The sequence below is a fragment of the Gracilinanus agilis genome, chromosome 2 (assembly GCF_016433145.1).
Source record: "Gracilinanus agilis isolate LMUSP501 chromosome 2, AgileGrace, whole genome shotgun sequence".
Lineage (NCBI taxonomy): Eukaryota > Metazoa > Chordata > Mammalia > Didelphimorphia > Didelphidae > Gracilinanus > Gracilinanus agilis.
Window position 1 is genome coordinate 641948519 of NC_058131.1, and position 143352 is coordinate 642091870.

At 36.6% G+C, this 143352-nt stretch overlaps 1 protein-coding gene across 2 annotated transcripts; it reads left to right on the forward strand.

Annotated features, from left to right (window-relative positions):
• The first annotated feature begins 57318 nt into the window (after positions 1 to 57318).
• On the forward strand, positions 57319 to 121096 carry TNKS2 (tankyrase 2). 2 transcript variants are annotated; one of them, XM_044665672.1, is made up of 27 exons: positions 57319 to 57563; positions 79407 to 79631; positions 80792 to 80887; positions 82175 to 82211; positions 82361 to 82436; positions 82943 to 83037; positions 85565 to 85631; positions 87315 to 87501; positions 88894 to 89015; positions 90797 to 90888; positions 90965 to 91043; positions 92739 to 92910; positions 95033 to 95112; positions 97741 to 97886; positions 98300 to 98465; positions 100227 to 100446; positions 102768 to 102877; positions 103377 to 103565; positions 105269 to 105545; positions 106811 to 106893; positions 109178 to 109298; positions 112896 to 112993; positions 113934 to 114008; positions 117599 to 117704; positions 118962 to 119148; positions 120541 to 120697; positions 121021 to 121096. In XM_044665672.1, exons 1-27 carry the CDS (start codon positions 57359 to 57361, stop codon positions 121081 to 121083), a joined length of 3531 nt encoding a protein of 1176 aa, XP_044521607.1. In that variant the 5' UTR covers positions 57319 to 57358; the 3' UTR covers positions 121084 to 121096. The 2 variants fall into 2 exon arrangements, with proteins under 2 accessions (XP_044521607.1, XP_044521608.1); XM_044665673.1 differs by having other exon boundaries at positions 105269 to 105524.
• The last annotated feature ends 22256 nt before the right edge of the window (positions 121097 to 143352 follow it).

The following is a 143352-nucleotide window of genomic DNA, read 5'->3' on the forward strand; positions in this document are numbered from 1 at the left end:
TCAAACAGTTTTGCTTTACTCTTTGGTAACACAGTGGAAGAATCAGGGTAAGGTATTATGTCAGGAAATACTTTGTGTTAAAAATAAAAGCCATCCATAAGTAATGTTTAATTCTAGACAGTCAGAAGATCTAGGTTTAAATGCCATTTTCATTAATGGCAAAGCACAATCCCAGCTTTAGTTTCTTTATCTATAAAACGAGGATAATGATACTTATAGTAGCTACCTCCCAGAGTTGTTGAGAGGAAACCACTTACACTGTAAAAAACTAAATAAATGTGAATCATTTTATTTCACCAAAAGTAATTATTACATCTACTAAGCATGAACAAAGCTATGAAATGAAGTTTTAAAAATACAGGCTGAATACTTTCATGCTTTACTTCAACCTATTTAGTGAAATTTTAAATTTATACTTCTATTTAGTTTTTAGTGTTAGTTTTTTTTAATGGCCTATATGAACACTAGTTGACTACTTCTGGCCATAGTACTAAATTAATTGAGTCTTAGGGATAAGGAAAAAAAAATTTTAATACCAGGTACCACAGCTCTTGTAACATGGGTATGGCTTTCAGGATAAGTGGCTAATGCTGAGGTATTTTGTTTTGTTTTTTCCAAAATGGTTGTTTTAAGAAGCTTGAGTCTTGAGAATATGTTTATAGGACCTAGATTGCAGATGTGTGCTTCCTCCAGAGTTTCTACTGGCCACTTCATGTATTCCTGGTGTTGTGAACTCTGCATCTCCCATTCCTGAACCAGGACTAGGTATTCCTAGGTATGTCCTATTATTTGTATACTTTGAAAGTTGGTTTCCCTTAGGGGCAGTTAGGTGGTTCAATGGACTGAGAACCAGTCCTAGCAAAAGAGGTCCTGGTTTCAAATGTGACTTAGACACTTCCTACCTATGTGTCCCTAGGCAAGTCACTTAACCCTCACTGCTTAGCCCTTACCACAATTCTGCCTTGGAACCAATACACAGTATAGAATCTAAGACAGAAGGTAAGAGGGGTTTTTGTGGTTTGTTTTTTTAAGAAAAAGAAAAGAAAAACAGAGTTCTCTCTCAGAGTCCTGCTGGTCTACACATAAAGGACTAGAAGGAATTGGAATCTAGAGTTGCAAGTGTCCAATGACCTATGATAAGAATACCCATCAATATGTGGAGTAAACAGAGGGAGCAGATTAACTGTCACAGCCTTATTTATCAGATTCTTGATGGCTCCTTAGAGGACTTTGCCACCATGTGAGAAAAGAGTGCTGAAAGGGAGACAGGGAAGAGAAGGGAAGACAGCAGGGAAAGAAAGAAAAAGGAAATTAAAGGAGAGGGGAGGGGGGAGAAGGGAGGAGAGGAAATATAAATTTCGATAAGTAGAAGGATAATGTCAAGAACAGTGATAGTTCCCTGCACTGATCAGAACATATTTAAAGAGTTGTTTTTTTTAATTAGTCTAGGTTACATATTTTAAGGGGAATATTGATAATCTTTAATTAACCAGAAATCTAAGCTGGTAAAAGGTCTGAGATGATATCATGTTATAGTAGGAAAAGTTGAAAAATTTAAGGATTTCTAGCCTAAAGAAAAGATATTGTTGGGGATGTGATATACAATTTTAAATTTTTAAAGGGCTATTACTATGGAAAGGTGATTTGATTTATCCTATAAAATAAGGGGAAAGAATTGGGAACAAAAAGTAGAAGCTAATGGGAAGCAGATTTTAGTTCATACTAAAGATTTCTAATGTATATAGTTGTTCAACAATGAAATGTACAAATTAGCGAGCTCTTCATTAATTATTCAAGAAGAGATTGGACAAATGATTATCTCTCAGAGATGCTATAGTTCAGTGGTTCCCAAACTTTTTTGGCCTCCTGCCCCCTTTCCAGAAAAAATATTACTTAGCCCCCTGGAAATTAATTTTTTTATTTTAATAGCAATTAATAGGAAAGATAAATGCACCTGTGGCCATCACTGCTCCCCTGGATCACTGCAGCACCCACCACAGGGCAGTAGCACCCACTTTGGGAATCACTGCTATAGATGGAAGGCTGGTCTAAATGGTCCCTAAGATTCTACTCACTTCAAAGAGATCATGTCTTAAAGAGTTTTCCTAATTCTAAACCAGGACTAAAGAAATAAGTCTAATGTTTCCCTAATTATAGCCTTCATAACTTTTGAGAATTCAGTTTTATTTAAAAAAAAAAAAAAGATTTCTTTGGGGACAGCTAGGTAGTAGAGAGAGCACTCAGCCAGGAGTCAGGAAGACCTCGATTTGAATCTGAATTCAGACACTTCCTATCTGTGTGACTTAGCCAAGTCATTTAACCTTGATTACCTAACCCTTATCAATTCTTCTGTCTTAAAGACAGAAGGCAAGGGTTTTTAAAAATTGTTTAATTCAAGAAGCATTCATTAGCACCTTCCATCACTTCTCAACCTATATCTTTTTTTTTTAAACCCTTACCTTCCGTCTTGGAGTCAATACTGTGTATTGGTTCCAAGGCAGAAGAGTGGTAAGGGTAGGCAATGGGGGTCAAGTGACTTGCCCAGGGTCACACAGCTAGGAAGTGTCTGAGGCCAGATTTGAACCTAGGACCTCCCGTCTCTAAGCTTGGCTCTCAATCCACTGAGCTACCCAGCTGCCCCCTCAACCTATATCTTTTTATAATGAAGGGTCTGACTTCTTTTAGGCTGTCCTTATGTGGAAATCTCCCCTACCCATTCCATCATTAATAAACTCTTCTTCAATTCAACAACTAAAGTGGCACACGGTTTTTCCAGTGCTTCCAGGGCATGAGAGGCTCAAAGGTATAGTGCTTAGATTCTAGTCCTACCTCTGATAAATATTTTCTTCTACCCTGAGCAATTCATATAGTCTCTCAGTAACCTAAGCAACTCCCTAAGACATCCCTAAGAGATGGCAATATGTATTAGTAAAAGGAGTTTCCTTACCTGGAGGGTAGGGAATATAATTGTAATACCCTGTATCAGAGTATAGTCCATTCCCTGTTGCTGTTTCCTAGGAAGAAGCAAGGCAGAGGGAGTAGATAGCTGGCTTCAGAGCCAGAAGGACTTTTGTTCCAGACTTACCTGTAAAAACATAATGACTTTGGGACCTTGGGCAAATTCTAGGCAATTTTCTAAATCTGTGGCAGAGAAGGTGGCAGCTGCATAATGTCAGTGATATCACAGTCTACTCCCAACCCTTGTTTCTAGTGTAGATGCGTCATAATTTGTGTTTGGAGAAGGAATGCCAATAGTCAGTTGTGGACTAAAATTGATATGGAGGCATCATAATCACTTGCTCTGCGCTGTCTGCACTGTGCGTGTGTGTGTGCACGTGTGTGTGTGCAAGTGTGTGTGTGCAAGCTCCTGCACTGTGTAGAAAAGAAACAGGGAAGTTGGAAGCTACATAAGACAATGAAAATCAGCTCCAATACCATAAATGTCCCTACAGACTGCAGTCATGATCTGCAGAAACCCTCACAAATTCCTAAAGTTAGATATTTTATGTATGTTCTAATGTCTATTGAAGGAAAGGCAAAGGAATGGGGCGTTATTAGGAAAGAGGTGAGTTGAAACTTGGCCCTGGAGGAAAGATAAACAAATGCATATCCCTCTTTTCGTTAGAGAAGTAGAGGTTTATGGGTGTGGAATGCTGTATATGATATCAGATAGTGTCAGATGTGTAGGACGGTTTTGCTAAACTTTTAAGGTTAGTAATCATTTAAAAAAAAAAAAAAAAGATTTTGGCTTCTGGGTTAAGATGGTGGCAGAGTAAAAAGCAGCTGCTTAATCTCTCTCCTAACCCACATGTATAGGACTCCTCAAGAGGAATAAAAACAAATCCAGACGAACGAAGAGACCCCACAACAGGGCGCAGCATTGAAGGTATGTGGAATCGGGGCATTTCCATGCTATAAAGGGGTGAAATAGCTCTCACTAAAACACGAGCTGAGCAACCTCCTCCCCCCACACCACCTACAGGGTCAAAGCCAGCGCACAAGAGCTAGAGCAAGTCTGGGGAATCCATTAAGTTCTTGGCAGCTACCTGGGACCACCAGGACCTGCTCCTGAGAGCAGCAAAATTTAAGACCCCAAGAGGCTAAAGAACTGGCGGACTTTGAACACAGACCCTGAGCACAGACTCAGGCACAGATGCGGTCCCTGAGTGCAGGCATGGACCTTGGGTGGGGACCCAGTGAGGAGGGGTGCATGACTGTGGAAGCAGTTCCCTGAGGCTGTTAAAGGAGTTTCAGGCAGACACATGTTAAAACCAGTGGAAATGCGCATCGGCTTTGGAGGGGGGGAGAGGTCTGGGGCTGAAGGAGAAAGTAAGAGCATGAATCATGTAGCCATGTTAACTTTTCTAAAACATAAATATTATTAAATGTTAAAACTAAATAAACAGATAAATAAATGAATAAATGAATAAACAAATAAATAAATAAATGTAAATGATTAGTCATTTTGCAGGAAAAAAAAAAGGTTCTTGGGGCAATTAGGTAGCACAGTGGATAGAGGGCCAGACCTGGGTTCAAATATGGCGGTAAGCACTTCCCTGTTGCTTAGCTTTTAGCACTCTTGTATTTTAAAACTGATTTAGTACCAGTTCTAAGACAAAGGGATAGGACTTTTTTTTAAAAGATTTACAGGGGAACAGAATAGGGAACTTTTAAAAATAAATGTGAAGTAAAAAACAAGAGGCATCAATAAAACTTTTTTTTAAAGGAGGTTGAAGAAAAAATTGTAAGATGTACAGAGGTAGTAAAGGAAATAGAAAGTAGGGAGGGAGGGAGGGAAAAGAAAATAAACGGTGGAAGAAAGAAAGGAGGAAGTGGTTCACCATGCAGCTAGATCCAGGTATCTGATGCTCCCTGCCCTTAACCATCAGTCTGCAACCCTGGTGGTATTTGTGCTGAGAAGTTGAAGAAAAGGTTTATAACTCATCTCTAACCACCCACCCAAGACACTTAATTCAGGATCCAAGGAGTTTCTATGATTCTCACCTTTCCTGTTATGCAACTAGGGCAACTCTTGTTTATCATTTGATATCTGTATAAATGTTGTTTCAAATGTATAAAAATCTTCTAGGATTTTTGAGCTTTTATAGAATAAGCTCTGAGGCTCACTCTTCTTTTTAAAAACAAAAAACAAAATGTGTATTGGTTCTAAGGCAGAAGAGCAGTAAGGGGCGGGCAATGGTGGTTAAGTGACTTTTGCCCCAGGTCTCACAGCTAGGAAATGTCTGAGGACAGATTTAAACCTAGGACCTCCTATCTCTAGGGCTGCTCTCAATCCACTGAGACACCCAGCTGACCCCTGAGGCTCACTCTTCTAAAGGCAGAAAACACTGTAAAACTTTAGCCAAAGAAGACAATCACTGCATGTAGATAAAAAATTAATAAACAGAGAAAAAGGAACAGAAGGGATGTCTTTTTTTTTTAAAGAAAAGATGTTTTTCTAATTAGAAAACAATTAGTCTCAGGGGTTAATAAAGAATCACATTTAATCTTGTTTGTTCACTTTTGCCATAGAAAGAAAAGCTAGGATCAACTCAAGCCAGAAAGGAGACACCACCTCCACCAATCACTACAAATCTGAGTAAAGATGTTGAGATAGAAGATATTGCTACAGGCTGTCATAGAAGGTACAAAAGTACACTGTAATTCTTTATTCATAAGGGAGGATTTGATGGAAAGTGCCAATGGAGATTATTGAAAAGTGATTTGGTATAAAAAAAGAAACTACAAGAATGGAGACTTATAGCACTAAAAGCAACTATTGAACTAAGCCATAAAAAATGCCTAAAGAGAGAAGAGAATGACAATAAGTCAAAGGGGTCAGAGAAAGGTGCTAATGTTTTGGGTTTTTTTTCCTTTGAAGCCATAAAAAGGAAAGGAAGTATTAAGAATCATAAATGTTAAGGATCAGTAAAACAAAACAAAACAAAACAAAACAAAAAAACACCAAATTATTCCTAAATATTTATGTCATAGGATGATGAACTTAGAGCTGGAAATGATGTTACAGTCCATCTAATCCAACCCTCTCATTTTACAACTGATGCCCAGATAACTTAAGTGACTTATGTATAGTCACATAGATAAGCAAGGATTTAAACCTACATCCATTGACTCTAAACCTAATATATGTTCCACTGGCTCATGGTGCCTCTCCAAGTCTTATTCTAGGTTCTTGAGGTCATCTAAATAAATATATACATGTGCAAGTATATATGTATTGTTTTGAAATATTATTAGATCTGTTTTAACTTTTAAAAACAAATATCAAGTATAAGAACACACTAAGCATCCTCTTTCTTAATCATATTTGCAATTGATCCTTAGTATTCTTACCATGAGGTCAGAACAAAGACCATACTACCACTCTTTTTATAGTAGAGTACTTTGATTTCAGAGAAATGTATTCAAGAATAAATGAACAACCTATTGAATACTAACACTGAAAACTTAAACTGTAAAATAACAAAAGTAACATAAAAATCCCAATAGCAGGATAGCGGAAGCTGCCAGGACAGTAATCGTAGACAACAGATGAAGCATTTACAGAGTGATGCCAGAAAACAATCATCTCAGGATAGCAACATCTTCAAGCAGTGAGCTACTACACATAGAGAGAAGTGCTAGCTATGGACTCAAAAGAACCATTAATTCTCAGAGCCTAGGACAGAGATATACCTAAGGCAAACTCATGAGGGCTCTACAAAGGAGATAAAAAAAGACTTCAAGGGGGCAACTGGGTGGCTCAGTGGATTGAGAGCCAGGCATAGAGATGGAATGTCCTAGGTTCCAATCTGGCCTCAGCCACTTCCCAGCTGTGTGACCCTGGGCAAGTCACTTAACCCCTATTGCCTAGCCCTTACTGGTCTTCTGCCTTGGAGCCAAAACACAGTATTGACTTCAAGAAGGAAGGTAAGGGTTTATTAAAAAAAAAAAAGACTTCAAGTAAACAGGATCTTTGTGATATCTCTTTGACACATATGTTCTTTACATGTGCCTTACTACCTTTATACTTTATATTTCTTCACTCTTTCCTATTATCCTTTGATAAAAACTAATTGAGAGTACTTGCTGATAATCAGTGGGAAACACACCAACAGGGGCCCATGAATGACAATACTAGAAATCCAGCCCCTCAGTGATACTCCTAAAATTTTAATGTTTGCCTTCCAGGGATTCAATCCATAAATGTGGTGTAGAAGTTACTACAATACTATTCAATCAATAAGCATTTTATGAACATGTGTGGTATGCTTAGCAAAATGCCAGGTTTTAGCTAGCAGGAAAAAAAAAGCTTAATGAATAATCCTTGCATATGAGTTTTTAAATCTAGCAGAGAATATAAAACATAAATACATGCAATAATTTATGACCAAGGCAATGAAAAAGGAATACACACAAAGGAAAGGACTGCCTTTCCTAGGAAGTTCCAGACCTCAAGGACAGACTCATTAAAGTTTCTCATGACTTCAGCTCCTTTGATAACAAACACGTAGGACAGGATAATTGAATCAAGAAAGCAATAGACGGGGGCAGCTGGGTAGCTCAGTGGAGTGAGAGTCAGGCCTAGAGACAGGAGGTCCTAGGTTTAAATCCAGCCTCAGACACTTCCCAGCTGTGTGACCCTGGGCAAGTCACTTGACCCCCATTGCCCACCCTTACCAATCTTCCACCTATGAGACAATACACCAAAGTACAAGGGTTTAAAAAAAAAGAAAGAAAGAAATAGAGGCCTAGAAAGGAGAAGGAAGAGCCTCTTGGAAAAAAATAGTTTCAGACCTGCTTAGGGCAGAAAGAAGAACAACAGTAGCTCAATCTGCTTTTCAGTTGACAAGAGCAAGGTGAGAAGAACCAAAAGGTGGGGAGGGACTCTTGAAGCTAATGAGAGAGTGGAGAGCATTAAACCATCTGAGCAGAGATTTGATTGCCACGGGAGTACAATCTTCACAATTTTTACTTCAGCCATGCAAGAGCCATTGGGCATTCCCTCTCAGTGCTAGAATATAAGTCTTAGAAGATCTTCTTAAGGAAGATCTTCTCAAAGAAGAGGACTCTAATTCTCAAGGAAAGGACTCTAATTCCTGGTTCTTTGTGTTTTCTGAGAATGAAGCAGTTAGATAATGTAGGAGAAAGAAGATTGGGCTTGGAATCAGGGAGAAAGACCAGAATTATAATCCTGCCTCCAGCGCTTATTATCTATGTAACTTTTGGCAAGTTACTTTATCTCTTTCAGCCTCATTTTCCTTATCTATAAAATGGAGATGATAATAGCATCTAACTTACTGGACTGTTTTGAGGATCAAATAAATAACACATGCAAAGCACTTTGCTGACCTTACTAAAATGCAATATAAATGCTACCTATCATTGCTGTTACCTTATTTCTTTATTGTTTTAGTTCCATTTAAAAGTTTTGACATTATAATGTGGGCTTCTTGCCTAGTGTGCAAGCCTTGTACAACCCAAATTTAGATGTCCACAAATAGATATTCCATCTAAGTTAACCTAAGATGGGGTTTCATACCAAATAGATTACACTTATTATCCAGTGTTCACCATATCAAACCCAATAATACAAGTAAATCTAGAGCTAAGTACCACTTATATAATAAGGTATTATTATACTCTATATTCCACATATAGAATATAATACATATTATATTCTATATTGCATATATGTTGGAGAATGGCAATATAAAAAAGTTTATTTATACAAAATACAAACAATCTAAAAATGGAAGAGATCATCTTAGGCTAGAGTTACTAGAAGATTTTATAGAGGAGGTGGGCTTGAAGACTCAAAATGATAAGAATATTTTAAAAGAAAAGAGAGGAACAGCCTAGATGGAAGACCAGCCTGAGTAAAGAAATGTGTTTTAACTTTGGGGAAAGAGGATGGAAGCTAAAAAGAAATTGGTCTGACTGGTGTAAAAGGTTTTACATTAGAGAATAGTAGGATATGAGGGTGAAACTCCTCAGAATTCCAGGTGAACATAAATTATTTCAAAATCATTTAAAGGTTAAAAAAAAAAAGCAAGCAGCTAGGTAGCACAATGAATAGAGTGCCAGACCTGGAGATGGGAGGACCTGGGTTTGAATTTGGTCCCAGACACTTCTTAGCTATGTGACCTTGAGCAAGTCACTTAAATCCAATCGCCTAGCCCTTACCTTTCTTCTGTCTTAGAATTGATACTAAGATGAAAGGTAAAGGCTTAAAAACAAAAAATGAAGGTAAAAGGAGCTATGAGTCAAAGCTGAACAGTTTCAAAGTACTGAAGTTATTTTAAATAACTTATAGAAAGTCTTATAAGAATTTTAAAGTACACAGAAAGCCTGAAGTATCTTAATTGAAATATACTTACTTTAATTTCTAGAGAAAAGGAAAAACAAAATTGTCTTCAGAAAGTCACCTGGGTACCCATTAATGCTACCTACGCTATTGCTCTCTTCTATCTCAGAAGATGATTAATTCATTATTATACTATTCCATATATCCTTTCTATAATGCTTCAATTAATCAGCGCTATATTCAGTCTTCACTTCTCCCAATATGTAAGCATTGCTAGACTATTATACATCACTATGAAGAGAAATTATGGTAAATTAGAAGAAGAGAAGGAAATAAGAAACAGGAGAAAGCATAGAGAAAATATATTATGCCTATGAAAAGTTACTTTTCATACTGGTAACCAGAGAATTCGATCTATGTGGAAGAGGCACATGACAACTCCATTTTTTTTAAATCAACCATATAATATCACTTTGTATGCATTGATACATAATAAATACCTGCCAGATAATTTTAATAGCTCATCCTGTCTCCAAATTATAGAATCATAAAATGTTAAAACTGAAAGAAACTTTCCAGACAAGCTAGTTCAACATCTTTATTTGACAGATATGGGAATTAAGACAGACAAGTGAAAAGATTTGGCCATAGTCACAATGTTAGCTATATCAATCAACAGGTATTTATTAAACATCTGCTGTGTACCTAGAAACACACTGGGGTGGTGGGAGTTGCATAAGATTTCTTATATAAGAAATCTCAAATGCTTTCTAGCGTTCATTGAACCAGAACAAGGAAAAGGCAGAACCATCTCCAGGACCCTGACAAGATTCTGGGATAAATATGGTTCTCTCCATACAGAGAGTAGAGGTCATGGAAAGAAAGAATCCTAGAATCTTAGAGTTATCAGAGACCTCAGAGACCATCCAGGTCAAAGCATGTTGGAATAAGAACCACTCATGAGGTATCATATATTTTATATGCTATAAGAAATAATAAGCAAGATGATTTCAGAAAAAGGTGGAAAGATCTGCAGAAACTGATGCAGAGTGAAATAAACAGAACTTGGAGAACATTGTATACAATTACAGAAATATTGGACAATGATTATCTATGAAAACTTGGCTACTCTCAGCAATGCACTGAACTGGGACAATCCTGAAGGATTTATGATGGGGAATGCTATCCACCTCCAGAGAAAGAACTGTTGGAGTCATCTTTCACATCAGTGTATTTATGGTTTTGGTTTGGGATTTTTGTTATGTATGAGTTTGCTCTTCTAAAAATGATCAATATGGAAGTGTGTTTTATATGATAATAAAAACAAAATTAAAAACAGATATTATTTTATAATAACTCTAACTTCACTGATTCAGTGAATAATGTATTTTATTTCCTACAATGTGAAAATTACTTAAACAAGATAATGGCCTATTCTTGCACAGAGCCATAGTTTCATTGGCATGTGTACTGCTTCCAGAAGGGCAGATCAAAGTCCATCCCTTACTTCCTTTGTTATGTGACTTTCATCCATATTCATCCACAAACCCTCCACAGGAGAGCTACCCAGTTTACTGGGGATCTTCCTCTACATCTCATGATAGTACATAGATTCCAGTAGAGAATGCAGACTCTTCTAACTGGATTTATATTCCAAGATCCTATCTATGTCCCTCATCTTTTCTCTGTTCTCCCTCATTTTATAAACCAGCTCCCAAAGGTTCAATTGAGAGAGAGGAGAAGAAGAAGAAGAAGAAGAAGAAGAAGAANTGAATTCAAGTAGTGACTCTTCAAATTACTCTGTGGTCTTTGGAAAGCCTTTTCTCTACTCTAGGCTTGAGGTCTGCCATTTGTAAAATGAAGAGATTGGATTTGATCTCTAAGGCACTGCCAGCTCTGTCACTATGAGATTCCTTGGTGCTCTTGGGAAGAAGCTAAACTTTGAGATTAACAAGTTCTTATGCAAGCCACCCCAAAGTTTAAACCAGTTTCTAGCTACTCTTATTAGTGACTCCTGTGCTTAACTTTATATTGGAGTGGGCCTCACACATACACACAATTTATATATGCTTCTCTAGAAGCTGGGGCTCTGACCCAGCAGGAGCTGGGCCTGCCTGAAGAGGTCACCAGCCCATAGCACTAGGGAAAGAGAGGGAGAGGTACCACCTTCCTTCAAAGAATAGGCAGGAGACATGGACTGGAAAGGGAGGAAAACTTTGGGACTGATCTTTTTCTCTTGCTTGAAAAGTGGCACCATTGCTGGGATCTCAGTGTTTGAAAAAATGAGATATTTGTGCAGGACCTCTAACTTCCTTGACCTGTGAATAACTATCCTTGGGGACAAGACTGCCCAAACTCAGCCAGGAAAGCAACAGAAAGCAGGGTAAAAGGCAGACAGTTTTAATCTCAAGTTTGATCTATAATAAAAAAGGGGGAAAAAGTAGAGATATGTTGTATCATAGGTATGGAATGAAGCACCCCTTTTCAAACATGGTCAATGTTTGGGTTTGTTTTGCTTCAGTCCTTTCCTGTTATGGGGAGGATTCTTTTAGGAGATGAAGGAGAGAGAGGAAGGAAGGAAGGAAGGAAGGAAGGAAGGAAGGAAGGAAGGAAGGAAGGAAGGAAGGAGTTTAATCTCTATTCCATCTGACAGCCTCTCAAATACTTAAAAATATTTCATGCTTTCATTCCTCTCTGTGGGCCTTCTCCTGAATCTTCAGACTTTTCTCCAATATAGCCTAGCAGCCTTCTCACTCTGGAAGATCACATCACTCCACTGCCCCTGCTTCTGATTGGATAGTTCTTCACAGAACCTCCATTTTAAGGGAAATGTACAGGCTAGTCATATGAAGTTACTCCTTCATTTCTCTCTATGCTCAGATCTCAATTCTCCAGACTTCCTTCTCCTCCATGAAGGAGCTTTCTCCTTATCTGCTCCCTACTTTTCTGGTTCAATTTAGGTGTTGTCTCCCCATTTGCATGCAAGCTTCTTTAGGGCAAGAACTGTCTTTTTGTTAATATTTGTATTCTTAGCTCTTAGCACAGTGTCTGGCACATAGTGCTTCATAAATGCTTCTCGACTTAATTTGGCTTACCTTGATTTAGAAATAGCTTTCACATTCCTCTAGTCTTCTCTTCTCCAGGCTAAACATCTCTACTTCTATCAACCAGTCTTCATATGACATGGATTCAGTATCCTTCTATCACCTTCCTCTACACTCTAGTCCAGTGATTCCCAAAGTGGGCACTACCACCCCTTGTTGGTTGCTGCAGCAATCCAGGGAGGCAGTGATGGCCACAGGCGCATTTATCTTTCCTGTTAATTGCTATTAAAATTTTTTTTAATTAATTTCCAGGGGACTAAGTAATATTTTTTCTTAAAAGGGGGCGGTAGGCCAAAAAAGTTTGGAAACCACTGCTCTAGTCTATCAATTTCCTTAAACCAGGGCAACCAGAACTGAACATAATACTTCAGATGAGCTCTGATGAGCAAAGTATAGTGGGAATTTGATTCCCCCATTCTTGGAAGCTGTCCTTTCTTAACATAACCCAAAATTTAACAAATTAACTTTTTTTGGTTGTTTTATCACATCAGTGCATCTTTAAAGTCTACCAACACCCCAAGAGCTTTTTTAGAACAAATTCTAGCCATACTTCCCTCATCTTGTAAAACTAATTTCTTTGAGCATGCGTGTAAGATTTTATATGTCTCACTATTAAATTCTATCTCATTATATCTAACTCAATACTGTAACCTGTGAAGATCCTCAAAACCCACACTGACTACATTCCTTAGAACAACATAAACTCTGCTATGCCTAAAGAACTGGGGAGAGGAGAAAATCATTGGGAAATCATAGAGATTAACACTTTCCTTAAAACAACTGAACAACAACAAGAAGCTCCTATAAGTGTTGAGTGAAACGTATAACCACCAGCATGGATATGGTCAATAGTATGTTAGTAAATGTTTAAAAACCAGTTCTAGGTTGGGGCGGGGTGGGGGACGGATGGAAATATATGCACAATATACACTTAAGTTTCAGCTATATTATTAACATTTTCTCTCCACTTTCTTAAGTCTAGACAATAAAATAATAAATTAAAGCCTGATTTGTAACATGTGCCAATTTGTGAAGCACAAATGTTCACAAAGAAAATTTGACAATCAGTTCTCTCATGTCTGTTTTTCCTGTTCAAGCTAGCTCCACACTTCTAAATATATGCCTCTTCAGTTCCTGGTTATAACTGTGAATAGAAATAGGCTAGTGACATTAGCACCACCAGCTGGTTAAATTTAACTTAAATCATTTCTAAAGAAATTGCCAAGTACTCACAGGCAATTTTTATAAGAAATCTTATTTGTTTGTAAATACAATGAACACAGGAAGTAATTATTTAAAAATTTTTGAACTACAATTATTTTCAACAGTTCACTTGACATTTTATTCCACATTAGGGAAAAATCTGCCATAGGAAAGCAGAAAGAATTTGTTGGCACAGGTGCTCAGCACCTATTCCCTTTGACCATTTCAGAAGCCTTTTATTTCATTGAGATCCCTGATATCCTGTGTCACTGTCTATCTTTCCCTCCCCTAAAATGACTTACTCTGTTTCTCTAACATTTTGCTAGTATGACACAACCAAGTATATCTAGGCAGTGGTGGGGAGGGGAGCATGAAGAATAAGTTGTGCAAGGATGACCTTGGCAGAGAAAAGAAACAGCTTGATGGTAGCTACACTTGATCTTTGCTCAAAAAAAAGGAATAATGAATGATATTTTTATAGTTCTCAAAGAAGACATGTTCTTATTTATTTCAACTTATCTTTTATGAAAAATGTTTGCTCGTGTTAATGAGAAATGAATATAGTTATGTCACAGATTAATATGTTTTATTGTGTATACAAATGTTTTTAAAGATTGTCATAACTAAACATTTAGAATATATTAAGTATGCTTATGTAAAAAATATACTTATAGGTTTAAGTCCCAATCTTTGAGTTACTTAATAATCATAATAATATTTATTTTCTAGAATCTTCACTGGAGCAATCCAAGAAGACTAAGAGACTTGGAATTGACCAACCAACTTCTTTTGAGATAGTTCAATATCCTTTCAACGTCTAATCTTATCCATAATGAGGAATGGTTAGGTATAGAAAATAAAATTAATTCTTGAAAAATCCCCAAATAATTTCTGATTCTCATTTGAGCCGCATTCATTTCCCATTCTAAACTTCAGTAAATCTGTTTCCATTAGAAAGCTGTCTTTATGTGAAACTATGAAAGAGCTATGTCACCTAGTGTCAGATTGCTAGTGAAAAAGGCATGTAGAAGTATAGAGATTATGCAGACATAAGGTAGGAATTCCACTCCCACTCTAGTTAATCAGTCAGCAAAATAAAATAGGCATTAAGGAGTTTTTATATAACCTCAGTACAATGTGTAGAAAAGTCATTAAACAATTTGAACAAATCTTAAGATTTTTGGTAATTATTAGGCAAAAGATATCTATGATACCATAGAAGAAACATCTTGGGATTGGTTGGAAAAGATCAAGTCATGCCCCTTGGACGATATATAAAAAGAATAATTAGTCCTGTGATGATCTCAGTTCATCAGTGGGTCAGTCAAGAAGTGGAAGACTGAATGTTCCAAAGTGCAGATCCTTACCTGTAGCAAAAAAGGAAAGAGTCCAGAGGGAGTGTTATACTTTCCCCATTCTCATCCTCACTGACCATTTTATTACAGAAACTCGACCAAGTAGAGGCAGCACATCCATCTGAGAACAGAAAGAGTTCAGAAGGACAAAAAGAGAAAAAACAAAAACAGAAACAGAAAGATAGACACCTGAGGGAGGAAGTTACTTCAAGTAGTGGTAACCCTCCAGGAACTACCAGTTGTTGGTACATGGGGAAGCGTATCACCTGAGGAGATCCCCACAAAAATAGAAAAGGATTCTTCATGTCAGAACTTATAGGTACCACTTTGTTAAGTACCATGTTTTTCCTACACAAGGGCCTCACTACTTTTGTATGTCAAGTTTAAGCCCACTCTCTTAATGGACCTTATGTGTTTAGGAGGGAGTATGCACCCCCTAATTCAAGGGAAAGTTTTATACCAACAATTATTACTATGCTACCTTAATAAATGCCCTTTGTTTTAAAAAAATGTAATTGTCTAGTTGGTTATCAATGGAAAGATGGAAAGCACACCAAAGGAGATCTTCAATGACAGTACTAAAAATCTCAGCCTCTCAGTTACCCCAATAGAATTCTGAACAAGTGGTGATAGTCACCCTCTGGGAACCCAACCTATAACTGTTGTTTAGTTGAGGAGTGGCCCAAAAAGGGGTGCTACAATTTTAGTCTTTGTGTCTTTTTTGTTCCCATGCTGAAAATAATGAGAAGAAAAAAGATGTTTTCTTTTTCAATTTGAACATTTCTTCAGGAAACTCCAAGTTTTACATGGAAGGAAAAAAGAGAAAAACTTTCTTTCACAGGGATCTGAAAAACATATTGTAACCCTTATGTCAGATTGAGAAAAGTGTCTTACTATTTTTTGCCTAGTCATCTGTCTGTATGTGTATGTTTGCAAGTAATGTGCCAAAAGGAAAAGAGATATTGATATTCAAAATAAAGTATCTCTCAACATTTAAGGATGATAATGACAAACCACTGTTATGCATTTATTCTGCATCTTCCACTCAAAGGAGAAAACTATAACTAGCTTATTAATATCCTTCTTAAAACATGGAGACCAGAATTGGACACAATATTTCAGATGAGCTCTGATAAGAGCAGAATATAATACATCTCTCAACACCCTCTTCTTAGAAGCCAGACTTCTCTTAAAGTAGCCAAAGAGCACATGCAACCTCTTCAGCTATAAGGAGTTATAAATTCAGGTCTCATTCCGAGTATATCAACTTTGGTGATACAAATAGTGGCATAATCCTTTGGAGTTCATTCATCTGTAACCACTGTTGATAATAGTTCAGAAAAGTGGTTCCTATACAGAAAACTCTCATACCTTTCTATCGGATATGACAAACTCCCTTGACAGATTTTCTTCCCTCTTCCCCCCACCAAAACTTGAAACCCAGGGGGAGCTGGGTAGCTCAGTGGATTGAGAGCCAGGCCTAGAGACAGGAGGTCCTAGGTTCAAATCTGACCTCAGACACTTCCCAGCTGTGTGACCCTGGGCAAGTCACTTGACCCCCATTGCATACCCTTACCACTCTTCCACCTATAAGTCAATACACGGAAGTTAAGGGTTTAAAATAAAAAAAATAAAAAAAAAACTGTGCATCCTTCAAATATTCCTCTTGATCCCTCTTGCATCCTCAGTTTCTCCTTCTTCACCGACTCCTTCTATTTAGCTTATGAACATTTAGAATAAAGGAGATTGAACTCTTCTGTTCTTAAATTTTTCTTTAATCCTGCTACCCCACACAACTCTTCTTTTTCCTTCACTGTCAAGCTTATTGAAAAAATTAGTCTGTACTTGGTTTTTCTACTTCCTCACCATTCACTGTCTCCTCAACCATTTTCATTCTGTATTCTACTCCATCTTCTAAAACTCCCCTCTTAAAGATTGCCAGTAGCCTCAGATTACTAAATCTATTGCCTTTTCCCTCTGTCTTCATTTTCCTTGCCCTTTCTATACTGTTTTATATGACTGACAACCCTATCCTTCCTCATATTCTCTGGTCCTTTAGTTTCTCTACTGCTGTACTTTTGCAGTCCTACCTTTCTGAATCTTCCTTTTCTTTGTCCTCCACTAGTTCTTCTTCCTTCCATTCCCTAAATATAATCATCCCACAAGGCTTTGTGTTTGTTTTACCCCTTCTCTCTCTCTCTCTCTCTCTCTCTCTCTCTCACACACACACACACACACACACACACACACACACACACACATCCACATGTATATTTATAAACACTTGCTAAATCTCTAATTGTATGTTCTGCCATCAGCTCAAAATCAAAATGTCCAAAATAAACTCATCTACTTCCCAAAAAAGTGTTCCTCATCATTAAACTTTCCTGTTTCTATTAATCATATTATCATTCTCCTACTCAGTCAGGCTTGAAACAGACACTTGGACTCTCCTTCCTTTCCCTCACATCTTTCAACTACTAACTCCTGGCAGTTCTGTCTCCATACTATTTCTCAAACATCCCCTGTCCATTCTCACTTCCATCATGCTAATTCAGATTTTCATCTGTTGTTGTTCAATCATTTTCTGTCCTATCAAATTCTTCATAACCACATTTGAGGTTTTCTTGACAAAGATAGGGGAATGGCTTGGCATTTCCTTCTCTAGCTCATTTTACAGATGAGGAAACTGAGGCAACAGGATTAAGTAACTTGCCCAGAATCAAATAGCTAGCAAGTATTTGAGGCCAGATTTGAAATCAGGAAGATACATTTTGCTGATTCCAGGCCTGGCACTCTATCCATTGTACCACCTACCTACCCAATTTGCTCATTAATTTTTATCTAAATTTATAATAGTCTCCTAACAGTTCTCCCTATATCCACTTTCTTCCCTTTTTAGTCTGTTCTACAAAGAGACCAAGAGTCATTCTCAAATAAGGTCACTGACTTAGAGCTGGAAGAGACCTTAGAGGTGATCTAATCCAACCATCTAATTTTATAGATAAGGAAACAAGTACAGTATAGTGAAATGAAATGAGTTTTCTGAGGTTGCACAGGTATTAACTGACAGTGTCAGAATTCAAACCCAGGTCTTTTGACTACCAATCTGACACTCTTCCTGCTTAATTCCAGATTAATCTTTCTCATGCACAGCATTTTTTCATGTCATTCTCCTACTCAGAACCATCAATGGCTCCCTTCTGCTTTCAATAGAAAGTACAAACTTCCTCATCTGGTATTAAATGTCCTCCATAATCTGATTTCATCATGCATTTTTTGCCTTATTTCTGTTTCCCTTCCTGTAGCTTAAATTCCTTCCAACCTAGGCTGCTCATTATTTACTTAACAAAGTCCATGTTTTCCTTACTCCAAACCTTTGTCCACTCTATTCTTTATGTTCAAAAAGCTATCTCTCCAGTTTTGAAATCCAATCCACCCTCCAACGCCCAGCTCTTAGCACAGTGCCTGGCACATAGTAACACTTAATAAATGCAAGTTGATTTGTTGACTAATTAAAATGCTACCTTTTCCATGAAACCTTCACAATTAAAAGTAATCACGCCCTCTAAACCCTCTTAAGAGTTAGTTTATCACAGTAACAGCAATATAGTGGAATAATCAATTGTGATAGACTTAGCTATGATTGGCAATACAATGATCCAGGACAATTCTGAGGGACTTGTGACAAAGAATGCTCTCCCCTTCCAGAGAAAGAACTGTTAGAATCAGAATAAAGATGGAAGTATATGATTTTTCAATTGTTTGTTTGGATTTATGTTTTGGGGTTTTGGTTTTTATAAGTTCACTCGCTTTTAAAAATGAACACATGGAAATATGCTTTAGAAAAGAGTTTGTTTATATCATTCTTATAAAATTTAGAAAAATAATTTATATTATAATTATTTGTATATACTCATTCCTCTGGTGACCCCCTTTAAAGCTACCTAAGGGCAAGGGACCATATTTTACTTATCTTATATTGATGCGTTCAATACTTTTCAATTCAACAAGCATTTATTGAATGTATGCTCTCTTCCAGGAACCACACTAGGTGACAGGGACTAAAAAAAAAAAAAAAAAAAAAAAAGTCCCTGCCTTCAAGGATGTTCTACAGGAAGGAAACAACAATATATTATGCATACAAAATGTATACAGAAGCCTGATGTGCTAACTTAACTTGAACTTAATAAATATTAGTTTAACTTATTATAAGTCAGAAGAGTTAGACCCTTACAACAGAACTATTTCCTTTGGGACTAGCATCTGTAGAGCAGTAGACCAATAGCTCCTGCAGTAATGATAGGTATGATTTCCTCATTTTCCTCAAGAGGGAGCCCTTCAATCACATTTGGAAGAGTTACATTAGGTTCAAAGCTGTGTTCATTTCTTCATCTATTTGACTCATCATTACTTTAAAAATTTTGTTTTTGTTATCATTATTACAATGACAGGGACAAACAGAGAGAATGAGAGTATCGATCCCAAAGAATTGAGAAAATTGTTTTTCCCGTTGTTCTGTTTGCCAGAGTAGATATACCCACCCACTTGACTTGGAATAGAAGGAAATAGAAAGCATTTATGAAGTACTCCTTTGTGCCAAGCACTATACTAACCATTGGGAACACAGATTTGAAAAAGTGATGGTCCCTGACCTCGAAGAATTCAAATTCTAATTGAGTGAGAACATATCCATAGGAAAGTTCAGCTGTGAGGAATACAAAGGCCAGTGGTCCTTAGGGTGCAACATCAGGCTTATGGTAATAATTGAGAGTATGGAGGCCAATTCAGAGAAGACTGTAGGTCCTAATAGTCTTCCATTTTACCAGAAAGGAGAATGCATTTAGTCACTCCCTGCAAACTGAGAGAGTTTTCATCAAAAGCTTTACAATTCTGTAACTGTAATATTCAGAAATGGGTAGTCATTTTCTCTCTGGGTGCAAGTCAGCAGTTGCCACTTTGGAACACAGAACCTAGAAGAGCACCCAGGGCGTGTGCCAGGGTGACAGTTAAGGACAGGGTATAAAAGGGGGTCCACAAACCCCTGGGGACTTCACTTCTCTCTCTCATCTCGAGGGTTAGGGAAGAGGTAGTTTGGGCCCAGGGTGGTTTGGGAGTTTGGTTAGGCAGGCAGGGACAATCTCCATTGCTAGCCAAATTTAATACTTCATTGGCATAATCAACAACCTTGCATTATAAGCTAGAGTCAACAGCTACAATCAAGAACTGCAGCATCTGACCCAGGGGCCTGAAAGCCATATTTGAACTCAGGAAGATGAGCCTTCTTGACTCTAGGCCTGGTGCTCTATCCACTATGATACCTAGTTGTCCTCAATCCAATGGACCTCTATCATTTCTCATGTTCAGGGAGTTTCTCCATATAGATCAGAGTGATTGGTCCTACTCTTTTCACCATGTCTCAGAAGTTCTGGTAATCAGCCTTCTATTAATCTAGAAGACTTGGTCTGTTTGGTTTTCCCACTGCTACTTTGCTATCTGACCTAGAGGAACTATTCCCTCATAAATACGCCTAGGTAGACCTTTTTTAAATGAATTTTGTTTTTTATCAATTATATGTAGCAACAAATTACCAATTATATGTAACAACAAATTTCCACTTTTCTAAAGTTATTTGATCAAAACTGTCTCCCTCCCTTCTTCTCTTTCCCGTCCCAGAATTGGCAAGCAATTCAATTTGAGTTATACATGTGTTATCATGCATAAATTAATTCCATATTGTTCATTTGTAAGTGAATAATCTTATAAAACTAAAGCCCCCAAATATATACCCAAATAAACAAGTGAAAAATCATATGCTTTGAGCTGCATTCCAATTCCCAACAGTTCTTTCTCTGGAGGTGGATAGCGTTCTTTGTCATAAGTCCCTTAGAATTGTCCTGAATCATTGTATTGCTAAGAATAGCTAAATCTATCACATTTGATCATTCCACAGTATTGCTGTAACTGTATAAAATGTTTTCTGCTTATTTCACTCTGTATCTGTTCATGTAGGTCTTTCCAGCTCTTTCTGAAACCATCCTACTCATCATTCCTTACAGCACAATAATATTACAACACCCTCCTATACCACAATTTGTTCGGCCAGTTGATGGATATCCCTTTAGTTTTCAATTTTTTGCCACCACAAAAAGAGCAGCTATAAATATTTTGTATAACTAGGTCCTTTCTGCTGGGTTTTTTAAAAACCTCTCTGTGATACAGACCTAACAGTGGTATTATTGGATCATTGTCTTATAGCTCTTTGGTCATAATTCCAAATTGCCCTCTAGAATGGTTAGATCAGTTCACAATTCCACCAGTGATGTATTAGTGTCCCAATTTTGACACATCTCCTCCAACATTTATCATTTTTCTTTACTGTCATATTGGACAATCTGATAGGTGTGAAGTGGTACCTCAGAGTTGTTTTAATCTGCATTTCTCTAATCAAGAGTGATTTCAAACATTTTTTCATATGATTATTGATAGCTTTGATTTCTTCATCTGAAAACTGCTTATTCATATCCTTTGACCATTTGTCAACTGGGAAACTAGATAGGACTTTCACATAAAACACCAAATATAAAAATAACATATCATTTGCATAGAAATAGGTTCTGCTGATAAGACTCTTGGCTGAATTTTCTGCATAGGTAATAATCCAGAAATAGTTCCAAATTTGGACTTCACATTTTGTGTTCTGTCGTCATATTTATTCAATAATGTCACAAGTATTAACATAATTCCTCCACTTCTGATGGATTATCATAAAGCAATATCTGCATACTGTCCCTAATCTACACCTTGGTTGGAATATTATATTAATTATAATATTTACTTAAATCTGATAGTATAACCAGCATATCCTTAGTATGTAGTACTGCTAATATCCCTACACTGACTGTCTTGATATCTCTAAATACTTTAATGTTTTATAACATCTTTATTCTCACATTCAAGGTCTACTCTTAAAACAGCAATCCCTTATGTGGAAGGAGATAGAAAAATCTAAACATAACTTTTAAGGATTCATAATGTTGATTCATAATGCCAATATGTAACAAATAAACAAAAATCAATTCAAAACAAGTAGGCCAGCTTCAGCAACAATTTATAAGCAGCAATGAACCCGCCCCCCCCCCCCAGTACAGTGGGCCAACATAGTGGAAATTATCACAGTGACAGAATTCTAAAAACCAAATGTCAAGGTTAACAACAACAAAAATCACAGAAAATGTCTATACCCCCAGGTAGATAAATACCAAAAGTTTCTTTTTTCCCAAGATGTTTCTCGCTAATGTCTGCAGAAAAAAAAGATTTTCAATATAGGTTCATGGTTAAATCTAGGATTATTTTTATAGAAATTCTCTTGGCTCTTTTTTAGCATCTAGTCCACTCATTTATAGAAACACTAACTCAAAATAAAATCATCTTATCTTTTTTTTCAGGAGACAAAATCCATCATAAAAGTAAAGGCAGCCAAAAAAAATTAAGGGTAAGCAATGCCAATCCAAAGGGCAGTGAAAAGTACAAGAGAGAAATAAGTGGAAAATGGATTAATTTAGATATCCTAGAATAGCAGCAAATCCTATCCAGGCAAGTCGTTCTATAAGCTTATAATATCAGCAACCCCAATGACTCTCCAGTAACTGAATGATATTCAATTCAGGATCAGTTCTCTTCCCTTTCAATCATCTGGTTGCTGCCATGAGCTCAAGTTCATGTAACCAGAGCTCCTCTTGGTTCTCCATGGGTTCAAAAGTTCTAGGGCTTCCCCAGTTTCACTCTCCTATGGTCCTTTAGTCATACTTTCCAGCTTAGAAAAACTACCCTTAGCATCAACTCCCTTGCAGACTAAACAACATATATGAAGAGCCCAGATACTAAGTGATGGGGACAGCCAGAAGCCTGGAACAGAATGACAGAATTTGTAAGGACTAAGACTAAGGTAAAAGTACGTGGGCAGTAAATAGCAGAATATCTGGCTTGATAACTACTCTAAGTTTCTTTGAGATAAGAACTCACATTATGCTGCCTGACTAGGCTAGAACTGGGGTCAGGGATTGGGGCTGAGCCAAGAAAATATAGTAAACCAGAACAGATAATTTGAATAGTAGGAGGGTGGAAGCCCATGCTCAATATCTACTGCCTTTTTTCTTTTTCTTTCCAAAGGTTCTTGCCCTTCTATACAATATCCCTATATCTAAAAAAAATAATAATCTTCTATCCTTTCCAACTACAATTCCTCTGAACTATTATCCTTTTCTTATTCCTCTGTAGACAAACTGTCAGAATGAATGGTCCATTCCATACCCATTGCTTTAATTTCTTTGCCACCCACTTTCTCCTAAATCAGTCTTATTTCTACTCCCCATGACTCCACTGAAAAAGCTTTTTCTAAGGTTACCAATTATATCTTTTTAGTCAAATTCAATGGTATTTTTCCAGTATTTATTCTCCTCAAGCTGTTTCATTTGATGCTGTTGCTCTGCTCCCTCCCTTCTCTTGTTCCTTTGGCTTCTGTGACACTGTACTATTACTTCTCCTCCTACCTCTCTAGTTGCTCTCTTTCTGGCTCTACTTCCTTCTTCTATATGCTAACTATAAGTATTTGTTCTGCCTCCTCCAAATCCTAGAGTCAGTGCTCATTCTAACTAAGGCAATCCAAGTTCTTTTCTGCTGCATAGAACTTCGATTCCATCATGCATTTCTCTTTATCTCAGAGACACTAGAGTTATGTTCATATTCCCTGCCTAGATTCTGACCTCTTATTACTCAAATCATTTGCCAGAACCTCTAACATTTTGCCTGAGTTCCTGACCTCTTAGACTCTTAATCTTTACCTTCCTAGATCCAAAGAAGATGTCTATTCTGGTATCTTTGCTGACTCTTCTGAATATAAACTCTGTCCTGTCACACTTATGGTAGTTGAAGACCCTCTCCTGTCTTGACATACTCCTCAGATCAATCCAACCCTGACCTATTGCTACTCATCTCTTAGAGTTATATCTCCTTAACTTTATCTTCTATTTCTAAGTGAGAATTCTTTACAATTCAGTCCTAACTATCCCTGTTTGCATTCCATCAAAACAATATTCATTCCTTTTATCTTTGCTCCTGCCTTTAATACTTCTCCTTTCTTCTTCATCAATTCAAAATCTACACTTCCCTAAAAACTTGGTTTAATTTATACCCATCTTTCATGAAACCCACCCAAATCACTTTCTCTTTTTCCTGAACTACTAGAGCATTTATAACTTGCTCTGAATCTGTAGTATTAGCAAATATTTGTTTATAAATACTCTCTTTGAGTTATAGGCTTCTCAAAGGCAAAAATGTGTTTTTTTTCTTACCATAATGTCTTCTGGTAGAATTCAGAGCATTTAAGAAATACTGATTTGCCTTTATTTTTTTAATTTTAATATTCTTCCAAATCACTTAGCCTGCCATCAAAAGCAAAACTTAAAAAACTGAATCATAGTAAGATTAAATGAAAACCTATTTCCGCATCAGATTCCACAGGAATAGTTTTGTAAGAGTAGCCAGTGCTTTTACATTGCTTTCCCTACACACACATCCATAGGAACTCAAAAGTTCAGGAAGTTTTCACACAGAGAGACAGACAAAAGAATTTATGAAATACTTCACGGAAAATGAGAATCCTCAAGTCCTTTCTAGGACAGAGAAAAGACAACAGAAACTTTGTTGGTGTGGTGGAAACAATCTCTATTACTATCTGGTCAGAAGACATGTCTGTAGGTCACATTGTGCAACTGGAAAGTCACCAGGCATCCCCCAAACTTCCATAAAAGGTAACAAAATTGTCCTCAAGTCCAGAGTACTAGGGCTTGAACCATTAGCATAATTCCCTAGTCACCTGAGGCATAAAACCCTATTGAATGTGATATGGAATCCTGAATGTTGGTGAACTTTCTTTGCAAGTTGACAGACCCTGATCAGACATGCTCTGTAAGGATTAAAAATGATAAAGGCTGATATTATGAGGAAAAATAATATTTTAATTTCCATGGCCATGTTGGTAAAAATATATACCACCATGCCTGACTATTTTTAAAAATGCTGCCTGTCCGCATCTCCTCCCATCTTCCTTAATAGCCAAAGAGGAGCATCTCAAGGCCAACCTCTGAATTTAAGCTGCGCTATACGCTGAATGTCACCACGCCCAAAACCAGAAACCCATTGGATCACGGAAAATGTAGTTTCAAAGTCCCCCACATGTCCACAGGAAGGATAGCACTCTGGGACAGGATAGAAAAGGACACAGCTTCATCATCCAGGATTAACTTCCTCTCTTCCACTGATCTTGGATTCACATCCTCTGAGATGGTTAGTTGCTGCTACTGGTGCTGTAGCCAAAGACACAGGTATCTAGAAGAGACATTCCACACACTGGAACAGATGAAAGGGAAAACAAAGAAAATCTAGAATTCTATGACAATAATATGATCCCCCCTGAGAAGCATGTTGACCAACACCTGATCACCCCAGGATACATGGCAAAGTTATGAGGTGTATGAATCAACTGTCAAAAGAAAATCAAAAACATCAAAAAAAAACAAAGAAAAAAGAAAAAAGTAATTTCTGGATGAAACACAAAATATCAAAGTCTCATGTGTAAAAATTCTAAGAAAGGAAGAATAAGCCCATAATAGGTCTTTGAATCAGGGCCTGATTAAAGTGATTTATGTTCTATAAACCTGTAGTAGCAATTATGCACTTACCCAATCAGTAGCTAGGACTACAGATAATTTGCTAAACCATAAAAGAAAGAAAAGAGACTAGATTTTGAAGCAGAAGGAAAATATGATTCCCTGGTCTGATTTTACCTTTGCTCTCAGGGATAGGGGAGCCAAAATGGCAGCCAAACTGAGGTACTTGGTAGAAGTCTAGATCTGGCACAAGGGAATCCTGCATGTGAGGGTGTCAATCAGCTGCTTCCTTGAACCCCAATTTTACTAAAAAGATATAATTGGTAACCTTAGAAAAAGCTTTTTCAGTGAAGTCAATGGGGAGTAGAAATAAGACTGATTTAGGAGAAAGTGGGTGGCAAAGAAATTAAAGCAATGGGTATGGTAGGGTCATTGTATAGAAGGGCAAGAACCTTTGGAAAGAAAAAGAAAAAAAGGCAATAGATATTGAGCACGGGCTATTTGGAGGGGAACAAACTGAAACTGTTAACATCAATAAGACAATGGAGTCTCAAAAGGCTTAAAATTCACCTTTAGAATCTTTGAGGTTCCTTCTCCTCCCCAGTATCATCATCCATCTAGATTCCTTTGGTCATACTTCTGGAGTTCCCCATACCAAGGGGAATTTCCACACTGAGTATAGTATAGATGAACCCCATATTGGATGTGTTGCAGAGACTGGGCATGCTTAGACAGTAAAGGGGATGAATTTCCCTTCTGAATCTTGAGATTATTCAAGCTAACAGCAAGATATCCTATGGATACAGGTACTCCCAGCAATGGTAGTAAGATAAGACATCCTAAAACTGTAATGCATTGCTCTTTATAGAGTGGGCCATGCTTTTAAATCTAATTATTAAATTGGTTGCAAATCTACTTCCTGTCCATAGGTCACACTACCCTCGTATGTACTGGCTAGGAGTAAGAGCCTCACACGGTTAGTAGATGGAGACACACCTAACTCAGCCTTTGAATGGAGGGCATGCTTGAAACACAGGTGGAGAGTTGGGGAGGATAGCCACACCAGGAGGCAGGGGGGCAGCTATTCAGCTATACACAGTCATTCCAAGGGGATTAGTTTCTCATCTTCCTCACAGGGAACTCAGAGAATTAGCAGTGGGAGGCAGCAGTGAGGGAACAGTGAGGGTGCTAGTAGAAGCTGCTGGAGGGATGGGCTTGGACTGCAGCGAGAAGTAGCTTATCCATTTTGGCCTGGAGCCCCGCAAACAAAGGCGAATGGGTAGAGATGCCACTACCCTGCTCCTATCATGGGCCGGTCCCCACCACTGGGAGAACTCCAAAGAGAGTTCCCCTGAGGAGAGGGCAAAAAGGGCCCTGAGAGGTGAGAAACACAGTTTCCTCAAAATAATCTACTTCCCATCTTTACTCAAAGGTTATCTTAAAAGAAGATCAAGGATTCTAATCCCTTCATGGCTCACTAACAATGTAAAATTTAAATTAATGTCCAATAACTCCAAGTATTTTATTTTATAAGATTTATTAATAATCACTTGAAGTAGAAGAAATAATAGAACAAAAGTATAAAACCTAAGCAAAACCACGTGAGTAAATTTTCCTGCCAAGCTCTCCCCCCAGCCTCCACAGCTCCATTCTGAGAAGAGAGCAAGAGGCAGGGCCACACAAAACTTATATCTTCCCTATATAAGGATGTAACTAAACACTTAAATGGGATGCTGGGAAAGAGAGTCATGAGGAGCAAATTCTAATAACACAGCCCTTACTGTTCCTCTTCCTTGGAACCAATTTGATTCTTAAAAGGAAGGTAAGAGTTTAAAATAAAATAAATAAACTGCTTAGATGATAAGAGCAAGAAATAGAATATCTAAATAAACCTATTTTAGAAAATGAAACTGAACAAACCTTGAATCAACTTCCTAAGGAAAAAAGTGTGTGTTTGCTTTGGCAGCACATATACCTAGGAAAAAAAGCATCAGGACCAGATGGATTTACAAGTGAATTCTACCAAACATGTAAGGATCAACTAATTCCAATGTTAAACAAATTATTGGAAATAATGGATAAAGGGAGAGTTTTACCAAATTTATTTTATGAAACAAATATGGTGCCAATACCTATACCAGGAAGAGGAAAAGCAGAGAAAGAAATTATAGATTAATCTCACTAATGAATATGGATGCAAAAATCCTAAACAAAACAAAATAACAACTAGAATACATCATGTCACAAAGATACTACATTGACCAACAGGATTTATAACAAGAATGGCTTAAAATAAGGAAAATTATTGGCATAATTGATAATATCAATAACAAAAGTAATTTTAAAAGCCATACAATTATACTCATAGATACAGAAAAGGCCTTTGTCAAAATATGTTCATGACTATTTAAATCACTGGAGCCAGCAGCTCAGAGGATTGAGAGCCAGGATGGGAGGTCCTATGTTCAAATCTGGCCTCAGACACTTCTAGGTGTGTGATCCTGGGAACACTTAACCCCCATTGCCTAGCCCTTACCACTCTTCTGACTTAGAACCAATACAAAATCTGAAGGTAAGGATTTAAAAATAAATAAATAAAACATAATGACTGAAAAGCATAAGTAAAAATGGATTTTTTTTCTTAAAATGATATGAAGTATCTACCTAAACCCATCAGCAAGCATTCCCTGAAATGGGAGAAGCTAGAAGCCTTCCCAGTAAAATCAGGAGTGAAACAAGGATTCCCATTATCATCAATATTATTTAAAATAGTATTAGAAATGCTAGCAATAGCAACAAGAAAAGAAAAAGAAAGTGAAGGAATTGGAATGGGCAAAGAGGTAATAAAACTATCTCTGTTTGCTGATGATGTGATGGTATATGTGGAAAATCTCAGAAATTTAATTAAAAATTTAGTTGAAATGATCAATAATTTTAGCCAAGTAGTGGGATATTTTTTAAAATCCACATAAATTATCAGCATTTTTCCATTTACTACTTACAAAGCCCTGCAAGAAGAGACAGGAAGAGATATACCATTTAAAATAACCATAGATAGAATAAAATACCTGGGAAATATCTACCAAAACAAACCCAGGAACTACATGAACACAATTATGAAACACTTTTTATACAAGTCAGCTCTAAATAATTGGAGAAATATACATTGTTCATGGATTAGCAGAGCTAATATAATAAAAATTGCAATCCTACCTAAGCTAATCTGCCTATTCAATGCCATCCCAATTAAATTGCCAAAAAATTATTTTATCAAGTTAGAACAAATAATGATAAAATTCATTTGGAAGAAAAAAGATCAAGAATATCAAAGGAATTAATGAAAAAAGGTAAAGAAAAGAAGTCTAGCAGTACCAGATTTTTAAATTATTTTATAAAGTGGTAATTATTAAAACTATCTGGGATTGGAAAAGAAAAGGAAAGGTAGATTGATAAAATAGAAAAAAATATACAACAAATAGCAGCAGAAGATTATAATAATATTGTATTTGACAAAATCATACATCCAGGTTTTAGAGATAATTAGTTTGGTAAAAATTGCCGGGGTAACTGGAAACTAGTTTGGCAAAAACTAGGTATAGACCAATATCTTACACCATTCACTAAGATAAGATCAAAATGGATACATGATCTAGACATAAAAGGAGATACCATAAGTAAATTAGAAGTAAAGGGAAAATGCTACCTATCAGATTTATGAATAGAAGAAGAATTTATGAGTCAACAAGAGAAGGAATGCATCATGTTGTGTTGAAAAAGCAAGGAAGGAACGGAGAAGGAAAGGAAAAGGAAGGGAGAGAAGGAAGCCAGGGTAGCCCCCAGCCCTAGTGGGGAAATTAACTCGAGTCCTTCAGATCAGAGCAAAATCAGGCTACACTATAGGGATATTAAAGTGAGTTTATTTTAGGTTAGGGAAAGTAAGTCTTGGGAAAGCTAGGATTTAGATATCCAGGGCAAAAGGCTCTCTACAGGGGAAAAAGGAGCTCTCCTCCCTTCTCCAAAAAAGGTGCCTAAGCCTGTGTTCTCTCTTCTTTATATACTTTCTCAGACACCTCCCACAAAGGAAGTGGGAGAAGTCTGAGAAGTTAAGGTAGCAAGTCTTGGGAAATGTAGTCTCCCCAGGTTTAAAGCATTTCAAAACGCACATTCATGAAATGTAAAATGGATAATTTTGAATAAATTACATTAAAATGTTTTGTTACAAATAAAATAAATGTTGCCAAGATTAGAAGAAAAGAAGAAAATTTGGGGGGGTGGAATTTTATAGGCAGCCTCTCAGAGAGAAACATCATATCTGAAATATATAGAGAACTTTATCAAATTTATGAGAATAGGAGCCATTCTCCAGTTGATAAATGAGCAAAAGATACAAACAAACAATTTTCAGATAAAGAAACCAAAGCCACAGATAGATACATTAAAAAATGTTCTAAATCACTACTGATCAGAAAAATGCAAACCAAAACGGTTCTGATAATATTACCTCACATTCATCAGACTGGTTAAAATGGCAAAAAGGCAAAGTGACTAATGTTGGAGGGGATGTGGAATAACAGGGGCACTGTGCTGTGAACTGATCCAATCATTTTAGAGAGCAATTTGAAGTTATACCCAGAGAGTTATAAAACTGTGTATAATCAAACTCTGCAATACTATTGCTGGGTGTGTTTCCCAAGGAGATCAGAAAAAGAGGAAAAGAATCCATATGTTCCAAAATATTTTGTTTGAGTAAATTTCAGAGCTGGAAAGAACTTCAGAGATTATCTGAAATACTAGGAGTTCCCCATGTAATATTCCTGAACAGTCATTATCCAGAATGTCCTCAAAGACTTCTAGATCTGGAGAACTCACTCTTCCAGAGGCAGGTAAAAACCTTGTTGTTATCTTCATTACATCTCTCATTTCCTCTTCACCAATCATATAATCGCCTCATTAGTTCAGGTCCTTGTCTCTTCACTCCTAGACTATTGTAATAGCTTCTAATTAGTCCAACTGTAACTCAAATTTCTCCTCATTCTAATCAATCATCTATACAGCTACCAAAATCATTTTTCTAAATCACCTTCCTACACACAGGTCACCTTCCTACTCAATAAACTTCAATCGCTTATTACTTCCAGGATCAAATGTAAAGACTTCTTGGAGTTTGACATTTAAGTCCTTCACAATCTGGCCCCTTCCTAGAAAACAGAAAGGCCCCTACCTTTCTACTCTTCTTATACTTTATTCCCCATTGTTCACTCTATGATCCAAAGACATTGGCCTACTTTTCCTCTCACAGTACACTGTATCTTTTCTTCAACTATCTCCTATGCCTGGAATGGTATCCCTCCTTATTTCTACCTCTTAATTTATCTAGGTTGCTTCAAGATTCAATTCAAATCCCACCTTCTGTAGGAGACATTTCTTGAACCCTTGAATTTCTTGTCCTATACTTTCCCCTCTTGAGATTATCTTCCATCTAATAGATATATAAATAAGGCAGCTATATGGTACTATAAATTGCTAGGCCTGAAGTCAGGGAGACTCATCTTTCCAAGGTCAAATCAGGCCTCAGACACTTATTAGCTGTGTGACACTGGGCAAGTCATTTATTCCTGTTTGCTTCAATTTCTTCATCTATAATGTAAGCTAGAGAAGGAAATAGCAAACCATCCCAAAGTCTTTGCCAGGAAAATCCCAAATGGGGTCACAAAGAGTCAAACACAACTGAAAAAAGTGACTGAATAAGAAACAATAAGAGATAGATAGATAGATAGATAGATAGATAGATAGATAGATAGATAGAATGTACCTAGTTAGACGTTGTCTCCCCATTAGAATGTGAACTCCTTCATAATATGGTCTTTTTTTGTTGTTTTTCTTTATATCTCTAGTATTTGTACATAGTAAATGCTTAAAAAATGCTTGTTGACTTACAACTCAAATAATTACGAATTTTTTCCATATATGAAGAAAAATGTCAACCCACTGGTCCTGGGTCTGCCACGTGGGATCTAAGTAATCTAACTCACTAACAATGTGGAAGTCTCTGACCTTCATTTTCTCAGTAACATGATCTGTAATGTGATGTTAATAATATTTGATTTTCCCACAACACAGGATTGTTGTGAAGACCAGATGATACATATTTATATATGTTAAACACTTTGTAAACAAAAAAAATGTTGTACTGGAGCCAGTTGGAGAAACAGAAACTGGAACTTGATTTATTGCTTTCTTAACTCTTAGACTTAAAGTGATAGAGAAAATATAGATTAAACGTAAAAGTGTGTGTCATGGAGACATTTTTTGGAAAGATTGTTGTTAAACATCTACCAAAATGCACCTGAAAAAGGTACTGTATGCAAGCTGTATGATATTTCTAATAAACAATTATATGTCTAACACAATTAGATATCATCCTCAAACTTGATCATCCTACATTTATCAAGCCACTGAAAAATATTTAACATAACCAGGCCAAGGACAGAAACCTGTGGCCAGCAACAATTCTTTCAGCAATATCCACCAGCAATATCCTTCCAGGTTAACATCACCCATTAATCACCACCCTCTGGATCTCTCTGGGTCATTCATTCAGTTCTAAATCCATCTAACTATATTATCCTGACTCATTGCAGCACCTAATACTGAAAGACAGAATGAAAATTTTGTTGAATACCTTATTCAAATTTACTACTTCTACTGCATTTATCAATCAATTGGTCCTGTCCCAAAAAAAATAAGACTAGTCAGATATATCTTTGAAATCATGTAAAACTAAAATTGTATATATAGAAAATAATCTTGTGCAGGTTCCATATTATTTGGGGACTTACAGTTCTGAAGAGAGAAAGAAAAAGAACTAAAAAACAAATTTCTCCTTGACCCCTTAGAGAAAAGTGTACCTCCCAGAATTTTCCATATCATATGTCGGATTAGTTAAAATGTTACATAAACAAGGGCTTACCTAAATACTTTATTTGGTCCACATGGCTCCAGTTATCAGCTATTTTAGAAGGGAAGCAAATGGAAATAACAAGCTTATTGTGCCTACCCTAGCTAAAATTTACCTGAAATGCAGGAATTTATATTCATTGAAGTACATGTGTGCCTCATTCTTCCCATTCTTGTAAAATTAGTAACACTCTCCTTCCTTATCCATTCTCCTAAGGTTATCACAGTAACTTCTTCATTTTCATCAGAGGGCCTGGAGATGCAATGTCCTTCTTTTCTTTGGCAAGAAAGTCTGCCAGTTTTGAATCTTTGCCTTTTCACCCCCATGGTATGGTACTCTTTTGCCCATATCATCTTACTCTCAGAGAGGGCTAGTAGCCATTTCTCAGTAACTACCCAGGCAAGGATGTTCCACCAGCCTAACTAATGTGTGGTTCCTTGAAATACAGATTCATAGCCTGTGACAACTGTTACAAGTTGGTTATTTGAAGGATTGGAATGGTCTAAAATAAGGCAACTATGTTAGTCTCTGGTGTAAATTTTTAGGGACCACAGTAATTTTCTATATCCTGGGGCCCACAATCCTAACCCCTGCCCTGTGTTGGTGGGTAATTTTTGGTTTAGTTTGGATTGGTTATGCTAAATCATCACAGAAATATAAGGGGGTGGTCTGGGTTAAGGCCCCTCAAAATGTAGCTTCAGTGAGTTTGGGCCAATGCCATTGTTCACTGGTCTGAGTGAATAAGCTTCTCCTATTATTAGTAGTCCTATCATTTGTCATTCAGCTATCTAAAATAACTCATAATATTTTTTGCAGTATGTAACTTACTGACCATTGACTGTGAAGCAAAGTGGTGATTTCTAATGCCAATAAGGCTCTACTCCAGATCATGAACAGTGGGTTGTGGTAAATATGCATAATGATAAATCATTTGGCAAAAAAGAAATTTACATTTTTCTAAGTCTTAGTATCTAGCCAAAAGCCTTAATTACCAAGTCTTATTTCCAGAGTTGTTAGGACTTATGAAGCATAAATGAAAGGCATGAGTTGGGCCTTTGATTTCTTGGATGCTACTATAGATAGTATGCCTCTGACAGATTATAGAAATGATGATCACATCTCTCCTTATCAAAATCCAGTATCAGTTTCTTAGCAAGATTAATTCCTTATTGCCTTCCAAAAACCCTGAGGCTCCTCGTGATTGGCTTTCTTTTAGGCATGCCTGGACAATGAGTTGTTCAAGTCTACTGGCAGAAGCAAATAAAGCCAAGAAACCCTTGTAGTCACAACAGTTCTTTAATAAACATAGATGAAGGTAATGGATTCGAGTGTGTAAGGATAGAATTTGTGCAAGGGGGATGGGACACATTAGAACTAGTGCAAAAGACTAGGGAGGATTTGACAGACACTCCCCTAGAAAACGCAGACCTAAACATATACACCGATGGTTCTTCATACATGTTTAGAGGGGAACAATACATGGGAGCAGCTGTTGTTACTCAAACAGATACACTATGGTATACATCCTTGTCAAAAACTATGAATGCATAGGGGCAGAAATCTTAAGTCTAACAAGAGCTCTTCAAATTGGGAAAGGCAAATGAATAAGCATTTTCACGGATTCCAGATATGCTTTTACAGTCCTACATGACACCAGACAAATCTGGAAACATAGGGGATTCATAACATCAGGAGGAAAATAAATTGCATATGGGGACATCATTCTGCAATTTCTAGAAGCAGTACAACTACCTAAAGAAGTAGCAGTCATGCAGTGCCAGGGCCACACTCTTGGGGAAGATAGCACATTATTAGGGAACCATAGAATGGACATAACAGCAAAGTATGGAGCTAGATTTGGCCCTATCCATGTTCTGAATTTCACCCTTGTGGAAGAAGCCTATAGCCCAAGGGAAGTTCAGGACTGGAAGAAAAATTTAGGGGTCAAACTAGTGAACAGCATATGGTTCTCTGAGCTAGGCAAACCCATCTTGCCAAAAGCTCTATACCACCCAGTGTGCAATGCCATTCATGAAAAAGGGCATTATGGCACCCAGGCATTAATCAATTCCATACAACGTTTCTGGTTAGCACCTGGAATCTCCCCATATGCCATACAAGTTTGCCAAAAATACAAGATCTGTTTGCAGTTCAGTCAGGGAGTTTGTAGAAAAAAAGGTCTCAGAAGCCAGCCTCTGGTGTACACTCCATTTGAATGCTTGCAAATAGAATGTCCAAAGATAGAGGATTCAAATTTGCACTTGTCATAATTGACTGGTTGACAAGATAGACAGAGGTTTTCCCTGCTAAAAAGAACAACGCAGCATTCATGATAAAATCCCTACTGAAAGAAATCATTCCTAGACAATAGCATTGGCTCAGATAGAGGGAGTCATTTTACTCATGCAATACTCCAAGGAGTCTACAAGAATTTAGGAATAAAAGGGAATTATCATGCCATTTATCAACCAGAAAGTGCTAGGCAGGAGGAAAAATTCAACAGAGAAATAAAAACACTTATTGGCAAAGTCTGTACTGAAACTCATCTAAAATGGACAGATGCTTTGCCAATAGTATTATGGTATCTGAGAAGCAAACCTAGTGAATACTTATATCTTTCCCCATTTGAAATGCTATATGGCCAACCTATTTGACAATACTCCATATGTCTCAATGCTGGGCTCAGATTGTGAACTGCATAAATATATCCATACCCTGCAACAAAGACTCACAGAACTCCATGAACTCAGTTTGATTCAACAGAGAGTTCCCCTTGATTATGACTTGCATAATTTAAAACCAGGAGACATAGTATACGTAAGAAACTTCACAAGAAAATCAGTAACAGACCCCAAATGGTTAGGACTCAATCAAATTATGCTCACTACTCCTACAAGTGTAAAAGTAAGAGGAAAAAAATTGTGGTTCCACGTGACCCATGTGAAACCTGAAAAGAAACATACAAATGCAGAACACCCCAAAACAGTTCAAGATAGACAAATTACAGAAAGTGCTGAGGACTGAGAATTGAAATTCAAAATCATTGCAAAGCATCTGACAGTGCATATAACGTACACACACAAACAAATGATTAACATCACTGACAAAGCATCACAATCCACACTGTTCCTGCATCCGAACCAGAGAGCCCATCCAACAACATGAACAACAACAGACAACATGTGACAGAGAAACAGAGAAGGGGAAAAGAATCAAGAGAAAAAAAAAAGAAATCGAGAAAATCACCAAGAAGAAAGATGCAAGAAAAGAGTATGCAAAAAGACATTGTGAAAAAACTTTTGAACTTTGAACTTTGCAAAAATGGACAATTGCACAAAGAAGAGGACAGAAGGAAATGGTTTACATAAGACTATGGTGCAGTGATAGCACAAAAACACAAATTAACCTCACACTTTAGGGAAAATGCAACCACAGTACATAGCATCAAGATACAAGAGAAATCTACAACTTGAAGAAAATTGACAACTTTGAAAACAAGGGTGAGTAGTTTGCATGCATAGTACATAAAGAGAACACAAAACACAACACAAAACTACAAAACTGATATCTAGTCTAGACCTTGTGTAAATAAGTGAGTGTCTGAGATTATGTAAATACAAAATGAATATATGTCTATAATGTTGCAAGTTCCATAATGTTTTAACCACATAAGAAGATCAAGTGATTTTCTTGTCTGGTTAACATTGATATGCAGAACTAATGTTTGCACAAATGTATAATAGTGTAACTAATGTAAATTTTATATATACCTGTAACATAGGTTGGAAAAGTAGAGTAGAATTGTAAATAATAGTCCCTAACCATGTAGATACTGTGTCATTTGAAATTGTTATAAACCCTGGAAGACTACAACTCCAAGGACTTTCTCTGCTACAACTACCCCTGACTACTCCCAACTTCCTTTGTGGGAGGTGTCAGGGAAAGTATAAAAGAAAAAGTTTGGCGCCTTCTCTCTCTCTCTCTCTCTCTCTCTCTCTCTCTCTCTCTCTCTCTCTCTCTCTCTCTCTCTCTCTCTCCCCCTACCTCCCTCCCTCCCTCTCGCCGCCCCCTGGAAGCTTAGCTCTCTCTACCCTGGAGCACTCTCTACCCTAAGACCCTGATCTCTCTCTTGGCACCTTTTTCTCTCTTGGCACCTTTTTCCCTTTCTTCCTACCTCCTAGTTTTCCCTAGACCTTCCCTTTCCTAATCTAAATAAAATCTAGCTATTCTAAACCCTAAAGTTGCTCTCTAATCATTTATTTGAGCCCCTGAGGGGCTCTGGTCAATTTCCCCCTGCTGGGGCTGGGGACCTCTACCTTCCTTTCCCTTTCTCTACCTTCCTCTCTCCTTTCTCCCATTCCATCCTACCTTCCTACCTTCCATCCTTCAACCCCCTCACAATACTGTAGCATACTAACAATTTGGCAAATAATTTGGACATTAAACATAGGGAAAGTGCAAAAAGGACTCGGGAAGTTCAAAAATTTTTAGCAAGCTAGTGCAAGGAAAGCATAAGAATAAAATATATAAGTATTGTTGGATGGATAACTAAGAAGACTAACATACAAAAATAGATTTTCAATATAAAAATTAACATTGCATTTATTAATTTTTTTTTTATCCTGGGACTCCATTCTAGGAGCATAGGGCCAGAACCAGTAGGTAATGGGTCACACAGTCGCTCAGGGTCACCCAGCTGGGAAGTGTCTGAGCCCGGATTTGAACCTAGGACCTTTAGTCTCTAGGCCTGGCTCTCAATCCACTGAGCTAGCCCAGCTGCCCCTTAACATTGCATTTAAAGCATAGGTAGTTTAAACATAATTTGATAACAGCTAGGAATAATAAGATAGTTGTATTGCATTACTTGATAAACTTATATATTAAAAGTAGAAACAAGTTAAAATTCTGTTTTTTTCATCATAGATGGGTTAAATAATAACTTAGAAGAGTTTAAGGATAATAAAATTGTTATATTATAAACTTAGACATTGTGTTCAATGGAAAACTTTTCTTGTTACAAAATTGTTTTACACCCTGTAAATATTGTTATATAAATTACACCCTCATCCCCCTACCAACCTCTTCAAAACTTCTCTTAGAATAGAAAAAGATAGATAATTAGTATAGTGATAAAACAAGATAAGGATTTATTATTTTGGATGGAGGGGGAACATAAGATAGGAATAGGAAATAGTGATGCATGAATTAAGTGGGACTTTTGGAAAAAGTCCCACCACACAAAACCAGGATACTGTAAGGATGGGATTTATGCAAGGGGGATGGGACAAAAGGAGCCAGAGACAGTTGCTGACAGTTGAAACCAGAGAATATTCTGGGATTTTCTCCAAGGAAGGAGGAGAGGAAAGGTCTTAGGGCGGAGGACTGGGAGGAGAGAGGAGGAGGACATACCAGCTCAGATCCAGTCCTGAGGGCTTCCTGAGGATCTTTCTTTTGGAAATTGAAACCCTGATTGCCTGATCAAAGCCATTCCATCTCACCTCACCCATCAAGACTTCAACCATAGAGTTAGATAAGTTTTTGGACTACACTTTGGGAGCGATCTCTTAGTCTCCTTCTCCCATTACCCAACCTTGCTGAGAGACCCTTTTTCAGTCAAACATTACAATTATAGAAAAGGATAGAAATAGAAAAACAGAAGGAGAAGGAGCGAGGGGAGAAGCTTGGGTGAGGGAATCACTAAGGATCCCACCCAAGTGACGGACCCCATAGAAATAGAGAAGAGGGCACCCCAAAATCCCTCTGCCCTTCACCCCTTTCCCCAATTCCTGAATTGCAAATAATAAAAGCCACTCATCAGCCAGATAGCTTTCCAGAGTGATTGAGAGAAAACGAGGGAGAGGGGAACCACAGCTTGGTCTGGCTGCCTCCATCTTGAAGCCAGACACCCTGCTGTGAAATTAACTGATTGGGGGGAGGTTTGTATGAACCCCATCCATATTCAGAATTGGATTGGGGTACCACATACCTCATCTTATAGGGGAGCCTCATCCCCAACTCCTGTGGGGTGGCACAACCATCCAGGTCATCCAGTTTCAGGGTGACACCCCCTTAAAGTCTCCCAGTGTATATTCAGCCACAGGAAAGAGCTGGAAGAGAGATTCAATATAGACTTTCTCTCTCTTCTAACAAACATTGGTTACAGGCTCTTTTTATTATCACAAGTGTCATTCAGGAGGAATTTCTTCTCCATTTGCCTGTCAAATAAAAGAGTCCAGACATTCAGTGGTACTTTTTCATATCTCTCATCTATAGCTTCCTAGGTAAAAATGCCATCAATATATTGCATACAAGGAATTCCACAAGACTTAAATGTCTTTTTGAGACTGAATTTTCTCAAAATAAATTTTAGTGTATGAGTACTACTAACCATTGGACTATGATTATAACTAGGATACAGATTTTCTATTCCCAATGGAGGAAGCTCTTTGGATCTCCTCTGAAGGATGTAAAACACTTTAAAACCTGACTTATGTGGCAGAGCAAAACTTTTTGGACAATCTTCCCTTAAGTCACTGGGTAGCTTCTTTAGCTTACAAGGAGGGAGTATTTGAATGATAAGTTCCTCCTGGAAGCAAACTAGAGGCCTCTGGCACCATCTAGAGGTTATAGATAAGGATACGAGGGAGACAATTTTGGCTCCATCTAAGAGCATGATTGAGTTGAGCCTGGATACTGGAGTATCATCCCACTACAGATTGATATTTCATTAATGTGTGGCTCTGAGGGCTTTTCTAAGGAATGGACTTGATTATAGTTTTGTTGATCTTATAGATTATATAGGATGGCCAACAATAACCATCACCATGAGAACAGATAACAGATGAGATATCACAGATGGAGATAATGTCATAAGCATAATAGTCAAAAACCACTTGAGAGCTCCTGGGCCCCATAATATCTTCCTCATTTATTTGCATGTTTACTTTCTTACTGTATTTAATAAAAAGTGAGAGAATATTATAAACCAAGGGATTAGCTTGAAGAAATAGTGAAATACAGGAATAGGAGAAAAAGAAGAGAGGAAAGAACTTTAGCAATAATTTGTTCAGTTACAAAGATGAGTCTCTATGGTTTTAAAATAATTGTGGTAGCTATGGATTATCTTTTGACAAGTTAGCCTTATTGTTCAAGCAATTATCTCAAGAAATGGAGGTGCTGGTAAAACGTAATTCTTAGTGCTAAGACACAAACCAGATTCACTAGCAGGAAGTAGACAGCCCCCCAAGAGACCAAAGGAATTTGAAACCAAAGGAAGTTTGGCCAGTATAATCCTAAACTGAACTGAAAGCACTTGATCCACAAGTATAGTAAGGAAATTATCAAGATGACAAATGGGTCTGCTCCCAAAAGCTTAAACTAGACCTGTGCAGGACTGTGCTAATGATATTATGACAAAGATAAACAACAGAGTTGGGATATTTTGGAACATTGGGTGATATTTGGAGAAGGGTGAGAGAAGAGTAACACTTATGTGATGAGGGTAGGAAGAGGGAAGAATATGACTTAGTAACTATGAAATCCTGCATTTGGAGTTAAAAGTTGGAATTCTAATTATATTTTTTTAAAAATAGCTACTCTGTTTCTCATAGCTTCTATTGGAACTGGTTGGACCAAAAAAGTATTTAAATAAATTCAAGTTTTTTCTGCATTATTCCCAACCCAGACCATGACAGAAGGCCAGGAACAACAAAAAGAAATAAAATACTAAAACAAAGACTGAACAAAAGATTCCATATTATATATGGATGAATCTAATTTATGTAATCATTGTTTTTTACATTTCTTTATTCATTTTTATAATACATAGTTGACAAATGAGGAACCTCAAGCTTTTTACAAATCACTAAAGAACTGGCCTTGTTGACTTTAGATAAGGAGTGGTCAAAGTTAACCAATACATATTATTTTAATAGAGTTATATTTCTGTAGGAGAGAAAAACCCTATTTAACTGTGGAAATATATGCTAAATACCTTGCATCACAATTGACAGTATTTGAGAAAAGAACATGAGGAAATATTCCAAATGGCTATATATATATATATATATATCCTGTTCACAGTAGCTACTGAAATTGACTATCTGGAATCTTTAGAGAAAATAATCATGGAGCATGTCTTGAAATGGTAAACCTTCACTGAAATAAATATAAGTCCCTCTGACCTCTAAAGGAGCAAGGCTCTTTCCAGACTGAGCCCTCGAGCCAGACTCAGCCTTCTAGTGACAACTGTTAAACTGTTATTCAGATTTACCTACCTCAGCAAGTAAGCAATTTTCCTCCTAGGCCTTGATGAGATGGGGGGGTGGGGAATAAAGGGGAGAGTGAAAGGGGGGGGAAAGAGGGTGGAGAGGGAGAGAGAGAGGTTGATTAATAGATGGATTGACAGGTTGATAGGTTGATGGGGGCGCATAGCTATATCTATCTATCACAAATGTACATTCACCCTTTTATTATAAAATTATCAGGGATAATTTTTTTTTCTTTCCAATGCCCCTTGAAACATGACTCATAACATTCCATTTCCTATCCCTTCTTCACAAAGTCAGGGTATTCTACTAGCAAATAAAAGATAATCATTATCAGGTGGTAGAAAGTACTGCTGACCTTTTCTAAAAATTGCAAATACATTCCATAAAGGGTCTTGGAAGCATATTAAAGTTAACTAGAAAATAAATAATCTAATCCATTGGAAATTTTTATATCTCTAAATGCATATATTAAAAAGAGAGAGCAGATCAATGAATTGGACATGTAACTAAAGAATTAGAAAAAGGACAAATTTTAAATTTCTAATTAAATAGCAAAATAGAAATCCTGAAAATCAAAAGAGATAAATAAAACTGAGGGCAAAAATAAAATAAGACAGATAAATGATTGGTTAATTTGATTTTTTTTAAAAAAGGATAAAACCAAATTACTAGTATCATTAATGAAAAGAGTGAATATACCACTAATGAAAGATGAAACTAAAGAAATTATGAGGACTAGCTGCTTCTCTTTTTCTGCCTTAAAAAAAAGGTCTTGAGATCCTGGGACTTAGAGCTAGAAGAAACCTTGGTAATCATCTGCATCAATAACTTTATTTTACAGAGAAGCAAACTGAGACTCAGAGAGGGACCAAGTGCTCACAGGATTGGAGCTGGAAGGGCCCTCAGAACCTACTTAGTCCAATCTCCTCATTTTACAGATCAGAAAACTGAGATCCATGGAGGCTAAGTTCATAGTAGCAGGAAGTTAGACCTGGAAGAACCCTCAGAGGCCATCTAATCCAACTCCATCATTTTACAAATGAAGAAACTGAGGCCCAGAGAAATTAAGTGGCTCACCCAGAGTCACAGAGGTGACCAAAATGGCATTTGAAGGCAGGTCTTTAGACTCCAAATCTAAGGCCTTTTCAACTGTACCAGAAAACACCCCAAAGAGTAGACAATATAACTTTGCTCTTAACAAAAAAAAAAAAAAGAAATTATGAGGAATGATTTTGTCCAACTAAATGCCAACAAAACTTGCCAACAAAACTTACAATTTAAATGAAGTAGTTACAAAAATATGAATTGACCAAATAAATAGAACAGGAAATAGAGTACTTAAATATCTTAGAAAAATGAATTGAATCAGCTTTTTATGCATCTATTGATATAATCAATGTATTTTTTTTAGCAACAAATGCTTGGTATAGATAACTTTAGGGTACTTTACCTTTAAATCTTCAAAGAGGCTTTGAGACTTAAATTGTCATCAAATTTAAGTGTTGGATGGGGATATGGAAAAATTGAGATATTAATGCCCTGTTACCAAACACAACCAGTCTAGAAAGCAAAAACTGTGCATACACTTTGACCCAGCAATACCATTACTAGGTCTGTATCCCAAAGAGATCAAAGAAAAAGGAAACTGATCTATATGTAAAAATATTTATAGCAGCTCTTTTTATGATGTCAATGAAATGGACATTGAAGAGATGACCATCAGGTGGGGAATAGTTAAACAAGTTGTGGTTATCGACCACCCACTCAAATGGAACATGAGAATAACCCAAAGTATCAATCAGGTGTTTTAAAGTGAGCAAAGTTTTATTCTGTTGAAAGCTAAATCTGTACCTTAGAATTTTGGGTTAGATTTGGGTAAAAGTCTTTCCCTTTCATAGCATGGATCTTCCTTACCCTTCAACAAAATTAAACTTTGCTCACTTTAAAACACCTAATTGGTACTTTGAGTTATTCTCATGTTCCATTTGAGTGGGTGGTCTATAGTAAATGGTTTCAGAAGTGGAATTGAAAGAAAAAGGAAGCCCACCACCCAGGTTTCAACTTGAGCTATAAGTACCTATAGAGATCCATTGTGTCTCATTTGACTCATCCCACCCTCCCACACTGCCAACCCATGACCTGGTGAGTATCTTTTCCTCTCTCCAATTCTTGAGCTCCTGTCTCTTTCAGTTGAGTTCTCTCATTCTCTTTCTGGTTTTTGTCTTCAGGATGAAATCTTTTGAATTCAGGAAATAGGTACCTCTAATAATTTCCTTTTGTTTACAGCATGGGAAATTTGGAAACTAAGAGCAAACTACCTGGTAATATAGTCACAGGATTTATGTACTTAGTCCATGAATCAGATATTTGCAAATTTTTTGGCACTTGGCATAATGTAACTAAAGAAAATCCCTGACATCACTGGCAAATATGGGATACATTTGACCATGACAAAATTAACTTCTTAAGAAAAAATTAGATTAATTAGGAAAGGAAAATCAAACTACCCAAAAGAGATGCAACAAATGGCCATTAGAAACAGCTAAAAGAGAAGCCAAAAGCAATCTGGCTTCAGTTAAAAGAATAAGTTAAATGAAAGCAGAAAGCCACAAGGCAGAAGACCAGCTCTGCTCCTTGCAGTCAGATTCTGGTGCTAGTTTAGTTCCCTTTATAGCTTTGGCAGAGCCAGACAGGTAAAGTCAGGACTCTGGCCCCCACTGACAGCCTCCCAGAAAAACTCCCTATAGCTCTCTGGTTAATCTTTCACCAGGTGATTTTTCTGTGGAGGACTACCTCTGGAGGTCTGACTCCTGCTCTTGATCCCTAGTTCCTCTGAGCTGAAGTAGGTTTAGCTTTTTCTTTTTTTCTTTCCATTAAGGCTTAGCAAGTGTATTTGAAGAAGAGACCCCTGATGTGTTTTAGTTTGAGGGTCTGCCTGAAGATGCAGTCCCTCCTGAATGTGTTTTAGGCTAAGTTTAAGTTTTACTTGTTTGTTTTTTGAAGTTGTAACAAAAAAAAAATGGGTTGTAGCAATAAGATACTTTCAAGTTCCCCCTTGGATGGATCTTTGATAACAAGAAACCAGGAGCTTAGCTATAGAAACAGCTAAATATAATGCTATTGAATTATGTGACATCTGACAAATCTGTAATAAATTCAGGTGACGATTTGTTTTTGCTAACTTTGACTCTTTTCATTATTGTACACTGAAATCATTAAGACTAGAAAGTATGTGATAATTTGTTTTGGTTAATTTGGCTATTACCATTATTGCAAATTAAAGAAAAAAGGAATTAAGACTAATCCCTGAAAAATCTTATGGTGACCACATGAACTTTTGCTGTCTGTGTGTCTGGTTTATCATTTTGTCTGTGTTTTTGTATCTTTATAAATTATAGAAAAAGCTTTGTCTTGTGTCCTATTTAGTGTTTATAGACTTTGTAACCTTGAAAAATTTATAAAAGGGAAAATGTAACCAGAGTTAGTATGCTAGGAAAGATTAATGAAGTTTCATACTTGAGAAGTAATTGTCCCAGTGAGCAGAACTCCCACATTAGGGAGATTAGGTTATAAGAAAAGAGGTGGAGGGGAGGGGGAGAAGATCCTGTAAGCTTCTCTCTGATACTGCATGCCAGGAAAATCACAGAGATAAATTCATAATGAAATTTTGGGATACCACTCTATATAATCTGTATTAATAATAAGAATTCAATTCTGTGTAAATGTTAGTTAAATAGCATTTAGTTATTTTTTTCCTGGAAATTTATTGCCCCATTGTTTTGTTTTAAACCCTTACCTTCGGTCTTAGAATCAGTACTGTATATTTGTTCTAAGGCAGAAGAGCACTAAGGAGTAGGCAATGGGGGTTAAGTGACTTGCCCAAGGTCACATAACTAGGCGGTGTCTGAAGTCAGATTTAAACCTAGGACCTCTAATCTCTAGGCCTGGCTCTCAATCCACTGAGCCACCTAGCTGCCCCCAACCCCATTATTTTAATGCGATTAAGGAAAGTTAGTTTGGAAGTAATTTCAGAATGATAAAAAAATAGCCAGAATGAAGAAAAAATACAAGCAATTTGCAGTTTAAATATTCCTCCTACTTCATTCTTCCTTGACCAAGAAGAGAAAGTGTTCCTTCCCTCTACAGCTCCCCCAGTTTAGAAACTCTTTCCCTCTGATCCGGTTAACTCTTCCTCTCAGATAAGGTTCCCAAATAAAGGTGTTGGAAAAAAATACTGGAAGAATGTAAGGAAACTTGAGTTACATCCTACTTTCAGAAATTTTAGTTGTGTGATATTAGGCAAGTTATCTTATCTCTTAAGTTTTCTTAGTTTTCTGATTTGTAAAAAGGAAAATAATAGTGGTACCCACCTCCTACAATTATTTTAAAAATCAAATGATATAATGATTATAAAGTGCTTAACAAAATGACTGACAAATGGTAAATACTATACAAATTTTGATTATTGTTATTATTTCTTTAATTAGATGTTATTATTGTCTTTCTAACTTCATTTACATTATACTATTTGGAAAAAACCACTGTATCAGAAATGCTACTTTAAAAATAATAATAATAACTTTTAAAATCTGAATAGATTATGAATTGAGTTTTTAAAAGAACAGATAAAATAAAATACTTGAAAACTTAAATATTTAATGGAGCATGTTTTATGTTAAAACATAATAATAAATTTACTATAATAAAGAAAGAGTTTTCATTGGAAAATTTTGGGCTATCACTTATAAAAATTATAAAAAATGTAAGATGGTTTAAAGATTTAACCAATATATTAATATGAGTCATCTATTGCTATATTTGCTGAAATACCAAAATGTGATTAGTTTTCATTTATAAGCATGGAACTAAAGTCTGCCTTGCTCTACTCCTTCCATAGGCCACTACAACCATGCACTCCCATTCCACTTATTTCTGTTACAAAAGGCAGGGGAATGAATTGGGAGCCTTGGTATTAGGAGTTTTGACACAAATTCATGGAAACAATTTCTGCTCTTTGGAATCCCTATTCACTGATGGGTGAATAATAAGTGTCAGGTTATGCTGTCACCACTACCTCTGACCTTGTAGACAAATGAAATTTAACTGTTAGGGAAATATGAAGAAGTTAATAATATTCAAGCCCTATGTTATGATTAGTGAAATTTTGCTATGAGTTAAAAATTCTTGGGATTATGATTTATTATAGTCTTGAATTTTAATTACAGGAATAATAGTATGAATTGTCATGAATCCAATTGTAGAAAATGGCTTGTGCTATAGTCTGAGAAATGTTACAGGTGGATATCTGGATATCTATTCCTGAGAAAAGTTTTGGGGATGATCTTACCATGGCTTAAGGTAGGATCCTCCTGATTCAATTTCCCTATTTTTAATTTTAATTACTTTCTGAACAGGATATTTCCTCACCTAGCTAATCCTAAGCCTTGCTTTTGAAAAACCTGTAACTACAAGATTGGCTATCAGATATGACTCATGTCTGGAATAAAACAGGACAAAGGGAGTTTTTCCATTTTTATGATATATAACATTGTTATAACTATGTCCCTCCTTTTCCTTTATAACAAATTTCTATAATCAAGGTAAGTGAGCAGTATAAGTTTTATAAGTACAATATTAAACCTGTTCATTAATAAGTTGATACCAGAATATCTCTGGGTTACTGTAATATGATGCAAGTATAAAAAAAACCTTATAATTTCAATTTACAGTCAAACTATATAGGGATGATATTCTCCTAAAAGGAAATTAGATAAAGTAATAAAATAAAAATGTAATGTAAAAGTTTTTTAACTAAATGGAATAGTAAACTTTCAGAAAGCAACATGATTGGATTTTTTCTTAAAGAACTATATACATATGCTAAATGTATGGCTATCAAAGCTATGGAAATTCATGTTGTGAGTATATTTTAGTAATAAGTTCTCAAAATTGGAACAAAGATTTACAGTTAAAATTGTATTGGCAATTCTAAAGAAAGTGAAATTATTTCCCATTTTTTCATTTTACATGTTAGACCCTAATAAAAGTTTTTAAGATTCTTATATCAAGTATGAGGTCTAGGTAAAAACAGAAATAGGAAGTAGTGTATAAAAACTGAAATTCTCTGAAGTTTCAGGGTGAAAGGACCACATTTAAGAGATTGTACTAAATTGTATTGTCTTGTTACTGACTAATTTTATCACATGTAATCTGGGAACCTCTAGTTCCACCTCTAGTTTCACCTCAAATGATTTGAAACCAGAAAAAGCAAAGCCCCCTTCAAAGCTGTCCTAAGAATAAAGCCAGTTCCTGAATGCCCAAGAGAAGATATCCAGGAATCAGACATAGGACATCTGCGACTCAAAATGTGCTGATTAAATGTTGGGAATGGATGAATAGGATACAAAGAGACTTGAAGCTAGTTGGTATTGATTATAATCTTTACATTGCTTTGGTCTTTTCTTTCAAGATATTTATATTTATGTTTATAATTTTTCTAGGTTGTCTTTGTGACATGTAAATCTCCCTTCTTAAAATTAGTTGATTGTGAGCCCCTAAGTAGTTTGATATAAAACCTGATTTTCTAAGAAGTAAAGTCCCCACACTGAGTGCCTTTTCCTTTCCCTCATTGGAAGGAGTATCTCTCATGACCCCAAAATTAATCCCTTGCTAATATCTCTAATTTTCTTGAGTTGTCTTGTTCCCAAGCCCAAACCTAACTGCTAAGCATATCTCACCCAATCAAAATGTGTTGTGAATTGGCATAACAACAGTCCTTTGCATGCATACACTCAAGGAAAACTCTGCTACTGCTAATCTTTTACTGTCAAAAACACAAACCAAGACCACAGGTCAACTCAGACCAACTGTGTCAGCTCTGAGTAATGGAAAACACCTGCAGGAACCACATCCCCGCCAACATGACTATGTTCAGTCACCAAACAAAACTGACTGTCCCCCTCTTTGATACTGGACAAACTCTGTCTTGTCACTAAGCAAATTTTATCATTGTTACAGCTATACTTTCTTTGTCTTGTCACACAAGACTGTATGTTGGCACTTTGGGTTAGACTTGGGCAAGAGTCTTTTCCCATCATGCCATGACTCATCCTTACCCTTTAACAGAATAAAACTTTGCCCACTTTAAAGCACCTAATAGGTGCTCATGTATCATTTGAGTGGATGATCTACATAGTATATGATTGTAATGGAATACTGTTGCACTATAAGAAATGATAAGCAGGATAATTTCAGGAAAACCTGAGAAGAATTATATGTATTGATGCAAAATAAAGTGAGCAGAACCAAGAGAACAATTCACATAGTAATAGCAATATTGTAATAATGATCAACTATGAAGGACTTAGCTACTCGGATCAATACAATGATCCATGATAATTCCGAAGTATTCATGATGAAAAATGCTATACACCTCTGAAGAGAGAATTGATGAACTCTGAGTACAGTTTGAAACATATTTTTAACTTTCTCTTTCTTGCTATTTTTTGTAAGGTGGTTAATATGGAAATATATTTTAAGTAACTTCACAAGTTTGCCTTCTCAGTGAGTTCAGGAGGGGCTGAGAGAAGAGAATTTGAGATTCAAAATTTAAGGATAAATATTAATTTTTCACTTTAAAAGTAAAAGATAAAACATTGTAAAACATTTAAGATTCCATAATATTATATTCATGCAAAATGTCCTAGATTTTAGAGTCAGGAAACTTAGTTTGGGGTCCTGGCTGATACTTAAGTGACTTATGATCATAATTATCACATAATTTTTATGAGCCTCAGTCTCCTTTTCTATATAATGGATATAATAGTACTTGTATTATCTACCACATAGCTTATTGGGGAGAAAGTACTTTGAAAATCTTTACATGCTATAGATATGTGAACTATTTTAACATACAAACTTCTTAGCCCTTGGATTAATTCAATATACAATCACACAACGCAAATTATGTGCCTGCAGGTGTGTGGTCCTTAAGTTGTAAAGGTAATGTGAGGCATAGAGACTATAGAATCAGAGGTATAACTCCTATGCCAAAGTCCATTATAGGATTCTCTCCTTATTGGTAGAGATGAATGCCCTGCCCTGCATGAGAGGCAAAGTAGAATTGGCAAGAATCAAGAGCTTCAGTTCTCAGCTAGTAGCCCTTTTGGAACTCTTCATGGCTAGTTCCTTTTGAGATTCTAGGAAGATCTGTGTTCTTTAGGACTTTAGGACTTCAATCTGAGTACTTCTGGCTTCCAGCTTGGAGAAGGAAAATAGAAAAGGCCATCCTCACTTCAATCTGCTGAAGGAAAAGACTGGGAAGACATGGGAGGACCTGGCAGACTCCTTCGTATGCCTATTCCCAACTTATTATTTGAAAGACTTCAAGTAGTTTCCCCCTGAGTATGACCTAGGACACTCTTTCGATTGATTTGAATTATCTCATTCTCATTGGGAGAACTCCTTCACTTCCATATTGTGTGACATATGCTTTCCTTTTTATGCTTTCCCTTATTTCTGTTTCATTACTGATTTGTATAAATGAGTTTCTTTGCTCTTCTCTATGTGTGTTCATTGTGGAATTGGTATTAGGTAAGAAATGGATCAAGCCTTAGATATAGAAATTAGGGTCCTTATTCCCCCAAAAGACAAACCAATCAAAACTTGGATGAAATCCAATCATATCTCCTAAATTAACAATATTTAAGAGAGCAGATATACTTCTAGTCTAGTTCTCTCTCTCTATCCCTCTGTCCCCCTCTCTGTTTCTCCCTCCCCCCTTCTCTCCCCCCATTCCAATGCATTAAATCATATTAAATGTGAACACTAGAGAGCAAGAATGTTTGAAAATCCCATGTTTTGAAGGAGAAAGGCCCCAGTAGAGCTATCACTATAAAAGGAACCATCACAACTTGCCTTTTTTTAAAACCCTTACCTTCCATCTTAGAATCAATAATGTATATTGGTTCTAAGGCAGAAGAGTGGTAAGGGCGAGGCAATGGGGGTCAAGTGACTTCCCAAGGATCACACAGCTAGAAGTGTCAGAGGCCAGATTTGAACCCAGGACCTCCTGCCTCTAGGCCTGGCACACCTTCAAAGTTCAGATTGTATGACTGGATTTGTCAGTTGATTAGGACATGATGTTAATCATGTGACTGGGTAAAATCTACTGCCTTAACCTTGGTCATCCGACCTACAAACATGTCACTGGCCATCAAAAGTCTTGGGAGTAACAATCCCCAAACCCAAGTCAGGAGTAGCTCTAAGGCATACATAATGGGGAACAAATCTTGCAAAGACCAATAAATATCTGAACAAAGGGAAAAAAAAGTCTTGGGAGTCTAGGAACATATAGTGGGCAAATTTGTCTCATTTATCTTGGCCTCAGTTTCATGTATAAAATGAATGGTTAGGACTAGATGATCTCTGAGGTATTTTCCAGCTCTAAATCTATGTAAGGAAGGAATGGTAAGCTTCAGGTGTAAAGAGGGGCTCATATATGTGAGGTCTTGTCCTTGTGTGTCCTTAAGAGAGGCAGAAAAGATATCTCTAACCTCTTCTTCCCCCGACCCTTCTCCAAAGGAGGCTTTCATTCCTGCCAGGAGGAGAAGCAATAAATTGGGACCCAGTTCCCTCATTCCCAGGGATGTAGGGATAGAGAGAGGGAGGGAGAAAGAAAAAGAGAGACAGAGAGAGAAAGGGACAGAGACAGAGACAGAGACACAGAGACACAGATACAGACAGACAGAAAGACAGAGAGAGAAAGAGACAGACAGACCAACAGACCTTGGCCTCAAAGAGCTTGCATTCAAGGGAAGACAATACATAAAGGAGATCTAGAAGGTGGGGGGCAGGGAAGGGCACACACTTGGTGTCTTGTCACTCATCACACTGACATTGTCATCAAACAAGCCAATAAGTGGTTTGGAGGTTTGGACCCTGCAAAAATAATGCAAAAGTGAGAGACTCAGGGATGGAGTTTCAAGTACATAGAATGAAAGCACCTAGAATGAAAGAAAACAGAGCTTTGCAAAATTGCAAAAAGTAGCCAAAGACAAGGGTTTGCAAAGGAGGGTCTGGTCACATGTACAGAACTTTATGGGCCCTATTCTGGAATGGGAGAACTGCGTAAAAGGAGACACACAGAGATTGTTGGGGTCTGTTGTTCCTGTTTTCCAGCAGGAGCAGAGAAAAAACTTCCTGTGGGCTGTATGGTTTTGGCCTAAGGGAAGTTTACTTACCTGTCCCTGAGAGCTGGTGTTCCTGTGTTTGAGAGATCCGAAGATCCAGAAAATCCTGTCCATCCCTGTCTCCAATTTCCCATCTCCCTGTGATCCTATAAGCTCCTGGTTCCTGAGAGAATACTGACTGCATATGTGAGAGAGAGCCAGTACTCAGAGAAACCTGTCTGTGAAGAAGAGGCTTACAGCCATCTTGAGCCTCTGCCTAATAGGCTGAGCTCATCAAGATTTCAAACCCTTTCTACTCTGATGAACTTTTAACTTGGCATTCATTAATTTGAGGACTGTTAGCACAGATTAGTTAGTTAGTCTGGGTTTATAAAGAGAGAGACAGAGTAGTGAAAGTGTAGCTGGAACCCATAGGAGTTGGGTGGAGAATCTAGATTTTAAGATTAGGGACTCCTTTTCCCTGGTCTTCCTTCTTCCTCTTTTACTTGGATATAAAATAAACCTCAGTTACTGTTTTTACCAAAGTTTTAAAGAGTCAGATAGCGTTTTGGCCTACAAGCTGGCACTCAGGCCTCCACAAGCCTGTAAAGCGTAGTCACCCAGTGAAATACCAACAAGTCTACAAACCTTTCCATCTATATTATTAACATATTTCACCTGTGAGAAGGTAGTAGATTTGAAGGTCCAAATAGAAAAGGCATGGCCATGAAACAGGCCACTACTTTCAATAATCTTTTTTTAAATTAATAGATAAAATCTAAATTATGGATAATTGCAAATGATCTTTCATATTCTTTTCTACTCTCCTACTAATATGCAAAAGTCTTCATATTTTTTAAACCGTATGTAGGGGGCAATTTCTTATTCACTATTTAGTGTTTCAGAACACAAAAGTCTAAGAAAAGAAATTGAGGAGTATATAAAAGTTTTTGCTCAATATCTAGCATTATACCAAGAGGTTCTTTCTCCTCTTCAATAAAGATATAAACATATGCATATTTAAATAAACATATGCACTTTATATGAACAAGTTTATATATTTGCTATTATATGTATATGTATATATGTACATATACACATATTTTTGAGAAACCTCATTATTGCTGTTGAAGAAAATGACCAGTTAATGAGTACAAGAGTATGACTGAATTACAGTAATGAGAAAGGTGACATGATAGCTATCATCAAGTATTTTTAGAAGTTGTCTCATGGAAGAGGGATTAGATATGTTTTGTTTGGCCCCAGTGGGAAGAATTAGGAGCAACAGGTGGAAGTTGCAAAGGGGTATATTTAGACTTCATATAAGGAAAATCTTACAATTAGAGTTACCCAAGAGTCAAATGGACTGCCACAAGAGGTAATGGGTTCCCTATTGCTGGAGGTGAGGCTACTTGCCAGTTATATTGTAGCAGGGTTTCTTGGGTGGGTTCATGTTCGACTAGATGGACTTTGAGGTATCTCCTAAAGCTTACATTCTATGAAATAATTCACAAAATTATTTAAAATTCATTAAATAAAAAGAGTGAAAATTTACACAAGATAGTACAATACTAGAAAAGTGGTGATACTGCCCTTATAAATTTTCTTTTTAAAAAGTGTTTTTATATTACAAATATTTAAAGATTAATCCCACCTCATGAGCACTCTCTTGAAACAAACAGAACATTTAAATAAAATTAATAATATTGTAACTTTGTCTCCTATTCCCACTTAATTTTAAAATATGCATAATTAAACAAAACAAATTCCCCAAATGGCTATATGTAAAATGTCTTATTCTGTACCATAAATCCATCACTTTTCTGTAATACCCTGCTAGTGAGTCGACCTGTCTCAAGTCTCTCCTCACACTAATCCTTCCTCCATTCAGCCACCAAAGTGATTTTCCAAAGGTACAGGTAGAATCATATTAACCCCCATATAATAAACTTCAGTGGCTCCTTTTACCTCTAGGATCAAATGCAAAATCCTTTTGGCATTAAAAGCCCTTCAGACCTAGTTCCCTCTCACTTTTTTGGTCTTCTTACAACTACTCACCAATACATACTTTTTAGATCCAGTAACACTGGCCTCCTGGCTATTCCTCAAGCAAGACATTTCATATTTCTCAGATCCAGGAATTTTCTCCAGCTGTCTCCCATACCTGAACTACTTACTTTTATCTCTGACTTCCCTAGCTTTCAAGTCCCAACTAACATTCTATCTTCTATAGGAAGACTTCCTTAACCTCTCTTAATTCTAGTGCCTTCTCTCTTATTTCCTATTTATCCTATATACAGTATTTTTAAATTTTTGCTTGTCTCCCCCATTAGAGAATTAGATCCTTAAAGGCAGAAACTGTCTTTTGCCTCTTTTTGTATCCCCAAAACTTAGCCTAGCACCTGGCATATATTAAGTGCTTAATAAATATTTACTGACTATAAGGGATAACATGTTTCATCATCAATACTCTGGAATTATAAATGGCCAAAATGTTGATAATAGGTTTTACAGCTTTCAATGTATTTTGTTTTTATAGTATTGTTATATAAATTATTCTGATTCTATTCATTTCATTCTTCATTAGTTTATAAAAGTTCTCAAGATTCTTTATTTTTATAATATTTATATTATAATTATCTTTGTGTTGTTTACTTCACCTTTTATCGGTTGATATAAATTGTAGAGGCAATAATCTCTAAAGTTTTAGCAAGCTATGTTTTTCACCTACCTCAAACTGCCTTAACACCTGATGTTTGAAGGAAGTCAATTTTTCCCACTCTCATACTCTTCTTGTCACTCCACACAGATTCATATACTATGAAAAATGGAAGGGAACTTACAAGGCATCTAGTCCAAATTGAATCTGAACAAAAAAACTCTACAACATATTTTGACAATATCCAGCTTGTCCAGCCTTGTCTTTCAGATCTCCACTTGAACTTTCTAAACTTCTGAACTTTCTTGGGACAGGTGGACAGCTCAGGGGGCAGCTAGGTGCACGGTAGTACTTGTAGAGCACTAGAGTCAGGAAGAACTGAGTTTAAATCTGGCATCATACATTTACTAGCTATTTGACTTTGGGCAAATAATTTAACCCTGTTTGCTTCAGTTTTCTCATCTGTAAATGAGCTGGAGAAAATTAAATGGCAAACTACTCCAGTATCTTTACCAATAAACCCCCAGATGGGGCCAGGAAGAGTCAGATATGATGAAACAATCAAACAACAAGAATTTTCTAGACAATCATTTTTTAAAAGAATTAATCTAGTATAATACTCTTAACTTTATCAATTAACAATCAAAACATATTTATTAAGTGCCTGCTATGGTCCAAGCTCTAGAAATACAAAAATAAAAATTAAGCAGCCTCAGTATGAATCTGATAGCTGTCATTTTCTTGTAAACTCCTTGAGGACAGAATAGGATTCCTATAATCTGTGAGTGGCTTAAGAGTACTGAACACTTAATTTACCTAGGATCCCACTGCCAGTATATGTCAGAGGCTTTAGGCCAGTTCTCTCTATTCACTGTCAAAATGAATCCATAAAAATAAAAAGTTAGTAGTTGGCATAAACTTTACAAAAAACAAAATTGTTCTAGATACTAATATAATCTTCTAGAAGCTGGAGTTCAGAGTTTATATTGTTTCCTCTTCAAGAACATGGAGGGTGGTGGAGGAGGCAGTTCCTGGGATAAATTACATTGTGTCCCTCCCCACCTACACAACTTTTTTTAGAATTGAAATCTGCTAACAATGAGCCTTGGAGAAAAGAGAAGAAAGTCACAAAAAGGCAACATGTAGTTAGAGTGGCTTAGGAAAGAGAAATTATCTACAAGCAATTGGTCTTAGTATTGGGCATGTATTATATACATATGCATATTAAACCCCAATCAGCCTTACCACCATTGCTTGCTTTCTTCCTCCTCCCTGAAACCATTCAATATTTGTGGATTTCCTCCAGAACATATGTTGACAGGTAAATTTTGCATCCCTGGTAAACAATATATTTGTACATGTGAAGAGAAATCAAGTTGAAATGCCAAACATCACAATATTGAACTGGGTAGGATATATATTCTTTCACAATCAAAATTTCCCAGAAGCAGGCAGCCCATGGCTCAGTGGATAGAGAGGCAGGCCCAGAGAGGGGAGGTCCTAGGTTCAAATATGGCCTCAGACATTTCTGAGCTGTGTAACCCTGTGACACTTAACTCTGATTGCCTAGCCCTCAACATTCTTCTGCCTTGGAACCAATACATAGTATTGATTCTAAGACAGAAGGTAAAGGCTTAAAAATTAGAATCCTAAATCTTGTGATTATGAGCCTTAATCCTCAGTCCTTCATCATTATGTTATTGTTATCATCATCATCATCATTATATCACATTTATACGGGACTTAAAAGTGCAAAACACTTTCCTGATTAGTAATTTACCTCCTATCACTCAAAAATTTCACAACCCCAGTGAGTGGGGTGCTATTGTTCCCATTTTAGAGAAGAGGACTAAGATACTTGAGGGCAAGGATTGTCCAAGATGAGATTTGAAATACATAATCCTCACTGTACTCTCAAAATTTCTGCTATAGACTACAGAAAGAATTTAGAATTAACATTAATCAACCAACATTTGTTAAGTGTTTACTTCAGGTAGGCCACTATTCTAAGAGCTGGGGATACATAGACCTCGCCTTTGCCCTCGAGGGTGCTCCCATGTAAATAATAAGCAAACACTAGTATTAAGAAGGAAAGGCTCCCAGTAGAATGTTCGAAGCTGAAAGAAACCTGGGAAGGCAGGAGACAGAGATGAGGAAGGAGAGAATTCCAGGCACGGGGGACAACGGATCTGGAGATAGAATGTCTTAAAAGGAAGACAGGATCTTAGAATACGTGGGAATTAGTATGTTGTAAGAGACTGGAAAGGTAGGAGGATGCCAGGTTATGAAGCTTTATGAACAATTAAATTTGATACTGGAGGTAACTGATTAGGGGTTGAGGGGCTTGACCTGTGTTTTTGGGAAGATCATGTTGGCAGAGTAAAGGTTGAATTGGCGTAGGGAGAGACTTAAGGTAGGCAGCCCTACCTGCTGGCTAGTAAAATAAGTTCAGGTTCGAAATGATGACAACCAAAGGAGGCGCAGTGTCGGAGGAAAGAAGGGAGCCTATAGGAGAAAAGTTAAAAATCCAGTGTGGGTTGTAAATTGGATAAAGTGAGCGGGAGCGCCCAGAAGAACACTCGGCTGGTGGATTCTATCTTCACCCAGAGAAGATCCATGAATTCACATTCATCGACCATTTTGTTATGTGCATATTCATCTAAAACGTTTAAGTGTTTATTCCTTTAAAAAGCAACAAGCACTATTTAGTGTTGGTTCAAGCGGAACAGGAACTTTTACTAGGCACTTTATTTGGAAGTATAAACAAAACAATCCCTGCCCTCGAGGTGTTTACATCGTAGGAGAGGAAGGAGCACTAAGCTCAGATATAATCACATCCGATATGGGGCCTGCGCAGCACGCTCGCGGCTTAGGTGACCTCATTCCAAAATATATGGAAAGCAAACACAAAGTAATAAGGGGGAGGGCCCTCACGACCGCGGGAATCAGGCTGGGCCTCCCTTTTAGAGAAATCGCCTATTAGAAAAAGAAAATGGGGAGGTTTCAAGGCCGGAGGTAGGGAAGCAGACAAATGGAACTTTCCCTCCTGGGGTCCCGAAGGTTCTAGGGGGCTTAGTTGCCGAGCCGAGGTCTCAAAGCGCTCCGGGCAAGTCAAAACGCCCATCAATTAATCTCGGTTCAGAGTACATGCGCAGAAGACGTTAAACGAGCACTGTGAGCGGAAGCGGGCTCCAGCAGCCAACATGGCAGCCAGGCTCTGGACTTTCCCCGCCTGCGCCCCAACAGCCTCTTTCCTCTGGTCTCGATCCCGGTAGGCCCCTCCCCCCTCGGAGCTCAACCTGCCCAACGCGTCGGCCCCTTCTGCGCACGCGCACCTCAGGCAGTCCCGTGAGCCTCCCGGACTCCCCAGAGCCAGCCGCGGAGTGGCCTTTGCAGCCACCGTCGCAGCAGCCCTTAAGAGAGTGGGGGACGGCGGGCTCTGCTGCCTGCGCGGCAGGGCAGCCAAGGGAGCTCGAGGCGTCCGGGGCCTGAGCGCGAGGCCTGGCGGGGGAAATCGCTGTGGGGGAGGGGGACCATGGTACTGTGCCAGGGCCGGTGACGGCGGGGCGGAGCGGAGCAGAGCAGCCCGGGACTGTAAGCACGTCTCTTACTGGGGGCCTCTCCCTCCTCCTCCTGCCATCGCCGCCGCCGCTGGCCACGATCATGTCCGGCCGTCGTTGCGCTGGCGGGGGAGGACCGGGCGCGGGCGCGGCCTCAGCTGGGGAGGCCGTGGAGCCCGCGGCCCGGGAGTTGTTCGAGGCTTGTCGGAACGGGGACGTGGAGCGCGTCAAAAAGTTGGTGACCCCGGAGAAGGTGAACAGCCGAGACACGGCGGGCAGGAAGTCCACCCCCCTCCATTTCGCCGCAGGTAACTAACTTAGGGGACAGCGGCCGGCCGGAAATGGAGCGCACGCACCCCGGGCCGAGGGTCGTCTGGGAGGATGCAGCCCCTCTCCCCTAAGCGTCCGTGCCTCTGTCGGAATCCCGGGGTCGAACTCTAGGTCCCCTGTTACCAGAGAAGGGGGAGTGGGGAGTTGCTAGCCCTTTGACCCCACCCACCGTTTAGGTGGCGTTTTGTTTGTTTGTTTTTAACCTCCCAAATTCATCACCTTGATTTCCAGTCCTGATTTAAAAAAAAAAAAAAAAAAGCCGACTTTGATGCAGACTGCTGACCACCTTATTCACAGTTGTTTTGATTTGAAGTCAGAGAGGTTCCTGATGTCCCCCCCAACCCCTAGCACCATCCCCAAATATGTTCCCTCACGTCCTACCCGAAATTTCTACCATTAACTCTTTGGGTTAAAGCACCAAAGGCCTCAGTTCTAACTCTACTGCTAATGAAAAGGGGAGGAAGGAGGTAACAGCCATCTGCATTTATAGGGAAGATAAAACAACTCAATTCACCAAGCATTTATTACACAAATAAGTATAAAATAAATTAGGTAAACTTAAAGGAGAAGATCCATCAGAGCTATTAGAAAATTGAGGGCCAAGTTACTTAAGGGGGGAAGGGAAAGAAGAGAGTACACAATTAGTTTAGCAGATTTGCTGACATACTTTTGTTCTTGTCTCATTAGACACTAGACTTCTACGTTTTAATAGAGAGAAGAGAGAGACAGAAAAGGGCCTGGCTTGATTAGTGATGAGACAGAGATTTTGCACAAATTGCGGGCCATAATACATCTGCTTGAGAATTTTCTTTTGGAATGGCCCTAACTAAACTTCATTAGGATGGGGATCCCATCTTTGCTAAGAAGTTGTAAAGCCTTACATTTGTGTATCACTTTACGATTTGCAAAGTTCACATTATTTCATTTAAAGCTTACAATAATTTTTTCATTTTTTTTACTTAATTTTTTTCAATGAACAAAAATCAGGCTTCACTCACCGCCACCCTTTTAAAAAATCCTCTTCCTAAAACCTAGGGGAAAAAGGGTAGTTTGGGAATGATAGGTAGAGGCAGAAAGGGAAGGAGTAGAAAAATCATGGTGGGAGAGCAAGCACTAAGACTTACTGTCCTTCATTTATACAATTTTGTCCAGGGCTTTTTTTCATGGATGTGCTGCCTTTGGCATACACAGCATGCAAACTCCTGTTAGGCAGTGAGAGTTACAGCAAAACTAACTGCCTCCTGACATGGGGAAATGTAACAAATTGGATAATAATGTAAAAATAAGATTATTTAGATTCCACTCAATCTGTGAGAAAGGAGTTTAGTGAAAGCCTTTGAAGATGAGTAAAAATTAATCTAGATGTCTGGGGTTAGGTTCAACCTCCCACCTTTTCCAGAGATCTTCTGTTCCCTCATCTATTTCCCTATCCTTAGCCTCCAATTAATCTAAATAGTAGGATTAGAACTATCCTTAGTTTTTAAATAATGAATACAATTTGTACATTTTTTTCTCCTCTCCACTGGGGAGAGTAATTCTGTAACCTCCATTTTATAAACTATGTAATGTCAAAACTGATATTTTGCAAATAACTGTTGGAATCTTAACCTGGATGGTTTTCTGTAATAATATACATACACATATAATGTTTTTGCTTATATTTTGTAAGAAGATAGGAGGATTTTGTGTAAGTTGCTTACCTATAAGTGAGATTGACTTTATAGGGGAAAAGTGTCTTTAAATTTTTCTGTGTCCACCAACAAGTATTTATGAAGTACCTACCATGTGCCTGGCACTATACTTTGCACTGGGGATAGTAAGGAAAACAAAGCAGTTCTCTGCCCTCAAGTAGCTTGCATTTGGTAGGAAATAACATAAGTAGCTACAGGGTAATTTGGGGCTTTGGAAAAACACTAATAACTGAGGGGATTAGGAAATAACTCTTTTAGAAGATGGAACTTAAACTGATCTTTGAAATAAGATTGGTGTTCTAAGAGTCAGAGGTAAGGAAAGGGGGTAGCTTCCAGGCATGGGGGATAGCCTATGCAAAGATGTGGAAGTTGAGATCACAGACTATTTCGACCTTTGTATCCCCAGTGCTTACCATAGTACACAGTAAGTGTTTAATAAATATTTTTTGATTGATTTGTCCTTCGTGAGGAACAGCAAATAAACTAGTTTGGCTAGATTTTTGAGTGTGTAAAGAATAATGTGTATTAAGTTTGGAAAAGTAGGCTGAAGCCAGACTGTAAAGATCTTTAAATGCCAAACAGTGTATATTTTATTCTAAAGGCAATAGGGAGCTACTGGAGCTTTTTTTAGCTATTAAGCCAACTGTGCTTTGAATAAGATCGATTTGGCAGCTGTGTGGAAGATGGATTAGAGAGGGAGAGACTTGAGATGGGGATATCAGTTTGGAGGCTACTATTGTATTCCAGATAGAAGTAATAAGGGAACTGGATGAGAAAGATAAGGAGACAGATTTGAGAGATATACTTAAGAGAGTTCAGAGTTGAGGACTTCAAAGTTGTGAACCTGTATAACTAAAAGGATTGTGATTCTCTGACAGAAATAGGGAAGTTCCAAGGAGAAGTAGCTTTGGAGAGAAAGTTGAGGAGAAAGATGAGTTCTGTTTTAGGCCTTTGGGTCTATGAGACATCAAATTGGTAATGTGGGTTTAGCACTCAGGAGAAAGACTGTAGCTGAATATGTATATCTAGGTATGGATATATGATAGATGAACCGATGGAAACTGTCATAAGGTCACTAAGAGACAAGTGTAGAGAGTGCAAGAACTTCATTTTCCTTAGATTCTGGAATGGCCAAATAATTACATAAAAGTCATTGGGTTCATCTCTCCTCCCCAGCATACATGTAGTGGTAACATGGTAAGTAGTGTATATTAGGCCAGAAAGATACTTTGAAAAATTCTAGTGTCAAAAACTGGGAGGAAATAATAAACTGATAAGTCTTGCAAGAATTAACTTTTTGTCTGAATTTTCACTTTGTTGGCTTTTTTTTAACAGGAAACTTCAAAATCTCTTAAGTCACATACTTTCAGCTAGGATCATATGTTGAGTCCTTTTCTATGGGAAAAACATCGATAGAATTGAGTTTTCTAATTAGGTACCTGATTATCATTTTATACATGTGTTATTTTTCATTATTTATCCCTGAATATCATTTTTTCTAAAACAATTGCCAAGTATCAGCTCAATTTTAATTTTATCTCCCAGAGTTAATCAAATGATATCTTTTATCTATTAAAATGAGATATTCTCAAAATGCTTGCAAACCTAAAAGCACTATATAAATGCCATCTATCTATCTATCTATCTATCTATCTATCTATTATTATGGGTGGAGGAGTTCTGCCAAATCAATCAACATATCAAAAAATTCTGATGAGAATGTTCTACATTCACCCCGCCCCCCCAAAATCTCTTTAAATATTTTGGTGTGTATATATATTTATGCGTATTGGACTTTTCTTTTTTTAATTGATTTTCTAAAGGATTATGCCTAACAGTAAATTCTCTAGGTCAGAGGGTCCAGACATTTTAATAACTCTCTTCAAATAATTCCATATTGGTTCCTAGAATGGTTTAACTAGTTGATGATTACACCATCCTCAATAGTACTCTTTTTTTCCCTCATCCTAATAGTACTCTTGTTAGGACCATGCCATATATGCTGTCACCTGTCCTTGCATTTCTGAAGATATCTTTTAAAAAGTTGTTGGTTGAGTTACTTTGTGTCCCAACATTTATATCTTGGAGCAACTGATGTTTTTATTCATTACTAGAATTGTTTCCCTTTGAATTAATTCTTGAGAGTTTTTCCTTACTCTTGTGCTAATAGGTTCCCTCATAGAATAGATTCCATGAGTTCCTATTGAGTCTTCCACTGGACCCTGCTCTCCCAAAATGTAGGATGAAGGTTTTTCCCAGTGGTTCCATCACAAACTCTAGGAGGTAATGCTTTATTCTCTTCAGGGTTCAGTTAACAAGAATTTATTAAGCCTGTGCTTAGTGCTAAGGAATCAAAAGAAAGATTTTATTTTATTTTATTATTTTAGAACCCTTACCTTCCAATACAGAGTATTGGCTCCAAGACAGAAGAGTGGTAAGGGTAGGCAATGGGGGTCAAGTGACTTGCCCAGAGTCACACAGCTGGGAAGTGACTGAGGCCGGATTTGAACCTAGGACCTCCTGTCTCTAGGCCTGGCTCTCAATCTACTGAGCTACCCAGCTGCCCCCCAAAAGAAAGATTTAAGAAAAAAAATCCTGGTCTCAAGGAAGTCACAATCTAGTAGGAGAGATAGCATGCAAACAACTATATAGAAACAAGCTATATTACAAGATAAATTGGAAGTAATCAATAGAGGAAAGGCACTAGCATTAAAGGGAAATAAAGAAAGACTTCTTGCAGAAGGTAGGATTTTAGATGAGATGTGAGAGGAAGCCAGGGAAGATAGGAGATGGACATGAAGGGAGGAAAGAGTTCCAGGCATGAATAGCAAGTGAAGATCCCCAAACATTAGAATGAACATTGTGTAGTTCAAGAAATAGCAAGGAGACCAATGTCACCGAATTACAGGATGTGGGGGTGAGAGGTAGGCAAAAGTAAGGTTCCTCTCCAGCAACTAGATCTTCTCTGGTAGAATAAGATTATAAATAATTTTTTTCCTTGGTTGGTTCCTTTACCTTTTGAAAGCTGAAATTATTATTAAGGCAATTCAGAAAGTTACTGAGTTCTGCTTTTGGCAAAGATTGCTGCAATAGATGACTGAATATTTGAAATTTCACATCATCAGTATTTTATGTCCTTTATACTAGGCTGTGATGTTTCCTGAACTGTTTCTTCTTTCCTGTCCACAGAATCTCATATATAACCTACACTTCTGTTACTCTTTCCACTGACCTTAACTAAGATGGTGACCTCCATGCTCAGCTTTCTAAATTTCCTCACCTGAATCTTTTCCTTTAACTTACCATTTCTTTTGAGTAAGCTACATACGTTCAAAAACCATATTCCCATCAAAGATTTTATCCCACCAAATCTCAGTGATACCTGTGTAGTAATTTGCCTCCTTTATGTTAAAATCTCTAGTTCAACTTGCTTGTTATATAAACTTTGGGCATTTATATAAAGACATTTGAGGTACTAGGTCAGTGATGGTGAAACTTTAAGAAATGAAGTGCTGCCCCGCCCAACATGCTGGGTATACCCTGCCCCCCCTAATAACCCTCACAGAGGAGGGAAGAAGTACTCCCATTGGGCTGCTGGGCAGAGGGGTGTGGGCTATGAAAAAATGTCATCAGGTGAGGTAAAGAAGGAGAAGGGAGCAGCCTGAGGGCTTTCTGCCTTTCTAGTAATGAACTCTGGGTTGGGAGGTAGAGTGGGAGGGAGGGTGGCCAAATGCCCTACAGAGAGTGCTCTGCATGCCATCTTTGACACCTGTGCCATAGGTCTGCCATAACTCCCTAGGATTTACCACTGGAAACTTCTTGGATTTTGCTTTCTGGGAAATTTTAGATGTCTCCATTGCTACTCTTATTCATTGTAACTGCTCTCTTTATCTAGTTTGGTATATGTACACTGATAGTTTTATTCCTCTCCAATACATTTTAGTTTTAAACTTTTAAAATTAAATTTCCAAGACACTCAGAAAATATATTCTTATCAGCATTTGTTAGTTATGCTCCATTCTTGGTCAGAAGAATTGGCATCCCTGGATTTTAAGCCTTCATCTGGCAATTGAAATCCTATCCTTAGATATTATATTCTTTGAATCTTCTTTCCCCTTCAGACTTTGTAGCCCATAAAGAACTAGATGGATATGATTGTATACATTAGGAGCAAATATATATTTAGTTCTCCTTTCAAAAGAAAAGTTTGATTCTAAAAATAATAAGTATTGATAAACCATGGTTTTCATTTGGAGTGTCCTTAATCAGATAGAATAAGGAGATCAGTCTTCTAATCTTTGAATGTCCAAAATGATTTCAAGCCTGGAATTAAGAAAGAAAGAAAATTAGAGACAGTACCTCTTTGAAAGTATCTAAAGGGCTAAAGAAGACTCAAACAACTGATATGCAGTGGTTCCTTAATTTTTTGACCATTAACTCTGTTAGATTATAAGTTTCTTGAAGGCAAGAATTTTCCTTTGCCTCTTTTTGTATCCCCAACTATTAGCACAGTGCTTCTCACAGAAGGTATTGGTTGGTTGAACAAAAAGAAAGGGAAAGGATCCAGTTCAAGAGCCAATCTTTTCAAGTAGCCCCAGGGTGACAAGTGGCAGAAGAGACAAGAAGAAGTATGGACAGAAGGAAAAGGAAGACTGGATGACAGAGCATTTATCAAGCACTTAGTATGGGGAAAGCACTGTGCTTAAACAAACAAAAAAGCAAGACAGACCACATTCTGATAGGGAAGATAAAACACGGGAGTCTTCAGCTGAAATGGGAAGGCCAACTAGTTTTTAGGGTTCATCTTCCTTAGCATCACTTCCATTAATAAAACAGTATTTGTTTCTAAGTTGAATAATCTGAAAGCTCAGGGACATTGGTGGTAAGAACATTCTTTTCTGAGTCTTCAGTAGCTGTGGCTTGGAGAGAAGAGTAGACAAGTCTTGATGTACTATAGCACTTGCAGGATAGGTCTCCACAAGGATTATTCCTTTGCATGGTGGCAATGGGCTAATGGTTGGGGGGAGGGGGGATTGATATTATTCTCCCAACTCTTGGTTTGATGTTATTCTCTCAACTGAAACCAAATATATATGGTTTGATATTATTCTCCTAGCTGGGTCTTAAGGAAGGTGGTGCCAGTGGTTTGATTCACCTGGCACATGATGTTCTCATTTCTTACTTGAGAGTCCTTGCTGCCTTTTCTAATAAGTCCATTGAGCCATGGACACAATGTTGACCTGGATAAGGAAGTCCTTGGAGATGAATGATTTTGTCATTCTTTATAAAAAGAGAAAATGGAGGGTTTTCTCACCTATCTAATTTGATGCCTCCCTTGACCTGCAAAGCACCATCTTCCATTTCAATGATTCACTACTTTGATAAACGCTACCTAATCCCTTAAGAAAGAAGAGGTAACAGTATTAGAGCTGTAAGATGAAATGAGCAATAGGAACAGAGCCCTGTAAGAACAAATAAATACTAGAGCAGCTTTCTGAACTTAATAAGTCTTCTGTTTTTATTGTACCAAATCTTAGGCATGAGAAATTTGGGGAAGGGGAGCCACATGTCCCAACCTACTTTCCCAGCCTTATCACATGCTATTCCTCTTTATGAACTATAAGATCCAATATAACCTTCTTACTGTTCCTAATACACAGCCTTCCATTTACCATCTCCATGCTTTTGTGTTGGCTATTCCCCATATCTAGTATGCATTTTTCCCTCACTTCCATTTCTTAGAATCCCTAGTTGCCTTTTAGACTTAGCTCAAGTGATACCTTCAACATGAAGCCTCTCCTGATCCTCTTTTCTTAGTATCACACCTCTTACTTTTTATTTATGCTTATATAAGTATGTACATGTTTCTCCCAATAGAGTATAAGTTCCTAGAGGACAGAGACTGTTTTACATTTGTCATTGTATTTTCCCAGAGCCTGCCTATGAATAAGTACTTCTTGATTGAAACTTCAAAAGCTCTAAGGCTTTTCCTCATAGTCACTATTAGTCCACAAGGCAAATAAAAGCAAACACTCAGCATCCTTATATAAATGGTCTTATGTAAAATACTGCTGAATCTTCCAAAGATAGGGGCTGAACATAATTACCAAAGAAAACATCAAACTGTCTTAGTTTTACTTCATATTTCTGTGGAGTTAGGAACATCCCTTACTGCCTTCCTGAGAGACAGGATCTAGAGATTTGGATCTTATTTTCTTAATTATCTTCATTTTCGGAGACATCTCAAAACTGCAAGATCATAAACATATCCTTTAACTTCCTACTAGGCCCCATTCACTGATTTTTCTCTCCTAGATTGATAAAAAATAAAACTGTCAGAACCCCAGAAAACCTTTAACTAGAGCAGTGATGGTGAATCTTTTAGAAACTGAGTGCCCAAACTGAAAACCTCACACCTCATGTGAAACCCCCCCCCCCCTTACCCCAGACAGGGGATGGAGGAAGTGCTCCCATTGGGCTGCTGGGCAGAGAGGCAGGGGATGGAAGAAATGTCCTCAGGTGGGTGTGTAGAGGGAAGAGGGGGCAGCCCCCTCTGACACACTCCGGCATGTGTGCCATAGGTTCTCCAATGTGAACTAGAGTCTCAGAATAGCTTCTATGTTCCAAGATCATGTGCCATAGTCCTCCTAACTTGATTCCAAAAAGGGTATCAATCTTTCCCTTTGTAATCTCTAAACGAATCTTAGCCATCGTTTAGAAGCTATCAGAAAAATACACATTCCCAGAAATAGAAAATAATTTATCATGGTGTGGTGTTCTCCATATGAATCTGTACCTTTTTCTGTGAAAGTCCATTGATTCTGCTTTTTCCACATTCCCTATTATTTTGTGCAGTAGCCATATATGAGTTTCACCTTTGAGACACCAGCCTAGACAGTATAATTTCTTTCATGATCCTATTTTGGATGTAAGAGGCCTCAGGACCTCCAAAGATCCCTTCCTTTTGTAGGTAAGGAAAATGAATTCAAAGCAGTGAAGAGATTTGCCCAAGGTCACACAAGAAGGAAATGACAGTTCCCAAATCTGAACCCCAGGGATCTGACCCCAAATAACAGCACTCTTCCTTTTACACCACATGGCTTCTTGTTAGTTTTGTTTTTTACTGTCTTAAAATTTTGTTTTTAGACTATCCTGATGTATATCCTCTGGTGAATTCTTCTCAGTCATTATTTTGTCAACATGGATATATGCTTTGACCATTATTGTTCCCCAGATTTCCCTCTTTCATGGCTCCATACTCAGGAGTATGGAAGAGGAAATCTAGACTTTTTGAAATACTTTATTAATCCACATATCTTCAACCAGCAATATAAATATAGCTAAAATATCCACTTCTCTCAGAAATAAAGAATTTCATATTCTCCTGCCCCCTCTATTCTGCTCATGGGTATTAATCGTTTCTCTTTTCTCTCCACATATCATTCATATGGGCTGCCCCACCTCTGTTGTTTATTATAACATTGGCATCATCTGACACATATCTAATCCAGTTTCATAAAATAAACTCATCCTGGTTACTACAACTTAGTCCTTGCTAGTTTGTCCTTTCTGCCAGTGTTGAGGAATCTGATTGGAGTCTGTCTCAAGTACTATCCCTGTATTTGAACCTGTAGTTATTGATATAGCATTTGTGAAAACAGTCTTGCTAGACAGTTCTAAAGATTAAACTTGATATTTTTGTTATTTTGGTTTGAGGCCAATAGAATAGGATTTCTGAAATTCTAAAGAGAAATTAGAAATAGGAGAGGATCTAATTTCATTGGTGTAGGGAAGTCCTTTTCTCACTGACGGAATTATTCAAGTGATCTAACTTAGAGACTGAGAGTTACCAAGGGCACTAAGGCTGAGATACTCCATAGTCACATAGCAATTGTGTATCAGACAAGGCTTGAACACAGATCTTTGTGACTCCAAAGCCAGCTCACTATCTAGCCACACTATTCTGATTCTCAAAACTAGAGCTGTCAAGGTCAATTTCTAAGTGGTATAGAGATCCATCCTTGGACCTGAACCAACTGTTGCCTAATACCCACACACCCCAGCTCCTGGCTTCTGCCACTTGCAAGTTTTTCTTTAATCCTTTGGCTCTCATAGCATATGGGTTTCTCTTACTCCCAAGGTTGGATCCTTGATGAAGGAGCAATAGTCACTTTAGAAAAAATTATTTTGACTACCCATAGACATGTTTCAAAGGTATTTGGAATGTCATCTTGAACTCATTAAGAGCTTAAAGGGGGCAGCAAGGTGGCTCAGTGCATTGAGAATCAGACCTAGAGATGGGAGTTCCTAGGTTCAAATTTGGCCTCAGATGCTACCTAGCTGTGTGACCCTGGACAAGTCACTTAGCCCCCATTGCTGCCTAGCCCTTACCACTCTTCTGCCTTAGAACCAATGCACATTATTGATCCCAAGATGGAAGGTAAGGGTTTAAAAAAAACCCGCTTAAGGGTGACCTATTATATTCGAGGTGCTGAAAATGCAGAACTTTTTTAAATGGCTCCTTTCCTCAGGGTCCAAAACAGAATATATTATCTTTTACCCTTGATCTTTCCCTCTTTCAAACTAGCATTTCTTTTGAGGGTACCACCACCCTTCCAGTAACCCAAGTCTCAGGCTCAGTGTCATCCTTGATTCCTACTATCTACATTCTACGTTAGAATTTGCTAGCATATCATTTGCTAGAATTTATCATTTCTACTGCCACATCTCTTGCATCCATCCTCTTCTCTCTACTTATGTAGCCACTTCTGTAGTTCAGTCCCTCAACACCTTTTACCTTAGACATTGCAATAACTTCTTCATTTATCTAACTGATTCAAATCTCTGTCTACTTCAACCATCCTACACATAACTAGTGAAATGATCTTCCTAAAGTCACAAGTCTGACATCCTTGTTCAACAAACTCTAGTGACTTTATTATTTCTAGGATTAAATGTATATACCTATTTTTGGCATTTAAAAGCCTTTCACAATTTGATCCCAGGTGACATTTCCAGCTCTGTTATACATTGCTCCCTCTCCTACATTCTGAGATCCAGCCGCCTTACTCTTATTCATATACAACACTATCTCTTGTCTGCACATTTTTATTAGTTGTCACCTGCTTTTAGAATGCACTTAAATTCATGTCATAGAATCTGGTTATCTTCAAGGATAAGCTCTAGCAACCACCTTTTACATTTAACCTTTTTAGATTCTCTTACTAGTGCCTTCCTCCCAAAAGCACTAGACTGTAATAGTCTTAAGGGTAGGGACTATTTAACTTTTGTCTTTGTATCCAGTCAGGAACATAGTATACTCTTAAATATTTCTTGTCAGAGTAGCACCATCACCTCTCCCTTCTACTTACTTGTCTCCTGAGTCAGTAAGTTATTTCCATACTATACCAATCATTAATTTATTTCTCAGTTATCTAATTTCATATCCATGCTAGGAAATTTAAAAATCAGTCAATCGAGAGGGTATAAAAATCTGAGCCAATACTAAACATAGGCAACATACAGATTCTTTCCCTCACATAAGCTTTCAAAGGTATATATTCATTGTCTTTGACTAGAAGTACTATCAGTCAGCAGGTAAGAATTTAGCCAACCAGAGTCAACATTGCTTAGAATGACTAGTCATTATTAATTGCTATGCATTTCAGACTTTAGTCACAATTTGTATTTTTTTCCTCCTCTCTACTTAGAATCCTTCCTTCAAGACATAATCCTGGTACTATCTCCAGCACCAATCCTTCTTGAGTTTCCCACTTGTTAATATTCTTTCTTAAAGTTTTGTATTATTTTATATCAACTTGGAATCACTTGTGTACAAGATGGCCTAATCCCCTTTCCACCTCATAGACCCAAAAAATGTAAATTCCTTGAGGACCAAGACTGATTCATTTTTTGCACATAGGCATTTCATAAATGTTTGTTGAAATGAAATTCAAAACATTGATTTTTATAATATCTAAAGAAAGTAAGTTTACGAAGTACCTACCTCTCCATTGGGCCCCATTATATGTGAAGTCTAAATGTTTCAAAATTGCTAAAATTAAGTTCATCAATGGCAACAAAAACTGGTACTTTTTTTTTACATGTATATATTTGGTTTGTTTTCTGCTTGTGATTTTCAAAGGTAAATGAAAAATCTTAGTTGATCACATTTCCCCAACATAAATCATCTTTTTTCCTCTTAAAAGCTATTAGACCAAATGAGTCTTTAGATATATTTCCTAAAAGATTTTTTTGACTATTTCTGAAGGTCATTTAGAATATTTAGAATTTAAACTTGTCATTATATTCCAATGACCTCACCAAAAGTAATATTATTACATTTTAAATGATGTCATTGATATAACTTCTAACTAATTAAAAATTTCCTAATTTTTCTCATTAGCCTTCCATATCTGTAATCAGTCACTTATATGTACAAGAAAAATAGCTAGGCTTGCTTTATGCCTTAGAAGGTACTTTCCATATATCATTCCATTGTATAACCATCTTTTTGGAGCAAATGGAGGAAATGTTATCCCAGTTTTACAGATGAGAGAAGAAGCTAACTTACTTGCCCAAAGTTACAGAGATAGTAATTAACCTGATGCTTTAAAGGGTTACTGAGTATCCAGAGCTCTAATTTAGTTTTTCAACAAGTAATAGACATTAAGTCCCTGCAGTCAAATGTGCCTGTATCTTAATCTCCCCTATTAGAAAATGAAAAATTGTCTCAGCTTTCTTTTGGTATACCCAGTGTTTTGCATATGACAAGTACTTAATAAATAATTTTCTCTTATTCATTTATACAGTGTGCGAGGCTAGTGTAAAAGGGGAAAATGGGAAGATTATGGTTGGACTGGATATTTAAAGTTTGGTCACCAGGGATCGATTATTCGATTCTAAATAAGAAGCCCAAGTCAGGATGACTTTTATGGTGGTTTGTTTACAATTAGGAAGGTTGAAGGTAGGGAAAAAGAGGGAGAGAAACTTTGGCCTGAACCAGGGAGGATTCAGAGGCCCCCAGCAGAGGGGGGCACAGAGGTTAATTAAACAAGGCTTCTAGCCACAAGGCCTCAGTCTCCAGAAACTCTCAGGGAAGAGAAAGAGAGTCAACCTAATTTACCCACTTGACAATTCAAAGGGAAGCTGTCTGAGGTCTCACCTGAGCTCCTTCAACGCCAAGTTCAAAGCATGAAAAGCCCTTCACAGGAGGTTTTACCATCATATTTAAAAGATAGCAGTTTTCGTCACTTCCTGGACAAAGTTTCACGTGGACAACTGGTAGCCTCAACACTGTTTTGGATTGCCCAGGGGGCAGTCACTTGTTTTTGATTTGCCACTTATTATCACATGTGGGTCACAGACCTCCCTCTCCACACTTAATTCTAAGTTGGGTGTGGTGACATTATTCCTGGTGGCTAAAGTCTAAAGAATGAATGAGGGTGAGCCAATTCCATTTACACACTAGGATACAGATATATATATAGATAGATAGATATATCTATACACACACACATTCCTTACATATGTGTGTCTACATGCACACACATACATACAGGTATCCCTTGCACACCTCAATTTAGAGGTGTGGTGCTCCCATGGTCTGGAAAATTCACAAGATTTTTGAGTCCTCCCTTCATACCAGAGAAGGTCTGGATTTTTTATTTTTACAATAGCTTTCATGCATTTATGAGTTACTAAACTTTTTAAGATATCTCTACATTTCTAATCTTTTGTCATCTGACTTTTGCATTCATTTTGCAAACTTTTAACTTTTTGCTTATTTTAACTTTAAAAAATAAATTGTGTATATTTATGGTATTAAAATATTTTTGATATTTTACAATACTATGCATATTTTATTGCATTTCTGAAATTCTAAATTTTTTCTGTGTCATCTGCTGGCCTTCACATGTCATCTTCTTTGACTTCTGCAAAACTCTCCCCAAATTCCCATTTGATTTCTTATGCCAACCTGCAATATAACAAAACTTTGACAGGGAAAGTCATCATTTGGAAAGGATGCCTGTATATACATTATGTATGTGTTAGATAATTTGGGGAAGGAGAGAGTGTTATAAATGGGGTAAGGAAAGGCTTCAAAAAGGAGGTCAACTGAAATGACTCTTGAAGGAAGATAAGGATTCTGAGACCTAGAGAAGGAGCACATTTCAAACATTCAAAAAGACTATGACTGCTTATGTCAACACATAGGGATGTGTGTCATATCCCTAGTAAAAAATGAAAGGCTAAATTCAAAAATTAGCTTCTAAGTTTGGCCAAAATATAGAGTGCATAAAAGAGAAAACTGAAATAAGACTAAAAAGAGATTGGAACACAATTGTGTAGGATCATAAACAAGAGATTGAAGAAATTTTATTTATTCCAGAGGCCATAGAGTACCACTCAAGACTCAAGCATGGAAGTGATATGACCTTATATATACTCTAGTTTGTTTGGCTGTCATTACGGTAGGTTTATTTAAACATGTATTACTTTCTTTTCCAAGAGATCAGAGACTTTGTTTTTGTAGCTACAATTCCCAACACATGGTAGGGGCTTATTGTGAAGTGTGATATGAGTAGAGAAAAATGAACAGATACCAGAGGTGTTTTGAAGATAAAATCAATAAGATTTTTCTGCTGTTCTGAGCAGACTGAAAAGGTCATTACAATGAACCATGTCAAGCATTATAGTCAACCAGAGTGAGTAGGAAGATAATGGTGCCATCAGCAGAAATAGGGAAAGTTGTAGGAAAGGTCAGTGTAGGGGGAAATTCAATAAATGTCTCTCCTGAGTTATAGTCAAGCTGTGTGTTGGATATCTCATATCCATTGTTTTCTAGGTATCTCAAACTCCACATTTCCAAAAGAGAATTCTTAATCTCCTCTCATACCCCCTCCCACCTTTCTCTCTCCTTATTACTATCTAAAACACCACCATTCTTCCAGTTACCCAGGATCACAAATTCAGTGTCATTCCTGATTCTTCATTTTCACCCTACACATCCCATTCCTTTACCAGATCTTGTCATTTTTGTCTTGTCAGTATCTCTCTTCGTTGTATTTCTGTACCAAGTTTTTCTCTACCCTAGTTTATTGTCTAGAGCAGTGATGGCAAACGGGTTTCAAAGATGGCATGCAGAGTGGCTGGCTGCCCCCCCCTTCCCCCTGAAGAGTTTGTTACTAGAAAGCAGAGGAACTCGGAGCAGAGGGACCCTAGCAGAGCTGCTCCCTTCCCCCTCTCCACCGTGCCTGATGACATTATTTCACATCCCCTGCCCCTCTGCCCAGCAGCCCAGTGGGGGCGCAGAGGCAGCAGAGCTGGAGAGGAGGATAGTAGAGTGCTTGGACCATATTTCCCTCCCACTCTCTACACTTACTGAGGACATTCCTCATTTCACCCACTCAGCAGCCCAGTGGGAGTGCTTCCTCCCCTGTTTGGGATAAAGGGCAGAGCAGGGTGTGCCTGGCACTCAGTGCGGGGGAGGGACATGGCACGCCATCTCTAAAAGGTTCTCCATCACTGGTCTAGTCTGTCATGGTGTTTTACCTAAAATCACCAATATATCTCAACCCCAACCCCTCCCCCAATAAATTCCAGTGGCTTCTCACTACCACCAGGATCTAATTTAGAGACCTCTGATTGATTTTTAAATCTATTCACAATCTCCTTTTCCAAATATTCAGGATTCTTATTACATTTTAGCTTAACAATAAATTTAGGAGGGAGGTACTATTGTTAACCCTATTTTATAGATGATATGCTAAAGCAGACAATAGATTAAATGACTTCTCTAGGGTCACATGTATCTGAGTATGTATAAGTGTCTGAGGCTACATTTGAACTCAGGTCTTCCAGACTTCAAGACCACCACTTTAATCATTGATCTACCTAGCTGCTTAATAAATGCTAGTTGACTGAAATGCATTAAGTTGAAATCCTGTAGCAGGCATTGTGCTGAGTGCTATGTGTGTTGGAGAGACAAAAATAAAAGTTAAATTGTTCCCATTCTTAAGAAGCTTACCTTCTCCTGGTAGAATAAACCGTTTATACAGATAAAATAGTACAAGAAAGAGAATAAAACTCATTTTGTCTTGTTGAGTTTGAAGTGACAGTGGACCACTCAGGTGGAAATAACTATCAGATGATTGTCAGTACAAAAATAGAACGAGAAATTTGGTTGTATACATTTGATAACCTTCTCAATGGAGTGAATAATTGAAGCAAATAATACCAGAAGAACAGCAGAGTAGATAATATCAGAGATATGGTGTCATATAATGAATAGAGTACTGAATTTGGAATATGGAAAACTTACATCTGACTCTAGCTGTATCATGATCAAGTCGCTTAACCCCTTAGAATTTCAGTTTCTTCATCTTTAAGATGGTGAAAATAATGCCTCCAATATTTACCTATAGTGGCAATCTTTAGAAATTCTTTTACAGGGGCAGCTAGGTAGCTCAGTGGATTGAGAGCCTGGCCTAGAGACAGGAGGCCCTAGGTTCAAATCCGGCCTCAGACACTTCCCAGCTGTGTGACCCTGGGCAAGTCACTTGACCCCCATTGCCCACCCTTACCACTCTTCCACCTATGAGCCAATACACAGAAGTTAAGGGTTTAAAAAAAAAAAAAGAAAAGAAATTCTTTTACAAACCTTGAAGTACTATGAAAATTATAGTTATTTTCACCAAGGGAGAGAAGAGAAAGAAGATCCCCAAAATACTATATGATCTGTTTTCCTCCAGTATCTATAATCATCATCAGTATTGCCAATTTTAAATAAGTATCAGCAGTTTTCCCCAGTAGCATGTACATTGTACCCATTATGCAACCTTCACACATTAAAAGACATTTCAGATCTATAAGAGATGGTAGAAGCTGTTTTTGAGTGAAGATATGTTAACAGAAAAATTAGTATCCTATGAATAAGAGGAGAGATAATTGTATTTTAAATGTCAAAGAAGGATTAGACTTATGCTTGGCCCCAAAAGACAAATAGGAACAATGGATAGAACTTGTAAAAAGACAAACCTAAACTCAATATAAGGAAAAATTACTAAAGAATTAGAGCAGTCCAAAAATGAAATAGACTGCTTCTGTAGGTAGAAGGATAATTTAACAGATATATTATAAAGCAGATTTATTCAGGTATGAATTGAACTAGATGTACTTGAAGATACAGAATTCTTCCTCTAGGCCTAAGATTGAGGCTTCTAATACTCATTAGCCTCACAAAGAAATGCTTCAATAAGATGACCAACTACACCCTGATCTTAGAGCTAGTGGTAGTTGAAATTAGTTTTACATACACACCTTTCCATATTATGATGGTTTGTTCATGAATATGGCAATATGATAACTATGGAGACTTCAAAGGACATTAATGTTTATTATTCCAAACTTTAAGCACGAAAAAGAGTTTTCATATTCACAATAAAGTACAATAAGTAGATATGCAATGAAACCATAAATCATTTCATACTATTTGCTGTATATGACATATCATATATATGTATGCGTGTGTATATATGTATATATTCTACACATTACTTTCAAATTGCCCAGCTCATTTTTGCTTCCTTTAGAATTTCCATGTTTCCATTTTTAAAAAATGTTTCAGTGGTCTCATTTTTAACATCACTATTGCCAACCTTTACTCCCATATTATCACCACTACCGTCCCCCATTAAAAAAAGAGAGAAAGAAGACTATTTAGCATAATCAAGTAAAAACAGTGACTCTGTCCAAAAAATGTAAAATTTTCTACCTTATACTCTTCCCTTATCTGTCAGGAAGTAGGTAATATGCTTAATCATAGGTTCTCTAGAGACATGATTGGCCTTTGCATTGATCAGAGTTCTTATGTGTTTCAGAATTTCTCTTTTTGCAATGTTGCTATGCTTATATAAATTGTTCTCCTACTTCTGCTCACTGCACTCTTTCAGCTCATACTACCTAAGATTCTCAGCACTTGTCTGTGTCATTTCTTCCAATATAATAATATTCTGTTGTGTTCACTTATCACAGTTTGTTCAGTCATTCCCCCACTTGTCTGAAGAGGCAATCTAAGGTATTCCCTTAGATTCTAGTTTTTTGTTCCTCTTCACCTTTTCACTGGAAGCCAGCATCTTCCTCCCTCATAATACTACCTCTCCTCTATCTCTTGTCTATTTCCTATTTTCCTGTATTTCTACACCAAACTCTTTATATGTGTCTGTTCCATCCTCATTTGCCTGTTTCAGATGAGTGAGGTTCATCTGCTCACCCCACCCTCCCTGTTTGTATACACTTTTTCTGACATACCCTACTCACAGGAAGAATATAGGAAGTTCCTCTTCCCCTTTCTAAACTATTGTATTCCATTTGCTCTCCCTTTTTTTTCACCCTTCAAATCCTCAAGAGCAGAACCAATCCTACTGGTGTTTTTTTGTTTTGTTTTGTTTTTTTAATTTAGCTCCTTCAGTACCCTTCAAAGGCATTGATGTTCTGAGATACCTATCCTCCTTTTTAGCCTGTTAGCACTGTATCATTATATAGTTCCTTCCAGTTGCACAAATAAATTCATCTTCAGATTCTCATGTTTGTATTTCAAAATTCCTGCCTACCTTTGGTATTTTAATCAGAAATACTTAAAAGTCTTTACACCAGAGATCTATTTTTTCCCCTGTAGGAATAAACTCAACTTTCAACTTAAGTAATTTTTAGTTCTAAAACTTTTATCTTTTGCTTTTTGGAATATTTTATTCCAAGATTTCTCATTTTTAATTGTAGCTTTCAGATCTTATGTGATGCTGACTTGGTTCCTTGGTACTTTAACTGCTTTTTTCTAGATCTTGTTTTGTTATGTTTCATTTTGTTTTGTTTTGTTTTTCTTTTAACCAGAGTTCTGGATTTTGACTGATATTCCTGCAACTTTTCCTTTTGGGTTCCCTCACTCCTAGAAGTGATTAGTGAATTCTTTCTATTTTCCATCTTGCCATGTGCTTCTAATAAATCTAAGCAGTTTTCATTTATGATTTCTTGAAATATAGTGTCCATGGTTTTTTTTCCAAAATCTTTTTTTATTTTTTTTTTAGGAAATCCATTTATTCTTAAATTATTTCCTGTTGACCTGTTTGCCAAGTCAATTGTCAATCAAATATCTTACATTTTCTCTTTTTTTTAGTCTTGATTTATTCTAATATTTTTATTGTCTTTTTCAGATGTGTCATATTTCATCCATCTCACATGAGTTAACTGTCCTTCATGCCACAGCAAACACCTTTATATGCATAAGTGATTCTCTTCCAGCACATTGCCTTCTCTATCTTCACCACTTTTTCACACATCTTCATTCTTTCCCTGTCTGCTGTTTCCATACTGCCAACAAACATGCCTATAGATCTTCCCATTCTCAGAAAAACTCATTTGATCCGTCCATTCTCCATTAACTGTTATCCTATATCTTCTTTTTTGTGGCTAAATTCCCTGAGAATGCCATCTGTTTTTCCTTTCCTGTTAGTCTCTTAACTCTCTGGGCTAGTTTCCTACCTCTTGTCTTTCAACTGAAACTGATCTCCAGAGTTATGGCCTTTTTCTCAGTGTTCTTCAGAACTTCTTGACCTTTCTCCAACCTTTGACACTATTGATCACCTTCTCCTTGATACTTCTCTAGGTTTTTATGACACTACTCTCTCCTGGATCTCCTTCTACTTGATTGCTCCTTTCTCTATCTCCCTTGCAGGATCTTCATCCAGATCAAGCTTGCTAACTGGTTGTCTGACAGGTCTCTGTCTTGGACTTTCTTCTCTTTTCCCTCTATACTATTTCATTTAGCAATCTCTTGAGTTCTCATGGAATCAATGATCTCTATGCTGATGATTCTTAAATCTACTTATCAAGCCCTAACCTCCACCGCTTTTCAGGCTGGTATCTCCAGCTGCCTATTGGACATTTAAAATTAAGTATGTCCAAAGCTGGTTATCCTCAAAATCCTTCATTTCTTTCTAATTTCCCTATTATTGCTGAGTATACCACCTTCCCAGTCTCTCAGGCCCAAAATTTGTGTGTCATCCTTGACTCTCTTGTCTCTCACAACCAATATCCTGTCTGTTGCCAAAGCCTGTCACCTTTATCTTCATATCTAGCATATGACCCTTCTCTCTGCCGACACTACCCCAATGCAAACCTTTATCACCACATGTGTGGACTATTATAATAGCCTTCTGATCAGTCTCCCTGCCACAAGTCTCTCCCATCCTTAAATTAGCTGTCAAAGTGATTTTCCCAAAACACAGGTCTGAACTTGTCACCCCTACTTAATTCCAGATAATCCTCATTATCTCCATGAGAAAATATAAAATCTTCTGTTTGGATTTTTCCTTCATACCTTTCCAGTTGTCTTATAATTTACCCCCTCTTCCTATCTTGCAATGTATTTCCCAGTACTGTGACGTTGGCTTGGCTGTTTGTTCCTCTAATGAGACATTCCATCTTCTGACTCCAGGCATTTTAACTAATTGTACCTCATTTCTGGAATACTTTTCATCCTCATCTTTGCCTCCTGTTTTCTTTAAGTCACAGCTAAAATTCCACCTTCTCTGGAAAATGTTTCCCATACCCCTTAATGCTAACACCTTCCCTCTGATATTTTATTTCTAATTTATCCTGTATACATCTTGTTTATACATAGTCATTTGCATGTTGTTTCTCCCATTAGACTGAGCTCCTTGAAGGCAGAAACTATCTTTCCTTTCTCTTTGTATCCCCACTGCTTATTAGCACAGTGTCTGGCACATATTAAATAATAAATATTGGTTGATTGATTAACTGACTTTCTTTTCTCAGGTGCTTACTCCTTCCATTTTTTTTAGTCTACTTGTGATTATAATGTAGTTAATCTCTTTGGAGGGCTATCAAGATTTGCAATAACTTTTAAAAACTATTTGGTGTTTTCACTGATTTACTCATTTCTCCAGCTTTAATTTCTGAATTGAGAATTTGTGAAAAGGTCAGACTCTACTCCTTGCTGAGCTTTTAGATGAAGTGTTCAACCTTATTTGGTCTTGTCCCTGGGTTCTAAGCTAAGCTCCACCTCCTGAAAATGGTCTTCCTCAGTCTTTGAGCTTTGAAATTTTATATCTTAAGGTTATTCTCTAGTAACTCAAGGAAGAGTATTAGGGACCCTCATAAGAGCCCTTGGGTCTAGTATACCCTGGTATGAACCTATTCTGCTCTAAGATTCTTTTAAAATTTCTGTCCTAAGAGTTTTCTGATCACTTCTGGGGCTTTCTGAGAGCAGCTTGCTACCTCTACATAGAGAGTATTACAGGCTCCACATACATGTCCCTCATTGTCTCCAGTCACATACTAGAAAGCTGGGTTGATGCTGGCTTTTAGAGGGATAAGGGGAAAGACAAAGATGGTTAGAGCTGCTCCTTATCTGTCAATCTTTTAGGCCATTGATGGACAAACTACTGCCGGGGGGGCCAGATGGGGCCCCCTGAAATGTTCTATCCAACTGCTGGACATTATTCCTAATCTGACAAATACAATGAGTAGGATACAGTACAATGAAACTTTGAAAGGGTCACCTTAGAAACAGACTGACAAATGAGCATTTCCTTTCCTTTGGCCCTCTCTTTAATAAGTTTGCCCATCACTGTCCTAGGCAGCTCAGGGATGGAAGAAATTAATTACTGTATTTTCTCATTGAATTTCTTGATCGTTATTCTGTTTTATAAGCAATTCAGAGTTTTGCTAAAGTAGGTCTGTGGGAACTGGGCAAAATGCCTCCCATTCAGGCAGTGGTTTTGGCAAGAAGTCAAAAGTGGTTATTTTTTTTAAACTATGTTGACATGTGTTAAAAATAAGTCAGTAGGGGCAGCGGGGTAGCTCAGTGGATTGAGAGCCAGGCCTAGAGACAGGAGGTCCTAGGTTCAAACCCGGCCTCAGACACTTCCCAGCTGTGTGACCCTGGGCAAGTCACTTGACCCCCATTGCCTACCCTTACCAATCTTCCACCTATAAGTCAATACACAGAAGTTAAGGGTTTAACATAAAAAAAAATAAGTCAGTATTCTGAAATTTTGCTTTTGAATAAGGCATCTAAAGGTTTTACACATACATATGCTTTTCTCCTAGGTTTTGGCCGGAAAGATGTAGTTGAATATTTGTTACAGAATGGTGCTAATGTCCAAGCTCGTGACGATGGGGGTCTTATTCCTCTCCATAATGCCTGTTCCTTTGGTCATGCTGAAGTTGTCAATCTCCTCTTACGACATGGTGCAGACCCAAATGCTCGCGATAACTGGAATTACACTCCCCTGCATGAAGCTGCAATTAAAGGAAAGATCGATGTTTGCATAGGTAATCATTTACTTCCTACAAGAATCCTCATTCCACATTTATTTGTTATGTTCAAATTTTTCTAGGCTTAATTTTAATACAAGTAATGAGATGCTGAGAGCCTAGGTAAGCATTCTGGAAAAGAAAAAAAAAGATAGCCAGTCTGTCTGTAAGCATTTAAGTGCTTTCTGTGTGCTAGGCTCTGTGAGGATACAACATAAGTGAAAGAAATGAGATATTTCAAAACAATAATTGATAAGACTAGGTTTATAGTCTGAATTGATGAGTTAAAGCCATAATTCTTGGTAAGTAATGAGAATTTTATGAATTTTATGAATGGTCTTCCTGTAGCTGCTATTCTTCACTTAAGAGTTTCTCTCAGCTTGCTTTTTCTTCCACTGAACCTAGCTAAACTAAGTGACTGGTGACAGGCAAGAAGTACCAGGAAACTTGGACCTAGAAGAAAATGTTCCCTTTATGCAAATGACTGAAACCTTTGAGGCTAGAAGGTAAAACCAACTGAATGGGATCAAGCCTCTGAGTTGCAGTTAAATAACTGAAAAGCATCTCTTGTCATTACATTTTGTGAATGTATATCCTAAAGGCATCAAACTCTTTTACATAACATAATTTTAAAAGCATCACAAAATCTCTCAGTTTGTCTGAAAGTACTCATTTCTCTTATTCCTCATTAGCTATACCGTGCTGAATGCCTTAATATTTAACAGCATACAGGTTTTCAGCTAGTGACAAAAGATTTAAATACTGAAGAGCGAAACAGAGCCTGCTAGAAGGTCAACAGTTTTTTTCCTTGCAAAATACATCTCCAACTTTATTAGAGAATTAGGGCATTTACAGAGATTTAATTTATAAGCAAATTTTGCTCACTGCAACTGGTTTGTTAGATGAGAGAGATCTTTATATGGTAATATTTGAATCGTAGACACTGATGGCATTTTGTTTTTCATATCTCTTGCCTTTATATGAATGTTTGATAAATAAATGAACTATATGTTTGTGGATAGTTATTATGTCAGCAATAATAAAAAGTAAGGAATTTATCATAATGCCATTAAGACAAAGAACATTTAAGCATCTTTAGGATTTTGGTCCAGAACTTTGGAAAATACTAATATTTGAATAGAAAATCTCATTAGAAAAAATTATTTGCTATTTTGCAGTCCTCTTGCAGCATGGAGCTGAACCAACCATCCGTAATACAGATGGGAGGACAGCATTGGATTTGGCAGACCCATCTGCAAAAGCAGTATTGACTGGTAAGGCATTTAATCTAGCCTTATATTTCAGAATGAACATAAAGAATAGTCTTTGGTAAATAGGGTTTTTTTCCCCCTTAATAATTATATCTGACAGGGGCAGCTAGGTGGCTCAGTGGATAGAGAACAAAACCCAGAGACAGAAGGTCCTTGTTTCAAATGTGGCCTCAGATAGTTCCTAGCTGTGTGACCCTAAGCAAGTCACTTAACCCGCATTACCTACCCCTTACATTTTTCTGCCTTGGAACTATTATTTAGTATTGATTCTAAGACAGAAGGGTTAAGAGTTATAAAAATAATAATCTAGTACATTAATGTACTATGTACTACATATTATTTCACAACAGCCCCATGAGATTTGTAAAACAATTATTATTAAACACATCATTTAAATAAAGAAACTTAAGGTTCAGTGAGGCCAACTTTCTTCCTTAAGCCAAACTCTCTTCTTGAAGCTGACTTCCTTCTCCAAGCCAAACTCTCAGCCCCAGAAATTCAGAGCCTTTTATAGTTGCTTCTTGTTCCTTCCCCTCTTCACAGGGGCCAATCACAACTTTCAAATTGCCTAGCACTGCTGGGGGGGGGGGGGCAGTGTGGGTGGGAATCCACTTCTCACCTTCTAGAGGTGTGAATTATCATTGAATGGGTTCACAGTTTCCTGGCTGATTGATTTTCTGAGGATGTGAATTCTCTAAGTGGTTTGCAAGCTCTTATACCTAGTTCAAGCTTGTGTTGTTTCAATCGAAAGGTAGACAAAGGAGAGTTAATCCTGTCTTCACAATCTAGTGAGGTACTAAGTAGGAGTACTTAAGTCATTAACCAAAGCACTCCAACTAGGCAAAGAAAATAAAGGATTCCCTTTTTACAAGTGTAAACTCAGACTAGACAAAGAGAACCAAGAATTTTTTGATAGCTAGGACTGCCAGATAAGTGGCCTGTAGTTAGTTAAATGAGGTATTAATAATAAGTCTACAGTTATTTTTCTTCATTGTTTAATGAGTTTAATATCTCAACTGAGGGGGCAAGTAGGTGGCTCAGTGGATTGAGAGCCAGGCCTAGAGATGGAAGGTCCTGTGTTCAAATGTGACCTCAGATACTTCCTAGCCTTGTGACCCTGGGCAAGTCACTTAACCCCCATCACCTAGCCCTTACCATTCTTCTGCCTTAGAACCAATACACAGTTTTGATTCTAAGACTGAAGGTAAGGGTTTTTTGGGGGGTTTTTTTGTTTTTAATCTTAATTGAAAGCTTTTGCCAAAAAGTGAATAACTTCTTCATTTTTCGTAGGTGAATATAAGAAAGATGAACTCTTAGAAAGTGCTAGGTAAGATATTAAATATACATGATATTTTTAGAATTTTTAAAATGTACAACTTTTTAAAATCTATTTCCCTCACCCCACAAGATATGTTTGTATATATGCAGTTAAGATTTCACAAAGTATATAAATTGCTAAAGTATTTTCTATTATAGGAGTGGCAATGAGGAAAAAATGATGGCTCTACTTACCCCATTAAATGTCAATTGTCATGCAAGTGATGGCAGAAAGGTATTTCCATTTTCAAATTACTTGTTTATTCATTTGCAAGGAGTAAATTTTTTGGTAAATGCTTTCATCTAGTTAAACATTTAAGTCCAGTTTTCACAGTAAAAAAATTTGTTTAAACAAAATATAACGATCAAGTATAAAATTCTATCAAAATTTGTGATGCTGCCAGTATTGGCATGTATTTGTCTACTTTACATAAACAGAAATGTTAATGGCAAAATTTCTTTGTGCCTATGGTATATTTGATGAGCTTTTTAAACCTAATTTGTAAAACTGACTTGATACAACTATTTGCTTGATTGGGCTTTCAAAGATTATATACTTTTGATCCTGTATCTTAATTTGTGGCTTTGTCATGTCTTATTTAACTTAACTGCAGTTGTGGAAGATCTTATCCTTTGTCTTTATTGATACTTTGTTCCTTACACTTTACTATGATGTGCCTGATTTAACCAGTATTATTATTTTGATTGATTAATGTTAATTAATATAATTTACTATTTCAGTCAACTCCATTACATTTAGCAGCAGGATACAACAGAGTTAAGATTGTGCAGCTGTTATTACAACATGGAGCTGATGTACATGCTAAAGACAAAGGGTAAAGTTTTTTTGATTTGCTACATTAAAGAATAAAAAAATTTTTTAATGTTTTATATGGAGAATATTTTTTAAATCATGGCTTTTAAAAATAAAATCAATTGCTACTATTTATATTTTTTCCTTTATTCTTTAATTAATTAATTTAGGGTGGTTTCCCACAGTTACATGATTCATGTTGTTTCCCTCCTCCCTCTCCCCACCCCCATCTGATGAGCAATTCCACTGGGTTATACATTTTATTGTTCAAAACCTATTTACATATTACTCATTTGCAATAGAGTGATCATTTAAAGTCCAAATCCCCAATCATATCACATCGAACCATGTGTTTGATTATATGTTTTTCTTCTGTGTTGATGTTCCCACAGTTCTTTCTTCGAATGTAGATAGTGTTCTTTCTCATAAGTTCCTCTGGATTGTCCTGGATCATCCCCTTGCCTGCTAGTAGAGAAGTTCATTACATTCAATTGTGCCACAGTATATCAGTCTCTGTGTACATTGTTCTCCTAGTTCTGCTTTCTTTTGCTCTGTGTCTTTCCTGTTCACATAAACTTGGAAGTCTTTCCAGTTCACATAAACTTTCTCTAGTTCATTATTCCTATTAGCACAATAATATTCCATCACCATCAGAAACCACAATTTGTTTAGCCATTTCCCAAACGAGGGACACCCCCTCATTTTCTAATTTTTGCCACCACAAAGAATTTGGCTATAAATATTTTTGTACATGTATTTTTCCTTATTATATTTTTAGGGTACAAACCCAGCAGTGGCATGGCTGGGTCAAAGGGCAGGCAGTCTTTTAAAGCCCTTGGGCATAATTCCAAATTGCCCTCCAGAATGGTTGGATCAATTCACAACTCCACCAGCAATGCATTAGTGTCCCATTTTGCCACAACCCCTCCAACATTTATTATTTTCCTTTACTGTCATATTGGCCAATCTAGGTATAAGGTACTATTTATATTTTTTAAATGAACCTCAACATCTAGTTATCCATGATGCTTTTTAAATTATTTCCTCCTTCTGAGCCTTACTTTGTGTATATGTATGTTCTACATAATGTGATATATATAGATAGATATAATTGTTTTAAACAAGGATATGCAGTGATACATGTAAATCCCAGGGGGATTACTCATTGGCTACAGGAGGGGAGTTGGGAAAAGGAGAAGGAAAGAACATGAATCATGTAACCATGGGGAAAATTTTCTAAAATAAATAAATAAATGAGCTTGATTTTAAGCAAATAAACAAGGATATGTATACTAATCTTCTGGTTCAGCTTTCTTCACTTTATAATATTTTGTGTCTTCATTCTTAATTACATTATACTATTCTATCATATTGAACATAAAGTTTAGCTATTCACCCATTTTTATTTTAGGCTGTTTTTAGTTTTTCAATGTGAAATTTTAATATGAAATTTCAACATTAAAGAAATCAAAATTTATTGCAGTTTATTTTTTTTATCTCTTTTCATGAATGAGAAGTTTCATAAAATTATTTATTAGTGTTTATAATATAGGTATTAAGAATTGGTTTTTTTAATATGTAAAGTTGTCTACTATATGAAAGGCATTGAGTTTGGTGTGGTAGATATATGAAGAGATAAAATAAAGTGTTTATCTCTCAAGGAGCTTATAATCTAGTTCAGGAGCTAGGATATAGAAGTGAAATGGCATAATTAATATAAGATGGCATATGCTTAGTGACAAGTAAGTAGTGTAAGCAGAAGTGCTATATAGTTCAAATGAAACAGTAGTCACTGAAGTCTACTCATAGTAGTAATATAGTTGAATTTTGAGTTTGACCTTAAAGGCTCATAAGGTTCATAGCATAAGCAAAGGTTCAGAGAGAAAAATGTTTGAAAAACTGAGTTTCATAACTTAGAAGAGAATTAGCTTGGAAATGGTGCAAAATAAAACACAAGAGAAAGATTAGAGCCAAGTTATACAATCCCTACTTTATCCTGTCTTATAACAGATCTTTTTTCTCCTAACAGTATTTCACATAAATTTGTTGAGACTGGTGTTTGAAACTTATCTCTTTAATGATAGGTATGAACATTTATTAATTCATGTCAGGAAGCAGTGTATGAGGGCCTCCCACTATGGCTAGATAGACAGTGCCCAAGCAGAGGGGACCAGTTGGAGCCATTCAGACTCATTAGGACCACTAATTAGCCATGGTTTAAGCTAAGCAGTAAAAAGAAACGCATATCATGAGGGGAAATTATTTTTTTCAGGTCATCAAGGAAAAGCCTGAATGGCTTCTAAATATTTTTTTTAGAAGTTTATTCTTTTAATTATACTATTTAGCTTAAGTTAAAGTAGATTTGACATTTATTTAACTGTAAACCCTTTTTCAAATGAGTTGGGTTTGAATGTCTGTAGTCATTAAAAAGTAATCTTGCTTCTGCAATTTTCCACGTATGCATAAACTGTAATGTAGAAACTTGTATGGTTAATATAACTGTATGAAAGAGGGCATATTTAATGATGGACATTTCTATCAAATTTTAGAGATCTGGTACCACTACACAATGCCTGTTCCTATGGTCATTATGAAGTAACAGAACTTCTGGTAAAGGTTAGTTCCTTCATATCTCTCTCAAACCTTTTTCTTGTATTTTCTGTTTAGACACCTGTATCTTACAAAAGTTGCCTGGGTCATTGAAAAGTTAAGTGACTTAACATTGTCACACAGATAGTCTGTATCAGAGGTAGGAATTAAATCAAGATTTTCCTATCTCTTAGGTCCATCTACTGTGTTCTACTGCTTCTCCTGTAGTCACAATTTATAAAATTTTTTATGATTACATTTAAAATGGTAACTTGATATAAGGCAGAGAAGAGCTACCCAAATTCATTCCTAAAAGATAGTTGGGATAAGTATATCTACATCTGACCATATTGTGAATTTTCAGGTTTCTAATTTTTATACACATACACGTAGACTTTATAATTTAATGCAAAGATAAAATTACCATCATGGGATCAGCAAATTAAATGTTGTATGGTTTGTGACAAAAGCACAAGTTTTAGAACTACCAAAACATTTAGAAGGGAATCCCTATTGAAGTCCATAATTATTAAGAAAATTAACCCATTTTTAAAAAATCATCAATAATTTTGTTTATTTTTGAATGTCTTTTATTTTTATTCACTTAATTATCCAGACTGTTGCAAACTACAGGTAGTCCATGACTTAAAACTGTTCTGTATGTACAACTGTAGAAAAATGAGTAGAGCATTGGATGAGTCAAGAGCTAGATTCAGATCTTGGTTCTGTTACTGCCTGTCTTTGTGGCCTTAGGCAAATTACAAAACTTCTCTGGGCTTCAGTTTCATCTGTAAAATCAAGGAATTGAATTAAATGATCACTAGTTTTTCTAATTCTAAATTCTTTTTGCCAGAGGTTATGGATTTGAGTAACATAGTTCCCATCATTTGAAGGTTAAAAGCCTAGCCTCACATACTTCTTCTCTTCCTTGATTCTTAAATGTCCCTTCTTTCCACTTAATTCTTTTAGTCCTTTTCCTTCATCTCCTCAGCCATATTTTAAGATGCCACATATATTTAATTCACATGCAGACAAACAGACCTTATCAAACGAAGTGCATACAAATAATGTCATGAGGAATGGCTGAAAGTACTGATATTATGGGTCATATAGCCTCAAGTGAAGAGAAGACTTAGGAGAGACATTATCTGTCTTCAGAATACTTTAGAGAGCTCTCATACTAAAGAGGAAATAGACTTGATCTTTTTGCTCCTGAAAGCAAAAACATCAATGAATGGAAATTTAAAAGGAGGCAGATTTCACTTAATATTAGTAACCTTCTTATTATAACTATAGCTATCTGATGACAGAATAATCTTATGCAAACACAAGCAGAATTTCAAGCCAGTTAGTTAGAATCCATTTATTAGGAATTCTGTGGATGGGATTCCTATATTAGGTGGAAGGTTGCTTGGCTAGGACTAGAGGATCAGACCTTTTAAGGGCTTTTCCAACTTCTGAGATTTGTTGATTTTAAATATAGCATATGTAAGCTATCTTCTGAATTAAGTAAGCATTTATGGGCTAATGGGAACTTATATTCATAAAAAGATGTTAAAGATATTTCCAGTTCCAAGTAAGTGATTGACTTAAAAGTTCTTTATCATAGCCCATTTAAATTGTTAATTACGTGTATGTAAAAATAATTTTAGTACTAATAACTACAATTTCTGTTTAAAACTAAATTTTAAATATGTGCTTTATTTCCAGCATGGTGCGTGTGTTAATGCAATGGATTTATGGCAGTTCACACCTTTACATGAAGCAGCATCTAAGAATAGGGTTGAAGTGTGTTCTCTCCTATTAAGTTATGGTGCAGATCCAACTCTGCTAAATTGTCACAATAAAAGTGCCATTGATTTGGCTCCTACTCCTCAGCTAAAAGAAAGATTAGCTTGTGAGTATATATTGATGAATGTTAATGAACATCAAACCAGGATGCTTATGGTTTTGCTAAAATTGTTCACTCCTAAGATATTTTTAAAATATAGAATTTTTTTTACTATAGGTATCTATTGTTTTCCCTCCTCAGAACAATAACTGTTAAAACTTGAGAACATCTTCTTTAAATAAAAAGCTAAAATATTTTGAAGGAAAGCTGCTTCTCCCTCTCAGCTTATGAAAACATTTAAGTATATTAACTCTCTTTTCAGATGAGTCTTCTAAATCATGTATATATATTGAAGATTGATGAGATTTTTATAATTAAAACAATTTCATTAATTTGACTTAAATAAGACAACTTCTGAGTTATTTTATTCTGAATACAAAATTGGAATCAGAGGACTTAGATTTCATTCTGACTCTGCTTTTTAATACATATATGACCATTGACAAGTCTCTTAAATTTTCTGGGCCTCAGTTTCCTCACCCATAAAATGAGGGAATCAGACTAGATCTCTAAAGTCACTTCTAACTCTTAAAATCTTTATCATTCTGTGAATTTATTTAATACTATTATTTAACACTTCCATGATAGCTAAAAATGGTCTGAAGTCTCATTTTTCATTACTTATCACTTGAGTATATCTTAATTACCTAAGTTTTTAATCAGAGATATCATCTGTGTGGGAGCCTCACCATGACAATCTACAATTAGGTTTTTTTTTAAATTATTGTTTTAAAGCGCAGTATAAATGATAAATCAGTATGTTTAGAATGATCACATATCCCTTAAGGCTCTGGAAATAATAGAAGATAGTGACTTCACAAATTAAAATTTATAAGCTGAAATTTTACAATATTTAAATAGAATAATTGTGGACCTTGAGAAAATGCTACTTTCACATTGGTTTGGAGGAAAACTCAATTTGTCAAAGCCCTTCCTTGTCTTCCTTGTCTTTGCTTCCGTAAGAATTAACAAAACTGACAGCTACTAGTAGGCCTTGCTCTCTTCACCCATGGATGAATACTAAAAGTGAATACCTATTGGTGAAGATGTTAATCATCATTGATGTATTTTCTTTCTTCAATCAAAAATGCTTTATAGAGTTTTCATCAAGAGTCTCTGGATTTAGCATGTTTTGAGGTTGTCCAAGCCTGCAGAAAGCAAAAAATTTCCCAAAGAGTTGGGACTAAATTGGCCCCTGATTTAAAAAAAAAAAAAGTATTCATGAAACAATTATTAGTTTTCTGTTTTCATTGACTTGAGATATTCTTCAAGCCTCCTTCCAGGTGTTTGTTATGCCATAGGAAATAATTTTAAAGAAAGTAATAAGTATCTACTTTCACTAAGAAAAAAGCAATCAGTTTCATAATTTTCTTTCAAATTCACATGGTTTTCTTCTAGATGAATTCAAAGGCCATTCATTGCTGCAGGCTGCAAGAGAAGCTGATGTTGCTCGAATCAAAAAACATCTCTCTCTGGAGATAGTGAATTTTAAGCATCCTCAAACTCATGAAACAGCATTGGTAACAATTCAGTTTTTAAAATTATTTACTTATTTTTAGCTCTTACTTTCCTTTGTAATATCGATACTGAGTATTAGTTCCAAGACAGAAAAGCAGTAAGGGTGAGGTAATTGAGATTAAATGATTTGCCCAATATCACACAGCTGGAAAATGTCTGTATCCAGATTTGAACCCAGGTCTGCCTGGTTGTCTATCCACTAAGCCCCAAGAAAAGATTTTTGAGAATAGTGATTTAAAATACTAAAGCAACCATAATGCAATACAGGTTTCATTGGCTTCAGATCCAACCTTTGGACCTTTATACATTTAACATCAGTTTATTTATTTGTTTGTTTATTGTTTTTTAAGTTTTTATTTTGAATATTTTCCCATATTTACATATTTCATGTTCTTTCCCTCTCCCCTAAATCCCCTTAACCCCCTTAGCCGACGCGCAATTCCACTGGGTTTTACATGTATCATTGATCAAGACCTAATTCCATATTATTGATAGTTGGACTAGAGTTGTCGTTTTGTGTTTACATCCCCATTAATATCCCCATCAGCCCATGTTTCAAGCAGTTGTTTTTCTTCTGCATTTCTTCTCCCACAGTTCTTCCTCTGAATGTAGCTAGTTTTCTTTCTTATAAGTCCCTCAGCCTTGCTCTGGATCCTTGCATTGCTGCTAGTAGAGAAGTCCATTATGTTCGATTGTCCCACAATGTATCAGTCTCTGTGTACAATGTTCTCCTGGATCTGCTCCTTTCACTCTGCATCAGTTCCTGGAGGTCATTCCAGTTCACATGGAATTCCTCCAGTTCTTTATTCCTTTGAGCACAATAGTATTCCATCACCAACAGATACCACAATTTGTTCAGCCATTCCCCAATCAAAGGACATTCTCTCATTTTCCAGTTTTTTGCCACCACAAAGAGCATGGCTATAAATATTTTTGTACATGTCTTTTTCCTTATTATCTCTTTGGGATTAACATTAGGTTTTAATTTATGTTTGTTCACTATATTGTCATTTTGTTAGAAATTTCCTCTCATGGCCATGTCTTATAAGAATGTACTTTAAATTAGTCATAAAGGGTTTTTTGGTACCTTTTTGTTATGAATTGGAGCTAGCCATTGACTTACATTAAGATTTCATGAAAATCATTTATTTCTAAGATAGTAGACCAATGTGAGTACTACCTATTTCAGGTTAGAGTTCAGTTTGATAAACAGACTTTAAGTTTCCCTTTACAAAAATGTGGGGCTTTATAACAGCAAAAAATTTTAACCGATAGAAAACCTACACTCACATATCCCCCTTCTTTCTTTCTGGCTTCAAACTGCAAAGGACAGGCTATTTCTAGCACTATGTAGGATATGACTAGCCAGGCACCTGTTCTAAGTTTCCTAGTCTGTAACCACTGTTAGAGAGAGCCAGGAATATAAGTACTTCAAAACTTACCCCTGTAAAAGCAGTTATGATACCTTAGCATATAAGTTTTCCCAAACTTTGGTAAAAGATTTTTGTTCCTTTTGTCTTCTTTTTATATCCAATATGTTATAAGAATCTGAAAAAGAGTGGTGATCACACTCCTTACTTTAGCTATACCCACATGTGCACATGTTTTGGTAATCTGTCACAAGAATTCTTCCTAGATATGAAGGAAATAGTAAAAACAGACTAGAATAGTCAGCCAAGTATAATTTTTAAGGAACTCCTTTAGCATTGATTAAAAATACATATTTTAATTAATGGTGTTGTTAATTGTGGTCCTTGATTATGTTGAAATTTAAATTATTTAGCACTGTGCTGCCGCATCTCCATATCCCAAGAGAAAACAAGTCTGTGAATTGTTACTAAGAAAAGGAGCAAACATCAATGAAAAAACAAAAGAGTGAGTCTTTTTTCAAAAATAAGTTGAATGGGGTTTCCTGGTAAATGCATTCACTGACTTTTTTTTTCCTCTAAAGATTCTTGACTCCTCTGCACGTGGCATCTGAAAAAGCTCATAATGATGTTGTTGAAGTAGTGGTGAAACACGAAGCAAAGGTATCTCTTTCAATAAAATTGACTTTTAGAAATATTTATTAAGACACCTTCCAAAGATAAGGCACTATGCTTGGTGCTAAAGATACAAGACAAACATAGGCTATGCCTCTGAAGAGTTTACATTTGCACTGGAAGCACACAACATATGCACAGATAAATTAGTATAAAGTAATTTTAGGGGTGGAAGGAGAATTCAGATAAGGAGCATTAAACATGGCCCAATAGAGGAGGTGGCATCTAAGCTGAGCCTTGAAAGAAGCTAGTTAAAGGCCAGAGAGTTGGATTTTGACATAGTCTCTCCTGGCTCCAATTCCAACATTTTTTTTCACTATCTCATACTGCTTCATAAGAGGATTGTTCAGAAAATATCATGAAGAAAAGTCCAAGAGGAAGACAACCAAGAATCAAGGAGACAGTAAGATGGCTATTATATTAGTCTAAGAGGGGAGATATGGAGGACTAAATTACATGAGAAAATACAAAGGTGGTTACAGTAGAAATAATATCAGTAATTATAGATTAGCTATCCATTTGTAGGAAACATTGTTTTGATGGAAAAGTGCTATTCAAATGGCTATATCATTGTCTTTTTAAGACCCAAAATAATTAAGTCCTAATAACCTTTTAAAATAATAATCAGTTAAAGATAAATTACAGTGTACCATTCATACATCATTATCTTACATTAGAAGGGATAATATACCACCATCTAGGTTCCCTTTTGTTCCAATCAAGAATATATTAAAATCTTCCCCCCAAAATCTGCCAACCCCAGTAAAATATTCCCAGAGAAGTAAATGCTGTGTTCTTCTCTGGCATGCCTTCCAAAGGACTACAAATTATTTTGAGAAAGTACTAATATCTAATCTAGATCTCTTCTGCTATAATTGACTAAATAAAGGTATATTTATTTGATTTTGTCCTATATTTTTGTAGTCACTTTTAAAGTAATTGACTTACTGTGGCCAAATTTGGTGCTTTTTAAAATATCAAAATACATGAAGTTTAAAATTGGAGGTAAAGAGAATGAAAGGGTAGCCTATTCAAGTTTTCATCAGGGAATGATTTAATGGAATTTTGATATTGAATATTATTTAAAAGATTGATTGTGATAATTGCCATGGATTAGGCTTGCAGTTCACAGAAACATTAATTTATCTATTTCCTTTTAATTTTCCAGTGGAAATAAAAACAACCCATGTTGTAGTTCTATTTGAAGATCATTGAAAAGTGATTGTTCTGACCAATAGCCAATTGACCACCTATTCCTTGAAGTAGTTCAGAATATCCTAGTGACCTCAGCTCCTTTATGAGCCTTAATTATTTATTACTTTTACATAGTCATTCTCACTTTCCCCCCCAAAATACAAATCATATATTGTTAATAATGTTACTTTACGTAATTAAATAGGACCACTGGAATAAGCCAATACAAAGTTTAAAATATTTTTGTTAAAGAAATACCTTAATGCTAAATAGAGAGCTGTTTCTATATTTATAGTTAACATTTGTACATTGATGAAATCTTATTTTAGATTGATTAAAAAAAAAACAAAAAAACTATTGTGACTAAAAGTTTTAGAAGACTGCTTCATAATTAAGCAATCCAGGATTAATTGTGAATTAATTAACTTCTGTTTCTTGACTTTTAATGTCACTCTACAATCTCAATGGAATCTTTTCTGCTTTTTTAAGGTTAATGCTTTAGATAATCTTGGTCAGACTTCTCTTCATAGAGCTGCACACTGTGGTCATTTGCAGACATGCCGACTTCTCTTGAGCTATGGGTGTGACCCCTCAATTGTATCTCTCCAAGGCTTCACAGCTTTACAAATGGGAAATGAAAATGTACAGCAACTTCTTCAGGGTATGAAATATTTTATTATTAAAAAAAAGTATGTCTAGGCTTCTAAATGAGTCTGTATGTCTTTTAGCTGTTTAATGCAGAAGTAGATAAAAGACACAATTCCCGAATTTTTTTTCCATTTCTTCTCTAATCAAATCAATATATTTAGTGATCAGATCTTCTTAAATGCTAATTATAATTTGTATTGTTTTTGTTTGTACTCTTAAAATTGATTGCCTAGTTGAATAATCAGTTTTGAATCTATATCTTAGAAACTTATTAGGATACTCTGAGCAATTTTGACAAATTTAACAATTTTGATAAACATTGTCCCAATCTAAACACTGGCAGGTCTTTCTTTACTCTTATATATCACTTGTATATGCTTATATGATAGGTGATAGGTGATGAATGACTTGATGTGAGGGTCAGCTTAATAGGGAAGCCAGCTTCTTGCAAGTGAAAGATAATGAAAGAAAGAAAAAGATAGAAAGATGAAGAGCAATCGCCTGAATGACTGGGAGAGATAAACTGAGCAGGCAAAACATACAACACACAGATTATAGCTAGATCTTCCATTTATTATGACAAAGAGAAAAGTTTTTATTGAAAGTGGAGTATAAGCATTATATCATGTAAGAGGTGTAACTTTCTCACAGAATATTGTTTATTAAAAGACTTTATCCATAACACTTTCTAAGGCATTTCTACAAACCTAAGCAACTGAGAAATATTGACAATAACTTAGGGGTTTACAGGAATCAGGGAAAAAGAGAGTCTGGGTCATTTGGCCATGACAATACAAAAGCTTCTTTGGTCATTAAAATAATGAACAACTCAAGGATTATTATGAAGGAAGCTTTCAAGAGATGTCTTTATTTTGATTATAGCCAGACAATACTTTTGAGCTGCTATTGAGATTCTGGCCTTGCCTAAAATCCCAGGCAAACCCCAAAAGTATGTCTTTATGGCTGCTTTTCCTCAGTGAGTCTAATTTGTCTTTAGGTTCCTTCATATATCCTCACATTTATATATAACAAGTATAGTACCTAGCATAGTGCCTTGCCACTTAGTAAATATTTGGCTACCAAATAGATTTATATTAACAGTTACTTAAGTAGTTAGATCAGTTGTCTATTCACCCAAAAATATCTGAGAAAAGTAAGCAGGTAGGGCAAGATTATTTCTCACTGCCATGAATTTCCAAAAAGGTTTCCTAAGAGGATTTGATGAGCAGAAAAATATTACCCCCACATTTTTAGCATCTCCTTACAAGAAACAAATGCAATAGCTTTATTTTAGTACAATTTCTTATACTTTTAGAAACAAATTGCACTATTTCTGACTGTACTACTGTTAAGGAGCTCTGCCAGGATCTTAGTTGCACCCCTATTGTTCATTTGAAACAACTTGTTAAAATATAATGAACAGGTTCTTCTCAGTCACACCCTGCTCTTTGTATACTTTGGACCCTACAATGCAGTTACCTGAATGTCTGACTCTTTCATCATCAGTACCAAAAGACTCAGTGGTATATCCTTCACCTAACTCCCCTTGCATAATACCTAAGTAAATATGAGAAGGCTGCATAATACATAATTATGGCTGGACTGATTTTTAAACTGAGACTGCTTAGAATGACCCATTTAACTTAACCATATCATGTATAAGACTTTAGTAGTTGTTTTTTCACTGGTAGGGAGTAATGCAGTATTGTTCATAGGGAAGGAAGGAAGTCAAGTCATATTTGAGAATACTAGTCTCATTTTTAATGAGATTCCAAATGATTTTTGATGGTAATTTATATCAACCTATCCAAGTTATGCAGCAGGCCTCCATTTACTATGTAATCTGTGGTTATTTGTTGTTTGAATTGCATATGATCATTTATTCTCACATAACCAAATTATATATAACATATAACAGGCATATAGACCTGTTCTAAATTCCAAAAGGAATTTAAAATAATACCGTTGAAGTTTTCATCTAGCATAGTCCCCTATAACCCTACATGATGGAAGAAAGACAAGGAAAAAAGCAAAAAGAAAAAGAAAAAGAGATCCAAGCAGAGAGACTGATCAGTACCTCTTACATAAGACTTATATTTCACTTAGGAATTAAGTACTTTTTCTTCTTTTTTTAGAGGGGCTCCCATTGAGTAATTCAGATGCAGATAGACAGTTGCTGGAAGCTGCAAAGGCTGGAGATGTAGAAACTGTAAAAGTAAGATATAAACTTGTTTTTCTTGATACCAATTTTTCAAATTTGTGGTTCAGAATATCTGGATTTTCCCTCCAGAGAATATGATTAGTCATATTACTTCAAAAATAGAAAAAAATTCTTAAATAGATCTTTTAAGTCCTCTTCTCTTCTTACTATGTGTCTGTGTTTCTTATCTCTTTCTCCTACAAGTAAGGGTTTTTGAGTAATATAAGGAAAAGATTTACCCTCATCTGACATTTATATCAGAATACATAAGCAAACCTTTAAATTTTTAATAAATATTTCCCACAAATTGAGTCCAATTGTATTCTATATTTTCTACTTCTTTCCCACTTTGATTTTGACTAATAATTAAATGTGTAACAAACTGGAGGTTTTTACTGAATGTTTTGTCTAAAGAGGCATTTAGGATTTAATGGCATGGTTTTAAGTATGTTGAGTCCTCAGGAGAATATTTACAGAATCTGTTGGAAATGATCCTAGATTATCTAATCCAGTGATTCCCAAAGTGGACGCTACTGCCCCCTGGTGGGTGCTGCAGCAATCCAGGGGAGGCAGTGATGGCCACAGGTGCATTTATCTTTCCTATTCATTGCTATTAAAATTTTTTAAAAATTAATTTCCAGGGGGCTAAGTAATATTTTTTCTGGAAAGGGGGCGGTAGGCCAAAAAAGTTTGGGAACCACTGAACTAATCCATTCTGAACCTGACCTAAGTAAGTATCCTGTCTATAGCATCCTTCACTGTGGTTCCATTTAGAAATACCTTCTTTATGGGAAACCCACTACCTCCTGAGGCCTCCACTTTGGTATAGCTTTTTTTATTGAGAAGTTTTTTTTCTCCATACACTAAGCCTAAATCTTTCTCTCTTAGAACTTCCATTCTTCCTACTTCCATATAATCAAATAAAGTCAGCTATCATTGCTCCTCTGAGTTTTCTCTTCAGACTAAATTTCCTCTGGTTCTCTTAGTTAATTGTCATGGGAGATGGTATCCAGCTTTTCTGAACAAGTTTTAGTTTGTCAGGACTTCAGGGGATCTGTGAGAGAGGATCTGTTTAAAGTGTATGCTCCCTCCAACTATTCAAGTTCTAGCCCATTTATACTTTCTACACTTGGATCTGAGAATTTCTTTAAATAGTACTTTTTACTTATAACTACTAATGACAGTAATGAAAAAAGTAGACTTAATTAAACAAACAATTTATATCTGTCAGTATATAAACAGAAGTTTTCTAATTGTGGCTTCTGAACTTTCCTATAAACTCAATTTGATTTTTTAGGCTTTTTATGTGTATTTATATGCATAAAATGTATGTTTAAAAATATTTCTTTTTTTTAATTACTTCATAATCTTATAATTACAAAGTAACACAATAATTAAAGGTATGGTACTTTGGGAATACTATTCTCAATATTTATGAGTTTTTCTACAAATAATAATTTTCAGCTTTTCCCTATGGATATCTTTTGGTGTTTAAGGCACATACATTATTCATCAAAATATAAAACTAACATCTCCAAATTAAGACCAAGAGTTTTGTAGGTGCTCAAAGCCAATGGATATTCCAATAAAAAAATTACTTCTTGATTACCATATTGAGCACTGAAGTATCAAACTTTTTTTGGAAGAATATCCTCAATAGCCCATAAAATCATTACCACTTATTATCCTTGAAAGGCATTTCGTATTTATGTATTACAAATTTAGTAGTGAAAATAGTACAAATCATACTTAGAAATTTGTAGCTTTGCTGACCTTGCCTCAACTGGGAATTAGAGGAAATATGGGCCCAAATGTGGGTATAATTCTGTCATTTAGTTTTTCTTAATCATAGTATTAATATTTATTTATCATAAGTGTAAGTAAGTTTAGGATGAAGCTTTGTAATGACACAGCTTACCTTTATAGTTTGGCAAATGAGAAAAGAAAAATTCTACTGCCTCTTAACTACAGGAAAAATTTTGATGTCTTAATGGAGTAGCTAGTTCACATTTCCCAAGTGACATGCAGCCTTATATCTGGGACCTCTTCAGATCTTCAGTCTTTCATTTCAATGGTAGAACCCCTAGGAGGCCATTGTATTTGCCTGAATCACAAACTGCTAGGTCCTTCCCCTGTAGAATTAGTTTAGAAGGCTTGATTTGGAGTTCTCATGTTCTTTGGACACTTGACAAGTCTGCATGTTTGGGCAGTATTGAATACTCCAGTTACAGGGCCTCTGTTCCAGAAAGTAGAGATAGCATCTTCTTTTTTCTTTTTACCCATTTCATCATAAAAAGCACTGGCATGTCCATCTTCTCCAATCAAATAAAAGAATCAGGATTTAGAGTTAGCTAGTCCATGTCATCATGTAGTCATTCCCTTCTGATTCTGTCATACAGCAAGACTGAACAGTAGGGAACAACAATCTTTAATTTTTCCTTTCTTGCTGCCTCCTTTCAATTTTTTTTGCCAACATGTCCAAGATTTCTCCACCCATTAAAAAAAATCTCTTCCCATACTCTATATACCTATAGTCCCATTTCTCTTCCCTTTCAGTCATCAGAAACTTAGGTAAATATTTAGCAAATCAGCAAAGCAACAAGGAAAATTGCTACTAACAAATGCTCTCAAAACATCCTGCAGAAATTGTGCACTGCCCAGAGCGTCAACTGTAGAGACATCGAAGGACGGCAGTCTACGCCACTTCATTTTGCAGCAGGATACAACAGAGTGTCTGTGGTTGAATACCTGCTACAGCATGGAGCTGATGTGCATGCTAAAGATAAAGGGTAAAGAGTGTTTAGCACAACTTGATTTTCCTCTTTATCACCTTAATTTAATGGACATTGTTTCATGAGAATTGTCTGGTTCTTTTACTTTCTAAGAATTTTGCCTCTTGGTATTGCTATAAATATAGAATTCAAATTTCAGTTCAACTATTTCTAGCACTTAGGCTTATCTGCATATTATTTGTGGTTTTTTGCAATACTAAAAGAAAGTGAGATAGGTTTATATCTGCTTTATGTCAGTTTTATGTTAGAAATATTTTTTCTTCATTAGAATTGATAGCTGATACTGTTTTAATACTAATCATAGAATTAAGGTTATTGTGAAATTTATTGCTATCTATACATAAGTTCATTTCAGGAAAAGAACATTGAAAACTATCTGCTACAATGACTGTTTAATTTTTTCTTTCCAGTGGACTCGTGCCTTTGCACAATGCATGTTCTTATGGACATTATGAAGTTGCAGAATTGCTTGTTAAACATGGAGCAGTGGTTAATGTGGCTGATTTGTGGAAATTCACACCTTTACATGAAGCTGCAGCAAAAGGAAAATATGAGATTTGTAAACTACTTCTACAGGTATAGTCAAGCAATTGTATATAATGCATGTAGTTTATGAACCATGTTTAATGATATGTTATGACTTTGGGCAAGATAACTTAACTACTCTGGACTCCTTTTCTTCTCATCTGCCACAAGAGTCACAGGGTTCCTGTGGCTCAGTGGATAGTCTGGCCAGGAATCAGGAAGACTTGAGTTCAAATTTGACCTCATGCATTTCAAAGCCATGTGATTCTGGGCAAGTTTTAGCCATTAATTGCCTTAGTTTCCTCAGTGTAAAATGGGGATAATGGCACCTACATAATATAGTAGTCTGTAGATTAAATGAGAGAACATTTGTGAAAGTGTTTAGAACAGTGCCTGGCACATAATAGGCTTTGTGGAAATGCATATTCCCTTTCCCCCTTCTTTTCCCTTCAATAATCCTATAAACCTACAATATTTCCAATAGCGATAATAGATTTAAACTGAGTAAGAAAAATCAACTTCATTATGTTATTCTGTGTAAAGGGGCAAACTAATTCAAATTTCCCAAGCCAAGTTAAAATCTTTGTTTTATTCCTTGCTAACAGTATGCTTTTGGGCATCCTTTCAGACTCAGTTTAATCTATAGAGTGGGAATGATATTTTAACTATCTCACAGAGTTCTTAATGGGAAAAAAGTTTTGCAAGCCTTGAAGCAACAGAGAACTATAAGTTACTGCTACTAACCAACACCATTATCACCACCACCAAGTTAATTTTCCTCATCTGTCAAAGGAAATTGAACGAAATCAAAGTTTCCTAATCTATGAGCTGCGGTGCCCCCTGAGGACCTCTAAGGTTATTTCAATGAGCACATAACCAGTTATATTTTTTTCTATCAACAAATATTAGTACCTCGGTGAAGTCATAAGATAATATTCTTTCATCAAATGATGTTTATAGTAAAAAATGTTTTTTGGACATTATTGGACTAAATGATATCTAATGACCTTTCCATTTCAAAATCCTTTAAGAAAATTGTACTTCATTTGAATCATTAAGTGTAGAATAACATTGTATATGTTAATCCTTTGAAGTACTCATAGAATTTAGAGCCAGCAGAGAACAATTAGGGACCTTCTAATCTTCTCATTTTATAGGAGACTTGTTTTAAGATCATAGTGGTAGTAAGTAGAGCAAATGGACTCTGAAGCTCAGGTAGACTCCATATCCAGTGTTTTATACTATATATTCTGGGGCAAGTTCTCTGACTATGATTTTTAAGAAGCTAATATAGTATGTCATCCTAAATCAATCCATCCATATTTCTTCTTCAGTCTCAGAATAGCTAAGAGTTGAATAGTCTTATAATTTAACCTTATTTACACATATGCAGTTAGCGGTTCTCAAGATTAGCATTTTTTCTAAGGCTTTAGAATTGTCTAGGTGTATATACTTAGCTACTTCATAGGTCTGTGATTTTCTTACTTTAGAGTAGCTCTTGCTCTGATTTAGGACTCAGCTAGGCTGTAGCTGGCATTAAACTTTGCATCCAAAATATAGCATTAAGTTCATATATATTTCTTGATGACCAATGAATAGTAGTTTGCAGGGTATGTTTACCTATCTTCAAAACCTTTTCAGAATAGATTTGATTTCTCATTCTTATTTTTTCATGTTAATTAAATAGTAAAAATAAAATCAACCTTAAAGCTAAATATTCAGAAGACAAGATACTTTTCTTTGGCATTATAATATGATTTTTATACTGTCAAAATTAGAGCTTTCCTACCTTTCTGCTTTTCATGTGCTTAGCATGGAGCAGACCCTACAAAGAAAAACCGAGATGGAAATACTCCTTTGGACCTTGTTAAAGATGGAGATACAGATATCCAGGATCTACTTAGGGGAGATGCAGCTTTGCTAGATGCAGCCAAGAAGGGCTGCTTGGCCAGAGTAAAGAAGTTATCCTCCCCTGATAACGTAAATTGTCGTGATACTCAGGGCCGACATTCGACTCCATTACATTTAGCAGGTAAGTGAATGATACTTCCCAGATTCATTGTGGTGACAGATCTTTTTATGAATATTCAAAATTTTTTCTGAGACTTTTAGTCCTAGAATTATCTAGGTGTACTATGTATATATTTTCTTCATAGGTCAGTAATGGCGAACCTTTTGGAAGTTTTTGGAACCCCATGCCATGTCCCACCCCCTGACTGAGTGCAGTGCCTCACCCACCCCTTGGTTGGGGACAGAGCTATGGGTGGAGCTGGGGTGCAGGCTGACCAAGCCAGGCTGAGCTCCGTGGGAGGCTCCAGTGCTCCCTTGTGCTGGGGGGGGTCAGGGGAGACCAGACTACTAGCCCTGGGCTGCCCCTGTGCTCCACCAACAGGATGGTGCAGCCCCACACCTCCCCTTCTCCCGCATTCAGAGGCAGGGCTAGGCTTCCAGCTGGCCAAGCTAGGAATGAGCTCCACCTGAAGGAGGGTCAAGTGTCCACTGCCAGCATTCGGGGATGGGGCCAGCGCGTGCCCACAGAGAGGTCTCTGTATGCGATCTTTGGCACTCGTGCCATCAGTTCTCCATCACAGGCAGAGGTCATGTGCTAGTGTAGGTAATCCTTATTCAGGTCTCAACTAGTCTATAACTTAATAGATGATCTTAAGCCAATCAGCAAGAATTCATTAAGTGTCTACTACATGCCAGCTGTTGGGATCACAAAGGCAAAAATTAAATGATCTCTTCCTTCATAGAGCTTAGGGAAGACAATAGTAAATATATAAATATGTACTAAATAATTTAAGGTGACTTGGTAGAGAGAGGCGTGATGGGCTCCTGAAAAAGCCTCATAGGAGGTAGCCCTTAAGATGAGCTTTGAAGAAAAAAAGGGATTTTGAGAAGCACATGTGAGGACATGTTCCATTTCAGATACAAGAATAGTCTATACAAAGATATATGGGGGAGGAGATGGAATTTTGTACATAAGTAACAGTAAGAAACCTAGTTTGAGCCATTGCTGTAGTTGAAAAACTTGTCACTGCATTCAACCTGTTGATGAGCCTCTCTATACTTTGAATTGAATACAATCCATCATTAGACTCATGCTCAAAGCCATTCTAGTTTGATAGGACCTGCTAGAGCTTGTACTCTCCTAAAATGGCCTTCAGAAACTTAGGGTCTGGAAGGATATTTGGATAAGTCAACCCAATGTTAATATTATACATCTTTGAGTGGAAGTTTAATAGAGTAGATTGTTTTCACACTGCAGTAGTTCCTTCCATTTGTCGTGGTGTTTGAGTCTTCTAAATTATGATGTTGCTTAAGTCACCTATTTTCTTTCATAAACCAGTCAACCAAATATTTATTAAATATCTACTCTGTGCGAGACACTACAATTACAAAGACAAAAAATGAAAAGGGTACTAGGAGTTACATAATAACAAGAGTTCATGTAGAAAGTGTATAGGTCAACAAAGGAAAAAATATGGTTCCTTATTTACTTATTTTGTGGGGGCCCTATTTAAATAGACCTCCTAGGAGATAAAAGCTATCAATTTTTGTGAAAGTAGATAATTCATATTTTCCTCCCTATGATCCTATCAAGAGCAGGAGTTAAAACCTAAGTCTCAGAGCAGATATATTAATCTACTTAAAGTTTTTATATTCTATTTTTTAAGCTACCTATCTTTACTAGTGCATTTATACGTTACTATATTTTCGCTGTAGCTTTGCCAAGAATGATACAATAGATTTGGAGTCAGAGGACCTGTATGACCATAGACAAATCACTTAACATCTCTGGATCTATCTCCTGCTCTATAAAAATGAAACTGTTGGAGTAGATGACTTCTAAAGTCCTTTCCATCTCTAAATAATTGATTTAAACTATGTTTAAAGATATTTAGAAGGCTGCCTATAAAATGCAGCTAATGTGTTTTTTTGTTGTTTTTTTTAAACCCTTGTACTTCGGTGTATTGTCTCATAGGTGGAAGAGTGGTAAGGGTGGGCAATGGGGGTCAAGTGACTTGCCCAGGGTCACACAGCTGGGAAGTGGCTGAGGCCAGGTTTGAACCTAGGACCTCCTGTCTCTAGGCCTGACTCTCACTCCACTGAGCTACCCAGCTGCCCCCAACTAATGTGTTTTTAATGCTCTCACTGTATTTTTCCAATGAAATAAGTTTTCTCTTCAAATATTTTTGGCTATCATCAATTTCTGGCAATATGCAGAATGGTATTTTGAATATGAAACCTCTTTACACATAATTTTTATTTGTGTCTGTTTTAGAAATTCACATGTAATTTACTACATTTGACTTTTTTATGTAACCTTTTCCCTCTTTTTTTTTATATTAGCGGGTTACAACAATTTAGAAGTTGCAGAATATCTGTTGCAACATGGAGCTGATGTGAATGCCCAGGACAAAGGTGGTCTTATTCCATTACATAATGCAGCATCATATGGGGTAAGTTGTCCTTTGACATTGAAAAAATCTTTGGAAACGTAAAAGTAAGTCTACTTTGGCGTCCTCTCTTCCATTTTTTATGTTGTTGTTTTCTTTTTTTAAAAAACCACTGTTGCAGTAGCCCAGAGAATCTATAGAGACCATGGAGACCAGACTATAATAGAGTACTGACTTACACAGTTCTTTACTTCTTAAATTCAAATTATATTGACCTTTAGTAGTGTAGTATGAATAATTAGGTACAACTGATATCTCTTATATTTAACCGTTGTCCTTATACAAAATTAGAAAATGATTAAAGTAACATAATTCTTTTAGCTGGCTTCTCAGGTTACCAAAATATATAATAATGATGCTAACTGACTACTTAATTGAAGTGTTAAAAAAAATCCATACCTTTTTAAATTATCAGATTACATTTAAGAAATAAAAATTCTTGAGAAACTAGTATGAAAGGAAAAACTGATATCTCAAGTGCTACATACATTTTCATTTACAGCATGTCGATGTAGCAGCATTACTTATCAAGTATAATGCTTGTGTCAATGCCACGGATAAATGGGCTTTCACTCCTTTGCATGAAGCAGCACAGAAGGGAAGAACCCAACTTTGTGCCTTGTTGTTGGCGCATGGAGCTGACCCTACATTGAAAAATCAGGAAGGACAAACCCCATTGGATTTAGTTACTGTAAGTTGTGGATTCTTTTATTCTTTTCTTCAGCTGGATTTCTGATAATAACTTATACTTACAGAATGCTTTAAGGGTTAGAAAGCATTTTTCTGAGAGTAAACCTGAGGGAAGTAATACAATTATTGTCTCTTTTAAAGCTGAGACTCAGAAGTTAAAAAACTTTCCACAACCAGTGCCTTATAACAAGGCCTTAGAAAGAGACCTTCTTAACTCCTAATTCAGTAGTCTTATGGTGACAAGGGCTAAATCAAGAGTATCAGCTATAAGGATTAAGTTCTGATTTTCTGGATATTAAAAAATAATTGATAAATACTGGTATATTCAATCAGGTAAGTACTTACTCAATAGCTAGCTACTTTGTGCCTGGCACTATGCCAAATTCTTTTTAAAAATAAAAGGGAAAATATGGTTGATTCCTGCTCTTGATTTACAGTATATTTGTGAAGGCAAGACAAAACACATACAGAATGAGTTCCACTCATTTCTCTTCCTTCTCAGCTGTTGCTTCTCTAGGTGAACTTCCTTTAACCATCCTTTCCATGACACCACAGTCATCAGGAATTTCCTGGTTCTTCTCTGGTCCCCTTCTTTCCCAGTAATGGAGCTTCTGCCATCTTTCCCAAGAAGAGGAACTGCCACCAAAGTTCATGTTATTTGCCCTTTTTCCTACTCTCAACTACTCCAACAAAGTCCACACACCAGGAGGTTCTGCTTTCCTGAATGTTGCTGTGGCTTATCTCTAGCTTATACTCCTCTTGTCTTCATAGGGAGAATTCCTTCTCCCCATTTAGAGGAAGGATTAGAAAATTTTGATGGTACTTGGGCTCCACTTCCCTCTAGACATAATGAAAGCTAAATGAGTTTTGTTATTATATAATTCTAAATTAGGAATTAAATAAATTTCTGCGAGCAATTGAAAACCTATGAATGCTTCTATGGGGAAAATGGATTCTGATTTTTCCTTATAAGCAATATTTGGAAAATAGCCAATTTTTGTAAGTCAGAAATTGCTATCTGTCTAAATGATAAATTGTGTGGCACAGACTAGTTGAGCCATCAAAACTCAGAGGAGAAAGATAATTAGCTATTATAACCTCATTAGTAACAAAAAGACTATTAATCACTTTCTCCAAAAAGAGGTAATCATAGGCAACATAATATTTAAATTGAATTTTAAAAGAGGAAACAAATATTGTTGGGATTTTTGATTGAAATTATTATATACTTCCAAATTTGAAGACATTTGGCCAAACAAGTAGACTTTCTCTAGAAAAGAATACTCCTTTATCTAAAAAAATTGCATTCTTTCTGGAGACAGACATTTCAAAATGTATTGACTTTCAGTTTGTTTAAACTAAGTATATAGATTAAAAAGGCTATGTTGATGCAATACCAATACAATCAAGTCTTTCAGTCTTTTCTTGCTTTTTTTTGTGTGCCATTCTCTATACACATTAATGATAATAGAAAGTGAAGATTTTATTCATGGCGAACATTTGACAAATTTATCTTGATTTTCCAGGGCATGTTTGTTTCCCTGAATATTGACTTATTTGCCTTAATTTTTTAAAGTGTTGTGGACTAGCCTTTTTTAAAAAAAGAAAATGTCTTTTTTTTTTAGTGTATTTTAGTGACTTAATATTTTTAAAATTAAGAGACAAATGTTCATCATGTCTGTAATTTTTCTGTTTGATCCCTAGGCCGATGACGTTAGTGCTCTTTTGACCGCAGCCATGCCACCTTCTGCCTTGCCATGTTGCTATAAACCACCACAAGTCATCAGTGGTCTGAGAAGCACAGGAAATACATCAGATGCTCTGTCTTCAGTTCCCTCCAGCCCATCCACTCTCTCTGCAGCCAGTAGTCTTGACAATTTATCTGGTAGTTTTTCTGAACTCTCTTCAGTTGTTAATTCGAGTGGAACAGAGGGTGCTTCGGGTTTGGAAAAAAAGGAAGGTGAGATAGTTTTCAGCAAAAGTCTTTAAATGAAGTTTGTTTCATTTTTATGAGTGCTGAAAAAAATGTATCAAACTAGAAAGGTAGAAATTATACCTAATTTGGTTATCAAAACAGTGAACTCTCTTGCTTTTCTTTTAATTATGAGTGGAATTACTAGTGACGAAGAATTGATGAACTAGGTACTATCATTTCAGTAATGTTTTCTAAGTATGAATACTTTTTCTGAAGGTTGGCAACACTTGTTAGGCAAATAGTTTGGCTAATAGTCATTTTCCATGCACTATTATAGAAGCATAAAAGTTTTTTCTTACAGTTGTCTCCATTTTAAAATAGGGCACCAACTTTTATGCTTTGAGCTCCAAGTTCTAAATATATTTTAAAGTTTTATCTTTATTTTGAATATTGTTAGACATTTTTGAAACTATATAAAACTACTTGAAATAACATAATGTGGATTATTATAGGATATGGATGGCACAATCTCCTGAACCTTCCCCTTCCCCCAGGAAATTTTGACTCTAAAGAAAGCCAAGCTTGTAAAAAGAAAATGTCTGGCCTGCCCTCTCAGCTAGCAAGACAGAACAGTCCTCCTCCAATTAATTTTTAACCCATTGAAACTAGAACATCTATAACTAATAGTAATAATAGCTAACAATTATATAGTACTTTAAGATTTGAAAATCATTTAACATATAATTCAATTGATCCTCACAATGACCCTATAAGGCAAGTACTATTATTATCCCTACTTTGCAGGTGAGGAAACTGGGGCTGAGAGAGGTTAAGCATCATCCAAAATCATGCATGTTAATTGTCTGAGATAAAATTGCATTCAGTCTTCTCACAACAAATCTAGCACTCTCTAAACAAGCCAGGGAAGTTTTTTTTTTTTTTTTTTAACTTATGCTCATTGTATTTGGCTACCTAGCACACCTGAATCTAGAGGAAAATTGGAAGGATATTGGAACAGTTGTTAAGAGTCTAGTACAATTGTGAATTTCTTCTACAAGTCACTTAGTAATTGTTAATTAGTCTAATCAGGTCATGAGTAGGCTGTACTAGACCCCTTGTTATGATATTTTTTAGTAGTTCACATATTTTCAGAATTATCTATTCAAAAGAATAGGTTGTACAATAAGTATTTTTCTTAATTTTAATGTTTTTTCTAATGCCTGAATTGATCTTATAAAATTAAATTCTATGAAATCAAAAAATATACAGATTGCAAATTGCTGCTTTACATGACTCTTACATGCAATTTAGTGTATTTTTTTCTTTTTCAGTTCCAGGAATAGATTTTAGCATAAATCAATTTGTAAGAAATCTTGGACTTGAGCATTTAATCGATATATTTGAAAGAGAACAGGTAAGTACCTGTATTTTATAGCTAGGTTTTGTGTTGTGTTGAAATGTTTTTCCCTTAAGATGATTTGATCACTTGAACCATTCGGGGGGAAAATATTAAATCTAATTTGAGGAAGAAATAGCACATTTGCCATTAAAGGCCTTTTAATTTCATTAACATTCCTCACAATTTCTGATTTCCCTGATTTTAGGTTTGCATCCATTCTATTGGAGTATAGATTATTTCCTTAATACTATTTCACACATATTAAAATTGAATGAGAAACAGGTAGGTGGTTCAATGAATAGAGAGCCAGACCTGGAGACAGGAGGTCCTTGAGTTCAAATGTGGCCTTAGAAATTTCCTAGCTGTGTGACCCTGTGTCCAGTTGCCTAGCCTTTACCATTCTTCTGCCTTGGAACCAATACTTAGTATTTATATCCAAATATTTATATCCAAAAGGCATGCATGGGCTTAAAAAAAAACCAGTTGAATGGGTCGTCAATTATGGAGCTTTAATTTAATTTTTAAAGCTCTTCTTGGATTCACCATTTGTTCATTTCTGTTGTAACTAGTCAGCAAGTATTTATTAAACATCTGCTCTGTAATTAATTCTGTAAGGTGCTATGCGCGCAGCATGAGAGAAGTATATGGCAAAGTCCCTGACTTGGGGAAATAGGATTAATACATTAATTATTAGGGGGGAAAATAGACGATATATAAGTATAAAATGATATTATAGAGTTCAGGGAAAGAAAAGATCAATTTGGTACATAATACTAAGGGGAAACTCCTTAGAAAGGACAATACTTGAATTGAGCCTCAAAGGATGAAGATTTGATCACAAAGTAGTTGTGATCAAAGTTTCAGCAAAAGCAAAGAAATGAGAATTAGTTTATTGGGGAGTAAGTCAAAGGAACATTAGTTACTTATAATGAATTTGAAGTTGGAAGGAACCTCAAAGATAGTTTATTCTAGCCCTCCTATTTTGTAGACTAAAGCCCAGAGAGACTATGTTACCTGTCCAATATAGTAAGCAACAGAGATGGAATCAAAACCCAAGTCCTCAAATCCACGACTCTTTCCTTATATCACTTTGCCAAATTATAGGACTAGATTGCTAAGGATCTTAAAAACCATGCAAAGGAATTTTGACTTCATAAAGGAGTCATAATAATTTATATTTGTATGATTACTTGCATTAGGGGTAGGTAAATGGCAGTAACATAAGTGCTTTATTAGGTACAATGATATGATGCAGTTTTGTGTTAAAACAATTTAATATCTAAGTTTAGTGATGGCAAAGTTAAAGGACCAGGGGACTGGCGATGAAGCCACATGGATCCTACTGGTAGTTCTCCTGTAGGAACGTGGATCCTTCTAACCACTCCCTGTTGTACTTTATAGATATTTGTCAAGAGCAAAACTAGACTAGAAACTGAGACCCAAAGCAGAACTATGATGTCTCTAGCCTCCTCTTAAGATTCCTTTTCTTCCTCTGTAGCATTCTCCTCTCTTCTACCGTACTCTACAATCCCTTTTCCTAGATTCTTAATGTCTTAAAGAAGTTTCTGACAATAGTGAATGGTGGAGAGTAAACAGTCTTTTGGCTCAGAAAAGTGTTCTCCTTCCTCTGAAGCTAGATTTGAAGACAGAAAACCTAAGTTGGAATCTCAGCTCTTCCATTTCTTATCTCTGTGATCTCAGCCACATGATGTAATCTCTTTGAGCTTTTGTTTCATTATCTTTTAAAATTGAAGAGGTTGGATTAGATGATTTATAAAGTCCCTTTAAGTTCTAAAACTATGGTCCCATGATTTGTGTTCCTTTTTGAAAATTACTCTGCCATCAGAATGGAGAGACTAGAAGAAGAAAGACCAAGTTGGAGTTAGACTTAAGGTCTGAACAAAGGGCTAAGATGCACTCAGGAATAATGAAAGTGGAAAGAAAATTGTAAGTCTAAGAGATCAAATATCAACAGTGAAAGAAATGATCATTTCTAACCTTCCAAGTTTTAGTCCCTCATAAGAGTATGTTTAATTCTTTCTAACTTCTCATAATGAGTTGGAAACATATTTTTGTTTTGCTCTTTGATTCTGACATAAGTTCTTATGCTTAAATTAGATTTTAGGTATTTTATACCTTAATTGTGTACCTTCACAGTCAATATCAATGTATGAATTTCACTTTCTGAAATATTAGAAATATTTTGAAATTGCCATGTATGGCTCCCTATATCTTTTGTAATGGCAATAACCATCAAATGTATTTCCATTCTTAAATGTTATTCTTTTTTTAAACCTAGATCACCTTGGATGTTTTAGTTGAAATGGGACATAAGGAGTTAAAGGAGATTGGAATTAATGCTTATGGGCATAGGCATAAAATCATTAAAGGAGTTGAAAGACTTATCTCTGGACAACAAGGTACCATTCATTTTAAAATCATTGTTCTCTTCAATATTTTGTTATCTGGTTATAGACGTTTCCCAGATTTAAAAGTATTTGTGTTCCAAAAGTTTGTTTCCTATGAATAATATGAAGATATGTTTTGCATGATAATACTTGTATAACTTGGATCGAATTACCTGCCAGCTGTGGGAAGGTGGGGAAGAGAGGAAGGGAGTCAATTTGGATGATATAATTTCATAAAACCTATGTGGAAATTTGTTATTACATGTAAGTGGTAAAAAAATAAAATTAAAAGATTTGTTTTCTGGAAAGTCAATCTAACCTTAAGACAAAAGCCCAATTCCTAGGAATTGTGATCTGGGAATGTTTGCCCTGGAGAAGACAAAACTTAAGGAGAAGCTTGATCTCTGTCTTCATTTGTTTGAAAGGCCTTTATGTGGAAAAGGAATTTCATTTGATCTTAGAAGACAAAACTGGAATCATTGGGTAGAAGGTACCAAAAGGCAGATTTAGGTTTAGTTTAAGAATAACTTTAGTCTAGAGCAGTGATGGGCAAACTATGGCCCTCGGGCCAGATGTGGCCCCCTGAAATGTTCTATCTGGCCTTGGGACATTATTCTGAAGAATATAATGAGTAGGATACAATACAATGAAACTTCAAAAGAGTTGCCTTAGAAACAGACTAACAGATGAGCATTTCCTTTCCCGTGGCCCCCTCTTTAAAAAGTCTGCCCATCACTGGTCTAGAGGGTAGCTAGGTGGCTCAGTGGATTGAGAGCAAGGTCTGGGGACTTGGAAGGTCCTGGCTTCGAATCTGGCCTTAGATACTTCCTAGCTGTGTGACCTTCTTCTGCCTTGGAACCAATCACAGTATCGATTCTAAGACAAAGTAAGGGTTAAAAAAAAATACCTTTCTAAATACCAAGCTGTCCAAAAATGGATTGGTTGAAACACTTAAGGACATGGGGGTTCCCTGTAATTGAAGATCTTCATGCTGAGGCTGAACAACTATTGGTCACCAGTATTGTAGAGAAAATTCTTGGCTAGCGATAGTTCAAACTAGGTATTTGATCTCAAAAACCCTGTGAAGTGATTACTATTATTATCCCATTTTATAGATGAGGAAGAAGACTGAGAAGTTATAAGTGATTACTTAGGGACATACAACTAGCAAACATCTAAGACAGGATTTGAACTCAGATCTTCCCGACTACCTCCGAGACCGCTTCAATTCTTAGATGCCGTTCTATTCCCAGCTGTGCTACTGTGTTATCTTGAGCAAGCTGAGAAAGCAAATAGATGTTACAGCTGGATTTGGAGTCAAGAAGACCCAAGTTCAAGTCCTGCCTCAAACACTTTACAGTAGTGTGATACTAGACAAGTCACTTAATCTTTCTTTTTCCTCATCTGTCAAATGGGGATAATAGCACCCGCCTCAAAAGGTTGTGAAAACTAAATGACCTGACATATATAAAGAGCTTTGAAAACCTTACACACTATAGAAATACTAGCTGTTATTAGCCAATATTATAATCTCTCTGACCTTACTTTCCTATATAGTGATGAAGTTTGTCTAAATGATTTCCCAAAATCTCTTCCAGGGCAAAAAATCCTGTGATTTTAAGGTCTTTCGCGTTTTGAATGTATTTTCTCATAGAACCAAAGCTTCAAGTGGCTACGTTCTTAGTCTGGCCCACAAAAACCCATTTATTGATACATACTGTAGCTTAAATAGCGTATAGTTGTAATGTGAAATAATATAAAAACCAGTAATGTTACAGAACTTTTGCTAATTAAACCCCAAAAGTACATTAGTTATTTATCTAAGATACTAGTGCTTGAAGGAAAAATAAATGGATTTCATTAGAGTAGGATAAGGAATTAAATGCCTTTGTGAAGGGTCTAAATAGAACTTTGAGGTACTTTCAGGTTTGGGGAAGGGATTGATGGCTCTGATTCTAATTTCACTTTAAACCTTTGACTTTCCTTTTTCTTGATACAGATGTATTATCATTAGCACCACTCAGCCATAGTTAGCTTCTTTTTTTTTCCTCACAAGTGGAAGGAAGACAGGGAAGGAAAATTTTCTTGAGGTAACTGGACAGAAACTGCAGGTTAAAAGAAAAGGAGAAAGAGAACTAAAGAGGGTGGGTATGTATATAAGAAAAAGTATGTCTGAGATAGAATGAGTGGTGAAAGACAGAAAAAGCATTGAGCATTTGGGGTGTCAACATTCCCAGAGAAAGAAGAAATGAGGTGATAGAGGAAAAAACGAGACCATGTGCCAACCCCCAGACAGTGCTTTTCAACCAAGACAGCTGGACTGCTCTTTCCAGAAGAAAGGAGAGTTATCAAGTGAGGGTAATAAAATCAAAAAGGAAGCCTAAGAATGCTTCATTATTTACTTTTGGGCAAGTGAATTTCTAAACAAACTGTGTCTCCCTCTTAAATAATAACTAGTCAGCACGTATAGAGCATCGTAAGATTCACAAAGTATTTTACATGCATTTTCATTTGATCCTCATAGCAACCCTGTGAGGTATGCGCTATTATTATGGCCACTTTACAGATGAATAAACAGACTAAGAAAGGTTGACTTGCCCTGAGTCAGAGCTAGTAAGTTACTAAGGCAGATTAAATTCAGGTCTTTCTGGCTTCAGTTGTAACACTTTATCTACTATACCACCTAGCTGGCTCTAAAATCTTGATATCTCCAGGGCGATGACCCTAGTCTTAATCAGTAATAAACTTCTAGAAGCTTATTACCCTGACATCAAAAATTTTTACTCAGTCAAAATATCTCCTACCATAAGCATATTTCTTGTTGTGCCATACTCAGTGGACATGAAAAATTATTTAACACCTTCAAAATTAATATTTTAACATAGATTAGCCATCAAGCATGTTTGGATCACAATCTCTGATTTTCTAAAGAGAACTGCTCTTACATTGCCATAATATTTGTCCCTCCTTAGTTTTTCTATATCTTTTTTTAAAGCATGGTAAACAAAATTGGACATAATATAAATTTACAATTGTAGTAGAATAGAAAATAAGGTAAATTTTTACTTAGTGTCATGTGCCACACTTTTAATATATCTTCTATTACTTTTGGCTGGTGTTGTTTTTTTTGTTGTTGTGTTTTTTAAGCAGAAGCAATGAATTAATTGATGACTAATACTCAGGAGCTACCTAGAATCAGAGACATTTTAGAATGTAAAAAAAGCTGAGATCATCTAGTTTACAATCCTATCATTTTACATTTGAGCAAATTGAGGCCCAGAATAGTTAAAGGTCTTACCCAAGGGTATATAGTCAGTTGGTGATAAAACATCAGTTAAAACCTAAATCATATAACTGTCCAGTGCTTATACCACCATGCCATGAAAACTCATTCAATTATGTGGCTCAGTCTTGTTTGTTCTGTGAGTATACCTGTTGATCTCCATCTTTAAAGCCAACATGTTTTGTCAACAAGCATCAATTAAATGCTTTTACATTTTTTTTGCACCTGAATGCAAATAGTTATTTTTGGCTGCAGTTGATGAAATTGTTTTGGTTTTTTTTTTTTTTGAAAAGTGTTTTATAATAACTTTGAAATACGTTTTGTAGGTCTCAATCCATACTTGACACTGAATACTTCTGGTAGTGGAACAATTCTCATAGATTTGTCTCCTGAGGATAAAGAATTTCAGTCTGTGGAAGAAGAGGTATGATTTCACATGTTTTGGATGTTTAAAAAGGATGGACAGGCAACAATTAAGGATGACTCCTTTAAAAATTTCTAATCAGAATTCACATCCTCTATAGAATTTAACATTCTTTTAATTTTCTGAAAGTTTTGAGGTTATTAGACATTACTTGCAGTGAAGTAAAAGTACATTTCCCAGAACCTTACTAACTAAATAGGTTTAAAAATTAGGACCTCAGATATACCCCATATTCATACCTTCATTTTATTAAAAAGGGTTAGTGCTACAGCTAACTAAAATCAGCTTGGATTTTTGTTTTAAAGAAATAGATTGTCTGGTGGGAGGCCAGGGATGAAGGAAGAAGGGAATGCAGAGCCTTGAATCCAAGAAAAACTTATTCAGTAGCACTGCCTTCTACTGGCTGTGGCTTATGATGGCACTAGAAATAATCAATCTTTTTAGAGCAGTGTCTTAGCTCTTAACTAAATAGAATTCTTTGACTAATCTCCTTCCCCAAATATGCCATATAGTATGGCATTAATTGCATTAAAGCAGAATGAATTGGAACAAAGTCAATTGCTGTTTCTTTAGTTTACATCACAAATAATGCTGTTAAGTTAAATCCACCTTTATATCCTCATTCTCACTTAAATTGTCTTGAGAGTATTTTTTAAAGTAGTTCTCATGAACTTTTTTATTCTGAAGACAGATAAAAATGATTCAAGCACTATATTTGTAGGAATAGGAAGGGAGATTTTTTTTTAACTTGCTAAATTACTTAACTATGAAGAAGTTTCAAAACCCACACAGGTTTTTTCTGATATGTAAAACAGGAATAATAATATTTTTACTGTCTACCTTAAAGAGTGGTTATGAGAGAACCATCTTATAAATTGTAATGCACTAGATAAATAATTTTTAATAATTTATATTAATCTGGAAGTTGTGATTCCTTCAGATGCAGAGTACAGTCCGAGAGCACAGAGATGGAGGTCATGCTGGTGGAATCTTTAACAGATACAATATTCTTAAGGTATTTTTTTAAATTAACTGTAATGGTTAAAATTTCTATTGGTCACCCAAATGATAGTTTTGGTATAACTCCAGGTTAGGTTATCAGTACATAAGGTAAGAGGCTAAATCAAACCCCTACCCCTCCACAGTAATCACAAAAACTCCAGTACAACTATACTACAACCTTAGCTCATCATCATTCATCAGTCCCTTGTTCTCCCCCTGCCCTCCATTTGTTGTGCCTGAAAATAAGTCCTGGGGCTGAAATGACTTCAGTACCTTTATCAGTTGTGAAGGTAAAATTCCAGTCCTTACATCCCCACATCATGCCCCCCATATCAACTCCTGCCTCTAGTCAGCCCTGCACTTGAGAGTTGTGGTCAGTGAGTGCTCCACTTCACTATAACAGCCCACTTTTTATTTTAGTGGGACAGAATGAGTGTCCCAGGATAAGCAGACGAGAGTAAGTAAATGATGATCTGTGTTGCATTATCTTTCCCAAAAAACTACTAAATCCTCCTGGTTATATGAGCTCCTCACCTCATGTCTTTAATCTTCATGACATGATTCACATCTGTCCTCTTTCCACTTGCCACAGCAATTCAAGCCTTTAACTTCATCACTTCTTTCTTGCCTAGACTGTTACAATGACTAGTTTCCCTTCTTCAAGTTTCTCCCCCTCTCCAATCCATCTTCCACACAACTCTTATTTTCTTAAAACAGGGAACATGTGGTAGCTCATTCTTTTTCAGTCTTTAGTTTGTGTAAGTTCTATAAGGTATATAATTATTAGGAGGTTAATGCAGTCACATACTTCTAAATAAGCAAATATGTACATATTGGGAATGGTGCTCAAAAAAATTTTACTGATGGAATGCTGGATTAAAAAAATTGGAGAGACCACTAGCATAATAGGTAAGTGCTGACCTTGGAGTCAGGAAGTCCTGAGGTCAAGTATCACCTGACACTAGCTGTGTTGGTTAGAGAAGGTATCTTAACATCTCTGACTCTTCTTTAATAAATGGTATTAATATCTGTAGGCCCTGCATCACAGAGTAGTTGTGAAGCTCAAATGAGATAGGTTGATCAGTAGATAGATAGAAAGCTTTTTAGATTTCAAAGTCCTGTATAATTATCTATTAAAATTAATATTCTCACATCCTCTTGGCTGTAGTCAAGCTTTCACAATACAAATTGTGTTCCTGGGACAGGGCAGACTAATAATGCTCCATCCAGCTCAGTATTTTTTCTGTAACCATGGTATTCAGGGATATCACCCCATAAACTTAGGAATGAATTGCAAGCATTCCTTCCTTTCCTTAAAAGTTCATTAATTCATTAATTGTGGTCAAATGTGTTGCATTTTTTAACATATTTTCTCTTGAAGTAATGAGTCAAGGTTTATTACTTTCCATTTAAAAGTATCATATGATGTCACTATAAAGTAGTAAGATGGAGATGCCTTCCAGCTCAAATGGTCTCTTAAGTTTATTAAACATTGTAACTTGTGGAAATTAATGATTTATTGTTAGCAGCCAACATTTTATCACTTATGCCCTAACTTGGGACTCTTCTTACTAGACAGTAAGGAGTAAAAGACCCCATATTATCCACAAATGAATGAGAGACTTTTATTGCTCTTCTTTGAAATTAATGGAGAAGCAAGGTGGTGTAATGTAAATAACAATGGAGTTGGACTTCAGAACTGGTCTGCATTGAACTCTGCCTCATTCAATATATAGTTCTTTAAGTACCTACTCTTTAAGTGTCTCCAGTACTGTGCTAGGTATTAGGGATATGTTGTTCAGGCTTTTCAATCATATCTAACTTTCTAATCCAATTTGGGGTTTCCTTTGGCAAAGATACTAGAGAGGTTTGCCAAGGGATATGTTTGAAGAATGAAAAAATCTATAGGAAAGAAACTTATAATCTAATGAGGGAAACAAGTACATATATTAATGTTTAGCACAGATATAAAGTCAGTAAATACAAATATGTGCAAAGTAGTTAAATACAAAATAATTTGGGAAAGCAGATACCCACAGTTGGTGGGGTCAAGAAAGGTATCCCAAAGAAAATGGTGCTTGGAGATAAAAGGATAGCAAATGAGATGACTAGATAAACAGAGAAAGGTTAAAAGTTAGGATGGCCAGTTTGGCTAGATCACAGCCCTGTGGCCTGGACAAGTCTTTTAGCCTCTCTGGGTCTGTTTCTTCAGTCAGTCAAGTAAACATTTATTAAGCCCTCAATATTTTCTAGACACTGATAAGCTTTGGGTTTACAAAAAGAGGCAAAAGAGACCCCCTCACCTTAAGGAGTTCACATTCTAATGGAGGAAACGACAAATAAATAGATATAAATGAACTATGTAAAAGATACATTGGAAGTAATTAACAGAGAAAAGGTACTAAAATTAAGACAGATCAAGCATAATAAAGTCTGCAATACTTCACAAAGTGATTATGAAGAAAGTTAACTACAAACCATAAAACTTCACAAAATACATGAGGATTGGAGGGGAGAGGGCATTGCACAGTACAAATAGTAGATGCTTAATAAAAAATTTTTATTTGAATTGATGTTTTCAGTCATTATTGAGCCTTCAAAAAATCCATTGTAAATTATATTTCTTCACGTCTATTATTTGTGCTCTTTCAGGTCCATAGTGGCATTTTGAATCTTTATTTAAAGAAAATCTTTTTTACATGAGCACATGCCATGTGCTTCATTCCAGATCACCCACCCCCTAACTTCCAAATTTCACCCAGCATCCAAGGACCAGCAGGGGGCTGTAGTAACCTCAGAAAAGCATCTGGGAAAAGGTCTTTCTGTAGGACTGTTAAATCTTGAGAATACAGCAGATGAAGTTCACATTTGTTCTTTTGAACTATGTAGCTAGGCAAAAGAATATTTAGATGTCTTGGCAGGAGGGAGGGATGGTCCTTCGTTTTTGAGTGATAATTTTAGTAATTTTTAAATGAGGCCTAAGATATTTTTGACAAAAGTCTTACTTTTAGTTTCATTAAGAGGTAAAATGATAAGCATGTCTGACAATGTTTTATATATTTATATCCATAAAGTACTTTGATTATATTTCTAAATTCATAAAAAAAAGTGTTGTCCAAATAGAATTCATTTTTTATCTTATGAGTATAGTAGATATACTGACTCAAAATCTGTGTATTTGTAGTTAGAAAAATGCTGAACTTTGAAGTCAAAAGATTTGAAGTCATATCCCTCTTCCACTTAATAACTTGGTCCTAGGCAAGTCACAATCCCTGAGCCATTTCCTCATGTACAATGAAGCAGTGCAGGTCCCTTGTCAAGATTCAGTAAAAACATATTTAAATTATTTTGCAAACCTTAAGTGATTAATAAATGCTGGCCACTATTAATGTGAATGTAATTTCTATTTCTTTACTAAAGTTTAGACTTGTTTCCTTTATAACATTTAGGCTCCAGAATTCTGTTGTATACATATTTTCATGATTTGAAGTACTTTAATTTAATTTATTTTTTACTCCCTTTTAAAATTAAAAAATATGGAAATGTTTGGTTAAGATGAACAAGATAGTTGTAATGCTAGATTTCTGTTTTAATTTTTTTCAGATTCAGAAAGTTTGTAACAAAAAACTCTGGGAAAGATATACTCATCGAAGGAAAGAGGTTTCTGAAGAAAACCATAACCATGCAAATGAAAGAATGCTGTTTCATGGTAAGATCCTCCACCAATTTGAATAGCTTTATTCCCTGCTCTTTATTCTGAGAAAATTGCATGGCAAGATGAGCCATCTGTTTTAAAAGATAATTTATCTCCTTCTATTCTTGATGTAATTTTAATTTTAACAATATTAATGTAAAAATTGCATTCATTTTCATGTTCTTTGATTATGGAATTTGTTTTTCAAGGATGTAAATATTAGCTTCTAATATTAGCTTTGAATAAATTTCATTCTGATTTAATAGTTTACATGGTGCTTATTCAGATGTGTGTTTTGTAATTGTTTTACCAAGGATGAATCCCAAAATAGAATAAATGCAATAATGGCAGTGTATTCAATTTTTTTGGAAAGTGGCAATATAATTCTATTAATTCCCTAAGTCAGTTAAGAGAAGAAATAGGAAATATCTACATCCTGTCAAGTTCAGATTCAAAAGTTCAAGACTAAAGTTTTCTACAGTTAATCCTCCTTTGAATTATTGGCTCATGGTCAGTTAACTTGCTATTTCACAGTCTTTTAGAAACACACATATGCATTGGCCTTTCAGTTTTAGAGCAAAGTAATATTTAAAAGTCTGCCTTAGAACCTGTTGAGTTCAGAACTTGTGAAGAAAAAAGATAGATAGAGGAAATGGCTTATCTACTTGGGTTTCTTAATTCAGCCAGAAATAATTTCAGAAAGTTGTGAAACTTTTCAATACCCATAAAAATTCGGTTTTTAAGTATAATACTGCCCTAAACAGAGAAGGAACATAGACTTAAGAGCTCAAAATGCCACAGAGAGTTCTATAAATGTGCAAAGAAACTGATGATATGTAAATAGCATTTGGTTGCCCAAATCCAGAGTCCTGATTATATCAATGAATCAATTAGATGTGCAGCTGCTCTAGTCCTTCTGCCCACCCTATTACCCCCCACTCCCTGGCCTTGATCCAGCACTTACTCCCTACTTCCCCTTTGGCTTAGAGCCTACACTGATTGGCCTTAAAGCACGTGAGAGGATAGAAGAAGAAGAAGGTGGCACTTAGGGTTTAAAGAAATATACTATATTTACAGTTAGACTTTGGATCTGGGATGGAAGAGTGGAATAGAATATGAGAAACAAAAAAAGATCAGGACATAAGAAAAATGACTATTGCCTGTTTTGTTGGTAAATCAGTGGAGTCACAGAAAGATTGATTGGATTCAGGATTATGGGAGAGATTGAGAGTTGTGACTGTGCCTTATCTATATCAAACAACTTTATTTTAGGTTCTCCATTTGTGAATGCAATTATTCATAAAGGTTTTGATGAAAGGCATGCCTATATAGGTGGAATGTTTGGAGCTGGCATTTACTTTGCTGAGAATTCTTCCAAAAGCAATCAATATGTATATGGAATTGGAGGTGGTACTGGGTGTCCAGTTCACAAAGATAGATCTTGTTATATTTGCCACAGGTAAGCCATTTATTTACACTCACCTACTTGATTCTATGTTGGAAGAATATTCCAAAGTGTATAGAGAGGATTGTGCAGATTGGGAGTGTCTTGAACAACATTTATGGATTTTGCTTAGTAGAAAACTTTTTAAATTCCAGGGGGTAATATTTAATAACCATACTCCCTGCTGATCTAGACCAGTTAGAAACTATTCTTTTTTCCCCTTTAAAAAAAAAATATAGCCACCAGGCAGCTAGGTGACTCACTGGATTGAGAGCCAGCTCTAAAAATTGGGGGGGGGGGGGGGGCATCCTGGGTTCAAATCTGGCCTCAGATACTTCCTAGCCATATGACTCTGAGCAAATCACTTAATCCCCATTCTAGCCCTTACCACTTAACCTTACCCTTGCCTTGCAGAGTATTGATTCTAAGGCAATAGCCATGTATTTAGGTGCCTTGCTAGAAGAAAAAATTCAGAAACCCAGTATCCTACAAAAAGTAACTGAGAACTTTTACTGATCAAAGTAGAATAAATAGGCAAAACAGACCCAAAATGGGGAAAAGGCCTTTGTTAATAGGATTGTAGTATTTAAGGCTAGAAAAGGACCTTAGAGATCATCTAAGGCAGCATTTTATTTCACAAATGAAGGAACTATAGTAAGAGTTAGCGATAGAAAGCAGTTACCCAAGCCTCATCCACATATCATAGCCAGGAGCTCTGACTTCAAACCCATTATGGTTTGTTTTTTTTTTAAACCCTTAACCTCCATCTCAGAATCAATATTATATATTGGTTCCAAGGTAGAAGACCAATAAGGGGTAGGCAATGGAGATTAAATGACTTGCTCATTAAATGACTTATGTGACTTGAGTGATTAACATGTGCTTTTAGAATTTGGTACCTGAAGACATGGAGAAACAGAGTAGGTGTGATTTTTCACAGAGCAGAATTTATAAAGGTTGGGTCATGGGTGGCAGGACCCCAGGTGGAAAACCTAACCAGAAGCTCTTAAATCCATGCCCAAGGCAGGAGAAAAGACAGGCGCATCATCAAGACCCCCTATGCAAAAGGAAAATAGCTCCCTTATAATAAGTCTCTGTCTTATAAATTGGGCTTTTGCAGGGATAGAAAGGCAGTGACAACAAGAGCTTCATGTCTGAAAAATTAGTAAATTGTTTTCACTGCTGTAAATATAGCTAGGAAAAAGTGGTATGTGTTATTTTGGGAGGAGAAATTTTATTTCCCCTTGGTGCTTGAAAGTGTGTTATTAATGCTTTACCCAACTCATGAGAATTGTCTTAGGATAGAAGTGAAATAACAGATGGAAACATTCCTTGACAAGCATAGGATCTTAAACAAGTAGAAGCTACAAGTTATGATGAATTTTTTGTTTTCCCCTTGCATCACAGGCAATTGCTGTTTTGCCGGGTAACTCTAGGGAAATCTTTCCTGCAGTTCAGTGCAATGAAGATGGCTCATTCTCCTCCTGGTCACCATTCAGTCACAGGTCGGCCTAGTGTTAATGGCTTGGCATTAGCAGAATATGTCATTTATAGAGGAGAACAGGTAACAATTTGTTCTTTATGATGTCTTCAAAATGTACTTAGGAAGTAGACTTCGTTCAATATATTGTGATAAGTGTTATTGGCAAACTATATGTTCTTAAGAATGATATTTTCCAAACTTTAGTAAAATTCAGCATATTCAGCATATATCTGTATTTAATGAATTTATTTGATCATAACAAAGTATTGTATCATGCTGCCTGGTACCTGTGATTCTGCTGTCTCCAATAGGATCAGAAATCTTGATAAATATGATCTGGATATATAGAGAAAAAAATACAGGTTTTACTGCTTACTAATTTCTCTTTTTTTTTTTGTTTTCAGGCTTATCCAGAGTATTTGATTACTTACCAGATTGTGAAGCCTGAAGCCATAGCTGAGGGATAGATGAGTGAAGGGTTGTTTTGGTTTGGTTTTTATGAAAACAGCTATGCTGAGCATGAACACATCTAAGCAGCTGGTGACCTCTCAGTTTTACTCTTTGCTGAAAAATTCTTTTGGCCACAGATGTGGTTATAAAAAAATGTGAATGAAGTTTAACATTCTGACTTGATAAAGCTTTAATAATGTACAGTGTTTTCTAAATACTTCCTGTTTTTTCAGCACTTTAACAGATGCCATTCCAGGTAAAACTGGGTTTGTCTGTACTAAATTATAAACAGGTAACTTGAACCTTTTATACATTATGCATTGAATTTAGCAGAAACTGTGTAAAATGTCCTCAACAGGAACTTGTCTTACTAATACTGTGTTCTTTCAAACACAACATTTACACTGAATACAATGTCATTTGTAAAACTGTAAATAAGAGCTTTTGTACTAGCCTTGTATTTATTTACATTGCTTTGTAATATAAATCTACTGTTTCAGAATTGCAACCTTGTACAAAGTGTTTTTCAAATGTATTGCTCATCTGTATTTGATCTTGTACAATAGAGAGGCTTTTTGCTCTATTCCAGAGGCTTTGTTGGCAAGATAACTGAATTTATTAACAGTAATTGCAGTCAGCTTGGGGAAGATTTGTTTGCCAGAATCAGCTTTTTAATTATGGAAGTACCCAGCACACTTCGAAAATCCTTCTACTTAAAGGAATTATAAGATATCTTAGAGGTTTTTGTTTAGGTTACTTTGCGTATATCAAATACATATTCCAAAGAGCCATGGTTGTGACAGGTACCAGTTTGCTGATGGGGTTTTTATCTCGGTTTCATGATAGAATTTTTTTTTTCACATCATTCTATGGAAATCTAGAGCAACTTGTTCACAATTTTTAGTGACTGAAATCTGCCTATATAGTTAAAAGATTTCGTCTTTAATTGTAAATAGTAAGTTTCTGGAGTATTTTTCCCGCCCTGGGTGAATCCCAAACTTTTCTATGTACCTTGAGTCTATCGAAAACCCCCTTGTTCATTTAGCAACTGTCTATTAAGTGCCTATTACATGCAAAATACTTTATTAGGCACCAGGAGAGATGCAAAGATATTATATAAGACATTGTCTCTGCATGCATTGACTTTATAGTGTAGCAGAGTTCAATAAATATACAGTGTGGTAATACAGCAAACAACCACAGAAAGTGTATCTTAGGTGAGCCATTAGGTTTTTAGTTTTGATATTTTATTTGTTCTATGTTTTTCAATTATTTTTATGCCTCTCCATTATCATCATGATAGTCTATATGCATAACAAGTAAATTTTTATTTCTGGCCCCACAGTAGTTCAGTTCTCTGCTATCTTTTCTCTCATAAATGCAGTGAAACTGGTGCTTCTGCTTCCCGTACAGCTCCACCAGGAAGACCAACTGCCTGACTAAAACCAGACCGAGCAGGGTAAAGCCCAGGTAGAACATCATAAATTACCATGGTTTTCCTTCATGTTGACAGTTATCACAGGAAATGTTAGACCATCTACCCAAGAAGCATGCTAAAGAATCTTGGTACAGAAGTTTTGCATTTCATTGTGTGCCTGTCTTTAGTCATTTTTAAAAATCTCTATCCCTCAGATATCAAGGAAGAAAGTTCATCCATTAAAGGTGTTTGCTAGTTGAGGGCATTTCTGATTCTTTACCCTCTATACCAGTTTACCTTGATTCTATATTGATTTCTGAATTCATTGTTTGCAGTGAATTATTGTAAATAGTTATAGAAAATCATGGTTACTGTCCTGAGAAAAATGGATTCCAGATGTATCTGGGGTATTTTTTAATTGCTTGATATTATTGGCTTTATTTAAGAAAACAAGTTGTGATTTTGAAATATTTTTAGACGGCACTCTAATAATTTCAGGTATAACCCTAAAATTACTCTTTTGAGTATCAGTAAGTGTGCCAATTTCGTATAGTCTTTCAGGATCAGAAAGTGATCTCCTGTCTACCAATCCCTCTCAATTTTCTGATTAGGTATATTGAGATGAGTTAAAGAGGCTTATATTTAGGTACTTTTTTCTGCCAACATTTGTCCCATATTACTCACCCTGAGTGATTCTGGAATTGATTGTCATGCCAAGTTTACAATAATGTTATATTACTTAATTCTGATATGTCATTTCCCATGAATACTTGTATCTTGTTCAGTATTTTAGCATGGAAACATTTTTTCAAATAGTTTTTGTTTTAGGTTTATGCATGACATGCCTTATGTTCTGAAGGTGGAATTTTATCATTGTTTGGTGACTCTTTTCGAGGTAAATTTGGACCTCTTGTGCAGTTAGTGCTACCTAACTCATCCTAAGGTGTTTTACATGTACTGTCTCACATTCCGTACCCCATTTAACATGAAATAAACAATTTTGTTCACTGGTCTTCAGAGTAATTGTCTGAATGGTGTAAGTGGATAGAATCATCTTTGAAAAAATGGATGAATTACAATACACTACATTTAACAGGGTAATGTAACATAGTTTTAGATCTACCAGATGGAAGTGATGCATCCCAAAACTTAGGAATGGCATGTAAACCTTGGAAACCATCTTGTCTAACCTCATTTTACCAATGAAGAATTGTACCCAAGAGAAGTTCAGAAACTTGGCCAAGACATGTAGCAATTAGCAAGGCCAATATTTCCCATCACTATAAATCCAGGGGATTTTTCCTCTTAGTTAAAATGATAGGCTGTTAGAAAACTTTAATCACAACAATTCAGTTACTCTCAGAAAACCAGTGCTCAGTTGGTGTAATACGGAGTCAAGTGGCCTGGACTCAAATCCTTCCTCTCCCAGGTACTAGCTGTTTGTCTTGGAGCACTTAACCTCTCTGCATCTTGATTTTTTCATCTGCAGAAATAAGTATAATATTTCTGTCATATACTTCACAGAGTTGTGTGAGAGAAAAGATTTGCATGCTTAAAGTGCTCTACAGAAGTGAGCAGTTCAAGTAACACAGTTCAAGTAAATATCAAAATTCATCTATAGAAGCTAGGTCAAAAACAGCCTTTGTAGTTAATGTTGTTGCATTGTATGCCACAATAGAAAATCTTGGTGCACATAACAACATCTTTTACATTCATGTGTGTATACATGCATTTATACCATATATGACTAAATCAAATTATAAATGAAAGCACTGTGTACCATTTTTTCCTTGCCAAGGCTTGCCAGACAAAATATTCCTTTTTTTCCCTTTATTTTCATTTAAAAACATTTTCAGTACCCTAAAGAAATAATTATTGACAATTGTTTTGTGACATTTTAGGATTCGTTTTCTCCCTCTCCCTTTGCCCCCCTCCCCAGTGCAGTATTCTGATATAAGTTATGCCAGTGCTTTCATTCAATACAGATTTCCATTTTGCTCATGCCATGACAGTAGACATTTACCACACATAAAATAAAACACTCATGAAGAAAACTAAGTAGAAGATGGCATGCTTTGACCTGCAATCAGACTCCAGCAGTTCCTTCTTTGGCTGTAGGTAATATTTTTTATTATAGGTCTCTTGTGGATATCTTGGGAGTTTGCTTTGCTGATAATAGCTCTTTACAGTTGATTATCATACAGTATTTCTATTATTATATACATTGTTCTCCTGGTTCTGCTCACTTCACTTTGTATGAGTTCATATACATCTTTCCAGGTTTTTCTGAACTCACCCTGTTTGTTATTTCTTATGGTGCAATAGTACTCCATTACAACTGTATACTGTAAAAAGAGTGGGGCACCAGGGATGTAAATGTGTCCTAATGGTTTGTGGGTACACACACTGGGTTGAATGAGAGACAGAACCAGCCAGGATAGGGAGACCAAGAATCAAGAATGGCAGTTAGCCTCAACTGTCACTCTGCCCACCCTAGGTCAGGGTCTTTGGAACCAGCAGGCAAGGTAAGGGTTTTTAAGTTTTAATTATGATTTACTAATCATAATGGGATAGGGGATTCTACACTTAAAACCCTAAAGGGCAAATCACAAGGGCAAGGGGAGGACCTGTCTACTCTAACTCTAATTAACCTAGGCCAGGCAGGGCTCAAGGTGCAGTTCTGGAGTCACTGGGAAGGCTGCTTCAAACCTGGTTCCAACCAGGTTTGACCAGCACAGTTAAAGGGCCTGAGGGTGGCTTTGAGGGTTCTCACAGTAATCCACAGATGTTCACAGGATGCCAAAAGCTAAGGTGGTCCAAGGTACCCAAGTAGAGTGTGCTTGAGATGCTGTCCACCAGATCCCAAACCCCTTCTCCACTTGGTGCAGCTCTGCAGGTCTTGTCCACTTGCTGAAAGCCACCATCACTCAGGATCCCAGGGAATCAGGATGCAGGGTGTCCTTAACTCTGAGATCTCCCAGGGCTAGCAACAGTTTGTGCCAACCACTAATGGAGTCTCTCCCAGAGCACAAGCAACTTCCTGCTCCTTCATTCCATCTTGGAATGCTCCATCCCTTCCTGCTAGGTCCATATAAATTATATGTAACTAATACTAAATGATCTTCCTCACAACAATACCACAACTTGTTAAACCATTCCCCAAATGCTGGACATCCTCGGTTCTCAGCTCTTTGCCAATGCAAAAAAGACATGCTAAAAATATTTTTGTACCCTTCTCCCTGATCTCTAGGATACAAACTCAGCTGTGATGTTGCTGGGTTAAATGGTAAGCATAGTTTTATTGGTCTTTCAGCAGTTGCATATTACCAAACAATCTAATTTCTGCATAGATTTTTATAATTATTTTTAAAGTATTTCCACAGTGGCAAGGCATTTCACATATCTGATCAAATTTGTAGCTAATATTGATAGAGACTAACCTCTAGCCACATCTATCTTTGTGTCATTAGACCATTGTTAGATTAGCAGAATACCTTTTATTTTTCTAAATATAGACAAATCTAGCATATATAGGACTTGAAAGTAACTTATAATCAGTTTATTATTTCAATAATATTTAATGGTGGGATTTAGAACTAGAGACTAGACCCCAAAAGTAGTTATTTATGGTTCTAGATCATCTAGGTTTCCAGTGGACTGTACAAAGGCTTTGCCCTATGCCATCCAGCATTTCTATCAGTGACTTGGATGAAAGCATAAATAGCATACTTATTAAAATTAAAGATAACTTGAAACTTTGTGCCTAAAACAGATAATACAAAAAAATCTCCACAGTTTAGAACATAGGACCTAGCTTTTAATAAGGAATAAGTATAAAACCCCACATAGAGTACAAAATAGCATTTGCACAAATACATGATTGCAAGAGGTATGGCTAAACACCAAAGCATCATGAGAAAAAATAGGCTAGGAGTCTTCATGTCTGGAAATTCAGTATGAATTAATATGATATGATAATGAAAAATACTAATGCTATCTTAGGCTGCTTTGAGAGACAAACTATCCAGAGCAAGAAAGAGGATAACTTAACTTCTCCATCCACCCTTGTTAGACAGACCCCATCTGATTATTGTATTCAGTTCAAGGTGCCACATTATTTATGACTGTCCAAGGGAGGGCACATATTGTGGTATTAGAAAGCAGGCTATATAAGGATTGGTTAAAAGACTAGTTGAGTACTTAGAGGAGACATGAAAGCTGTCTTAGTTATCATGGAAAGTTTGTCCTGCTTTACTCCAGTGGACAGATTTAGGGAATTTCAGGGGCAACTTTAAGCTTGATAGAAACAAATTCTATAATAATGAGAACCTTTTCAAAATGGAGTAGACTGCCCTAAAATGTAGAAAACTGGCAGTATCTGGAGGTCTTCAAGCAAAAGCTGCCAGGCGTACTAGAGAGGGGATGCCTGTGAAGGTACAATTTCAACTCCAGAATCTAAGAGTTGAAAGACTTTGGGATGTAAGGGATAAAAATAAAAAGGTTGGACCAAATTTATGAGTGTGGTCACCTAGAATTATTACTCAATTCCAAATGACTTTTTATGGTAGTTTATTTACAAAAAGAGAAAGAGTGAAAGTAAAAAAATCAGAGAGAGTAGATATTTACTATGGCCAGGTCCAAACCAGGCAGGGCTTAAGAGGCCCCAGCAAAGGGGGCCCAGAGGTAAATTAAACAAGAATTTTCCTCCTAGACAAGGAGGCCGCTCCAGAGGCTAGTCCCTCCAGAAAAAAACAGGGAAAGGAGTCATCCTTTTTCACTCACCCACATGGTAGTTTTAAGGGAAAATAGGAAAGCAGTCCGAGGTCCTCAGCCAGAGCTCCTCCAGGGTTAAGTTGAAGGCAAAAGACCTGGTCACAGGACGTTCTTGTGACTTAAAGATTCTGCCTTCCTTCCACTTTACGTGGACCAATTACAGCTAAGGCTTTGCTTAGAACTGCCCAGGGGGCAGTCAGTCGATTCTGATTCATCACCCACTATCTCACACGTGGGTCACAGACCTCCCCTACTTAAAGATAAGTGGGGTGTATATGCTTCTGGTGATTAAATCTAAAAATGGACAGGGGAAAGTTAATCCTATCTTCACAGGAAGTAACATAGGCCAGCCCATACCTCTTTCATCATATCTAAGAAATGGTCACCTTTAAGTACCAACCAGTTTTTTCAATAACCCTTTAGGCTGTGGCCTTCAGGACCATCATCCACACAGTTATACTCTATACACTGGCTAACTTGTTTAATCCTTTTTTATTAATAGCCCTGGCACCTAGAACAATGGTACCTATTACATTTTTGTTGATTTATTAATCACTTGGGTCCAGAGTGACACTGTAACAATATGATACTAAGGATTCAGAATTAGTCATGCTTTAGATGTCCATGTGCTGAATTTTTATATCTACACACACATATGATATACTGCCTAATATCTTTGTAATGCAAATATGGCATGAAAAAATGGTGAAAATCCTTCATTACTTGCTTAGAGAATCAAATGGATGCCTGAAATGATTTAGTATCTATGAATCATGATGTCACAGCATCTCAAGAGTTAGATAGGATCTCAATGTTTCCTAGTCCAACCCATACTTGAAAAACAACCCTTCCTCAATGTTCCCAGGAAGTAGTCATGCAATCTTTGCTTTGTAGACGCTTGGTAATAGGGAATCCACTACTTCCTGAAGCCACTAGATGAGGTATTTCTCGACCTGCCCTGAGCAGACCACGTTGGGCAGCTGGGACAACTATTGAGAAGTTTTTTCCTTACAGGAACCTTAAAGTTGTCTCTATCCTTCTACCCATCACTCATAGTTCTGCCATTTGAAAATGCCAATGAATTTGCATTTGGTTGTACATAAATAAAGTGGCAGGGAATAGGTGTATTTCCTTTAACTCTTTGATCAGTACTTAGAACTATATTTACAAACAAGTTGAAAAGCCAAAAAATTGAAGTAGAAAGAAATAGCTGAGAGAATGGCTGGGGATTCTGGGAAGATGGCGGCTTAGACGGAGCAAATCTTAAAACCTCCACACCCTTTCACACCAAGATAGAAAACAATGCGCTTCGAGAAGAAAGAGGACCAAATCTAATAATGGGACAGAGCAGGGGGAGCCCTACTACAGCACAGCTAAAGAGGTACACCAAGAAAAAGGCTTGAATTCTTGAACTGTGGGTCTGAGGGTATAGAAGGAGAATCCCAGGACACCTCCCCCACATGCTGTGCAGAGTCTCCAGTGGCCCAGGAAATCTCAGGACAGGGTGGGCGCACTGGGCCTGGAGGGAAGGCCTTGCTGGACTTCGGGAGTTGAACACAGGCACTGGAGAGGTGACTGGAGGAGAAAACCAGAGACACACAGCAAAAATGCCCAGAATATGGTGGCTTAGAGCCAAACATCAGACCTCAGGCCACTTGGCTTCCTCACACAGAGATAGAGAACAAAGGGCTTCAAGAAGAAAGAAAACCAGATGAAACACAAGGTCAGCGCAGGGAGACCCTACTGCTGGACAGCTCAGCTCAGCAAAAAAATGCTCCTTCTTGTCCCCCAATAGTTTTTGTTTGTTTTTCCTTCTTGAGGTTTTAGCCTCAGGGCAGATTAAGCAGTAAAACTAATCCAATCAATAAAGGATTAATACCATCAATTGGACAGATGAGAAGTCTTCAGAGAGCAGAGAAAGTAACTACAAACCTCCATTGCCAGCTGGGGGAAGATCTTTCATCAAAGATGATTAAATACATCTGCTCAAACTAGCAGAAAAGGAAAAAATATGAGTAAACAACAGAAAAAGAGAAAAGAAATGACAATTGACAACTTCCAAAGAAGTAAAAAGCAAGCAAATGAAATAGAAATAGAAGAAGAGGAAGAAGTTCCAGCAAATTGGACACAGGCTTTGGAAGATCTCAAAATTCAACTTTAGGAACTCAAAAAGCAATCAAGAGAGGCTGAAGATAATTTGAAAAAGGAAATACATGAACTAAAACAAGAAAATAAAGTCTTAAAAGCCAGAATTGGCCAGCTTGAAAATGAAGCAAAGAAGGCAAAAGATGATCTACAAAGAAAATCATACCAGAAGGAGAGGGATGACCAAAAATCCAGGGAAGAAATTCAGTCTTTAAAAAACAGAACACAACAACTAGAAGCAAATGACTTCACAAGGCAGCAAGAATGCATAAAACAAAATTTTAAAAATGAAAATTTTGAGGAGAATATGAAATACCTCATTGATTCAACCAAAGATAACAGAGCTAGAAGAGACAATTTAAGAATTATTGGTTTACCAGAATATCGTGATAAAAGAAAAAGTTTAGACAGCATCCTACAAGAAATTATCAGAGACACAATTTCCCTGAAATTCTCGAACAAGAGGGAAAAGTGGAAATTGAAAGAATCCACAGGTTACCTCCTACATTTAATCCACAACTGACAACTTCCAGGAATATTATAGCCAAATTTAAAAAACTACCAGACCAAGGAAAACATATTAAAAGCTGCTAAAAAGAAGTCATTCAGATATCAGGGAACCAGTTTGGATAACACAGGATCTGGCTGCATCTACATTGAAGGACCAGAAGGCATGGAATATAATATTCTAGAAAGCAAGAGAACTGGGTCTACAACCAAGAATCAACTACCCAGAAAAACTGACTATATTATTGCAGGGGAAAGTATGGTCATTCAATAAAATTGAGGACTTCCAAGCATTCATCAAGAAAAAACCGGACTTAAACAGAGAGTTTGCTGCCCAAACACAGAACTCAAGAGAATCACCATTAGGTAATTAAGAGAATGGGGAGAGGGGAAAAAAATCTTTTCTTTAAGGGACCCAATAAGTTCAATCAATTTGTATCCCAAGAAGAAAAGAAGATATTGGCAAATATTAAAAAGTGTTAATACCAACAGGATAACTAGAAGAAGTTTACATAGAGGGAATGGTGACAAATGTATAGGATGAAATGTCAAGTGATATATATATGTGTGTGTGTACGTGTGTGTGTCTGTGTGTGTATTTATATGTGTGTGTGTATGTATGTATATATAAATATATACAAAACTAGAGGGGGCTAAAAGAAGGTAATATTAAGAAAAATAGGAAAACAAAAAAAAAGGAGTAAATTCATATTCCATACAGAAGCGCATGGGGCCAACAGGGAAGAATAACAATACACTGTAAGGGTAAAGCGGTTGGAGAGAGGAAATATTTAATACTTAAGTGCACTGAAATCATCTTAAAAAGGGAAGAATAATCAGATCCATTGGAGCAGAGAATTGATTCATGCCCTGTAGAGAAGTAGAAGGGTAACAAAAGGACTGGTGGAGAGGGAACTAACACTAGGAAGGGAGAGGGCAGGGAAAGCGGTGTAGCTTAAAAGATCCTAAAGAAGAATAAAAGGGGAATAAGAAGGGAGAGAGGAGAAAGGGAAGTACAATAAGGGAGGGGATTAGGGGAACTGATTAAAAACAAAACATTGGTACAGAAGGAAATAGTGAAAGAAGAAAGGACAGGCCAAAGAGAGAGAATTAAAATGTCTGGGAATACACAGTTGATAATTTTAACTCTGAATGTAAATGGGATGAACTCGCCATAAAAGAGAAGCAAATAGCAGAGTCATTTAGAAACCAAAATCCTAACATAGGTTGTCTACAAGAAACACACATGAGACAGGCAGACATACATAGAGTGAAAATGAGAGGATGGATCAAAAGCTATTGGGCTTCAAATGAGAAAAAGAAGGCAGGGGTTGCCCTCATGATCTCTGACAGAGCCAAAGTAAAAACAGATATGGTTAAAAGAGATAGGGAAGGTAACTACATGCTAATAAAAGGCAGTATAAACAGTGAAGAAATATCAGTACTCAACACGTATGCACCAAACAGTATAGCTTCCAAATTTCTAAAGGAGAAGCTACTGGAACTCAAGGATGAAATAGATTGCAAAACTATACTAGTGAGGGACCTCAACCTTCCCCTATCAGATCGAGATAAATCAAACCAAAAAATAAATAAGAAAGAGATAAGAGAGGTGAATGAAACCCTAGAAAAATTAGAGTTAATAGATATATGGAGAAAAATAAATAGGGACAAAAAGGAATACACCTTTTCAGCAGCACATGGAACATTCACAAATATAGACCATATAATAGGGCATAGAAACATGGCAAACAAATGCAAAAAAGCAGAAATAATAAATGTAACTTTTTCAGATCATAATGCAATAAAAATAGTTATAAGTAAGAATACATGGAGGGCAGCTGGGTAGCTCAGTGGAGTGAGAGTCAGGCCTAGAGACAGGAGGTCCTAGGTTCAAACCCGACCTCAGCCACTTCCCAGCTGTGTGACCCTGGGCAAGTCACTTGACCCCCATTGCCCACCCTTACCACTCTTCCACCTATGAGACAATACACCAAAGTTAAGGGTCTAAAAAAAAAAAAAAAGTAAATGGGACTCAAATGACATTTAAAAAAAAATACATATCCCATAAAAAAAAAAAAAAGAATACATGGAGAGGCAAACTAAAAACTAATTGGAAATTAAATAATTATGATTTTCCAAAATAATTTAGTGAAAAAACAAATCATAGAAACAATAATTTCATTGGAGACAATGACAATGATGAGACTTCTTATCCAAACCTATGGGATGCAGCCAAAGCAGTTCTAAGGGGAAAATTTATATCACTGAGTGCATATATTAACAAATTAGGGAGGGCAGAAAATAATAAATTGGGCATGCAACTTAAAAACTAGAAAATGGACAAATTAAAAATCCTCAGATGAAAACTAAATTAGAAATACTAAAAATCAAAGGAGAAATTAATAAAATTGAAAGTAAAAGAACTATTGAATTAATAAATAAGAATAGAAGCTGATATTTTGAAAAAACAGATAAAATAGACAAAGTACTGGTAAATAATTTTAAAAAAGGAAAGAAGAAAACCAATTAACAGTATCAAAGATGAAAAGGGAGACCTCACCTCTAATGAAGAAGAAATTAAGGCAATCATTAAAAACTATTTTGCCCAATTATATGGCAATAAATATAGCAATGTAGGTAATATGAATGAATATTTATAAAAATATAAACTGCCTAGATTAACAGCAGAAGAAATGGAATACCTAAATAATCCCATACCAGAAAAAGAAATTGAACAAGCCATCAAAGAACTCCCTAATTAAAAATCGCCAGGGCCTGATGGATTCACAAGTGAGTTCTATCAAACATTCAAAGAACAACTAATCCCAATACTATACAAATTATTCGATATAATAAGCAAAGGAGTCCTACCAAATTCCTTTTATGACACAAATATGATACTGATTCCAAAGCCAGGTAGATCAAAAACAAAAAAAGAAAACTACAGATGAATTTCCCTAATGAACATAGATGCAAAAATCTTAAATAGAATACTAGCAAAAAGACTCCAGCAAGTGATCAAGAGGATTATCCATCATGATCAAGTGGGATTTTTACCAGGAATGCAAGGATGGTTCAACATTAGGAAAACTATCCACATAATTGACTATATCAACAAGCTAACAAACAAAAATCACATGATTATCTCAATAGATGCTGAAAAAGCCTTTGACAAAATACAACACCCATTCCTATTGAAAACACTAGAAAGTATAGGAATAGAAGGGCCTTTCCTAAAAATAATAAGCAGTATATATCTAAAACCATCAGCAAGCATCGTCTGCAATGGGAATAAGTTAGAAGCATTTCCAATAAGATCAGGAGTGAAACAAGGATGCCCATTATCACCTCTATTATTTAACATTGTATTAGAAACACTAGCAGTAGCAATTAGAGAAGAAAAAGAAATTGAAGGTATTATAAATAGGCAATGAGGAGACTAAGCTATCACTCTTTGCAGAAGATATGATGGTCTACTTAAAAAATCCTAGAGAATCAACTAAAAAGCTAGTAGAAATAATCAACAACTTTAGCAAAGTTGCAGGATAAAAATAAATGCACATAAATCATCAGCATTTCTATATATTTCCAACACATCACAGCAGCAAGAGTTAGAAAGAGAAACACCATTTAAAATCACCCTAGACAAAATAAAATACTTAGGAATCTATCTACCAAAACAAACACAGGAATTATATGAACACAACTACAAAACACTTTCCAAACAATTAAAACTAAATCTAAACAATTGGAAAAACATTGAATGCTCATGAGTAGGACGAGCTAACATAATAAAAATGACCATTCTACCCAAATTAATTTTCTTATTTAGTGCCATACCTATCAAACTACCAAAAAACTTTTTTACTGAATTAGAAAAAATATAACAAAGTTTATTTGGAAGAACAAAAGATCAAGAATATCAAGGGAATAATGAAAAAAAAACATGAAAGAAGGTGGCCTATGTCATATTCAAACTCTGGGAGTTGTGAGTCTCACCTTGATTGACAGGTAAAGACAGTTGGAGACATCAGAATGTTCCCAGATACCATGAGGACAAGAGAAAAGGCAGTTGGCCAGAGGATATAAATACCCTGACAGGCATCTGACAAGGGCCTTGACTTTGGACCCTTAGCCTGGAACCCTTGGCCTTGGACATTGATCTCTGATCTTAGAGCATTGACCTGGGGATCTCTGACCATACGTCCTCTGATTCTCTCTGAATTTCCCCTAGATACTTAGACATCTGAACCATCATTAGATATTTAGGTATCTGGGCCCAGGTGGGAACCAGAAAGAGGGAAGGAAAAGAAGCAGAGGGAGGTAACGGAGATACTTCCTGATGGCTGTAGGACTGACATAACAACTGGCAATAAGAAGCTGAGAGAGATCATCGATATCTGTATCAATCGAGCAGATTGCTTTCTCTGGTTTGGCTGTGGCCAAGCTGAGCCAGAGGAGGTGAAGAACAAGAGCTCCAGCATTACTGAAACAGCCTACAGTCCTGAGAAATTAATGATCATAGCCATTAGTGACAGGATCTCCTATCCCTAATCCATTCCTGATTATTCCTTTCCCTTATTAACACTTATAGATAAAGTTTATTAAGTACCTTCCTGAGTGATTATTACATCACAACCCTTGGGGAGGGAGCAACACAGTCAGATGAAAATGTTATCCAAGGCTAATAGAGCCCAATATTAATAATCAATCCAACCCCAGGTGGGACCTGAAAGGGTTACCCATTCACCTGACCTTTAGGGATCCTGCCTGGGCACTGTTATCAAGAAGGGGAAGTTATTATAACATCCAGCTGAGTAACAGGACTCGGGTGTCCTTGCACCAGCTATCAAGGGAAACCAAGGCACAGCTTCCCTAATTAATATACCCTATAATAACTATAATAGTAGAGAAAGATACCTTCTTTATAACACCTAGCAGTACCAGATATTAAGCTATGCCATAAAGCAGTGGTCATCAAAACAATATGGTACTGGCTAACAGACAGAAGGGAGGAACAGTGGAATAGACAAGAGGTAAGTGACGTCAGCAAGACAGTGTATGATAAACCCAAAGAGCCCAACTTTTGGGACAAAAATACACTATTTGACAAAAACTGCTGGGAAAATTGGAAAACAATATGGGAGAGATTAGATTTAGATCAGAGGTTCCCAAACTTTTTTGGCCTACTGCCCCCTTTCCAGAAAAAATATTACTTAGCCCCCTGGAAATTAATTTTTTTAATTTTAATAGCAATTAATGGGAAAGATAAATGCACCTATGGCCATCACCGCTCCCCTGGATCACTGCAGCACCCACCACGGGCTAGTAGTGCCCACTTTGGGAATCATTGGTTTAGATCAACATCTCACACTCTACACCAAGATAAATTCAGAATGGGTGAATGACTTGAATATAAAGAGGGAAACTATAAAAAAATTAAGTGAACACAGAATAGTATACCTGTTAGATCTCTGGGAAAGGAAAGATTTTAAAACCAAGCAAGAGTTAGAAAAAATTGCAAAATATAAAATATACAATTTTAATTATATTAAATTAAAAAGGTTTTGTACAAACAAAAACAATGCAACCAAAATCAGAAGGGAAACAACAAACTGGGAAAAAATCTTTATAACAAGAAATTCTGACAGAGGTCTAATTACTCAAATATACAAGTAGTTAAATGAATTGTATAAAAAATCAAGCCATTCCCCAATTGATAAATGGGCAAGGGACATGAATAGGCAATTTTCAGATAAAGAAATCAAAACTGTCAATAAGCACATGAGAAGGTGTTCTAAATCTCTAATTATTAGAGAAATACAAATCAAAACAACTCTGAGGTATCACCTCACACCTAGAAGATTGGCTAAAATGACAACAGGGGAAAATAATGAATGTTGGAGGGGATGTGCAAAACTAGGACATTAATGCATTGCTGGTAGAGTTGTGAACTGATCCAACCATTCTGGATGGCAATTTGGAACTATGCCCAAAGAGCGCTAAAAGACTGCCTGCCTTTTGATCCAGTCATACCATTGCTGGGTTTGTACCGCAAAGAGATCATAGATAAACAGACTTGTACAAAAATACTTATAGCCACATTCTTTGTGGTGGCAAAAAACTGGAAAACGAGGGTATGCCCTTCAATTGGGGAATGACTGAACAAATTGTGGTATATGTTGGTGATGGAATACTATTGTGCTCAAAGGAATAATAAACTGGAGGAATTCCATGTGAACTGGAATGACCTCCAGGAATTGATGCAGAATGAAAGGAGCAGAACCAAGAGAACACTATACACAGAGACTGATATACTGTGGTAAAATCGAATGTAATGGACTTCTGTACTGGCAACAATACAATGACCCAGGACAATTCTGAGGGATTTATGGAAAAGAATGCTACCCACATTCAGAGGAAGAACTGTGGGAGGAGAAGCACAGAAGAAAAACAACTGCTTGATCACATGGGTTGAGGCAGACATGATTGGGGATGTAGACTCGAAACAACCTCAGCAATGCAACTATCAATAATATGGAAATGTGTGTCGGCTATGTGGGGTGGTGTTGGGTGGGGAGGTGAAGGGGAAAGTAAGAACATGAATCACGTAACCATGGAAAATTTTTCTAAAAAAAATAAAAATAATTAAAATAACTAAAAATAAAAATAAAAAAGAAGGAAATAGCTGAGGTGAAAAGGAATCAGGTTCTTGTCCCTATTTTACAACAAATTGATTGTCACTTTCCTCTCTGGGTCCTTTGTTCTTATTCTGTATAATGGAGGGATTGAGGGGTAAGAGTTGAACCAGAGGGTCTTTGAGGTCCTTTCTAGCCCCGATGTTCTAGAATTCAGAATTTGCAGAAAATGTGATTTATTAGACCTGTGATTTCCATGTAAAGAGCTCCAATGTGGAACTCCTTCCTCTACCAAAGTGTTATATACTGAGAAAATTCCCTTTGAGAGAGCCTGCCAAAAATCTATCTTTATCTTGCCCCGAAGGAGGTATGGACTTATTTTGGGGCTCCGCTCCAGATCCCCATTCCTGAATTCTGTGCACAGAAAACACTTAAAATTACTCCTCTGAATGCATTTTAAACAGATTTTAGGTTCTGTATTAGGCTAAAATCAAAAGGTTGAAGCTATATTCTTAAGATTTACTTTTTAAAACCCATGCACATATGAGAGAGAAAGCAATGTAAATAATTCCAGACAAATGAAAATATGCCTTGACAACAAGTGAGGAGAGCATTTATCCTCTTAGCCCAGAAGAAAGTCAGAGTTCATCTAGGTGGAAATAATATAGTTGAAGATCACTAGATTTTAATAGTAAAAGATTTTGGATTCTTCATCCAAAAGAAACTATGTTCAATTTGTATTTAGAGGCAGAGACTCAATCAACTAATCGTCCAGGAGTCTGTGGGAGTGATTTTTCGGAAGCGAGATGGGTCTATCAGCCTGGGAAGACTGGCAAATGAATGTGAGATCCATCGCTCAGTGTACAGAATGCAGCCCAGGAGAGACCACCAGTTTAGATAATCAGACATTCCCATTGCCTACTGTTTTGTTCTATTGTATCCAAATGTGAGAAGCCTCTCTGGAGCCCCACAGTACAAAGCTCTTTATTAGTCTTTACTGAGGCATGAGCCAAGGCTCCTAGACTAAGGTTGCCAGCCTGACAGAGGGTCTGCTTCATGGCATCTGGTAGCCTGGCTGTGGAGCGGGTAGATAGATTTATGAGCTGTGAAAGATGGCCAAATTAACGTCCTCTGCATTCTTGATAGGATTAGGGCTTTGGAGCCATGCAGGCATTTGCATATTGCCCTGACTTACCACATTTGTATTGTGGCTTCAGAGCATCTCTTGTTAGCCAGCTAGAGGCTGGAGAGTGTGGGGGGCATCCCATTATTTTCCATGTTGGTAGTTTAAAAAAAAAAAAGGCATCACTGTCTTCTTGCCAATAATATTATCTTCCACTTGATGGTTTCTAATGAAAACTTCCCAACTAAAGGCTTAAACAAGGCTCACTTCAGGAATAGGAAGCCTACAATAGCCCTCGGGGAAGCAGCTTCCAGGGGAGCCAAAATCCAAGTTGTATTTTGACAAACCTTAACTGTGGACCATTTTAATGAACATCTTCCCCACCCCACCCCCCCAATGGAAATACATAGAGATAAAATTCCCAGCTGGGATTAAGCAAGTTTTCCGGGCTGGGTGGACTATATAAACAAAGAATTCTCTTGTCACCCCAAAAATCTTCCCAAGATTTTAGTGGGGTGGGGAAGCAGAGGAAATGCCACGGAAAATGTGAAATTGATACAGGTACAACTCTAGCTTGTCCTCATGAGCTGAAAAGACACCTAATAAATTCATTGTTCCATATCGCCTTCCTGAATTGTAAGCACAAAGGATGTTTTTAATTAAAACCCCTAATCAGGCTGCCTTCCAGGGTTGCTGATCTAACCACACAAAGAAGCTGAAAAGGATGGAGGTGGGGGAGAGAGTCCCCAGTACAAGGACTTGATGAAGTCCAGAGGATGTCGCTGGGTAGGGAATGATGAGATGGCTAATTTGGATTGTTGTAAGGATCAAAGAGATAATGCATCTAAAGTGCTTTGCAAACTTAATATAACATATTATATTATTATGTAATAATATAAATTGTGCATAATTTATTTATATCATTATATTATATTTTATATATAAATTATGCATAATCTATATATTATATTATAACTACATATTATATATATTATATATAATTATATATTTAATATATGAAATATACAGTTACTACATATTAATTAATTAATATGATCTAGCACTATATTAGTGCCAGATTATTGTCAGCTATTACTATTCTAGATCTGCCAAGAATTTTCCAAGCCAGGCTTATCATTTATTTCTCTGGGCTTTACCACCCTGTGACCAACCTGATGATGGCTGGTCTTTGGAAAGCAAATGGATAAAACACCACCAAGCCCAAACTTGAAGGCTCTCCAGCTTGGTAACACCTGAGATAGTTGTTCCCAGTGATGGACTTGAAGAGCCCAGAGTCATCTTCATGCCATGATAAGACATGAAAGAAGGCCTTTAATGCAGCAAACTCAAAAAAGTGCAAATCCTCTTCCTTGCCAATACTTTCCTTCCAGCCATGAGCCCAGGAGGCCACTTGCCAGTCTGAGTGGTTAAGCAAATAGAAAATGATTTCTTCATATTTTCCTGAGGCCAACACAGCACAGCTTAATTTTAGAATTTCTACATAATTGAGACCAGAAAATAATTTGTTGCTACCTTTAGTAGGCTTTGAGGTACATATTAGGCTGGAATAAATTACTATTAAATCCTGCTAGTACATTCAAATCGGACCTCAGAACTCCCTAGCTGTATGACTGTGGACAAGTCACCCAACCCTCATCGCCTAGCCCTTTGCCATTCTTCTGCCTTGGAACCAATAACAGTATTGATTCTAAGAAAGTGTTTGTTTTTTTGTCTGTTTGTTTTTAAATCCTGCTCGTAGGAAATGAGAATCAAAATATTCTCACTTTTAATTTTCAAATTAGTTCTCCTAAAGGCATTCTTAACCTAGAGTCTATGAACTTTAAAAAAAAATTGAATAACTTTCCTTTAATTTCCTTTATAATCTTATGTATTTTATGCATCTAAAAAGATTATTCTAAGAAGGAGGTCTATAGGCATCACCAGACTGCCAAAGAGGTCCATGATACCAAGAAAAGCTCAAGAACCTCTCTTCTAGAAGTTTAGACAATCCTTTCCCCCTTGGAAACCAGTGTGGACACTTTCATTTTCAATTTTCAAAATGGATTTGAAAGTGAAAGTTTATTTCACTCTGAAAGCTAGTGATTTTGCTCAGGGGGTTTCGATTTTAGAAATCTCCCAGTGGATTGTCTGAAAGTCCCTTTCCCACTGCTAAACTGACAGGTTTTCTTACCTTTGTTCTTTGAGACAGCTGAACTATCTCATATTACAATGCCTGAAGGTTATCCTTAGCCCCCTTAGACCCACTATTGATTTCATTATTATGAGCACTTTTTTGTCAAATCAAATCCAGGGGCAGCTTCTTTGTTCTGAAAGGCACTCAGAAGGAGAGGTTGGACAGGATTATCGCCAAACACCGGACCTCAAAAAGGTCAGTCAAACCGAAGTAATACCTTATTATGTGAGTTTAAACCTCTTTGGCCACCCCGTCTCTTAAGCCCTTACCTGGAGTTAGACCATATTTTCCTGTTTTCTCCCTTTCCTATGGCTGCCTTGGCCACACTTTTTAGATTTTAAATTTTCGCCTCTTGCCCCTGATTTCTGGGTCCCCCTCATGTTCGTTGCCCTTGTAGTGGACCCTCTTGCCTCAGACAACCCACCTCTTGCTTCTTGCCCCTCACTATTTGGGGCATTACTACCAGAGACCGCCCTACCCAGACTAGGGTGACCTTGCAAGCTGTGCCACGTCCTAAGCTTGTCCATATCTTTTAGGGTCCAGGAAAACAGCCCCACCCCATTGGGGAATTGAAGAACAAGGTACCTCTGGAGGTATATGGGATATCTTCCATAAGTGAAATCAACTTAAATAGAAGGTCCATATACAAACCATTTCAGAAGAGATTTTTTTCAAATGAATTCATAGAATTATAGATTATCCAAGCCAAAAGGGACCTTAGAGGTTATTGGTCCAACCTCATTTACAAATGAGGAAATTAATTGATTTCTATCCATTTTAGTTTCTGTTAATAACCACAAATCTTTTTTCAACCATCCATCTTTGAGATAAACAGCTTGTTGGAATTTAATCAAGTTTCTTTCAAGGCAATTTGTCTATGCATCTAGCAGATACAGTGTTTTATATATTGTCTTTCCATTCAATTTAACATACATACTTTTTTTTTAAACCTTTACCTTCTGTCTTGGAACCAATACTCTGTATTGGCTCAAAGGCAGAACAGTAAGGGATAGGCAATAGGGGTCAAGTGACTTGCCCAGGGTCACACAGCTAGTAAGTATTTGAGGTCAGATTTGAACCTAGGACCTCCCATTTCTAGGCTTGGCTCTCAATCTACTGAGCCACCCAGCTGCCCCCTAACATACATACTTATTAAGTACCCACTAAACTGAAGGCCTTATGTAAGGTACTGGGATTACAAAAATAAAATAAAGAACAGATTCTGACCTCCAGAAAATTATATTCTATTAGCTATAGTATTATATCACATGGAAGACAGTATGGTGTAACATAAATAGAGAGATGATCTCAGAGCCTGGAAGACTTAAATTCAAATCCTGCCTAGGGAATGCTTGACACTCCCACTCTAGGCTATCCTAATGCCTGCCATTTTCTTTTTTTCTATAACTTTTATTAGTAATTCTCCTTAAACACTGACTCTTCGACATCACCAAATCCAGTGGTTTTCTATTTCCTAGAGGATAAAGTAGCTTCTGGTTAGCTTTTAAAATCCTAAATAACCTGGCCCCAACCTATCATTCCAGCCTTATCGCGCTCCTCCTCCAATGCTCAAATCTGACCAAATCGACCTTCGTTCTGGTCCTATCAGATGCTCTGCCTCTTCCTCATCCTTTCCTTTAAGATGAAGCTCCGGGACCATCTTTTGCATCAAGCCTTTCCTCATCTCAACCACTAATGACAAAAGTTGGAGGAGATAGGAAAAATGGAAAAACAAATACAACCATTGGCGAAACTATGAATCGATCCAACCATTTTGAAGAGTGATCTAGCATTATACCCAAAAAGTTAATAAAACTCTAACCTAGAGTGAGATCCAGCCATACCATTGTCTGTTTCCCAAAGGGATTGGGGAAAAAAAGAAAAAGAACTTCTCTGTCCTAAAATATTTATAGCAGCTCTTTTTGTGGGGACAAGGAATTGGGAACTGATAGGAGGTTCATCCATCTGGGAATGGATGAACAAGTTGTGGCACGTGATTATGATGGGGCTGAAATCGCAGGAGCAGAGGCGTAAGTAGTCATTGTTGCACCTGGAGGATGAACCACAGATTGTTCCAAGCCATTAAACGAGTGTTGGGACAGGAAGAGAAAGGAAAATGAAGAACATTGCCCTTCTGAGAGACTCTCGGGACCCTAGCACAAGGTCTCTGCTGGAGGAGCCACCATTTAAGGGGAGATTGGAGCTAGGCAGGAAAGGAGCTCCCCCAGTCCCCCATCTGATGACTTCTAGTTGTTAGCCTGTATTGTTTCCAAGTGGCTAAATGGCTCCAGGTGCTATCAGTGCTTCCTAAAGTCAGCATCCTGGAACACAATCCTGGTTGCCCCCACCTGACCAGGAAACGGGGCACCTCTTGGTCAGGTAAGGAAGAAGGTTAGGCAGGCAGAGAACATCAGGAAGCTAGATTTGCAGATAAACTACGGGACATTCTCTCATTTCATTCCCACCGTTAGCAACCTTTTTAGCAACATTTTTTAATCATTTCCTCTATGCAGGACATTGTGCCAAACATTAGGGTTTCAGAGAAAAGCAGAAATACAGCTCCTACCCTCAAGGAGCTCGTGTCCTAATGGGAGAGAATCCATGCAAATGACTGAACATACAAGATGTATACTGTGGAAATAATCATTCCAGAGGGAAGAAAAGGGCAGGTGAGGGTAAGGGGGAGCTAGAAAAGACCTCGTGCAGAAGGTGGAGTTAGAATTGAGTCTTGAAGGCAGTTGGTCAACCAGCATTTATTAATCACCTTCTATGTGCCTCCTGCATGAACCATATCCACCATGGCCCTCTGCTTAAGTAAATGTACTATTGATTAGATTCTAGTGTCAAGGGTTATACTGAAGATGGTTGGCAACTGAGGGTGCAGGAGGTTCTCTCTAAAAGAAAATATCCTAAAAACACAGGAGAAAAGTAACTGCTTGACTACATGGTTTGATGGGGATATGGTTGAAGATGCAGACTCTAAACAATCACCCCAATGCAAATGTTAATACTATGGAAATAGGTCTTGATCAATGACACATTTTTTATCATTGAAAATTTATTTAATTAATAAATTAGGATAGTTTTCCATGGTTAAAAGATTCATGTTCTTTCCCTCCCCTTGCCCCATCCCCTTCCCATAGTTGACGTGCAATTCCACTGGGTTTTACATATGTCATTGATCAAGACCTATTTCTATACTATTGATATTTGCACTAGGGTGATCGTTTAGAGTCTAAATCCCCAATAATTTCCCCATCAACCCATGGATCAATGACACATGTAAAACCCAGTGGAATTGCTTGTTGGATATGGGACGGAGGTGGGAGGAGGGGAGGAAAAGAACATCAATTACGTAACCATGGAAAAATATTCTTAATTAATCAATAAAAAAATTTAAAAGAAAAATAAATAAATGAAAAAGAAAAGAAAATATCCCCTCTTTGGTCTATAAAAGAATGAGCTGTGGGATCATCTCTTCCACTT

What these genes read in the sequence shown, in the direction of transcription:
- TNKS2 (XM_044665672.1), top strand. Translation starts at nt 57,359, where the DNA reads ATGTCCGGCCGTCGTTGCGCTGGCGGGGGAGGACCGGGCGCGGGCGCG. An exon ending in GAACTCTTAGAAAGTGCTAG is followed by an intron (nt 82,212 to 82,360) that starts GTAAGATATTAA and finishes TTTCTATTATAG; the next exon opens with GAGTGGCAATGAGGAAAAAA. An exon ending in GTACATGCTAAAGACAAAGG is followed by an intron (nt 83,038 to 85,564) that starts GTAAAGTTTTTT and finishes ATCAAATTTTAG; the next exon opens with AGATCTGGTACCACTACACA.